Source organism: Buteo buteo, chromosome 2 (genome assembly GCF_964188355.1).
Source record: "Buteo buteo chromosome 2, bButBut1.hap1.1, whole genome shotgun sequence".
Taxonomy (NCBI): domain Eukaryota; kingdom Metazoa; phylum Chordata; class Aves; order Accipitriformes; family Accipitridae; genus Buteo; species Buteo buteo.
In genome coordinates, this window is record NC_134172.1 from 22,808,931 (window position 1) to 22,932,111 (window position 123,181).

At 38.6% G+C, this 123,181-nt stretch overlaps 3 protein-coding genes across 6 annotated transcripts; all 3 read right to left on the bottom strand.

Annotated features, from left to right (window-relative positions):
• Positions 1-2,927: 2,927 nt before the first annotated feature.
• LOC142040330 (macrophage mannose receptor 1-like) lies at positions 2,928-38,415 on the bottom strand. Of its 3 annotated transcripts, XM_075048082.1 has the most exons (30): positions 37,743-38,402; positions 35,017-35,415; positions 34,019-34,192; positions 31,715-31,873; positions 30,792-30,905; positions 28,305-28,451; positions 27,245-27,418; positions 26,546-26,703; positions 26,038-26,148; positions 24,756-24,871; positions 24,225-24,373; positions 22,978-23,177; positions 22,556-22,683; positions 21,851-21,938; positions 21,148-21,283; positions 18,974-19,012; positions 18,704-18,867; positions 17,510-17,577; positions 16,971-17,071; positions 16,176-16,318; positions 14,904-15,009; positions 13,917-14,113; positions 12,178-12,280; positions 11,267-11,499; positions 9,909-10,074; positions 8,183-8,335; positions 6,558-6,674; positions 6,117-6,284; positions 4,886-4,921; positions 2,928-4,530 (listed from the first exon to the last, which is right to left on the bottom strand). In XM_075048082.1, the coding sequence occupies exons 1-30, from the start codon at positions 37,810-37,812 to the stop codon at positions 4,331-4,333; spliced, it is 4,317 nt and encodes a 1,438-aa protein (XP_074904183.1). In that variant the 5' UTR covers positions 37,813-38,402; the 3' UTR covers positions 2,928-4,330. The 3 variants fall into 3 exon arrangements, with proteins under 3 accessions (XP_074904183.1, XP_074904192.1, XP_074904197.1); XM_075048091.1 differs by lacking the exon at positions 31,715-31,873; XM_075048096.1 differs by lacking the exons at positions 2,928-4,530; positions 4,886-4,921; positions 6,117-6,284; positions 6,558-6,674; positions 8,183-8,335 and having other exon boundaries at positions 9,915-10,087; positions 37,743-38,415.
• Positions 38,416-38,936: 521 nt separating this feature from the next.
• On the bottom strand, positions 38,937-74,014 carry LOC142040344 (macrophage mannose receptor 1-like). 2 transcript variants are annotated; one of them, XM_075048126.1, is made up of 29 exons: positions 73,911-74,014; positions 72,539-72,712; positions 71,187-71,348; positions 70,117-70,230; positions 68,861-69,007; positions 67,459-67,641; positions 66,435-66,589; positions 65,064-65,177; positions 63,992-64,107; positions 62,941-63,089; positions 61,897-62,096; positions 60,455-60,582; positions 59,035-59,122; positions 58,288-58,432; positions 55,938-55,973; positions 55,674-55,837; positions 55,120-55,187; positions 54,125-54,225; positions 53,639-53,778; positions 52,339-52,453; positions 51,510-51,691; positions 50,757-50,859; positions 49,027-49,256; positions 46,883-47,048; positions 45,327-45,473; positions 44,175-44,291; positions 42,678-42,845; positions 40,990-41,019; positions 38,937-40,585 (listed from the first exon to the last, which is right to left on the bottom strand). In XM_075048126.1, the coding sequence occupies exons 1-29, from the start codon at positions 73,969-73,971 to the stop codon at positions 40,341-40,343; spliced, it is 3,948 nt and encodes a 1,315-aa protein (XP_074904227.1). In that variant the 5' UTR covers positions 73,972-74,014; the 3' UTR covers positions 38,937-40,340. The 2 variants fall into 2 exon arrangements, with proteins under 2 accessions (XP_074904227.1, XP_074904237.1); XM_075048136.1 differs by having other exon boundaries at positions 42,674-42,845.
• Positions 74,015-76,248: 2,234 nt separating this feature from the next.
• Positions 76,249-111,931, bottom strand: LOC142040341 (macrophage mannose receptor 1-like). The gene is made up of 30 exons (XM_075048111.1): positions 111,771-111,931; positions 109,466-109,867; positions 108,158-108,331; positions 106,475-106,633; positions 105,501-105,614; positions 104,886-105,020; positions 103,865-104,047; positions 101,915-102,072; positions 101,130-101,243; positions 100,676-100,791; positions 100,226-100,374; positions 97,736-97,935; positions 96,276-96,403; positions 95,550-95,637; positions 94,207-94,351; positions 93,167-93,202; positions 92,872-93,047; positions 92,203-92,267; positions 90,481-90,581; positions 88,315-88,451; positions 87,164-87,278; positions 86,383-86,579; positions 85,062-85,152; positions 83,464-83,696; positions 82,475-82,640; positions 81,133-81,285; positions 80,572-80,688; positions 80,193-80,354; positions 77,808-77,840; positions 76,249-77,142 (listed from the first exon to the last, which is right to left on the bottom strand). Exons 1-30 carry the CDS (start codon positions 111,826-111,828, stop codon positions 77,012-77,014), a joined length of 4,236 nt encoding a protein of 1,411 aa, XP_074904212.1. The 5' UTR covers positions 111,829-111,931; the 3' UTR covers positions 76,249-77,011.
• Between the last annotated feature and the right edge of the window lie 11,250 nt (positions 111,932-123,181).

Consider the following 123,181-nt stretch of genomic DNA (forward strand, 5'->3'; position numbering starts at 1 on the left):
ATAGTGGTAACGCCTCTGTGATAACATTTTTAAGAAGGAAAAAAAGTTGGGAGAGTGAGAAACAGCCGCCAGAGAGAGGAGTGAGAACATGTAAGAGAAACAAGCCTGCGGACACCAAGGTCAGTGAAGAAGGAGGGGAAGGAGATGCTCCAGGCGCCGGAGCGAAGATTCCCCTGCAGCCCGTGGTGAAGACCCTGGTGAGGCAGGCTGTCCCCCTGCAGCCCAGGGAGGTCCACGGTGGAGCAGATCTCCACCTGCAGCCCGTGGAAGACCCCACGCCGGAGCAGGTGGGTTCCCGAAGGAGGCTGTGACCCCGTGGGAACCCCGCACTGGAGCAGGTTCCTGGCAGGACCTGCGGATCTGTGGAGATAGGAGCCCACGGAGCAGGTTTTCTGGCAGGACTTGTGACCCCATGGGGGACCCGTACTGGGGCAGTGTGCTCCTGAAGGACTGCACACCGTGGAAGGGACCCACGCTGGAGCAGTTCATGAAGAACTGCAGCCCGTGGGAATGGCCCACGTTGGAGAAGTTTGTGGAGGACTGTCTCCCGTGGGTGGGACCCCACGCTGGAGCAGGGGAAGAGTGTGATGAGCCTTCACCCTGAGGAGGTGAAGCAGCAGAAAATAACGTGTGATGACCGTAAACCCCATCCCTGTCCCCCTTTGCTGCTGGGGGGGCTTGGTGGAGAAATCCAGGAGTGAAGTTGTGCCCGGGAAGAAGGGAGGGGTGGTGGGAAGGTGTTCTGAGATTTCGTTTTATTTCTCATTACCTTACTCTGGTTGATCTGTAATAAATTGAGCTAATTTTCCCTAAGCTGAATCTGTTTTGCCCATGACGGTAATTAGTGAATGATCTCTCCTGTCCTTATCTTGACCCGCAAGTTTTTGTTATATTTTTCTCTACCCTGTCCAGCTGAGGATGGGGGAGTGATAGAACGGCTTTGGTGGGCACCTGGTGTCCAGCCAGGGTCAACCCATCACACATACCAACTCTTCTGTGCCACAGTTGAAAAATAAAACTTTTCCTTTGTCTGCAAGAAGACTAAGGATTCTGTATTTCCACTACTGAATTACATTTTCCTGTCACAGTCTAGTTACAGAGGAGGTGGTGTGTCCTTCAGAAACTGGTGAGGAAAATCAGGCAGCATTTATCTATGAAAATGAGAAGAAAAATCCTACACAAATCCATGTGCACACATCAGTATAAACACATTTGACAACAGTGCTGGGTGTCTTCTCCATTCAGAAGCTAATTTAAATGGATGCATTCATAATTAGCAGTGTTTTTCTTATCCGAAGCACTGAACTGACAGTGGTTTTAAGTATACAGGACTTTTTGAAGAGAAAAGAGAAACATGCACACAACAGATTTGTGCAAAAACACTGGGATTGGGGATTAAGCATTTAGAGGGGTAAGGATCTCCTCTGCCCTATGCAGTTTAACCAAGTGCAACCCAGCCCTCTTCTTTGAGCAATGCATGAGGTGTGTGGCCAATGTCTTAGTCGTATCCAATATCAACTCCAAAAGACAAATACAGAGGAGTCAGAGTGTTCAGATGCACTGGTCTCTGCCCCAGTGGCTGTTCAGTTGTTTGAGACTCAGCAGATTGAATAACCCGTCCTTGCTATGGCAATGCTGTCCTGCGCTGCAAGCAGTGGGTAACGATGATGGTGCCTGCCTGACGCCAGCAGGTCTGGTCAGGGCTGTGGCCCTCGTCTCGGCCCTTTCTCAGGAACGAGCACTGCTGCACTGGCTCGCTCCGCCTGCACCCATTTTCACTGCTGTTCTCACCACAGTGCGCTCTGCCTTTCCTGTTTCTGTAAGAGGCACGTTGGATCAGCCTTTGCGGTGTCCCAGCATCTTGCAGGAGGATCAGCAGCATACCTTCTGTCCATTTCGTGCTCAGTCATGATTTAACTACAAAATAGCTGTATATAAAAATGTATGTACATCAAAAGATTTTCATATGATAACACAGATAGCTGGCGTGCGCTTCCTGCATGGTGGTGTTACCAGCCAGGCTCCTCCTCTGGAGGTCCTAGCCTGTGCTGAATTTGGTCACCAGGATACCTCTGTTATGAGCTCCCAATTTTTACAGTTAACTTACAAATAACTTTAAAAAAATTAGCCTATTTTATGTTTCCTTTTTTCTTTTGGGAAAGGTAATTTTAATTTATCAGATTTACTAAGCTGGGCATGTATATGGTAGAATCCAGTAGTCCCTACTGTTTGTAAGTATGGAACAGGAAAAGCACTTTCACTATTTACTCATCCAAAAGGCAAGTGTAACTATGTATTCCCAGATTCCTGTAGCACATACCAGGAAATAATTTTCTCTCTAGTCTTCTCATGGGAAGCAGGTGGTGTTTTTTTCTTTTGCAAAGTTTTGTGCAAAGTTCTCTCAGCTATTTCCTATTTCCTCCCGAACATAGCAGTGACTGTTTATCGCAGGAGTTGGTATTACAGGACTTATTATAGGAATATAAGGAATTTCTTTTTATCTAAGGGCTTTTATCTCTGGGCTTTACAAAGTGTTCAAAGGACATTAATTGTAAAATTTATTTTTGCTTTACTTAATTTTTAACTCTATTTTAAATAACTTGGGTGGGGTGGGAGGTGTTGGTTTTGGTTTTTTTTAACCAGGTCTCTTGGTTAAGTAATGTCATACAGACATACCAGAAAGGGAGAAGCCATACAATCTTTAGACGTCTTTCTATATCTGTGATTGGTGAAACTTCTTTACAAACTTACCCAAAGGTGTAGAATAATGTGTGTCCATCCAGCAAAGGAGTATAGGGTTAAAAATTGAAAGCTCAGGAGGAAACATGTTAGCAGGGCTGCCACATGTTTTAAGATAGCCCTTGATGAAACAATTGAAGTAAGTATTCCTAAAGGAAGGAGGTACTGCCATTCTACGTAGCTATCAACAACATTTTTACTTAGGAACCTTTATTGTTTACTGTATATCCAGAAAAAAGGTAAATACTAGAGGTAATACAAGTGTGATCTCAACTGGCTCAGGCATAGGCACAGATGTCCTGGTGCAGAAACCTATTCCACTTATTCCAGATATTCTCTTCTCTTTTAAAGAGATCTTTAGCATGGTATCATCTTTTTGTCAGTCAGGGACCTTAAGCATGGGGAGAAAGTAAGAAATTCTGACTACAGTTCTCACAGAAGGGCCAAAGAATCTGTTTCCCATTACAGATATTTGGTACAAGCTCCTCTGCTTTAGCTCTGATTCTCCATATGCTTCTTCACTGAGGCCTGTTAGTGCCAGGTGTCCTCCCATGGCTTGGAGAAAGGTGTTTTCATAACTCAGGAGGGATGATGCGTGTCTTAAAATACACAGAATGAAAAACTGCCCCCTGAGGCAAATGCTGCTACTGTGTACAATTGAAGAAAAGCTGAAAGGGGGTCTAGGCAGTACATTATCAAATGAAATTACAACAAAAAATGGAAGAATTTATTTTTGAAAAGTACATTAGTGATTTGATTTCTCTAAACCAGAGAGTTATATAATGCAGTATAAGATAGCCATTTATTATACATGCTTGGATTTAAAAAGGGGCATTTCTGCATACTGAAAGCTTCAGTACTGAAATAAAACCCAATGGAAAGGTCATCTACTGTTGTATTTTTATTATTAATTTAAACCTGGAAGGAAAATGTTGATGTTTATAGAATAATAGAAAAGTGCAAGACTGTAGGAAATGGCATAATTATTCCTGAAATTCAGACTAGAAGTAGGAATAAAGGAGTCTCTTCAATTTTTTTCCATCTTTCCATCTATTTTTTGGTAAGGAAATAATATTTAATTCACAGATGCAGGTATTGTAACAGGTTTTACATGAATAAAAAGATAGTATCATAAACTGTGAAGCTGAAAATCTGAAATGAGCAGTGTTTCCTATCATAGTGTAGATAACACTGAAGTAATACAGCAGGAAAAAATAATGTAAAGATATGAGTAATGATTTCCCCTGTGTATAAAGGAGAATTTCTACATTGAGTTAAATAAAATAATTTCACATAGTAAATATCTGTCAGAGTTTTCCTGTAACACCTCTGGAGCCAGCTTTTCAGCCATGCTCATGTATGTGAAAAATATATCTGTATACTACCCAAACTAAACAAAAGAAACTCCGTAACACTTTGGAGGGAATTTTGGAGGGAGTATATATGAGTGTGTATTTATATAAATCCATGGACTTTATATTTGTGAAGGGAGAAGACTATTATCTGGGTAGGAAAATGCAAAGGTGGCATAAGATTTCACCGATTCATAGGCTGGTGTTTGTTAGTTGGAACATATGGGCATTTTGTCAGACTACATGTCGGTATGTGCATCTTTTTCTTGGATATCCACCGTTGCTTCTGGTCCACTCATTCTGGTTGAGATATGTAGCAGGTTTTGTCTTTTCCTCCTCAAGCAGAAATAAATTATACTTCCAGCTCCAACTATAGTAAGGGCTAGAAGAACGAACAGCCAAATGATGCTGGTGGAAAGTACTTTCTCCATTTTCCCTTCTGTAAATGGATGAAATGGAATCAACACCTCTGATCTTAAGAGATTTCAGAATCTAGTGATAAATGGGATTTCTTTAACCAGAAATCAGACAAGTGCAATATGGATGTAGATATTCAGTTCAACAGGGGTTGTTTGGGGGTTTTTTTAACTAACAAAACCAAACAAAATATAATTGGATCTGATCAAAAACCAATTTACTTCAGAATAACCTCTATTTCCTATGTCTAGATACAGATGAAGTTTATGGACTTCTTATTTTTAAATACTCTCAAAATTAATACCTAGAAACTATGTAATTATATTCTTGTATTTGAGCACATGCTTATAATTCTGCTTAAAAGGAAGTATGCTTACCTGTATTTTCGGTTGACATCTCTGTGTTTTCAGGAGCTTTTGGAAGGAAAACAAAATGTTTATTCTGAATGCTTAAAAAAAATCCCTGAGGCATTTTAAACTTCCTAAGGCCAGATGCTCCTGACAATTCCCTCTAAATCCACTTGCTGGTGACAATTGCTCTCCCAGAGAGATGGACCTAAGCATGTGTAAACCTCTAGTAGGATGACTGGCTCTTTCATTCCAAAAGCATCTGACCTCAGTTGAGATACCCAGCAAGACATGAAATTAGAGTCAGATTTCTGTTGTTTCTAAAAGTGTTTTCAAATATGTTTGTTTCGAGAAACTGACCACAAGATCCTTAATCATTTTAAGGTGTTTTCTGAAACAGTAAACATTTCCTGAATGGAGGTCTTGAGTGTTAGAGATGTATCATGAGCATTTTACTTGAGCTGAAAAGGATCTTCTGTGAGTTTAGCCCCTTCTGTCAGAGACAGCCATTCCGTGTGGATGTGGTTCCTATGGTAATTGCACTTCCTAAACTTAGCAGGTAAGGGAAAGGTGAACAGAGATATGAAATTTAACCAAACAAAATGTTCATGTTCTGGACCACTTTCATTTAATCTCAGTTGGTAGTTGACTCATGCATTTTCTTGCAGATGATAATTTTGCTATCAGAATAGTACCAGCATTTTATTAAATGTCATTCTATCATACTGTAGATAAAAGAGTGCCACAAGAATGTATGTTATCATATTCCTCTAATCCATCACCTCAGAGGACAGTAATGAAAGGAATCACCAATTCCAGCATTTCTACAAGACAGAGTTTTCATTGCACTCATCAGAACAAGTTGGGGTTTTTTAAGAATATATTCAGCTGAAATTAAACAAAACTTTGCTTTAGAGCTTAGATTGTATGATATTTGAGGGAAAATTCCACTGAAAACTGGCTTTTTATTAAAAATGAGTGGTCTTTAACTATTCTTTTACCTAAACATAGGGGTCTGAAGTATTCATGATGGCTGCATGGGGCTGATGGTAATTTTACAGGACTTATGGGAGATACAGCCTTCTGAGGAGGCAGTCAGAAGCCATGTGGGGCTCCTCAGTATTTAGGCAGCCATATCCTGCTATTAGGGTCTATTGGTTTTGCACACACACAAACTTAGAATGTTTTACATTTTCATGTTATACAACAAAAATACATTATCAGGCATTATTAACCTTAATGCATTAGAAATATTACTTACTTTTTGGTTTTTTACAGATATATCCTTTTTTGAAAGAACAGACATTGGTGTTCCAGTAGCCAGACGAAGCATATACTTCTCCACACTCTTTATGCCTTTTGTTTGAAGGTTCTCCCATTTGCCAGTTGACAAAATCCATTGCAGATTTGTCTGTCCATACCCATTGTCCTAATATTTAAAATGAGCATATAAATATATATGTATAAAATACAGGAGTTTAGACAGATAGAATAAGTTGTGTTGGGGAAAACAAAAATTTATAACACAAATAGGTAGTTGAATGTTTCAGTTACATTTCTCAGCATATATAAGCATGCTTTGAAATAAACTTTGTATATTTTTTATATATGTGTACTTTCAAGTATACAAAGTTGCTTTCTTTTTAATAGAACATAATTTTGTATGATATGATAATGTATAATTAAATAATGAAGATATTACCTCTGTCATTTTTCTTTAGCCCTATCCAAAAGTTCGGTGATTTTCCGTGGAGTATCTTAATGGTGTCTGACAGAAAGTTTGCTTCAGTATAGTCTCCTACTGATACCAAATTAGCAGCTGAAAAAGTATCACAATGTCTCATTTTCTTACAGCTTAAGTCAATAAACACATAAAAGATATGCAAAAGGATATAAAAGACACTGATTCTTGCACATAATATTCACTAGTCTCATTATGGTTATTATATCGCTATATTCTATTTTGAGCATGACTGTGAGCTGTATGGACACAAATCAGCATGAAGACATAGATTTTTGTTTAGCCTTTGGTATTTTAGAGAAGAAAAATTGCTCTCCTGCAACACTTTATGGACAGGTCCAACCACACCCCAGAATGTGATGCAAGTAGGCTGAAAGTGGTACATGTGATGTAGTCAGCACCGTGCATGTTGGCACTACAGCTCTGTCGCCCACCAGTGGCTGGGCAGGATATTTGGCAGTGCCTGATGCTATGTACTGCAAGGCTAGATAGGATGTGTAAGCAGCTAGAGGTTGCGCTCCAGAAGATGTCCAGAAGTTGATTTATAATTACCATATGCCCTGGCATTACAAATACACAAAGCTGCACTGGGGTCATCACGAAATGATCACCTTCCTGGCCTGGCCAGTGGGTAACATGTAACATCTAACAATTCAGAACATGGACCAGTGTCCTTTCATTCTGCTTATTAGTGTAATATTTACATTTTCTAGTAATTATGTGATGTATCTTATTACAGAACCATTTCAGGAATTCTGTTGTCACACAGCTGTAAAGTAAAATGCCTTTGCAAAGCTACTTTTTCTGTTTACTCAGTCATAGGTCAGTGTTTTCATCCATATGAGGAAGTGCTGCTAGAAATCCTTGTGTTCTCTCTTAATCTTAAAAGACCATCACTCAGACATACAGTGCTAATGTATAGGGTGTTTCCTATTCTTACTCATACTGAAGTGTATGCTCCATCACAGCAATTCTCAGTGAACAGTCAGGAGAAATCAGAAATGTGGAGTAAAGTGCGTTTTCCTCTCCCCTGATCCATATACAGCTCTTCTTTCCAGCTCGTAGACAGCAGTGGAGGCTGTTGCGGAGCAGGAGCTGCATGGCTGGGTTTGTTTTACTGGTTCATGAAAGCTAAATGATTCCTCCATCTCTTTTGTTGTCCAGCCAGTGGGATCCAGTTAATAAACTGTGCCCTGGAACTAACAAGGACAACTTTCCCATGAGTTTCTGTCTCCCAGTTTACGCTGTGTGTGGATGCCCTCTTGTTTGGGGAAGGGAAAGCTGACCCTGGAGTTTGTGCCTTAGTGGGACTCTAAAAGTGTTTATCTCCCTACCCAATTACTGATTTCCATGAAACTAGTAGGAATTTCATATTTCTGGTATATTCATATTTCACCTGGTGTTTGAGATATCAGATGCCTCTCTCTGACAAAGTTGAGTTTTATTATGAAAAAGCATGCTCAGAAAAGCAAGCTAAAAAGCATTAAGTTTGAAGTTTTAAAGTAATTTAAGATTTGCTTCGCGGTATCATCCATTATTTTATGTGTTTAATTACATCTTCAATCTTTCTAAAACAAAACACTCACCTAGTCGGGCACATTCCTGATGAGCTTGAGACCAGCTTCTTTTCTTGGAGGCCTCAAAGTAATAGCAGTGACGATGGAAAGGTATCCAAGATTTGTGTCCTCTTGTTTCAGGGCATTTTCCAGGAAGTTGCGGGGGCTCAGTAGGGGCCTTTACTGATAAGAGATCAGGTAGTTGGAATCCAGTTATTTTATAAAATTTGTTTTCCCATTATACTAGTAAGACAAAACTAAACAGACTATATTAGGTTTGTCATCATAGAAGAAATGAAGCATGTTCTAAAAAGAGCTTGAATATGGCTTTGATTTTGTGTTTAAGAGCATATTTTGCTTCATATTTATTTATCAAGGTGATTAGGAAGATACACTAACCTATAAGAAGTATAGATTCTGTCTAATGATGATTTTTGTAATTACTCTAGTCAGTAAAATATCCAGCTGGTTTTCTGGCATAAATATCTGCCTAATTAGTTAAAACTGCTATTTTTAAAATGTCTTCTGACACTTCAGTCTCATTTTTTGACAGGATCAAAACCTTATAGCAGAAACTGTGATTGTGAATGAAAGTGTTGGTATAACTAAACATGGGTTGCAGGATTTTTTGTTAAACTGCATCTTGAATAAATTCCATAGTGATTGATATAATAGGAAGATTTTGGATGAGAAGATAAATGCAGATGGAACAAAAATTAAATGTTCTGCCAAATTACGTTTTCTTCCTATGAGTCTTCTACAGTCTATTTCTTTCCCTATTAAGGAACATTCAGCTCTCAAATTAGATTTGCAGAATATTAAAGTGGAAACAGACATTATATATCAAATCTGAGGATTTTTGTCAAAATACAGCATCTTAGCACGTAATTTGACATGCAGTTTTAAATTTTCTAATGATTCAAGAGCTTCCATAATGTTGACAAAAACAAGAATATAGATAAATTGTGAAATCATATTTATACTTATTTCCATAGAAATTGTAGAAGTTTGTGCTTGAAAGGCTCATCAAGGGGTTATTTACTTCATCTTTGTGCTCACAGGTGACATGAAGTTGTTATTTAATTATATCATTTCTAACAGATGTTTGTCCTGTCTGTTCTTAATAACCTGTAGTGATGGAGATTCCCTGACCTGTCCAAAGTATTTATTAAAGCCTTCTGTGCCAATAAAATTAGAAGGTTTTCCTTGCCGTATTTTAGTCTGTTACTCCTTTCCAACTCATATAAGACATAGGGAATAATTTAATTCCATTCCTTAGGGCTTTGAATATTTAAAATTGATAATCTGGTTTCTCTGAGTCTTTTGTTTCTTAGTCTTTTGTCCAACTCCAATTATAATGTTTCCTTTTAATTCTTGTTTCCCAGTCATCTGAAAACGCTAGTTGAGTGAGAGCTTTTTCAAACTTTGGTGCCTCAAACTGGATGTGGAATTTCATCTGATGCCTAATCAAAACAGATCTCATTGCAAGTGGATTACTTTTCCTATTAGAATGAATAGTTAAGATATTAATGGGTATTCAGTCCTTTTTGTTTCTTAGGCCTTTGGTAATTATCGTTACGAATTGATTTACTTCTGGGAAGAATTCATGACAATATTTACATCTAGTTAGTTAGCTACTCCTGTCTTCCTGTGTACTAGTGTATAAAACAAGTATTTTTCCAGTGGTTTGTTTTATTTAGCACAGTTGATAAATCTACACACCCTATAGTTAAAACACTTATATCCAATTGCTTACCATCTGATTTTTTACAGACAGAAAAGAGGTTTTCTGTGCAAGAAGCTGTCTTCCAGGTGCCATCAGTATCTAGGTAGACACATGCTAATGTCTGTTTTGGTTCCCCGCTGGACCACTTGCTGTAAGCTAATCTCCATCTGTCAATCCATTGATACTTGCCATTGGTCTGGAAGCAAAATCTATACGATAATTTCAAGGTTGTTGAGAGTGAGGTAGCTACTGCACAGGATCCTCGAGGACTCTCATGTAACCAGTATGAAATCATATGCTTACTAATGCCCCCTTTTTGTGCTTGTAAATGCTAACTGAAACAGAACGTACAGTGTCTGTTATCCACAAATGGGAATGCAGAATTACTTTTTTTTTCTGCCCTCCAAATAGTGTCTAACATTAACTCAGAACATTTTTCAAGCAGTTGGAAATGGAGGGGAAAAAAGAAAGGGAGCATGAGAGAAGGCATAAAACTGGGAGTCAGATAAACCATCATGTTGTTATGACCACCCAAAGGTCTGCATGGAAAATGGGAGTGTGGGTGGGAGTGTTCTTAATAAGCAGCACTGATCGCCATCGCTTTTATTGTAGTTATTGTGACTGTGATTCATGGGGAAGAGTGTAGCATGTCAAAACACACCTACCATCCAAATGTTTGCCCTCCCCTGTCATGCAACTGATATAGACATCTCACAAACAGAATGGATTTTTTTTTCCATAGTATTCTAACTTCTTAATGGGAGCAATTACACCAATTACATTTTCAAATGAAAAAATATATCCATTGGTCAATATGTACCGCATCATACAGCCTTCAGATTCCTTTAACTAATTTTTTACCCCTGTTTTTGTCCACAACTATATTTTGCTACTGCTACCATAAATAAGACTTCTCTAATAGAATGTGTGAGCATAAAAACACATGTGAAAACCAGTCCTTCACAAGTCTCAAATGTGCGGCCTGAGATATCATGTTACTGGTCACTGAGGTACATAAAACATGGCAGGAGGGCAGGATGCATGTTTTTCCTGCAATATCTTTTAGATTAAAAGAAACTCAAAATGAGGGAGATTTTACAGTTTGTATTTGAGACCCTTTAAATGACTCCAAACAACACATAGCATTGTTATATATTGGTTTGCAGGAGCATTTCCTTGTGCTAATGCTTGTAAGAGTTCTTGGTTCATGAAAATCTCCACTGTCTGAGTCTTACTCAAAGAACTCCACTGTAAATGGCTACTGTACTGATGTAACATGCTGTTTTCAGCACTACATGGGCAGAAATTCCTATAGATTACAAGATGAGAGCATAAAGATCAGGTCCAGCATGAGCTTGACTACCTGTATGTTACATATATTTTCTTACCGCGTTGCTGTTAAGACCAATCCATAGAGGCTCTCCATATTCCTGTACAATTAAGAACAACAGTGCCTGGCTATATGGGTCTAAAATGCTGGCAAGTTCTGAGGCATTGTTATTGCAGTTTTTCTGTGCTTCCTCCCAGTTCATTTTGGAAGGGGTGACAGAATAGCTAATGCCACCAGAATGGTACAAAGCGAAGTCCAGAACTGTTGCTGATGAGTCAAAGAGTTCAGGATCTGTAGGAATATGGAAAAAAAAACCACCCCAAGAACAGTTGAATCTGGAGGCCACATATTGACTTGAGTGACTGAACAACATCTTTATTATTTACAAACCTAGTAGAAAATTGTTAATGGAATTGAACACCTTCTCATTAGTTGTTTATAAGTAACATATAACTTCAAAACAACAGTGAACTTTCTGGATGAAAGAAATACATTTTCAGTCCCTGAGAATTTTGAATCAGTAAATTCACAGTATCTTATATTGCAGAGGTAAATTCATGCAATCAGTCAAAAATAACACACCTACCCTGCATGTGTTCAAAATACTCTTTGCAGCTTAGCAGCTTTGTGACTATCAGTCAGGTTTATTTGCATACATGTAAAACTTAACAGTTATGATCGTCTATAGATCATTATGAACTTATGTAATGAAAATGTTTGTGGGTTTTAGCTATTTATACACTTTTTAAAATAAAGTAATTTTGCTTTCCTAAATTCTGATATTTTATTTATCGTTCCTTTCTCCAAAACATTGCTAAGTAACACTGAGATGCAAGATGGGCCCTTAGGTTTTACTGATCTTTTACCTAAAAAAAAATAAAAAAGATAACTAATCTAAAGCATGTTAAACAAGAAAAGTAATTTTAAGCCTTGTGTTACAAATTTCAAGATTACCAATACAGAACTCACCACTAGTCTTCTGGCATATATACCCTCTGGACTTAAAACACTCCTCATTGTTCCATTTTCCTGTGTCATCAGCATGACCTCTCTTCAGAGAAACACAATCAAACTGTTGGAGTAAAGAAAAGAATATGAGTACATTGATATTAGAAGTTATAAAACAAAGTACTATAACCCCCTGGGTAGTTTCACTCCTTTTTTCTTTGAATTCTGATATTGTAGAGTTTGTATTACAACTCTAGAAACACCTTCCTTCTATCTTTTTCTGTCCTTTCTGGCCTCCTCTGTGGTGGCCAGCTCCACCTTGGTACTGTCTTGTAAACCTTTGTAATCTTTGGCTCAGCCTGCTTGTTCATTTGGTTATTTTTGAGGAGACATACTTGAGAGGCACTATTATTTTCAAGAGCTTTCTGTCACACCTTCTGTCTTGACTAATGAGCGACTATCAGCAAGTTTTTTGAATAAGAATGAAATAAAAATAAATGGAGGTCATGCTTTGTATTTGGCTTGCAAAGCCAACTTAAATAGTGGTTGTCCTTGACAGAATCACCTAAATGATGATCCTTGACAGAGTTATCATCAGCTCTAGTTCTTAGAATTTCTCTTTCAGCTACACTAGATCAGGTACTGAGTGCCTAAGAAGCTGGAACTTCAAGTTTATTACAATCTGCAACAGTCTCCTAAGCTGCCATGCAGAAATTTTAGGAACACCTGTTTTAGTGGCTCTTGACTCTAGTTTCTTAAGCTTGAGTAACTTTTTGATGTTATTTCACTCCTTTGAAAAGGATCCTCTGAAGAAGATAACTGTTAGTATCTTGAAGGTGAAGGAGAAAAGTAGAAGGCACTTTTGCATATTAAATTTTTTTCCCTGCTTTTGGTATTTCCCAGGAGCATTATTAGAGCTGCAGTAAAGTAGAGCTGTGTATTGTGCTGTATCTTATGTGTCTTCTTGCATGCCTTGGCCAATGGCTAGATGGGCAAGAGCAGAATGAATTGGCTCAGGTGCAGATTAAGCTGGTTGTCTAAAAGTGTGATTTCTGGGTTCTCTAGAGGTGTGGATACCAAAATGAAGGGAGGATGGACAGTGAGTGGAATGACATAGTGTGAAGGGCAAGTTCTGAAAGCAAGATATGGAAATAAATGGAAGAAAGGCAATGTAGGTGTGCAAATCAGTCTGTATTGGTCTGAATATGTAGAACGCTATTTTATTTACAGCATTCTGAGGTTTAATTTCAGTGCTAGCAGTGGAGAGAGTTTGGTTTAGAAAGTAGTTGAAATCTATTGGCACTTAGCAATTCAATTACAATTTTAAATAGGGAAGAAGTAGAAAAAAAATTGAACTCTTTCTTCTTGCATCCTCTCCTTCCTTTTCAAGCATGAGTTAACTTGTTAAACGTGAAAACATTGCCAACATGTGTTGACTTCTAAAATTCTAATGTTGCATTTATATTCTCTGCAAAATGAGCAGCAAATTACTATGAAAAAGAAAACTTTATTCAATCTAAGCAATCTTTATTCAATCTGCCCATTGCTGCAATTTTGCCAAATTGCAGCAATGCCATTTTGTGCTCTGAGATAGCTAGAATACTCAATCATTGAAACATTTAATCACCAATCCCAGTGTAAAGATAAATGAACAACTTGGGGAGAAGGCTGAGGCAACGTCTGTAGCAAAGTGAGCTGTTTACTTGAAGTGATACTGCTCCTCAGATTTGACTTGATGGTAGACACTAAGTGGTATTTACCTGTTGCAGGTTGTGGCCGTCTTCTGGATGTAGACTGGGATACAAAACGGGTTCTACAAGTTTTGGGGAATCTGGAGCCCAGTTTGTATAGGAGACAGCACTTCCATCAGTCCAAACAAAGTTGAGTTCACTGAGTATGTCATTCAAGCCAATCCAGGGATCATTGGAAACATCCTTCAAATGGTAAGTGAGAAAAGCTGGAAAAAAAGCCAACAGAAAAGAAGATGAACATGTCATGTCATCAGTCAAGACATCAGCTCATAAACAAATCCTTAACTATTTTGTTTTAATTAGCATTTGATCAGAAATTTACCCAAGTTTATTATTTTGAGGTTATGCCAAGCCTTTGCCTGTGCAAAGTCTCAAAGAGTGAAAGTATTTGGAACTATGAAGCAAGATTGGAAAGAGGACAGATACAAAAAACCTGCCTGACCACGATGTTATCTAATGAGTTCACTTATTTCAGCACTCAGGATGAGCTGATTGACTGATGGAAGTGTGTAGCTGTATACAACTGCAAATGGAAGCCCAAGAACATAGGCAAGGTGAAAATGTGTCTTCCTCTGACATTCTGCTGATGAATTAAGTTGCAGAATTTAGGCAGTCATTTCAGAGAGGTATAGTAATATATCCCTTTCTGTTTCTGGCAGAAACAGACCATGGATTCCTTTTCTTTCTCTGTGTCTAAAACTATAAATACCACATCTGGATTTGTTATTCTGTGTTAATTCATACCCTATAAATAATGTAAAGCAGTTTGCATAGAACAGGAGGAAGCAACCCTTAGCATCACTAGCATGCCCTAGACAGATGGTTCCAGTTCTTCCAAAAATGTTTCATGCCGTGGCCATATAATCCATGTTCAGTATACATATTGTAAAATACATACATTTACATACTGTCTCTTTTTGCCATGTTCTTTGCAGGAAATGACCACTGTATACAGAGCAAATGCCATCTATCACCTAAAGGGCTGTTGCACTATACCTTGTACTTGTTCATTATGTATGCTCGCCAGGTTTCCTTCAAGGCTCATACAATTTCTTCTTGCAGTATGCCAGTATTCATAGGAAGAGCCAAAAAATTTGTAACACTAGGGAAAAATGAGTATGGACTGTTAGTGGGTGACAGCAAAAGGAATTTAGGTTGGAATTACACCAGTTTAAGTAGAAATTAGCCTAATTCAGATCCACAAAATGATTTTCCAAAGTTAATAGGAACTCAGGTCTGGAACCAAGTCAAAACCATTCACATATCTTAAATTTACTCTATGTCTTTCTGTGAGGGTTTGAGAAAGTCACAACAAAACTCAAACAACCATTTATAAACCACAGCCTGATGAGAATCTAATGTGTTAACTGACTCAGAGATTTTGAGAAGCGATATTCCATCATTAGTTAAAGACAAAGAAGTGCTGACTCTATAAGAAAAGCCGAGCCCAGGGTTTCATGTGGAATCATCTGAACTTTCTGAAAAACATTTTTGACCTAGAGCCTATGGTCAGTGTGCTCTAATGTGTGTACTGAGCCTTTTTCATTTTACAGCTCTTTTATTGATGGAAGTATATGACTCTTGATTTCTTAAAAAGCACTTAGTCATCACATTACCAATACACATTCACCCTGAAATGTTTTGGGTAGTTATGAGTGTGCCTAGTGTGCCCTCTCCATGTTTAAGCTCATCCTCTGCTCTGTGGCACGCCAGTAGCACCGTCAGAGAATTATGTTGCCTAGTTTGTGGAAAATAACAACTCTGATGACTGTAACAAAAATGCAAAAAAAGCATACTGGCTTAAAGTCAACTGGTGTGAATATCCATGGGTGCTTTCATAACAACATTGTATATATTAGAAAATAGAACCCTCGCTTAACTGCTTGATCAAGTTTGTCCCTTTTGGGAAGAGGCAAGCATTACATTGAAGCCTGTTTGGAAAAATTTGGCCTTATTTCTGATTTGTTCCAGCTCAAATGACTGATTTTATGCTATAGTTGGTGCTTTCAGTTGAATTCAGTTCAATTTTTTTGAAAGTATATACAATAGAGCAGTTTTTCCAATGTATCTCAGATGACCACTTCTCAGGAAAACAATTAAAAATCTGTAAAACCACCATTTTTCAAGAATTAGGCAACTGGTTCAGTTTTTAACGCAACTTTGGATAATCACTGTCAAAAGATATCTGAGAGACAAGAGGCCTCTTGTATATCTTTAAGTACCTTCTCAAGGACTAGTAGCATTGTACTTAGATGGAAGTCATCATACCTTATTTTTAAATAAAAGCCAATCTTCAGGACATCCTCCAGGAGGTGAAGGTACCGCTGAAGGAAGTGTTGCATTTATAAAACTTCTGTGCCTCTCACAGATATAGCCATTTGAAAAACCACAGCTGACATCATTCCACAAGCCTGAAATCAATTTAAATATAGGTAATAAGACATTGAATAAGATTGAAATTTGTGGGAAAGTGAACTGGCTTCTGTGCTTGTAGGTTCAAAAGCAATCTGCTTGGGAATGTGAGAAAACATGCTTCAGCTCTACTCTACGTCCCGTCATCACTGCTTACAGGAGGACTTTGGTCCTGCTGTGACTGTGGGAGTAGTGGCCATACGAGATGGCTGATATGGCAACTCTGACCTCTGAGTAGAACTCACCCAAAGAGCTTTGTTGCACTGAAACATGCAAGTGTAAAGTAATACTTTATGAGTGAAAACACTGTAAAATGTGGAACTCCATATATGTTCTATTTCTTTGCTAACTATTATCTAACTATTTTTGAAAGACAAATTTGCCCTTGATTTGAATAGAACATATTGTTTGTGCAGCTGAAAAATCAGTGATCAAATTGTCCCTGCATTCCCCATTAAAATCAATTTCTTGTATTCCACTTTAATGGCTAATATTGCTCCTGAGGAAACCTCAGATATAATGACTATATTTTATTATGCATATTTTCCCAAATTTCTGGTAAATAATGGATTAAAGTTGGCAAGACATTTTTAACAAATGGAAAGAGCATTACCCATAAAAATACTTTTTAAAAAAAGTTGTGTAACTCACCATCATTTTTGTTTAGGACCACACAATTTTCTTGAGCACCTGCAAAGTTGGGCTCACCCTGTGCCCAAGCTGCATAGTGCACCGGGCTTCCATCCATCCAACTGAAAAAAAACCAGCAACAAAACAGTAGTGGTTACTCAGACAATGTTCATGGAACAGTTCAGAAAAATCTACCTTAACATGCTAAAAATATTTTTAAAAAAATTACAGCTGATTCTGTCTGTAAATTGAGTTTCCATTAGGATTAAAAGACCTTAGATAATGAAATCCCTGCACATCAAGTCAAAGAACAAAAATATCTTTATTTTTAACAGACATTATCTATGTATTCACAGCATGTATATTCTCCATAAAAATGCCATGTAAACCGGTGGGTTTACAATGTAGTTAAACCAAAGGAGAGCACACATTTCAACATGCACTATAGCTCTCTGAATCTGCGTTTAACTCCTTTGCAGTGGTCCCTCCAGAAGGAACTCTGGCAGTACAAAATTTCTACAGCCACTTTTTATGAATCTTGATGTAGCTTGTTTACCTACCTAAACTGTTGATCAGCATTCTGAATTAATCCTATGAGATATGACTTCAATTTGCCATTTTTTAAGATCTAAAAAGAAAAATGTACTTTTAGTTAGTGCTTTCTAATATTTAGTAGTTATCTAATATGAAAAAGTGTAAATTTTATGCTAGGGAAGCAAACATGAATACACATTGTATAAATGATCATGTGTAGTCACCACAGAGGACCCCTGTTGAAGTAAATACCATACAACACATACTTTTGGTTTATTATCTTTATTGCTGCTTTCCCAGTTTTGCCTGCATTACTGGTATGATCAAAGCTTTCAAAGTTGTGTTCTCAATTTAAAAAGAAACAAGGAAGACTTGAGAAAAAATTTAGCATAAAATTTTTTTTTGTACTTTCCTGTTCTTAAGCAGCCATGTAATTCCTGTGTCTCAAAGGTGTCTGTCCGCTCCTCCTTTCATATTCTTGCCCACATAATAAAAGCAAGCATCTAATAGTGTGAAACAGAAAGGAGGTTGTGTGGCTGCTTTGGTATTCGTAAACCAAACAGGGTTATGGCAGAGGTTTGAGGCAACATCCATGCTATTAAATTGTTAGTATGCCCCTGCCACAGTTTTGGCATGTGCCCATCAGAACTGTCTCAGGCAGCATGTGGGCAGTGCCTTTGAAATACATGAATAGTTTTGATACCTGTTGCAGGAAAACTAATTCATGAAGGTCCTAGTTCATCAGGCCTTGACGTGGACCAGGCTAAACCTTTCTTTGAAAAGTTGTTTTGTTCAGCAACATGATGTGGTATGTGACCATCAGAGCTACACTGGCAGTAGCCTCACATCTATGTGTAACACTGTATTCTACAATATGATATTCAGATGAAAAGTAACCACCCTGTCAAAAGGATGGTTTTCTCAGTATACATCTAACCTGCCTGTTCATTGCTCCTTACATATATTTGGTCATGGACAGAACTCTAGATTAGAATATACAAGAATATACCCACCCTAGTAAATGGTGAATTCTTTTGTATTTATTTTCCTAAAGAGGACCTCTGCTCTGTAGAATAAATATTTTATCATTGAACATTTAAATCTTCTCTTAATAAAATGTAGTGATATTACGCAACAAGCACATTCCCCTGTACTTCACAAGCATATGCAGCAGGATATATAGGCCATATATTGTATAACATAGTCAAATTTCCTCTTACACGTTTCCACAAAAATTTTCTTTCGCTATTACTTCCAATAGTAGCAAGATCTCCATGATTGTTTTTGCAAAATGTTCTGGCTTTTTCCATAGAGGTCTTTTCTGTGCTGAAAAAATATTGTTTATCTCCTTTTATAATCCAGCCATCTTCTGTGACTTCATACTCTGCAACACAGAAGAGGAATCTCTGTATTCTTCACAGTTCTTACACAAAGCTGGTGTCGTTACATGATACCACCCTTTAGATAAGAGAAAACAAGCAGAAGCTTACCGGCAGAAGGACCCTGAGGTTCTGGTTTCAAAGGTGTCCCTGTAATGAAATGGGAAAACAATGAAGATGTAAAATGTTTCCAAATGTTGAGCCAGTATAAGTGTTCGATTAGTGGAAATTATCTTAATGTCTATCAATTTTTCATATGTTACATATTCAGTGCAAAATATATTTATATAGTATCTTTGGTGAAGAGCAAAAAATGGATGTTCAGGGAGTAACAGATGCATCACAGGCCTACATCTCTGTCTTGGTAGATTTTTGGTAAGTGCATCTTGTACATCCTGAATGTTGCCTTAATTAGATGACTGAAGTTAGTCTGAATGAGTACTTGTTTCTGAAAGAAAACTAAGTGAAAATACTTTACTTCAGTGTTGGCATACTTTGCACAATAATAAGAGATTCTTCATGGACGTTGTCTTGTATCTGAACAAGAAATTCAAATACTAAACAATTTTTTTCTTCAAAGGATTTTAAATTTTATTAGTATTCATTTGTTTATGAAACTTTTTTTCTCCGTGAAACTACTTTGTGAAGAATCACATTTGACTGAAAATCCACCAGCTTTTGACAAATAATTTAAATTAAAAATCTCCACATCACAAGGAGTGGGATATTGGAGCAATGTTTCTCTAAACATGCAAGCACAAGAGCTATAAAAATGTAAAACAAATGTTACCTTTATAATTTTTTTCCACAGGAATTCATGGTAATGTTTGTGTTGCTGCAAGTGTAATTACATTAAATTAAGTGTGTGACACACATGCTTGGGTAAAAAAAAAAAAGTCATGTCACCTTTTAAAAATAATGTCTTGTGTGATTGGTTTAAAAGATTTAAAAGAAAAAATATATGTCTGTTCTGGAAGTACAAAGTATTATGACTATTTCAGCATCTTTCGTTATGACATTATGCCCTGCTGACTAATGATGGTAATTTCTTCAGGCTATAATTTCTGCCATTCATACACTAATAATAATTAACAGTACATGACTACTGTTGATACTTTCACTAATGATTTTCAGTTGTGGTGATCATGCAGGTGAGGACTTACAAAGGAAGTTACCAGGAAAGGTATCTTCTCAACATCTCTTTGAGATAGATGTCTATGACTATTACTTTTTAAGTATAAGAAGCTGAGACAACATGCCTTCATTAGAATCAGATTATTTTGAGTGATAAACCAGCACAGAAATTATCTTATTTAGAAAAGTATCACTTTAAACATTAACCCTTACTGCTTGTGTGAAGGAGCCCAGGGAGCCATCAAAGCAACACTTCTGTTAGTCTTAGAAGTAAAATGTGCAAGTCAATACAAAGCTATAATTGATTCGTCTCTTATTTCGCTGAATATCTTTCTCAATGGTAGTTACATTTGGAAAAAAAAAAAAACCAAACAAACCAAGAGGTATATAAACATAGAAGATTTTGCTGTTAGTATGAGAGGAAGATGTAAACCTGCCTATTGTCTTAAAGTATATAAATTTTGAAGCTTGAATTACCGTCTTTTCATTACGGCAAGCCTGTTGTCACAGGAGTTTCTTTACATGCCATCTTACAAAGAGAATGATTCCAGTATGCTGGTAGTCTTTTTTAAATTAGACTAGGTGACTAATGTGTCCTTGTGTTGCATTCTAGCTCCATCTGAGTGGAGGAGTGAAGTTTCACTTCAGAAAACATATGGAAATTTAAAGTAATCCTTTTTTTTCCAAATTGTAATCCTCTCATTCTTCCTCTTTGCCCCCTTTGCCCCCAACCTGGAAATTCCCTTCAAGTAAAAGTTGCAAGAAACGTACAGTTTCGTGTCAGTCAAAGCTTCACTTTTGACAAAAATCTGCTTTTGTGCAGGGCGGTGGAGTTTACCAGATAAGCCATTGAGATTGCTTTCACCTTATTTTCTATGATTCTATAATTATATAAACAAGTATATTTTCAGTAAAGCTTATCCTATAATATATTTTTTTTAAATAAAACCAAAAAAGGTTTATCCTTAACAGTTGAAATGTTGCATTCTGAAAGTATTTATATGTCTTGACCTATTTTTCCTTCTGCAAAATTCCTGTGAAATCAACCAGATCTTCTGCCAGCATGTGACTTGCAGAATTTCCTGTTTTGATAGAATGGGATTCAGTTTAAATTTCTTCCTAATGTGAGTTTAGAGTAAAAAGTAACCTACCTTTCTTTATTTCACAAATCCAGTTATGACTGTATTCACAGTGCACCGCAGTCCATGACATGGAAGACTCTTCACTGATTGCTCCACAATATTCAAACGCAGTATTGTAAAAATAACCATTTTTCTTATAATTCACCTACAGAAGAAACATAGCTTTGGTTTTTATTCTTTTCATACAGGGGAAAAAGTTGTACTCTGGAAGGAAAGAGAAGTAGCACTGAAGTTTCAAACCACTCCTTACTTTCCTCCTATGGCTGTGCAGCTTATATGGGCTATTAAATTAATACAGTCACTACAAGAAAAAAGATGGGTTTACGCAGCATTTAACAGACTCTAGAAGTCCCATGAAAACTGGAATCAAATGAGGTTATAAATCAATAGCAGGGGAAGGGAACATGGCAATATATCACCAGAGACCAATAAAAATCAGGAGAGACCTTTCTCATATATTTGCCACTTAGATAATCATCTCTGTAGCTGTAACTAGTACTCCATGTTACTACCATTGTGATGGTATAACCTCGGGGTTTGTTGGCCTTTTTCTCTTCCAAACCAGTATGAAGGATAATGATTTAGAACTACCCAGAGGCAAGGTAGACGTTTGGGGGAATTCTTATACAACTTTAATCCACACAAGTCATGGAAACAGCTCCAACAGCAAAAAAGTCAGAACAGAAAGAAACTGGCAAGGTCAAACACTCACCGGTGATCCATCGCTCCAGGAAAGCCCACCATCAGGATCCAAACACTGCAAACCTATCCAGAAAGGCTGAGATGATGGGGATTTTTTTCTAGAGTGTGAAAAAATGTATCATGGAAGAAGAGAACGTATGTTGTTAGCTCTGCTACATTTTGCAAGTTACATGGGACAATAACTCTCACACTGAAGACTTCAAATAGAGTAGAAATTTTAAAAATAATGAAATGCTGTTAGCGAGCAAAATCCCATTAGCAAGTACGTGAAGTTCACGCCTTAAAATTTTCTACTTTGCATATAGTTGTGTTAAAAACAGAGCACTTTTTTTTCTTCATTGATGTTGTGATTATAGTGTTCTTTGAGAAATGAAATGTTCAGGTTTGCTGGAAGTCACAATTTAGTTTCAAAATGGTTCAGTGAACAAACTTAGAAATGGATCTGAAGGAGAAGCATTCAACCAATTTGGTTGTTGGATTGTGGTTTTTTTTAATTTAAAAAAATTTGCAGTTGATGATAAATTTTAGGAACTCCAAAAATGTCTTTGCAAATAGTACCCATATGACACATTTTCTCAGTTCTTTTTCTTATGACTATGATGATAAACTAATTTTCAACTAATTATCTCAGGAGCAACTCAAGAATATTATCATTATTCATATATAAATTATTGTTACACCAAAATATCAATTATTAGATATTTTGTTTACTTACGTTATTAAGTTTTCTATCACTGTTTGCTCTTCTTCACTTGTAATGGCAGCCAGATCTCCTCCTATTTCTCTGCAGAAATCTCGGGCTTCAAGCCATGTTTTCTTTTGGTTTTCTTCTCTCACAAAAGCCTATAGACACAGGTAGAACGCTATGTTTACAGCATATTAAAAATAAATCTTCTGACTGCCTTGTACAAACAAAATAGGAAAACATTCCATTACATATATAATATGGATTAAAGAATATGCTAATTGGATAACCTTACATATCACTCATAGAGCGATAACTGCAGTGATTTCCATGAATAGTTGTGTAAAAGCTTACTACATTTGTGCAATAACGTGCCATTCTCTGAAGTTTAGATGCCCTATCTGATGCTGTTCTGTCTCATGAGTGGGATTACTGGAAAAAATAATACTTACTCTAAAGCATGAATTAGTGCTATTGCTTGTATCCCAACCCAAGGGACATTTGGAATCAGAAACAGTTTCAGGAGCAAGAGGAAGAGTGATTTTTTCAGCTAGTTTTTTGCAGAGAAATTTTGCCTTTACTTCACAGTTCTGAACATCCCATAGTCCAGCTGCATTTCCAGTCCTTAGGGCAACACAACCAGCTTCATTCCCTTTGTGAGATACAAAAGAAAGTTGGAATGTGTTTTAAAGTGGTTCCTTTGGCATTTTTACAGCTCATGTCATTCATTTACAAAAGACTTACTGAAATATTAAGTATAGTGTCTGCTCAAAGGAGGAGCTTTGCAAAAAGAGGAGACCAGCAAGCGGAGTCCTTCATCATCTTCCCTCCCCTATGAAAAGCTTTACAAGTGCATGAACAACCCCTTGCATGCCTCTTCCCTGTGCCACTCACTGCAAGGATTTGGCGGCCCATTGCCCAGGCTGGAAGGGATTTCACCCTTTCCGCTCAGTTTGATTTTGCTCTTAGAAGCAATGAGGAGGCAGAAAAATATTTTCATGGCATCATAGAAAATCATAGAATCATAGAATCATTTAAGTTGAAAAGACCTTTAAGATCATTGAGTCCAGCTGTTAACCTAACACTGCCAAGTCCACCACTAAACCATGTCCCTAAGTGCCACATCTATGTGTCTTTTAAATACCTCCAGGGATGGTGACTCAACCACTTCCCTGAGCAGCCTGTTCCAATGCTTGACAAGCCTTTCCATGAAGAAGTTTTTCCTAATATCCAATCTAAACGTCCCCTGGTGCAACTTGAGGCCATTTCCTCTTGTCCTATCGCTTGTTACTTGGGAGAAGAGACCCACACCCACCTCGCTACAACCTCCTTTCAGGTAGTTGTAGAGAGCGATAAGGTCTCCCCTCAGCCTCCTTTTCTCCAGGCTAAACAACCCCAGCTCCCTCAGCTGCTCCTCATAAGACTTGTTCTCTAGACCCTCCACCAGCCTCGTTGCCCTTCCCTGGACACGCTCCAGCACCTCAATGTCTTTCCTGTAGTGAGGGGCCCAAAACTGAACACAGCACTCGAGGTGCGGCCTCACCAGTGCTTTGTACACGTATCAAGAGACGCTCCTGTTTCAAAGGCAGAATGTTCCTATGTGTCATCATGTATGTGTTTTAGCAAAGTTGGGAAACAGTTTAGAATGACAACACAGAAGGTTCCTTAGTAGCATAAATTTAATCCAATGGCAGAGTACCAGGCATTGCCGCATTCCAGTTTGTGTACAGAACACCTTCACCAGTCACCCACTTGAACATCCCTTGCTCTTCTGTGTCTGAGAGACCAATCCAAAAATACTTCTCAGAGCTCAGGCCAACGAGGCTGGTCAGGTAGGCTTGCTCATATCTGAAAGAACAGGAGTCAGATGGGGATTAAGTCTAGTTTTGCCTTTGTCTGCCATTTCTCAGCATCCTAAACACACAAGAGTAGAATGAATGGAGTCTCCATTAGGTTCCTTTTAGATAGAAATATGTTACTTAACTGGGTACAAGATGGACAAGCTTCAATAGCAGGTGAAGCTGTGCTATACTGAAAAACTGCTCCTTTCAGAACAGAAGCAGTTGTAGTCTGTTCTTTCAAAGTACTGTATTTATTGATTATTTTTTTTCCTCAGAAAAATGATATTCTGTTTTTCTGGTTTTGCATTTTTTCCCAAAAGGTTCTCAACTATTTTATAAAATTCCAATATTACTGCATTAGATATACAGTTTTTAAACTCTTTTTGTACCTGTCTCTTATACTTGTTAAATAACCACTGCTCCTTTCACAGGTTTTCTTTGCTTCTGAAAAAGTTACAGAGGTGTGGCCAACCAGGTAGCAGTAGAAACCATGTCTTACCCAGCCCTGTCAAGAACATGTGAAATGTAAAAGTAAAAAAAGTAAGTAAAAAAAAAAAAAGGCAGTAAAAAGAGCATATGTTATAGTGCTTGAACTTCAATGTGCACCCTTAAATCAACATATTTTAATATAGCCTAATGTGATAATGTATTCATCTGAATTACAGTGGACCAATGGAAATTAAGCTTAGTAAACATCCAGAAAGAAGAGATTTAATACATATGAGTCCCCCTTTTTTGACAATTAGTAACTGATAAATTTTAACAGATAAAAGAGTCAGAGGCACACAGAATGGAGACTGTATTCGGAAGCTGGTGAATAAAATACTTCCTTGCTCAGAACTGAAGATAGTAGTCTGTGTTATAGTGAGATGCTGACTCAAGTTTCCTGATGCTTCTAGGCTAAAAGAACAGGAACAAGACTAACTAATTGATTTAACTCATCAGCTCACCTAAAAAGTCTGACTGAAGAGGTGGCATAAAAATTATTGAAAAGGAAAATCCTCAGAATTTTACAGCTGAATTCCAAGCCACTTTTCCCTTCTATACCAGCTCAAGATTTGCTTGCTGCAACCAAAGAAGGTAAATAAAATTTGTGTTCAGTATTTGACTGCTGCCTAGTTCCATCTAGCACAATGAGTCTCAGCTCTGTCCCCATATGGGTTTGTGGGATATGTTACTAAATATAGAACACTAGTAAATAGGAAAGTAAAAAGAGGGAAAAAGAAGAAAAAAACCCAATAGGGTACAATAACTTGTTCAAAACAAATTCACTCATAAAAGCAGTTTGATTGTTGATTTGGCTTCAATAGTGAGATTTGTCATCATCTTGCATCGTGTCACATAGTCCAGAAATGGTTCCCAGTCTCTGCTATGTCTTAGATAACCACAGATGGTTGTAGAACAATATAACAAATATGCAGAAAACCTCAGTAATGGCTTTAGGCTCTTTCACAGACAGTTCTCAGAGATAATGGGCCTGACATTGACAAAAAATTTTCATAATAACTTTCTTTTAAATAAGGGAATGTAGTGAAAATTATCACCCTGAATTTGATGTACAATCACACTTGTTATGGGGAAAAAAAAAAAAAGATCGTTTCAATGTCAAGTGGAGCTTGTGAAAAAAATGGATTTTTGCTCACCAGATTCTTGGTTACACTTTCTTCTTACCTTCAGGCAGGCAGGATCAGTCTTTGCTGTCCCAGAAACTCCTTGTAGTGGGTCTCTTCTGCAGATGTAACCTAACTTTCTATCACAGGCACTGTCTGCCCAGTATCCATCCTAAATGCAGTTTGGGAAGAGGTGAAAAGTAGTAAGGCAGAACCTGTTTCCTTTAGAAACAATACTGATTTTTTTTTTTAAATATTGTTTCAGTGGGACGATACAGATCTGTACTTTTTAATGAATTCCAAGTATTTGTGCTTAACTGTGAGGTTGTGTTAAGCTAAGTGTCACAGACAGACTGTTAAGGTTTGCTTGGCATATAATGTACACCCACAATCAGATGTGAACATTTATCTAGTTATCTCTAATTTTAAATTTAATTTAGAACAACCATCTTTCTGAGTGACTAAAGATGCCATTCACTGATTTGTTTCTAAGTTGCATCCAAAAAAACCCTAAAAATAGAAACAAAAATCAAATAGTATAGTGCTACACAAATGTGGAATGATTCTACCTCTCCTGCCATAATGACACAATCTTCTTGCCCATTGATTGCATGGGTTGGTTCTCCAGGCAACCATTTGGTATATGTCACAGGAGTCCCATCACTCCACTCAAAGTACATTTGAGTGTTGAGGTCATTCAGACCAATCCACAGCTCATCCACAGCTTCTAAGAACAGAAAATCACCTGTGTTAGTACCCAAGTTAAAACAGTCCATAGGAGCAAGATTTTGTGGAGATGAGCTGAAATTGCCATGTTACAATACAAATTCATCTATATTAAATGACAGTGGAGCTTATTTTAAGATCTAATTCACATTCTTCTTTCAAGAAGTTAAAAAATGAGATACCAGCAGGAAATGAGATTCCTCAGCTTTATCAGTAAAAGTCCATTACTGTGTCTGCAGCTACAAGGTGCCTGAGGCAGATGATAAACCCAAATACTGCAGTAACTAGAGCTGTTAATTCCTTCAAGTGATTTCATGCAGTGAAAAACAAATGAAAATCAAAATGAAAAGAATGAAAAAGAAAATGAAGAAAGCACTAATGATTCCTCTTGTGGTTTTTTGGTGTTTGTTTTTGTTTTTAACCTATCTGTGGGCTTTCCCTATAAATAGTCATATCAAACAAGTTTGGTTTTTTTTAATCCTGTAAGGTTTCTGCTAATATAATTCTCCATTTCTACCAAACTGCCCTGTAGAAATACTCACTGTAGCCAAGCTGAGACAGTATGAAGCTATGCTCCTCAGGGTTGTGGATACTGGCCAGATTGCCATTGCTCTCATTGCAGGAAATTAGGGCTTCTCTCCATACTCTGGGGTCTCTATGAACCATGAAACAGTGATCTCCATAGGGCAACCATCCTTCTGGGCATTTAACAGGCTCTGCATCCCGTCAAAATCAATAGATATTTCAAGTTTTTAAACAGTGTAGTCTAGAATAACTGCAATTACATTTGAAATCAGTTAATTAACTAATTAGAATGAAAATTGAGTGATTATAAATAAGCAGTGCTTCTATTCATTCCTCATACATATAAAACATTTTAGTCTGTTTGCTGTTGAACACTGTACTTTTACAGAATACACACTGCATTTAAACAAAAGAGGAAAATAATGGAGCCAGTGGTTACTGGGCTTCACTAGTGTGAAATATTTGCTTTTGGACAGAGGAATATTTTGGAATTCCATATATAGTGTTTTCACACAATATACCCCAAGCAATTATGTTTTGCATATTTCATAAAGGCATTATTACTGTAGCAGAAGTAATTCTCTGCACACATGGCTTTCCATACTAAGTCTCATTAAATAAATCAGAGGAAAGCCATCTGAAGGAGCTTGCTCTTTTTTGCCATCTTTCTAGGTCACAGGCAACCCCACCGATGAGGTGGTTTGAGCCTATTGGTGCCATCTTTTCAAGCCTTCAGTGATAAGCCTCCATGTTTTCATTAGAATGCACTGCAGGAAGGGCGAGGCATTTCTAAGTTTATTTTCACGTCCATGCAGTCCATGATACTTCTGTGATAGTGTATGGCTTAGACCAGTGCCTCTGGAATTGTGAATAATAACATGAAATAAAAATTGCTTGTGTGGTTACTGGGTTCCAGGAACATTTCCAGTATTTACATATATTTGGTTAAAGAAGTAACAGTATGCTTTGTTCTGTGCCACTCATCAAAGCAGAGCAAATGACAGTGCTTTTTTTTTTTTTTTTAATAGCCATGAAATTTCATTTTAGTGACACAAATTCTGTCTTTATCAAACATACCTGATGGAAGAATGAAAGGATCCAGTGTGGAGTTTTCTTTTTTACAGATATAGCCAACTTTCAGCTCACATGGCTGGTTTTCCCATTTAGCATCTCTTCTGGGATTTAGTACTGCACAGAGTTTCTCAGGCTCAGGCTCAGGGCTTCCTTCATAGAATGAAAAACAAATTCTTTTTATGTAGCACAGGTTTTATGTCAGCGGCTGAAAGAACAATTTACTTCCAGCCTTTTCGTGTGTCAATTATGGACTCATGACTTCATTGCTACAGCTATTTTTCTACCGGAGATAAGGAAATGTAATTTAAAAGTACCCATCAAAACATTTTTTCAGATGCTTGTTGCATAATTCACACTTTCTGCCATATTTGATTGCAGAATGGCTGTCTCAAAAATAAGACATTCCTGTAATTTCTGTGAAAATTGTTGGCTTGCACAGAAGAGAGACTAAACTTTGAGCCTGCACTGATGGAAAGGCTGCAGCAAGTCCTTTCCTTGCCCCCCCCCCCCGCCCCCCCCCTGCTCTTTAATCAGACTGTGCGTAGGGGCCAGCCATACAGCCATCAAGGAACATGTAGTTCACAACCAGTTGCAGAACAAGTTATGTTGTTGCCCAGTCAGTAGATGCTGGACTGAAGAGTCCAGACATTGAAGGGGTACCTGGTGCTGCTACAGTTGCAGTGCTGTGCACAGGCTGTAGGAAACCAGAGTTCATAGTTTCACAGCTCATGAAACATCTATTTTTATATACACAATTTGTCAGGACCCAATTATGGTAGTAGGACTACATGATGAGCCTAAACCAGTCAGTTACATTCATGAAATCAGAGGACGCAGTTCGAGCTAATATTTTTGGGCAGGAATGCAGTAAGGTAGCATCTTAACATAGTTCATATTCAGACAAGGAATTTTACAGATGTGAAGAAAGAAGATTGTTCTTCAGAGTAAGAACGATCAGCTGCTAACAATAAAAAGAAATTTCAAAACCTGAAAATTAGAGTTCTAGCTCTGCATTGTAGAGTGAATGAATATTATTTGTTAAGAATATGAGACAAAAGCAAAATGCCACCTATCTGTGGGTTACGTTGTCTCGCAGCTGAGTAGGGAGTGGTGGGAACCTAGATTGGACAAAGACTGACAGAGTAGGCTTCCTCTTTATGGGAGCATGTTAAATGACTTCTAGTTTCTAGAGCTGTGTTTAGCAGAACACAAAAATAATAATACGGAATTCCTAAAATAAAATATAAGGCATCATCCTTTTGGATGAGGTATACCAAATCACATGTGAATACAAATTTCCTCATTTCTACAATGCCCTTGCAGGGCAGTCTTTCCTTTCTATGTCAGATTCTGGACCAGCAGCTTTCAGTGGTGTGCTGGAACAAAAAAGTTCTGCTCAGGCCTATGCAGAAAGGTCCTTTCTGCATGTCCCTTCAGCAACTTGGCAGCCGATTCGCTCCTTGCTGCAAGGAGAGCCTCCTCGCATGACCTCACACTTGCTCTGTGTCTTTCCTCTGCGTCTTTCCTCTGCCTACCTCTGCAACCAGCTCTCCAGGAGGTTCGCCAGGGCCACTGTCCTTGGGGAATGGGCAGTGTTTTCCTCTTGTCAGAGAGCTCCACAGTGTGATGACTGGGTTTTTTTCCTCCCCCCGAAAGATACAACTTATAATGATTTTGCAGTAAACTGGAAATCTGTAGATTAACTCATCGTAATAACAACCATGTGGGGATACAGGATCTCCAAGGGTTTGGGCTGCTTGACCTGAGAGCCAAGACCTCCTCTCCTCTGCAAGACTTATGGAATTTGACTAGCTCAGCAGAAGGTAGAACACCCTCTACCAGACTCAGCAACTCTGGGCTTTCTCTTCATCCTCTATGCTAGATAAAAAACAGGTGGCACCTTTGAGACTTGGGGAAGGCTAAAAGATGGAACACATGTGCATTTATTCAGCAAGCAAACATTCAGCATTTGCTGCAACCAGCTGTTGCCATGACAATCATTAAGCGACTTTCGAAGATAAACTGCCAGTGCTGTGAACTCTATTTAGGGTCTCTCTTGAATGTTGAAGAGGAGAGAAGAAAAGAGGAAAAGCATAAAAAGTGAAGGGGAAGGTTTTGCAAGATTGGTGCTCACTGACAGCTGAGTCCTTGCAGGATGCAGGGTCTGATAACCCTTGTGAGAGTTGAAGAGACACAGAGGTTTTAACTGACTTGAAGGCATTCCTGGTATGCTACAGCTCGACTAGTGCTTTTCACTTTATCTACTCCTGATAGGAGATGAGTTTATTCAACTCTTCCGCTTGAAGCTGCTTGTGATATATCCAGTGAAGAAAAGCAACATCCTCAGCTTTTTAATCTCACATATCTCATAAGCCTTTCAACTCCATTTCTTCATGTTCATGGGGAATACTACAGGACTGTAGTTAATATGCATTCATCATACTGGTGGGAAATATTAATTCCAGAAACTGTTAAAAAAATGATTACTACCTGGTGCCCAGTTAAAGTATCTGAAGGGAATGCCACCGCTCCACTGCCAGCCACTCTTGAGATTCAGACTGTTAAGCCCAATCCAGAGAGAGGATCTCTTGCTGTCAATCAAATCTAGGTAACCAAAATTGGTGAATTCTAATGAGACTTGTTAGGAAATGCTCTGCATTTTCAAAGTTTGGAGGAAGATAATAAAACTCTGCTTAGTGATTTCTAAATTCAGTACAGAATCCATGTTTACTGGTAATAAAGTCTGAGAGTTTATTCTGTAGATAAAGGGTAGGGAATGGCAAAAGACTATTTTGCTTATTAGTTTATCTGAATTTAATGCTATTCTACAGTTATATGTAAGCAATAAGGTTTGAAAACTGAAACACTGACTTGCTATTGTTGATATTTATGTTACAATTTTGCTTGATTGTGATGCAATTGATACAGAGCCTTCATTCTACAGAGCCTATGCATAAATCCAGAAAGTCTTTAGATTTTTAATAGTGTTTTGCATAAAATTTGTATGGTATTTCCAAAAATCTATTTCATTATATATACATGAAGCATACTGATTTCTTAACACAGAAGTCATATAATGACTGCCTCCTATAATGCCACTCCTTCTGTAAGGTCCCTTTCTGGGACCTTACTGGTGTTTTCTGATCTTGAGCCAACTTTTGCTTAATTAGCTGGGAATTCTTAACTTTCTTTGAAAAAAAAAAATAGAACTAATTTCAAATGGCAATTCCACAAATTACTAAAGTTCCACCTGTAAAAACCTTAACATACCGTTAACTGTGCTATTTCTCTACCACTACATATACCCTTTTTACATCAGCTGTTCATTGTAATGTGATTAAAGCACTGAAACATTTGTAATTAGTCAAAAAAACTTTGACACTCTTTTTACTGAGGCTTGCTTATTAGTTCACCTCTTAGATACATTTGTTCATGTATCTCTGTGACACTTAATAATTCTGCGTTCTGCTGCTGGCAGCTCTTCCTTGCTTGGTGCCACGTGAGAGCTGACTGGTAGTTTATCTGGTAGTAGGTTCCTGTCAAAGGATCTGTGCTCCAAAATCTGTCATTGTCTGTGTGAGAGAAAGGAGATTTAGTATTGCAGTTTGTTATAAACATCTTGCACAAAATGTTATGAGAAAACTTAACTGCAAGCTTGCTTGTGAAATGAGATTCGGGAACAAATAAGGCTCAGACCCCCAAAACCCACAATCCTCCATTAGCTTGCTCTTTCTTAAGTGAAAAAGGGTTTGGCACTGACATTAGCAAAGTTGGGCCTTTCATCCTTTATTTTCAGTTTCCCCTGTCAAATCTGATAATCTCCAGGTGAAAAAAGATAGTGTAAAGAGATCAATAAAGCAAAACTGCACGTTGGTCATTATCTACTCTGAAAACCTGTTCAGCAGCATATAGGCTATGCCGGAATTAATTCTTGGCTGAAATATGACTGAAATGCAAACCTTTCCAATGATGGAAAGTTTGCTTTTCAAACTATGCCATCATTAATTACATTTGCAACACTACAGGCTTGGGGAAGAGTGGCTGGCAAGCTGCCTCGCAGACCTGGGGGTGTTGGTCAACAGCCGGCTGAATATGAGCCAGCAGTGTGCCCAGGTGGCCAAGAAGGCCAACGGCATCCTGGCCGGTATCAGAAATGATGTGGCCAGCAGGAGCAGGGAGGTGGTTGTCCCCCTGTACTCGGCACTGGTGAGGCCGCACCTCGAGTGCTGTGTTCAGTTTTGGGCCCCTCACTGCAGGAAAGACATTGAGGTGCTGGAGTGTGTCCAGAGAAGGGCAACCGAGTTGGTGAGAGCCTGGAGCACAGGTCCTCTGAGGAGCAGCTGAGGGAGCTGGGGTTGTTTAGCCTGGAGAAAAGGAGGCTGAGGGGAGACGTTGTCACTCTACAACTACCTGAAGGGGGGTTGTAGCGAGGTGGGTGTGGGTCTCTTCTCCCAAGTAACAAGCGATAGGACAAGAGGAAATGGCCTCAAGTTGCACCAGGGGACGTTTAGATTGGATATTAGGAAAAACTTCTTCATGGAAAGGCTTGTCAAGCATTGGAACAGGCTGCTCAGGGAAGTGGTTGAGTCACCATCCCTGGAGGTATTTAAAAGACACATAGATGTGGCGCTTAGGGACATGGCTTAGTGGGACTTGGCAGTGTTAGGTTAACAGTTGGACTCAATGATCTTAAAGGTCTTTTCAACCTAAATGATTCTACGATTCTATGATTTTTTAAAAATGTATTCCTTATGTCTACTCTGCATGTGTTTTAGGTAATTGGAATTTAGAAATTGTCTTCTGAGAGCTCACTGTTAGCAAAATTGTTCCCTGGGCAAGTGCTAATAAACTGTAATTACAACTTTCCCTAACTTCCTCTTTTGTTGAGGAAAAGATAGTGAATTTCTTGAACGAGTCATTAGATGAAATGTTTTCTAATTTTTAGTGTGTTTCTTTATTGCTGATTCACTTCAGACTTGTAACATTCTTTTTTAATTGTAGACTCAGGTTTTAGTGATAGGGTCCCAAGAATTCTTTAATGTCAAATACTTCATGTTTTCCGGTTTATATAGTGAAGATGTTCTGGGATTTTTGAAGCTACTGCATGCAATATTGCACCAGGAAATAATTTTCAGTAATATCAGTGAAAATGGCGCTGGTAGGTGGTGGTTGATAATGAGTTCAACCTGGTTTCCCAGTGCAATACTACTATCAAAATGCCAAATAGTGAGTCTGTGGTATAGCACTGAAAAATTAGGTCTGAGGCAGCATTTTTAGTATCTTCATTAACACCGTATTTTGATGTTCATCATCCTGCACTCAGATGCACATACATTTATCTGTTGAGATAACATTATCTTGTAATGTAATCTGAAACATTACAAGGGAAAGGCTGATGATGCTGCTATTTCAGTAAGACCTTTGAGCCAATCTTCTTATTTTATGTCTTTCAGAAAACAAACTACATCCTCCGTGTACTGTAGACCAATCTTGTTATACAGAACAGAGATTTGCATGGGTAGAAAAGGTTATACTACTGTTACTATAGATAGCAGTGAGGCAAGGAGCATTAGGCTGTGAGTAGCATCTCAGTTTTCAAATGATTTTATGCTGAATGCAGTTCTATTTAAAGCATTGATATTGATATCGATATCAGTATTGATATATTTACCTAACAGTGTTGTGTTATAGCATCTATGTCAGCATTTGGGACTTACTGCCAGTTGGACAGAACCCATACAAATGGTCCGCATCAAAGTCAGGAGTTGTTGCACACCAGAGCAAGCCGTCCGACCTGCCTGCAGCCGTGCACCCGGTGTACCATTTACCGCTCAGCTGGAAGGGGAAGGCACACGCAGCTCCATTGGCATTTCCTAACAGTGTGAACAGATCTGAGGGGGCAAAAGAGAAATTAGAATATAGGTATGGGAATCTGGGGGACCCAATTCTCTGCATAAGGCTATGTGGACAAAGTGGTACAAGTGTTACAGTAGTGTAACTGGGCACCTACTGTCACCAGCAGTGTCTTCCAAGGAAGTTCTGGATAGGTCTTGCAATTCACCAGTTGCTTATGATATCACCAGCTGTAACAGCTGGAAATAGAGAAGCTTCATACTGTAGCCAGCTCTGAAAGAACTGTAGTGATTTTTGTCTCATGAATTTAAATATAATTTTCTAAAAATACCATTATTTGTTTATCATGTAGCTTAACTTCCCATCATTCATTAAAAATACATCATTGATTCAATTGTTAAATGTTGTGGCATTTTTGGCATCTGAAATCTCATAGAGCAATTGAATGGTAGTGTCCATGGAATTATTTTCTTACATTTAGTATTGGCATATTAAACATAAAGATTTTTGCCTTTCATCCGACAATACTAATACAATTTCACTAGTACTAGTATACCATTAAATAAAGCACTTTGATTAAAGCTAACAATTAAAAATAGCCTAGATCCACCTTTCCTTGAAAAGTAAAGAAAAAAATGCACATTTTTTGCACATACTGCATTCTGTGTGAAGCTAAGCAGCTGCCCATATCCAGGATGGAGGAATACAGGCCTGAATATGTGAACTAATCGTTCTCCAGTCCACCATTGCCTCAGGGAGGACAGCTGACGTTAGACTAAGGGGAGCAGAAATCAAAGGACCCTATCCGTGATGGCAAACACATGGGTTCAATACACCATCAAGATTAACCTTTAAACTTTACCTCCATGGCCTCGAGAACACAAATCATCCATGGTTCCATAGATCTTCCATTTATTCATCATCGCTGATCCTGTGTTCAGCACGATATTGTCGTCTTTTCTTTTGCCAGCACTGAGAAATAAATCTTCCCCTTGGATTGCCAAGGTCGCATTTCTACACTCCCATTTCTGGAATTCACTCTTATTGTTGCATGGGTACAAAGAAATTTTAGCCTGCTTTTGCTTGTAGGGCACTCCCAAACATTGTGCAAATGCCACACTCATCACCTGGTGAGCGGACACCCACCTGAATTTTTGTAACTCTGTGTTTTTCTTGCAAGAAGCTGTGGTCACTGCATGAGAACTCTGAGCAGTTAAACAGAGCTTAGTATCCTCATTGTATATTAACAATATTTCATTGTCTGTAAAACAAAATAATCAGAATTAATGTATTTATGGTGAGCACATGGTGAGGGGAGCATGTGAGGAAGGAGACGTGCTGTTGATTCTATGCTGATCTGACTAATGTCTGGAGACTGTAAATCTGAGTCACTTTTGCAAAGATCAAACAGCATTTTCAAGACTTTTATTGCCTTCTGGGAAGGAAAAAATAAGTGTAGCTCATGTAAATACAATACAGAGGAATAAGAGCACACAAAATACATTATGACAGCTTCAAAAATGTCATCACTATAATGGAATTTTCATGAGTATAGTGGATTTTATTTTTCTAAATCCCCCCTGAAAAACACATTTCTTTCAAGATTTCCAAAAGAGACCTTACTGAAGATTTGGAAGTTTGCCATCACCTCACGCACTATAGATTTAGCTCATGTTACATACATCTCCACAGGGTTGCATTTGTGCTTAATAGTGAGTGAGCCTTCTGTGACTCTTGCTCTTTCTGTAATTGGCATGTTCTGTTATGGTTTGGAGGTTTTTTTATGAAAAAACATGGAACGGTGACTTCTTATCTTGCCGTGTTCCAGTATCCTCTCATTAGTATGTCTACCATAAGAAGTCAACGTAATTCACACAATCAAATCACAAACATTCTCAGAAGAACCAACACCAGGCAGTATATAGAGGTAAAGGTACTATAGGTGCGTGCCTGTGCGTCGTTATGGAAAGACAGTATGTGAATGCTCAACAAGCTAGCTAACATTCCCAAAGGATTATAGGCAGCCTAATTTAGTAATCTATCGAGACAAGTAGGCCCTGCCGGGAAGGGCTACCCAGCACTGCAGTTGTACTGCCGACACATAAAGCAGGTCGTTCAGCGCTGGGCATCGCTCTGTGAACACAGCTGCCTGCTTTACAAAAGGTCAAGTAGCGTACAGCTCCCACTTGCTTTGGGTCATGAGGGACTGAAATTTGGACTACAGGGAATATTCTAGGACCTATGGGACAGGAGGGCAAGGCTTTGCCCTTCAGTTCTCTGCGCCTCAAATCCCCACCTGGAAACGAGACGTAGCATCACCCCCGTATCCATCTGAGAGAATAGCCAACCACATCAGGTACAGTGAGATACCCTTCCAAACACTAAAGTAAATTTGTAGGACAAGGGTAGGATGTTAGGGCACAGCCAGTGTTGAGTAGTGAACAGAGCAGAAAGTATCTGGGAAATTCTGGGAAGCTTTGACAGGAAGAATAGTTCTTGTGAGGATATCTGTATTTAATGCCAGATCTCTCCCAAGAAAGCCCTGTATTGCTTTGACCAGCTTAGTAATCTATGGAAGTTTCACTTCTTCATATCTAAATTTGGAGCTAAGACATAGTTTTTCCTTTCCTTGTCCATTTAGACAGAAGTTTTAAATCTTTTAAAATCTTTTATTTCTTAATGCCAACTAAATAAGTGCTTAGTGTAGTGCCCTAAGTTTCAGCTATTGTCCCTCGTGGTGTTTTGGGGTCTAATAATAGGAGTTCTCACTGGAAACAGTGAGGTTCATGCTTGGGCTGTCACATGGGTTTGGTTCCCAGCTCTCAGAGCAGAGGGGAGACCCCCTTTTTGCACAGGCTATTGCTGGCACAGCTCACGTGGCACAGTGTCTGCTTTCAGAAGCTGTAATTTATACCCCAATCCTCCACAAATCTAATGAATTGAAGGATAAAGGAAAAATGTCCTTGAACCTTATCACCACCCTTACATCAAAAGGGAGCTGTGATCTGTCCCTGGTCAACTTCAGAGCCTTAACTATGCTTCTCATCCTTACTCTGAAAGCCATAGTGGTTATTCCAGGGCTGTTCTTGACTCTGAACTTTTTAATTTTTTTCACTGGCATCTGTTCAGCCACAGTATTACATCTCACATCAATCCACAAGCTCCATATCATCCCACACAACCTCATCTTAAAGCTAGGAGATACACATAGAGCACCCTATTTAGTTCCTTTCTCTTTTTCATTTTTTTGTAACTCAGTCACATATACTGTGCACTACTTCACAGAGCAGACATAATTAAGTTGTATCCAAAAGGAAATCTTTATCCGCATGCATAACCTGTCCTGACTTCTGATTCCCAGCTTTACCCCATTTCAACTCTTCCCCTTTCTTTAAAGGTGAACCAACATCTCTGTATCTGCATCTTTTTTAAACTTCTGTGGACCACTCCAGTTAGGATGAATATGAAATGCAGGGTAGTCAAGCTGCATGAAAATCTTAAAGAGCCTGAGAAATAAGCAAGAAAACAAAAATGCCCACTTTCACATCCACTTTTGCAAGGGATAAAAAAAAAAAAAAAAAGACTCACCAAGTGTCTGAAAAGCAGTATGAATGAAAGAGAGGAAAACTAAGACTGTAGAAAAAATCAAGTATTTCATTTCTTTCTTCTTATTCACAAAGAGATGAGCTGAAATTAATTGCTGCAGTAGAAGTCCTTAAGGAACCAGTTGGCATTGGGTCCTTCTCAGTTTTGGAGAGTTTTAGTTGAAAGAGAAAACTCTGGGCTCTAAATAAGGAAATATCCTGTCACATGTGGTATTTTGAAATCTATAAACAACTACAAAATTCAAACTTTGCATCTGAAAGTGAAGTTTCAATCCATTCGAATGCAAGTGGCAAAGTTTGAATGTTCAACATCATTTCGCTGAATTATTTTTAACTTTCTTGGTTCTGCTCCAGGATTGTAAAGTCATGACACTCAAAGACAAAGAAGCAGGGAGTACACTTTAAATGGATATACTTTAAATCTCATACATACTTATCTGGGAAACTCAAAAAAAAAAAAAAAAAGCTAATTTCTTGGCCAGATAGGTCTTCACTGCTACAAAAGATATATTCATTTAATTTGATGCATGGAACAATGTTGACTTATTTCAGTGTGAAAAATTAACCTGGATGGGATGATTTAATTTTGCTTGGTAACTCGACAAACTGGGCACTATGTATACACTTGGCTTTTATCTTCTCCAATTTATCAGATGGTAAAACTACTGTACTATTATTTCATGTGAATTTATCTCAGGAGAACCAATACAAATTAGCAGAATCGTTACAAATCTTTCTGTTAATGAGAGATTTTGACAACAAAACTGCCTTTCAAAATTATTTAATCCCTAAAGTACAAATGAATTTTAATACTTAATAATTCTTTCCTTGTACCAAGTGTAAATGAGACAAGGGAAGAGGAATATTTTCAAACAGTACAAATGAGCTCCAGCCCTTTAGTAAGTGGAAATCAACTTCAGCTATGATGCAAAATCCCTCATTTGTTTCGAAGGAAAAGGAGAAAAGATATTCAGCAGAAATTGCCCTTAGAATTTTCTCTCATTTTTCATGGCTTTGTTATGAAGACAAATCTCACAGTATATTCTGCAAGGACAAAACATCACAATGTGAGAGAAGAAACCCAGTTATAGAGTATAGGGTCTTCAGAGCTGTGTTACCAATATCAACCATCAATATTATAAATAATACTATTTCATGGTTTTTTCCATCTGTTTATTCTTTTGATTTGCCTTGCCTTTATTGTTAGTCATCAAACAGCACTGAATCCAATTCAGTGTCAGTATTTACAAAAAAGATAAATATGGGTATTGTTGTAACTTACATGAAGGGAAAAAAAGAGTGTAAGATCAAGGGGATTGTCAGTAAAAGTAGTTTGAGTACAGAATGCCCTTCATTCCCTATCCTCTGCAATATGTTTTGTTTGATTGCAGTATCTACAAACCAGCAATCCAATGTCATGTGAATCTCTCCTTCCCAATGACCTCTCCTGTACAGTTCTTATGCACTATGGGTCTGTTTTTCCCAGAGATCCTTGAGATCTTTTTCTTTTCTTTCTTCAGCCTGTCATAGACAACAGCACAGTAAACCTCTGTAGCATTTCACTGCCAAGACAGTGTGGTGTGCCCCACTGCCTTACTGGCCTGTAGCATGGATACAGTGCCCAGATGTCAGTCCATTTATCAGACACTTGGAGGATAGTATGAAAAGATGTCCTAAAATGAGCATCAAGTGAAATAAAACCAGGGATGGATTCTTCCAGCTTTATTTGGCATCCACTTTATTTTATAATTTATTTATGTTTCTTCTTAGTTATATGCCTTGTTCATATTTCTGTGTTTCCTCCTGTTAGCCTCTCTCTTAAGGTAATTGACTCATTAGATCACCAAACTGTTTAACATCTCTGCATGCTAATTAAACACTGAAGTCTTATTATGTCATATATAGGTCCTTTATTGATACAGTCTCATATTCATAATTGATACAAACCATTCAAAGACAGAATATGCCTGAGTGTTTGCAAAGATTTACTTGTTTTTGCAAAATCCAAGTTGAAGCCATGAATGAAGGACAAGTATTTGCATTTCACTTATAATGCTATGGCAAGATACTTGTGTAAAGAGTGTAAGACAGGGGCAATAATGGGGAAACCAATTCATGTATATCTGTCTTTATTCCAAACACCATTTTACTTGACTAACAGTATGCACGCTTCAGTATGTTATGGTAAGATATACTCTCAAAGTGCAGGCTTTGGGGCTGAGTGCTCTGCAAAGAGAGTGCTCGCTATATGTCTGCACTTGACTCTCTATGTGCTGCTGCCACAGATCTCTAAAAAGAGAGAACACTAGGGTGTTAGTCCATAGCTTTTAAATCTAAATTCCCACTAGTTCTGTTATTTTTTGTGCTTGATTAATTAGCCATTCTATACAGTACTGAGTCTTAGTCCTGAGACTATTTCTTGAAGAGCATAGAGCAATAGCTCTTAATTCTTACCAAAGGAATAATTGCTAATTTTCGTTCACAGTGTCTATTAGGTGCATGTAACTTTTGCTAAGATTTGCTTTGTTCCAGCTAGATTTGTTTTTTAAGCTTAACCATATAGTTTGGCTGTGTTATCCCATTAGACAACACTGTGTTCATTTTTTTCTTTGTCATTGGTAGAATCATTTTCATCATCCCTTCCAGTTAGGACATGGCTGTATTCTAGCAGTCTGCTGCGCTGCCTCGCCTCTCTTTCAGTCTCACGTTGAGTTTTGATCTTGAATAAGAAATAAATCATGAAGCCCATCCCTAATAAAACGATGAGGACTAGAGTAAGTAGTATCCACGTATTCATGCGACCATGAGCTTTGTCCTTTTTGGCATCTGTAAATAAATAAAAAGCAAATAGAAGTGGGTGTACTGTAGCCATAAATAAATATGAAGAATACTGAAAACTAATGGTCTAATTTCCCCCTTAACTACCAGGGGGAAAATCTATCATAATGTCTCTGTGTCAGTCCTCCTCATAGATCTTAGCATGCAAAAGAAGGAGCAAAGAGGGGGTGATCAGTTTTCCAAAACATTTAGCTGTCCTGGGATGCCCAAAGCATTTTGTAGGTACTGGTAAATTGTGCTGGGAATGAATTAAATGGCAGCTAAGTAAATTAAGCTCATATAAATAAATATATAAAAGGCAAATAAATAGTAAATACTAATTAATAAAAAAAAAACCAAGTATTTCTTTTCATGTTTCTTTGAAACTATTGGGGAGGAAGAATAAATCCTACCTTCCAGGTTTGCAGCTGCTTTCAGAATAGCTGTCAAAGATAAAGACAAATGTTTAGTCAAAATCTAAAAAGGTCACATTTTCATCCTGACAGGTTCATGTCAGCAAAAGGTCTGGTAACCTGTGCATCAAGGTTGCCTCATCACTTCTCCTGGAAACACATTTGCTAAATTAACAGAGATGAAAAGGCGTGATTGATTTTTAGCCTGATGTTCAGTGTGATAAAACTGCGGTGGTTTGCACACTTAAAGCCGCCTTCCCGCTTCCCTTTCAAGAACCGGAGAACCTCCGAGCACGGGTGGTTCCTGACCGTTTCAGCCGGACTCCCCCTTGTCCCCCGGTGAATAAATCTCGCCTCTTCACGGGGTCTGCAGGGCTGCCGAGACCGCGGACAGCCCGCCCCAACGCTGAGGGCGCTCCCACGGTTTTAGGGTACCGCACACGGCTCCTCGGAGACCCGGCGGATTTTAATTCGCCGGAATCCGTTCGCGCCGCTAATTACGCCCGTCAACTCGAGCTTTCTCCCGCCGTTTTCCCCGGCTGGGCACAGAGGGCGCCGTCCGCAGCCTCGGGTTTCTCCACGACGCGCGGGGTGAGAGCGCCGGCCCGGCGGGGACCGCGGCGGGGACCGCGGCGGGAACCGCGGGGGGAATCGCGGGGGCAACCGTGGCGGGGACCGCGGGGGGAATCGCGGGGGGAACCGCGGCGGGGACCGCGGGGGGAATCGCGGGGGGAACCGCGGCGGGGACCGCGGCGGCGGGGGCCGGAGCGTCGGGAGCCGGGCGGCTGGAGCGGGAGCGCAGGTAACGAAGCATTAACCCATCGCTCTGAGTACCCAAAGAAACTGAGGGGTCGCCCTAAAAGGAGAATTTTCCTTTTCGGAAAATGCTCTGACGCCACTACGACCGTGTCCCGCCGCTCCCCCCCCCGCTGCAGCTTTGCTCTGCGAGGGGAAAGGCCAGAACCTCGGAAACATCCTGAACCTCGGGGTTGCGAAACAGGGCAGGAAATCGTACTTTTTTTTGCAGCATTAACAGTTAAACTCCAAAATACCACATGGCTGCTTGGCTCACAGTATTCTGATATTTCTGCTTCCTGACCAAAGCAGATGGTGCTCAGTTACACAGAAACACAATATTAAAAAAAAAAAAATGCTAACCAAACCACTTCTACTATTTTCAAAGGTCACTATACGTGCTCCGGATCATGCTTCCATCCTGTTATTATTTAAATGGAATTGCTTCATCCATCCCTTACTGAAACAACATGTTTCATAGTACAGCAAGAGGAAGAAAAGCACATTATTGATGCAACAATTCTTGTTCCATAGAAAGGCAATATGAATGTTAGCGGGAAAATACGTGTGTGTGTTGGAGGGAGCAAAATGACAAAGGAGTTTAAACATTTTCCAGAAAATATTGGTCATCTTTAGTTATTAATTGAATATTCATCACAGAATGCAAGAAAATTGGACATTATGAAGCAATAAAACATGAACAGGGCAGACCAAAAAAAAGGATAACTCTATATATTCATATTATTTTTGTCTGAATGCTGAAACAGGTGGTAGGGAAGAGTCTGTAAATACAGCATTTTATGTTGGTCTTTTGTAATTACCTTATTGTGTTATTACTGCTGAAATAAAACCATAAATGTCAAGAGCAAATATTAAAGTAGTCACTTACTTACTCTTTGGTTTCTTACAAATAAAACCCTTTTGGGAAGAGCAAGGAAGGATACTCCAGTAGCCAGAGAACACAGACAGCTCCACGCAGTAATCAAGCTGATCCTCCGAGGGCTGTCCTTCACCCCAGTTGACAAAGTCTAACGCACTGTTGTCTTGCCAAACCAGCTGCCCTAATGTTGCAAATGTTAGTAGCAATACTAATAGTTCCACATCAAAAATTTTCACTACTATTAGCCTTTCTCTTTTTTTTTTTTTTTTTTTTACTTTAGCCTAATAGAGCAATACTAGTTTCTTCAAAAATTCCCTCTGTGGTTATTTTCTAATGCATTTTATTTCTTTTGAGTCTCTTCTTAAAAACAATATAATTGCTTTTCCAAATTATGATTTGCAGATTCACTAATCATAACTTCGTTTCAATTTGCACATCCCCATATTTTTGTCCAGGGGACTAAAGTTTCAAGCAGAAAAACAAATAAAGTTAGGTTGGTTTTTTTCTTTGCTAAATTATTATTTCACATTGAAAATCAAGCAACTTTTACTGTAAAGCTTAAACATACACTTAGTTAAAACATTTCTTTTTTCGCATAACGTCTGAAATGAAAAATTTGAAATTAAAATGAATTGACTTAAAATGAATAAAAAAAAAACCTTTTCTGATGGATTGTGGATTGACACTAGTGTTGTGTTCTTCCAGATGCATGTTTTCCACTGGAGTCTTTTTCTGGCAGCCAGCTGCCTATTTTTCTACATACGGAGATAGAGAAGCTTGATGTTGTGGGCTCTGGCTGGACAACCACAACTCCCACGTGGGTGCTTCCCAGCCGTGAGAAGATGAGAGCCAGCCGGGACATGTTTCCCACTGGGGCACAGAGCAAATGGGGGAGGGAAATGCTTTCTCACAGACCAGGAATATGAGACATGTCCTCAGAGAGGGCTGAGGTCAGAGGGATGGATACATGTCATTTGCTTTGGTCCTCTGTGAAGTCTTGGTTATGCTCAGCCGTAAGCAGCTGTGCAAAATTATCATCAATTACAGCAAGTCCTGGATCATCTGAATTTAGAAATGAGGCCCCATGATTGCCCCAGGTATGGATAGCTGAAATTACATGTTACATCCTGCTTTCTCAAAGAACAGTATCTTCTGTGTTGTGTCTCTCAAGACATATCCCTATCACCTCTGCACGCTTCTGCTACTGAACCAGATATAAACTAGAAGATATTTGAGTTGAGGCATCCCCGGGCTGGCATCCCTTTGGTGGACCCATGCAATACCCAAGACCCATAACTGAAGCCAAGAAAATTTCTTTTCCACAGCCTTTCACACCTACTGGATAGAACCATCAACTTCCAAGAATTTTTATATGAATCTATCTTTCTGTTTTTAACTAGTTTCTACTGTACTTTGATTAGTTACTTTAAAACAACAATGTATCTTAATCATATTTCTGTCCATTTAATGGAGTTTATTTATGATTATATAGAGAAATTGAAATAGTTACCATTTACATTTCTGTATATTCCTATCCAAAAGCCACTTGTCTTGCTTGTGTATAAGTCTGCGTGTTCTACTAAAAAGTTTGATTCAGCCAGATCTTCTACAGAAGCCAATGTACCACCTATGAGAAAATGAACAGAAGATGATGGGAGGTATGCCCTGCCTTAGAAGTCAGTGGTAGTTAGAGCCTTTGATACGGGATAAGGTTAATAATAAAACCTCTCCTGCTGGTAGAGAGTAAGCAAGGATTTAAAAAGAGACCAGAAAGTAGTGTTTAGCTGCAGGGGAACAGCTCAGACTGTGAGTGATGTTGTCCAAAATGAAAAGTGGGAAAGCCCAGTGAAGATGATGATTTTGAAACACTGAGCAAAGAGCACATTCTTTTCAAGTGACTGGATAATATTTTTTAAAGGTATTATGGGTGATTATTTATTCTTCATGGATTTGACAGGATATTATGTAGCATGTAATACTGCGCAGCAAACAAATTTGCAATTCAAACTTAAGTATTAATTTTTCTGTCAATGGTCGTGGAGCAAAAGGGCTAAAGGATCGAAAAAGATATGGAACAAAAGGACCCATTTCTTTTGGGCAGTATAGTGCTTCCCTTTCTCTTTCACAGCCTCCTGAAGCATGGATGAGGTAGCTGATGATTCAGCAGCACAGGTGGAAGAGGGCCAAGGAGCAGCTCATGGTCTTGGCCAGGACCAGATGTCTCCAAGACAGGGGAGGGAAGCGTTTGCCCTCCCCTGGTTCTGCAGGCTGCCAGGGAGCCGCGCTGGCAGAGCGAGGACTCTCAGGCAGAACACAGCCCCTCTCGGACCACACACCCCACCTTAGGGAGATATATGGAAAAGAAGGGATAAGGCTGGAAAGAAGTTAACCCATTTTCAAATTTTACTAAAAAGAGAAAGTCTGTGAATGAAGAAATATAACAAGAAAAAAGCACAGCTGGAAAAAATAAAACACAGAAAATCGATCACCTTAATTTCAACATAACTGAAAAGCAAACAGCATCAATGGTGAAAAATGAGACATTGATTTCCTTTTTTTGATATGTGTAGATTTTGCAGCATTAGTTTGCAAGACTTCTTCTAAGTAATTTTTTTTTAATGTCAAAACTGAAATCCTATCTTTGGGTAAAAATAATAATTACCTGATTGAACGCACTGAGTCACAGACTGAGCCCAGCTCATTTCATTGTCATTGAAATTATAGCAGTGGCTTCGGAAAGGAATCCAAGATATGTGATCAGATTCAGGACATTTTCCAATATCCTGTGGTGGATCAGAAGGAAGTATGTCTAAAAGAAATGAGAAATTATGGATGCTTTCATTCAGTAGGGATTGCAGGTCTTCAGATATGAAATCAAGTTTTTTTAAAAAAAAAAACACCAACCTTTCTTAAAAGTAGTTAAAATATTCTATGGCATACAGTGCCAGAATTATCGGTAACTATGTCAAGAGTGACAATGAGGAGCAGAGCTGCTCAGTCACAGCTGAATGATTAAATGTGAGCCTGTGCTACCAACTAAATCAAACTTGGACTGTCTCAAGGATATTTGAGTGTTCAAGGTTTTTTTGGTTCTAGTTTATTTCGTTATAACCAACAAAGTTGTATAAATAAAAGATACAGTAAAAAGCAGAAAAAGAAAAGCCAGAAAACTTCCAGACCTTCAGGAGGTTCAAATAATAATTTGATTTTAAATGAAATATCATCTAAATCATAGTTTACTGCAGAAATTTCCCATTTAATATTTTCCTCAAGATAGTAATCCTTACATAAAATTTCTGAACAGCTTTAACTCTGACAATGCATGGAATAATCTGAAGGGCATTGAATATTTGAGTAGGAGCCTTTCATTTTCCTGCAAGCAATGACATTATGGAAAGAAACAGTAACATTGTCAGTTAGTACATGCATTTTTAAAACAAAAGTTGTAAATGAATAGAGTTGAAGTTCAGAGCATGGCCTGGAGAAGAAGTTAAAGAAAAACTACACAAAACCAGATCAAAAGAAACTCAGAATTTCCATTAACTCGGTGTCACTAGAGCTAACAGCGATTGCTCTAATACAAATGAGAAAGCAAAAAAGTTCAGTCCCATCCTAAAGTTTGCCTGTAGCTTTTAATTTTTAGTATGCCTCAGGGACACCCATAGAATCACTATGAAGTATGAACTTTTAGATGGGCCGATAACACTCTTTTTTTCCCAACACCATAATATATTAGCAGCAACCACCAGACTGCTGCATGAATAACCAGAAACTTCCTCATTTCTCCAGTTTTTAGAATCTAGTAACAGTGAAGCTGTAACCACTTTATGAACACTGCTTATGTTGAAGAAACAAAATTTATTTTATACTCAGTGGACTTTATTGATTACAACCCTTCCCATAAAATCCCTGTCAGCAAACAGTTTCACCTTCTAGACTCAAAGTGAAATGTTTAGTACTCCCACAGACTCTACGTTCTGTCTGCCTGTGACGTAGGATAACTCCTGCAGCAGTTATCACCCCAGTCCAGTGAAACGGCAGTATCCTGGCTGGTGAATGACAACATCAAAATAAAACATTGTTCATGTAAAATAAAGGTTTTGACATTACACACTCAAGCTTATTATTCGTTAATATATACTCAGAAATTTGTATTTCGGTCAAAGCAGATCCAGCAAGGTTTCTGCCATAAAACTGAAAGTCATCATCATAGCTTACCCTCAGATTTTTTGCAGACAGGAAAATGTTTTTCATTACAAGGTGCTGTTTTCCAGGTCCCATGGAGGTCTAGATAGACACAGGCTATTTTCTGTTTTGGTTCTCCATAGTACCACTTAGAAAAGTTTAATTTTCTTTTATCAGTCCATCTGTAATAGCCATAACTCTGAAATTGAAACAGACATTTAATGTAATTTTTCTACACTCTCATCTGCTGTTTCAGGCAAGTGGATTTATACAAATGCACATTTTCACAGTGATATATAAAGCTCAGTTTGTATATCCGTGCTAGTTCTGTTAAAACATGAATTGAATCAGGACTCAGCACCATCAAAGTAAGACACAGCAGTATGCCTCCCATGCTGCAACAGCCCATGAATGTGTTTTGAAGGCTAAATGGTGCTTCCTGGGTACTACTGGTGCTCAGTCCCTTGTCAGGCAATGTTGTGAGGTGGAATCACCCTCCCAGAGGAGTCAGGTCACCATGAAGAGCAGCATGACCACAGGAACATGAAACCTGTAGAAAGCTCAGGTGGAAGCGGGTCTCAGAGGGTGGCTGTCAAACAAGGACCGTAAGCTCAAGTAGAGTTTTGAGGACACCCATTCAGGAGTAAACTGCAACTATCACTATGAAAAATCTGAGAAAATTATTAGTTTGTTAGGAGCAAGAGAGAAATATGGAGGAGCAGGAAGTCTTGAGTCTTTGCTTTGTTTAGCCTTCCCCACCACCACCACGTGGGGTTTTTTTTTCCAGGAAGAATCAGAATCATTACAAGCAAAAGGGAACAAACCCAGACAGTATATTGCTGACATTAGGAACTGAGGGATAAAATGCGATCCCACTCTAGCGTCTAGATGTGTCAAGAGGCCAGGTATGCAAACCCCTCCTGAGCTCGGCACCATCAGGGCAAGATCGCTGTCTGGGGAACAGGAGGAACCACAGAGCTTCACTCTGCAGCAGCAGGGCCGGGTCATTTATAAGGACCAGGAGAACATGTCTGGTGATCCAAACGTGGTCATAATGGAATTTTAACTGCTTTCTAAACCATGTTTCTACAACTGTAAAAACAACCAACTTTGATATCAAGTGGACTGGAACACTATTATGTTGTTTTGTATAGAGATGTCCCGTGGACTTGTGCAAGCGGGAGGATTCATGTCAAGGTTGGTGACTACCAATCACTTATATATTCTAAGACCAAGCATTTTGTCTGGTAGGGAGAGGCACTGTTAGAATCATGGAAATACATATTGTTCAGCAACAAGTTCATTGTCTCAGATGTTGTAGCCTTGTAAGAGGCTTTATCAGAGTGCTGCTGCTTCATATAATCAGAAATTCTATTTTTACACAACATTTATTGTAAGTTCTCCCTAGGGATACTGAATTTCAGACATGTTTTGCTATGTTATATATCAGTGTGGAATCACAGTTAGTAAAAACAATCACTAGCTAAGAAGATGATTGCTGATTGAAGAGCACTTTCTTATTGTCAAGGTAGTTTAGTCAGCTCAAAGAACAATGCAGTAGAAACTTGATAGTTAAGTGCAATGAGCAACTGCATATTCACTAGAAGCCGAAGCTCATTTTGACACAGTCACAGAGCTAATAAGACTGATGCTCACTTGAGTTTTCCCTTACACAGTGGTGGACCTGGATCTCCGTATTCACTTCTTCTGGTACAGTGTAGCTTTTACTGCTTTTAATCTTTGGGATTTAGCAGGTGTAACAAGAAGGGTGTTCAGAGGCACATGGTATATATCTTGAGAACCCTTCTGAACCAAAAAGTAATGAAAAAGCTACAGCTGCCAATGATCACGAGGCACTAGCCTTAATGACCCTGTTGGTTGCATTGAGCAGAATTCACCTCTCCTAAAAATGGCCATCTAAAAGTTAACCAGGTAGTTTGACCTAACTGTCAAAGATTTCCAAAGAGTTAGTAAAGAAAGGCCAGCACCGTCAGAGGTTCCCATCCTTCTCCATTGCCTGAGATAGAGTTTAATGATTTAACATGGATTAAGTTAAATGAAGTGAGTGCTGTCCACCAGTCCCAGGTTCCTAAATCTGTTCATGCTATGATTCTCCCTGCTGATAGTAATCCAATTAGAGCATTTAACTGCACCACCTGTCAATTTATTAATCTTACCACATTGCTGTTGAGCCCAATCCATAAGGGCTCTCCATATTGTGCTGCCTGCAGCAGCAGGAATATATTACTGTAATAATCAAAAATTCTGGCAAGCTCTGAAGATTTCTCCTTGCAGGCTTTTCTTGCTTCCTCCCAATTCATTTTAGAAGGAATGACTAAATAGCTGCTGTTACCATAATGGATGAAATCAGAATCTGGAGCAGTTGTGGAATGAAGCAGTTCAAGCTCTGTAGGAAAGAGGTACAAAATTGAGAGGAAGGGGAGAAAACAGTGAAAAATTACTAGCTACCTGAATAGCAGTATTCCTTTTGAGTAACAGATGAATATAGCGTGGCAGCACAAGCATCAAATAAAAGCATTTCTTATTTAAAACACAGTAGACATATTTTAATGGTAACTTGGAATTATTTTTAACTATAGTGTAAACAGTGTATTCAGAGATTAGGAGAATGAACTGTGCACACCTATAAACGTATACTGCACCAGATGAAATGATGTGAATAGTGGTCACATGGTGATTCTCCCCCCAGAGCTCTCTAGGTCCCCCTCCTATAGTGTGGGTAAAATTCCTCCCACTCACAAGCACAGTGCAGGATCTCCACACCACTTCAATCTCAAAATAGGGGTGAATTTCATTCTAAGCAAAGTTTGTGACTCTGCTGCTACTTCTTTCCCATGTAGGATGAAGTGAAAAAGGAAACTGTAGTTGTACCTTAAATGATACATGCAGAAGTGGAAGACAAAGACCTAGAGCTAGTGATGGGGACAGAAAAAAAGACAAAAACTGCTTTCGTGTTCAGTCAGTGTAGAGAACACCCTGGCAATTATTTTTGCTAGTGATGCCCCCATGCAGCTTTCTGCAATCACACGGGATGAGGCTGTGAAACATCTGGCCCAGCTGTGGCTTCTTCATGTATTTTTACTTGCTGCTTAGCAGTTCCCTGTTTCTATTCCTGCGGACTCTGCAGTGTAGCTGTGCTCCGGATGTGTCTCCCACCCTGAGGACACACGATGAAAACTAGAACTTTTGCCCTTCTGAGTATTGCTGGTCTTGTGATATAAAAGCATTGCTAGAGACTGATGAGCAAACTAACCAGTTTGACTGACCTTAGTCAACTCCCCAGTGCAGTACGTGTGAGGGTTTTTAGTGAGGCGGGCGTTAGATGTGGGGGTGAGGGTGGGGAAGCATCCTTTAGTGTGTTGTCTGTCTAGCTAATACACCTATGGTGGAGGTCACCGATGGATTTGTCTTTATGCTTTGTATTTGCATTTGCAAAATAACCTGATTCAGATACCTATATCTGTGCTAATTGGACAAAGCACAGATGGCGAATCTTTTCTGTCAATAGAGAAAAAAGGCGTTTGGAAGGCACAGCTTTTCTAACAACCTGTTTTGGGCATTTGCCTCACTATGAGGCAGGTGAGTCCTACCTTCAAAGTGTCTGTTTGCCATGTGCAGGCAACTTATTTAAGTGTAGATGTCTGCAGGGTAGGTGAAGTCAGCCTCTGTGAGTGTTGGTGGGTATGCTGGTAGGGGAGAGGACGTAAAGCCAAAACTTTGCTATAATCCTTATCACAGAGAGGGTTTTGTGCCTGGAATTCCTGAGCTGGGAAAGTAGCCCTGCTTCCCTCACCCTGGCTGCTACAGGCACAGCCAACTGAGGACTCATATGGTCAGATTGTTCAGTAAATATCTTCCAACAAAGAAGGTGAAAAATAAAACTTACTGCTGTCCATCTGACATATATAGCTTTTTTTATGCTGGCAGTCAGTGTTTTCCCAGTACCCTGCTTCATCTACAGATCTTTTCGTCATTGCAATACAGTCAGTCTGGGGAAAATTTAAAAAAGAAAATTATAGCTGATAAAGTGCAAGATGTCTGACAAAATAATAGAAATAGGTTTGAGGAGACAAAGTTAATAGCTTTCTTTTCTAATGTTCTGGCTCTTCTTTTCATTTATTGTTTCTTGGAAATTAAACATATATTATATATCTTAAGCAAATGTACTTTCCATGGGAGATTACTGCAAGAACTTTTGTCAGTTTATTAAAATTTCTTGGAGTGCACCAAAGGTATTTTTACTATGTAGTTTATGGTAACCTGTACTGAATTTGTTGAACTTTCATTTGGATTTATGCTGTACAAGTAGAAACAATATAACAAATTGCTAGTAATACTGAATATTTTCAGTAAAATCTGATAATTCTAATAATTTGAATTAAATCTAGCAGTAATTATAATACAGCACTCCTTTTCTGCAGTTTGAGAATTCTGCAAAGGAATGACAGTAGTTGTAGACTCTAAACAGGCCTATTAATCTCTGGGTACAGCTTTAAAAACTTGATCTCTGAAATATTTGGTCGCCTTCTCCTTTAAGCCATTGAAATATAGGATTCTAGCTGAGATAGAAGTCAGGCTGGTTGCTCTAACCTTGAGTATGTTATCCAAGTTACACATTTTCCAATTTTTTTCTGTTTACCTGTATTGTAATATAGTTCCAGTCAACTTTTATGTAGTTATCTCTAAATGGGAATCCTCTTGCCCACTTTGAATAGTCAAAAATGCTTCCATCTGTCCAAAGATATGTATTCTCATTGTTAATGTCATTCAGTCCAATCCATGTTTCACTGGCAACATCCTTTAGGTGGAAGGTAAAGAAGGCTATTAAAGAAAAAAAAAAGATCAGAGAAAGAGAGTAGTTGAGGAGTTGCCTTTCTTCAAATTCCATTTAAACCTGATTCCAAATAAAACAACTAATCAACTTTTAAAAATATTAGAAATATCAAGTTCAGTATTGCTAGACTATGAGTTAATGGTAAAAGAGAAAAATTACAATGGGTAATTGAACTGAAGCAGTTTGATTTCATTTAAAAAAAAAAAGAAAAGTTTTTTAGATAAAAATTATATAGACTTCTTGGAAATATTATAGAAGTTAGGGCTAGAAGGGACTTCAAAAGGATTAATCAGTCTTCCCCAAGGTAGAATCAACTGCACATGTCATTTCTGATGGATGTGTGTTTACTGTCTAACTTGAATTTCTGTGAGCATTTCATTACTATGAACTATTACTATTTATCCCATCTTCCAAGGCCATGGAGAACAGATTATTCTGTTCCTTCCACATGACACTTTTACCAAGAGATGGGAAGTGTCACAACATCTCACTCCAGACTTCTGTCTGGATCAAGCAGCTCCAGGTCTTCCTTCATAGGTGGTGCTATTTAGATCTGGAGGCTAGTTCGGCCTTGTCATTGGATGGGGAAATGCACTGCCTTCATACTTAGTGCCAAAAGGTTCAGATGTCATACCTTGCACTTGCTCATTGTGTATCGAGGCCAAATTTCCCCCTAATTCTATACAAGCACTTCTTGCAGAGTGCCAAGTCAGTCTCTCTTCTTCTCTGGATCCAAATATTTTATAACACTGCGGGGAGAGTAAAGGATTAGACAAAATTTCAGGTGTCAAAGAGTCTTAAAACCATTGGTTTTGATTAATTCAGCTCTAGTCCCTGCATATAAACACCAGCAGATCTGTGAAATGAGAATGCATTCAGCCAGCAAGAAGGAGACCCAGCAAACCACGGGGATGTGTGTGCAGCACTTACAGACCTGTGGGCTGTCCAAGGTTAGTGCTGAGCAAGGGCGGGCAACCTCCAAGAGCTTTTGAGGAATTAAGTAGACATTCAAGGTGCATGGATAGAGATTTCGGGTCACATTACTGAAAAGCAGAATTTTTGAGAGACTGAAACTATTTCCTCATTGGGAACATAATTTGGGGCAGCCATCTCTCAGGTCAAGTTCTTTCAATTATATACCACAGACTTAGTGCTGAAGCCTGAGCTTTTGTGAGCACTCAGCATGAGCAGAACAGCGTCAGGAAGAAGTGTTCTTTTGTACCGTGTATTAGTATACCATGTGGATTTTTCCTGAATACCAGTGTAAAAAATTGTTGTTGTGGTTGTGTATGTTCTGAGGGGCAAAAGGCGTGGTTTTTAACTGGCATATGCTGCTTCTCCCTTTTTATGCCCTTTAAATGCATAAAAACCTTTCCTATTGATTGCACTGTGGGATTGATTTGTGGTTTTCATTTGCTGGCTGGGTTTTTTTAAGTTCATATGGCCAAGTGTACTTTTGCTTAACTTAGCAAAAAAACAATGCTTGCTTGTTTTTATATTTGATTTGACATTTATTGCTGTGTGTATTACTTTGCTTAAGATGACTTGTTGTGATAGCCGATTACAAATGAGAAGTGTAACCTTTCATTTTTTCATCTCCATGTTACTCAGAAAAGGGGATTACACTTACAGATAAGGACAATGGAACAGGATTTCCCTGCAGTAAGTATGTCTAAAATAAACAGAAAACTCTAGAAACTGAAAAAGTAACTATGGCTAAAGGCACATGGACATTTACAAGAATTTTAACTGAAAACATTCAAATTCACCTTTTCTGAGATCTAGATATGGACTGGCCAACATGAAAATTGAACTACACTGCTATTTAGAATACCACTTCATAAACTGTTGTATTATATAGTGACATAAAAGGGATAGTTGTTTTCTCTACCTATAGCAAATATGCTAAATATGGCTGAGATTTGTTTCTGCACCTTATTGTTAAACAAAAGCCAAGTTTCAGGACATCCTCCCAGAGGTGGAAGTACAGTAGGAGCAAATCCTGAGTAAGTTGAATTGTGCCTTTCACAGATGAAGGCATTTTTCACAGCACAGCTTGTATCTTTCCAAAAGCCTGTAAATAAGTGGAATACAGAGAATCACTGTCTGAAACTCTCGTACCGCCATTACAGCAGTCAGCCCCAAACAGTATTCATAAAGCCCAAATGAAGCCTTCCAGAAGCAGGTGAAACAGCTGCCATGTACACATTTACCCAGATACACTCCCCCTTCCTCTGCGGTACATTTGTCTCCATATAGTGATGGTGTGGTTTTAAACCTTAGCATGCTTGTTATGAAAAACTGTCAGTATTGTTCAACCGCCTATTTGCAGGGTAGCCTCAAATTTAAATATGTAGCAAACATTTTGGATTTTGATGCTGATTTTTCAACCAAATATTTCTTGTTGCTATTTTACTCACCAAAATCTTTTGACATTATCACACAGTTTTCATCATTATTCGCAAAATTGGGTTCATTCGGAGCCCAGGCAACATAGTTCACTGGGGTCTCATCCAGCCAGCTGAAAGAAACAAGAGGACAGAGGCTGCCAGACAGACATCTCCAGCAGTCATTTAGTTACAAGGTCTGTTTAGGTAAAGGGCTGAGCAAGGTATTAGCAGTGACCAGAAGGCAAAGGCTCTACACATATTGGAGAGGACATACCCGCAGCATTACCGCTGCTTCTCATCTGTTTAGTACTATCATGTTCAAGTCCCATCAGTGTCTCATTTTGCCAGAGCTTGGCTAAACAATGTCATACTCGAAGGGAAGGCTTCTTATGGTCTGGACAAGACTGAAACCCCAAGATCTCACCAGTGCACGGACTTCCCTCTCATGCCAGTAAGGTGTCCTCCTGGAAGCCTTCTGCAAACAGATTTCTAAAACAGGTTCCCTACCAGCAATTTCAGAAAGCTGTTGGGTGAGATGTTGCCTACACTTCTTGCTTCCAGCTCCCATAACTTGAACCACATCCACATGTTATCAAAACCTCCTGGGCTTTCTCTGTAGCCATTGGAGATCTGGGCAGCATTAATCTCATCCTAAGCTTGATGTCTAAAGTGGATCAGGTGAATAACATCCTAAAATTAGCTGCTTCTCCTCACTGCCTATGAAGGGTTGCTTGGTTGTTTAACTCAGTTCTTCCAGTGTGAGAGAGAAAGTGACATTAAGTGAAATTAATCTTAGCCATGAATTTCTATTGGCTTTGCTCTCACAGATTTGGAAGGAAAACACATTGCTCGCTTAAATATAGAAGAACTTAACACTTCTGATCTGAGACATCTCCTGAAAACTATCCAGAGGTCAGTTGCACAACAGTTACTAACTTGTAAAATGAAAGCACACAGAAATGCTCCCATAGAGAGCGACAAAATTACCATCATTTGTTGTCCGTTACCAGTTTTCCTTTACTCACCTGAATTTCTGATCAAAGCTGACAACTAATCCAATGAAATATGATTCCACTCTGAGTTTTGTGTAAATCTAAAACAAAAGTGATTAACAGTTAAGCACTAAACAGTTCATCAACATCAAGCAAAAGTCTGGAAGCCCATTAACCATGCCTGTGATTTTTTTTTTCCAATTCTTGCCCCCCCCCAATATGAGCCTCAGACAAGAACATTCAGTAGGTTCAGACCAGGTTTCAAGCAGGCAACAGGGATATGGAGAACATTCTGGAGTGAGGAACCCGCTGGACAGGAAAGCAATAATCACTGTGCTGAACACTATGTATCTTGGAAGAGATAAGCAACCTGGGCTTGAACTGTCCTTTGCTGCACGTTTAACATTTGCATGCCTTTTTCCCCCACCTACTAAAAGCAATAGTAATTTCTTTACAGGTTCTGAACAAATATATTGTTATATAAATAAGTAATGTAGGACAATAGCCTGCCTAAATAGGCTGTTCCCTTTATTTTATCAGCTGCTCTGCTTCAGAAATTAATTATAATTAATAGGCTCAGTGCTTACATATTTCCATAGAAATTGTCTTTTGCTTTCATTCTCAATGACAACAAGATCTGCAAAGTTCTTCTGACAAATTCTCCGTGCTTCTTCCATATGGACACGTTCTTTGCTGAAATAATACTGCTTATCTTCATAGACAATCCATCCATCATTGGTGGCTTGATATTCTGAAAGATAAAGAATCACATATATTACATTCATATCTGGTCTGTACAAAGTCTGAAAGCTATATAGTAAACTTTTCTTTGAAAGAGGAAAAAATCCTACCAAATTTGTAGCTTGGTTCAGGTTTTAGAAGTGTACCTGTAAAACAAAAGAACATCATGAGCAACATTCCAAATATAAAAAAATTCAGAGAGATTTGCTTTATGTAGTTGCAAATGCTTTGTATAATAAAGAAAAAAACCTTGAACTATGAATTACCTAATGCATTTTCAATATTTTAGAGTACAAACCAATGGATTAATTTTAAAAATATGTATAATTTAGAAACACTTATCTAGTGAAAATATATGTCTTTAAAGCATATATATGTATCTCCAAAAGCACTGTATTAAAAAATCCAGGATGTGCAGTAAACACTTTGTAGATGAAACTTATATCAGTTTGAAAATTTATTTAGTATTTTTACTTGGCATGCTATTAATAATTTTTTTTTATATTCATGGGACTAGAGCCAACCAACATAATCCAGCTAATATATTAAGTTCTCAGACTTACCTACATAGTAGTAAAGCATTCACAAGTACTGAAAGCATTAATGCTGGTATTTTGTTAATACCACACATCATTTCCAGTGTCTCGATGCATTCCTCCTATCTTAATGGCTTAGGCTTTTACTAGGAAAATCTGTTTTTGAGAGTCCTGGAGAGCCAGTAGATACCAAACCCAAGTTTCTGATTACAGGATGAACCAGGAGGAAGTAATTAATCTGTTGCTATTCCCAGAGCCAGCTATAGCCCCTCAAAGGTAGCTCTGCTTTCATTTGGATGCCTGTTATTTTGTTCTTCACAAGGACTACTAATTCCGCTCTTAGCTTTCTCCATTTCTTCTGTGGTTTGATGGAGAGGAACACATTATTAAAGGAATGACAGGAACAGTTTAGATGAGAAATAAGCAAACATGAATAAGCAATTAAAATTCTTCTGTTGGGAGCTTTTAAACATTTTCTTCTTAAGTATTTAGTGAAGAATAGAACTAAAATCATTCAGATATCTTCATGATGAATTTACACAATTCACCTCATTTTGATTTTACTTTTTAATCCTAACATAACTATGACATTCCTTGTTTTTCCAAAAAAAATGGAGTATCTTAAGTAAATAAGTGTCTGAACATGAGGGAATTAAGAGCTGAACATGACTCCTCTCAGGTTGATCATCAGCTAATCTAGATTCAGAATAACAACATCTAATTCTTTTATTTTTTTTTACTTTTGAAAGGTCACCTAGGATCAAGATAAACTGATCAGAGTCTTTATGTCCTGGTTTCTGAACTCTGAACTTGATAATCTCATGAAGAGCAGAGAGCCACATCTGTACAAAGCGGCGTGCCCAACGCACCAGAAACGGCTGCACAGGATGTACTGCTTCGAGCTGGTATGCAGAAGTCAGTGTTTTGATGGTGCGTTTGTATGACTAATCTACCCACAAGGGAACAGTGACTCTTCCTTTTCAGTTAAGCAATTTTTCAATGTTAGCATGGGGCCTTATTCGGTGTTCCAGGGTAATGTTTTTTTGGCAGAGTCATCAAATATTAGATATACTCAGTGTTTTTTATATAACTGCTTCTCTCCTCCCCTCCCTGTTGTGCCTGCAACTAGTTCCCTGTGCGTGTCCAACTTTCTTTTCATTTCAAGAAGCTTTTAAGAATCTCCTGCTCCATAGAGATGCGGACAAGTATTCAGTTTACAGCCAGGAAGCAGGGATGTAAAAAAGTAGAACCGAGTAAGCAAAAAAAGTCCTTTCATTATCAGTTGTCGGTCAGGGTCCTCAGCCCATGAAGACCCTGTTTCCCTCTGGCAGGCACCCCAAAACACGTCCATCAGGTCCGTTTCACGCCCTGGCACCAGGTGCAGGAGACCTGGTGTTAAGGCCCTGCTTCCCAGGCAAAGCTGGTGGGTGCGGGGGTCCTTCAAGGCTACACCAGCCTTTACTTTTGATCTCTTTTTCAGAGTTGTTGGCTCCTATAGCAACTGATCCCTCTCTTTGGTTCCCATTATTCGTTTCACAGCAGGAAGCAAAGCTTTTTTCTCTTTTGTACAGAGAACTCTAGTGTCCTGCATCCTCAGCTCTCCTGAGTAAGCCTGGAGCAGGTAAAAATACAGGGAGGGGGTGAAAGGAGAGGAGATAAGTACCTTAGCCTTGCAATTTTATTCAACCCATGGCAGAAGAGATAAAGCCAGAGATGAAGTAATAGGGACTTCTTTAACTTCCTCCATCCGAGTACAATTGAAAGATCTGAATTCATTCCTCTTGCTTTATATGTTGCCTTCACTGCAGCTGGTTTTAAAATGAACAATTCCCAGTATCTTTCTTCTTTTCAATTTGTTTAAATCCATACAATATGTTTTTGAACTTGGGTTTATCTGTCCAATTAAATAGGGAAGTAATCATACCTTTTTTTGTTTCACAAATCCAATTAAGTAAATGTTCACAGCGCAAGTCGTTCCAGCGCATTTGGGGTGATCTATTAAACATAACACAATGTTCAAGTTCTTCATGGTTGTTGGGTTCATCTTCATCCCAGTTCTCATAAATTACCTGGGTTGGAAATACATCCCAATTACTATGTGATTTGAGCTGAGTGGAAGTAATTGAGATTGCCATCATAACACAATTTCAGGAGCTCATCATCTCAAGTACCTTGTTTATGGGATCGATAGGAGTTCATATAGGTCTGAGAGAGCTGTGAAAGTCATGCTGACCAGACCAGCTCACTTTCACCAGTGCTCCCTGGAGAAGGTGTAAAGATTACACAGTAGAGAAAAGATGTGTCTGATGGAGGAAAAACTGATGGGGTGGAGGGAGTTGTATTTATCTTGCTTTATGAAAGATGGTGGCCTGACTTCTCTGTACTGACATACAGCAGTGCCTGGTCTGGGATGCTGTGAAGGTCTAAGAGCATGGACTGTGGATGATGGGATATAACATGGTACCAGGGATGAAACAGGCAATTTTGTACTTCCATTAGTGTGTTAGGACAGCACTGTCCCTGACCACTGCAGCTGTTCAGCTGCTGGATAAAGGACTGCTACGCACCTGCCAAAGGTTTAAAGACATTGGAAAAAAAGGCATAAAAAGATGAAAATTTATATATTCTAAAGGGCAGAAAGTCAATTAATATCCAGGAAATAAGTACTTACAGGGGAACCATCAATCCAGGCAAATCCTTCATCAGGATTTAAGAGAAACAAACCGATCCAGAAAGCCTGAGTGTGTAGTCCTTTATCCCTAAAATAAACCATACAATATAGACACGTGAGTGTAGAAAGTGGGGCCATGATATAAATGTTGGAAAGCATAGAAACATGCTGCTTGCTGTCACGTCTGAATTGGTAGCTGCTCCTTCACTGTTGGCCCATAGCCAGGCTCACCGCCTGCCCTCTGTCAAGGGGTTTGACAGTGCTCTGCGGTGGGACAAGACTTGCCATATTTGAAGGTAAGTTAAAGGACAAGTGATGTGGCACAGAGCTAGCTCAGGCTCCCATCCTTGTGGCTGCGACACAGCTCCTTGCTGTAGCAGGAGTTCACGGACAGAGGCTTCAGCAAAAGTAAAACATCAGTAGAGAGCTGTAACACAATTTAACTAATGAAAAATAATGACAATTGTTTTTCAACAGATTTGATTTCCTTCTTGGCACTTCCTATGTAGTTTATTTAATAGTTCACACTATTTATCTTATCGTACTTATGGACCAGATAAAATAGAGTCCTATTTCATTCTCTACATAACATGAAGATTTCCCCTTGTGAAGATTTCATAGTCTGAAGCAAAGAGACTTAACAGGGAAGTAAAAACATGTTCAGCATCTCACAATACCGAAAAATAATAAAATGAAGAAGGGTGAGATCACAAAGACTTTTCTATATGGCAATTTTAATTCTATTTGAGAAATTAAACCTGGTTTCACCACCATGTGAAACAGTTTTAGTTAAATAGCTATACATTATGTACATTGGGACATTGGGATGTCCTGACATTATGGAATACAATCAGAATGTAGTGGTCTAATTTGGGGGGAAAATAATGGCATAATTTCTACATTGTGGGCAAGACATGGCATCTACAGTGCCAGCAAAAATGAATTAAAATTAATTCCTGTTTGATTTCAGGAGTCTTCAGTTTATGGTCAGAAATTTCCACATTAATTCCTTGCATTTTGGTTTACATTACACCTTAACTCAAGGGGGGGGGGGGGGGGCATATTGATTAAAATATGAATTTGAGCCAGTTAGAAAAAAGGCACAGTTGGAGCTGAACATTTTATTGTCCCACTTTTGGGAGAGGGACTAAAATGTACAAAGTTGATTAGATCTGGAGAACAGTCTTGATAAAAACCTGTTATGAAAATTTCTAAAAATTTCAAAGCCTCTTTGAAATATTCAAGATTTGTTTTTTTAAAAGCAATGTTTCAGGATTATATTTCCAGATGAAAAATTTCCATTTTAATTTAAAATTTGATTGTGTTTATTCACTCACTTGCCCAGCTCCAGATATATTTTGAAGGAATTCATATGTAAAATAGCATGAACATGAAAAAGAATTGTTGTGCAAGTACTCACGATGCTAATTGCCATAATAAAATCTGATCTTCTCTTGTATTGATTGTGACCAGATTTCCTCCTATTTCTCTACAGAATTCTTCAGCCTCAAACCAAGACTTCTTTTGGTTTCCTTCTCTCACAAAAAACTGTTGAGGAAAAAAAAAAGTAAAAATAAATTACTAAATGTGCAAAGTTTGGCATATAAAAATATATAATTGCCTATGTAATTAAAATCGGTATCACTTTAGCACCCCTTTGTTCTTGAGTGAGACAACATAATGTCTGTCAGGACCTGTAATATTAAACATTGTTAATATAAAGCATAAGTGTTTTTTTTCTTAGCATGCTCTATTTTAAAATAAGGCAAGAGTAGCATAGGTGTCTGAGGAGAGCAAAAGGTATCACAGAGAAGAAAAAATAGTTTATAACTTAATTGGAACTTTGACCACTGAAAGGCTCAAGGAAAGATGGAATAGCTCAGTTGCGGTATTTTGCAGTAGAAAGCAGGAGATTTTTGAGGAATGGAAGGTGGAAGGAAGATCAACAGGTTGGAATAGAAAAGATAGTATGGATGGAGAAAGCCATTTGGCAAGGTTCTGACCCCGGCTAAGGAAGGGATTTTGTGTGGTGGTGCAAGCATACAAATAGCTCCACTTTCTACTATGAAGTACGTACATTCTTGAAGTAAGGAACTGGATGCTTGACATTTTGGGGAAAGGATAATCAACAATTTGGTAATTGGCAGAACCAATAATGTTAGTAACAATAATTAAGTGTGACATAGAAGTTAGACTCTTACAAATACAGGGCTAAAATCATCTCTGGCCTCCCAACAGGCAGAGAGTCTCAAGAAAGAAAATGAGAGGATACTTATGTAAAGACCTGGAAGAGCAATGTTGCATATTTACTTTTACTTGATCTATTTTGTCTTCTCTTTACTTTTTCTTCTTCTTTTCAAAAAGAAGGCTTTTAAAGGCATTTTTAGCTAAATCAAGAGAATGCCCAACTTGCTGAAGAGTCACCAATATCAAACTAAACCCAGATCTAAACGTATCACTAAAAGTATCACATGCTGTGTGAGAAAAGGGTGGCCGAGGGCCAGGTTTCCTTAAGTTTTCTCTCAGAAACATTGTCTTATGCAAGTCACACTGCCAGCTCTTGAGATGCAATAGTATGTTTTTCTGAAGTCCCAAATTCCTGGAAGTAAATAAATTAGGTGAGGTTCTCACCTGGCATTTAAATAAAAGAAAGCATATTTCTAGGACTCTGTTTTCATTGTTTCAGGTTTTCCATTGTTGACTTCCATTATATTTGATGGATTTTCTCATGGTCTTTTGCCCTTGAATACCACGGAGAAGATAATTCCCAAAAAATTACCTAGCACCTGGATCCCTGAGTACCACAGTGACCGTTGGGCTGCCCTGTGCTCAGGCTCACCGTCAAGGTAGACACACACTTACTTTGAAGCACGAGTCTGCCTGGAATGCTCCATCCCAGCCTTCGGCACAGGGAGACGCAAGGATCCGTACCGGAGGAGCAGAAGGTGGGACTCCTGCTGCCTGCTGTTTGCAAAGATAATTTGCTGTCTTCTCACAGCTAACAACATCCCATAATCCAGCTGCAACTCCAGTTCCCATGGCAACACAGCCTTGCTCTTTTCCTTTGTGATATGGAAAAGAAATGAATAAAACCAGTCTTAATTGCTCTCTAAGAAATGAGACCTTTGCTTTTAGTCATAGAAAATTATCAAAAGGAAGATGCAGATTATGCAGATTAAAATGTCTGACCAGAGCCAAGATACGGGCCAATGAGTCTCACAGACACAGCTTTGCCAAAAACAGAGACTTGCAGCTTTAGAATAGAAATCTTCCTTCTTTCCACTCCAGGGAAATCACAGGACAAATGGCATTTGATTTTGTTTACATATGCAGCAGATGGCCTGACAACTACTTCGGGGTTCTCAATATCCAGGTAATTCAGTTTCAAGAAGGCTGATATCAAGTACAACAAGTTTGTTTGATGGCATAACTAGCTAGTGTGAAGGCAAGAGTTCCCACATAGAAGCTAATCTCTTTTGCTGAAATGCAGAAAAGCTGGACGTTCACTGGTCATTTCTCACATGTGCACTTTGTGGGTCAAAAAACTGTCCGTAATAGTTTTTCTCAGTCTGATGAGTTGTTGCTAACTGGTGTTAAAAAGCTGAAAAAAAAAGAGACCATGGACCTTTTTAACTCCTGCATAGCGTTGCCTTCAGTCTAACCCATTAAATATGTGTTTCTATACAACTTCGCAGGAGGTTGACCTATGGCAGACCTGACACTCGGCTGTGACAGTGCTAGTTGCACTGGCATCAAACACACGGTCTGGTGGTGTTGGCCACTTACAGCTACGAGCACAAAAGAAAGTGCCTACTCTAATTTCTAACACCAGGGGATGGAAAGCAGAAAGCTGCATGAATTGCAGCTGCACTCCAATCACAAGGGTTGAGCTGGTGCAGAGCTTACCTGGCATTGCTGTGTTCCAGTGTGTGAAGAGAGGAGTTTCACCACCGGTCCACCTGAAACTCCCTCGTTCTTCTGTGTCAGAGAGACCGATCCAGAAATACTTTTCAGACCTCAGCCCCGTCAGACTAATCAGGAAGGCTTGCTCATTTCTGAAGTGGAAAACAGTGGTCATTCACAACCTATTACCTTGCAATATTAATCTAAGTGGTACAGACAGAGGTGTCACTATCATGCTAGCATGACCGCAAGGCAACAGCTCCTCAGTGAAGTTCGGGCAAAACCTCAGCAGGCTTTTAAGTGTGGTAAAAGAATTTGGTGAGGGACAACTTTCTCCTTTCAGCTGAAGGCATCTTCTCTGCTCTCCAAGAAGTTCTGTGAAATGTCACAAATCACCACTCACGTGGGATTCTAGTTGTATTTTACTATTTTCCTTGTCTTTCCAAATCTTCGAGGTGCCACAAACAGACCACCTAGTCAGGACCAAACTGTCAGCTTTGCTGGCCATCACCTCTGAAGGCAGACATGTTCCTTAGAGGCCACGAAGTCTGCAAAGCCTGACTGAGATAGGGGTAGGTTGGAGATGATACATTCTGGCTGTGGTGGGAAAGGTCCTGGGGAAGGTTTCCTACATTTGTTCAGAATTTGGCTTAGAAGGTAGTTTAGGAAAATTTTTTTATTAAAGCTTTCCTATCATAATGAGATAACACCCATCAGTAAATAGATGAAAATTGTAGTAACTACTTTCCAACAGAAAAAAAAAAAAAACCATACCACATAGAAGTTGCTTTAATTAGGAATTGAAAGTTAAGAGAAATCTGTTTAACTCAAGAACCCCCCCAAATTTGAAAACTGTTATAATAAATTAAGTAGAAAGCCCTGAATCATTGAGTCTTTTTTTTTCCTGCACAGATACTTTTATTTGGCTTACTACTACAAAATTTTTGAAAAGTGCTGATAAAGCACTTTGAAGACTTCAAAAAAATGGACAAGTTTTGCAAGTTTCTCCATCAGAAGCACTGATTTCAAAATATAAAGAAAGATATTTTCGTACCTGCTTTCCACTGTAGCTAGATAAGCTTTGCTCTGTTCACATGTCTTATTTGCTTCTGAGAACGTCAAAAGTGCAGAGCCTACCAAGTAACAGTGAAAACCATATCTTTTCCAACCCTGTGACAAACATAAGGTTCTTAATGTGAAATTGAAAGAGACTTCAATATAGAAATTAGCTCTGCTCTTTTGTGTATAAATATTTGATGTTCAATTTGTTGCAGCTAAGCTTAAAAACAAGATGAGACTGGGCTGATCTGTTAATAAACAAAAGCTGGTTTTTTATTGCTGTTTGCTCCTACAGAAGGCTTTTTTTGTTTAATGGATGACGTCAAGATCTTAGTTTCCATCTCTTTTATGTGTACGTGACTTTTAAAAGAAAATTGTGATTGTGCTATTTGCTATTGCTTCCCAGTGCTCTGTAAGGCTGAGATTATGCAAACTGCACCGTAACGAGGCTGTGATTCATTTGGGGGGAGATGCGGCTCCAGCCTTCCAGAGCTGTGGGATCTGACATAATGAAACACAAAAATATTGCAGTATGGAAATGAATTCACATACAAGCACAGATCCCCAGAGCTGCCCCTGCCAGCCCTCAGTGCAAGGGGTGAGGAGATGTTCTGAGCCAAGAGGAATCCAGTCAGTGCTTGCTTGTGGGGAGGGTGGAAAGGAGGAATATCAGTAAAACATCCCTGCTTCTTCCTGCTCTTAGAGAGAGCTCTGCTGACCGATATAGACATAATGATTTTCTGAAGAGGTCAACTCTGGAAAAATTACTTGTTTAGAAAAAAATAACCTGCTGATATCACTCAAAGGCCAACTAAGTAGTCCATTGGTAGTAATATGGTACAGGAAATGTTTTGAAATTATTTTCTTTGTTTTATCATTCTTATGTAGTAAGGACTTCATAAAGACTTTAAATAGAAAGCAGACCTAAGAGAACAGACAATGTGGCTTTTGGTAATTTTACATGTATTGTTAGGCTAAGAACATAAACAGAGAGAATAGTGGTGAAATTATGATTTTAAAGATACGTGTAATTTTGTCACATAATTAATTTATGAGACAGTATTTACTTTCTGGCAGCCTGGGTCCTCGATTGTCTCTTTTTCAGAGGATTGTGCTGAAGCCTTCTTTTTACAGATGTAGCCAAGTTGCTTATCACAAACATCAGTTGCCCAGTATCCATCCTAGAATAGCAGGGGGAGAAAAAACAAATGTAAAGAAGTGGCATTCATAAATATAAGAAAACCAGTGTTTTCCTCCTTCTTCACTACAAGGCACACTGAAATATGTTACCTAGGAAGGCTATAAGATTGTTGCTGGGGATTTATTAGAAAAAAACCCCAGACACATCTGTCAGGATTGGTTTAAGATCCATCTGATGCTGTTTTGAGGTGAAAGAAGGAAATAAATAATATCTTGAAGTCTCAGCATTACTTGCTATCATAACTATCTATTTAATGAGAGGGTTTGTAAAGATACATCTCATCTGGGGCTAATAGATCTGCATTTAGAGCAGAATTATTTCACTATACTTCTGGAAAAAAGATCAATGAAACTGAAATAAAGCACATCTGAGTGTGTTGCAGTAAATCTAACTATTTTATCCATCAAGGAGAAAACTCTGAAAATTACTGATTTCTTTTAAAAAAAGAATTATGTAAAAAATAAAATTTAAATAGGAGCTTTTTTCCCCCCATAAAATCTGGTTTAGGATCAGTTCTATTTATGCCTAATACTGACAAAAATCAGTACTATTCTATGATATAACAGTTCTTTCAATAACAGCATTTCTTTCATAATAGCCTTTTCAATTTCTTTCTTTTAAAATTCATGACACTTCTTGTGTGTGTATGTGTGTGCACGCACATGCATGTAAATGTGTCAACCAACCATGTCTTGCAAGAAAATAAAGTTTGCGAGCTAAGCAGTCAGAAATACTATAGGATTTCAGGTTAGGTATTTGGCAGGCAGGTGTTAATGCTCTCTCTATGTCACGGCTGAAGAAACATGCCCTAGTGCCAGGTCTCCATGTCTCAATGAAGTGACACAGAGGGACATAATGGTCTATCGGATCAGAAAATGAGGTATGCAAATAGCATCTATGATAACCACACAATGTATTAACTAGTTCATTCCCTTTCCTCTCCCAGAGCTATCTTTTTGCATTGCTGGAGCATTAGAATGAATCTAATATAAAATTTCTGGATCAGACTTTTCACCAGATAAGAAATTTCAGAAGGCAGCACTAGGAAAATGCTACCTCTCTAATTCTGATCTCTTCTGTCCTCTAAACATCTCTTCTGGTTGATGCCAAGTTTATTGGGAAAACTATTTTAAGTTAATTTAAAAAAATGACTCATGAATAAGTATATAATGGCAAATGATTTCAGACCAACATAGTTATTAATTTGCATTACTGTAAAATGACTGCATGGTTATACCTGCCCCTTCATGACAATGCAATCCTCCAGACCACCTGTGTAGGTGGGATGTCGGCGCTGCCATTTGGTGAACGTCACAGGAGTCCCGTCACTCCACTCAAAATAGAAGTGAGCCTTCAGGTCGTTCAGACCCAGCCATAGCTCTTCTGTTGGCTCTGAAGCATGAAAAGAAATAGTTTTGCTTAAGGGCCGCTATACAATATGGGGAACATTTTCACATCTGGAACAAACAGGGAGCCCAAACAGGGTGTTCTTCCTGCTTTAAGAAAAATGCTGGTTTCCTCTCAGATCTCCAGCAAGACATGTCTTGGTTTGTACTTAAAAGGCCTCAGATTCCATCCAGAAATACTGAGTTTAATAAGCATAAGGCTCTTTATGGCTGATGGAAGATTTTTACAAACTTTCTGAATATCTGCGATGCAGAACAACATAATGGCCCCTAGCATGGAAGGTAGGACAGTGAGCGTCCCACCTCTCAGGCAATCATACTGAGCTCAAGCCATGAAGACATCTGCCAATGCATCTCCTTCATGGGGAAGCATTAGAGGGACTGTAATGGCCCATCAGGGGTGTTCACCAAGTCCAGCAAGTAGCAGGAGTGGTTACTACATATCCAAGGAAAATCAGAAGTGACAAGATATTATTTTCTTAGAAGGATATACAGCAAGAGGTTAACCTCAGCAAAAGGTTTCCATCTCAGCAAGAAGTTAAATTTCCTATAGGTTTGGAGCTGAAGATATTGAACATAGAATAAAGGTGCCAAAAGTGTAATTTTTAGAGATCTTTATGTGTGTCTATTTTTTTCTGTTCCTGCTTTATAATGTTTTACAATGTAGATTATGTTTTGATAAATATAAATATACTTCTATGTTTATGCAACAGCAACAACAGAAAAGAATACCATAAGTTAGATTTAGCCTTCAACTTGTGACATTTCAGGAAAAAAGCATTAATATTTAATAGGAAGCCCAGCTTTTATGTTACAGATGGGGCAAACAAAATATGGGCCTACATATATACTCACTGTAACCAAGCTGTGACACTAGAAAGCTGTATTCAGCAATGTTGTGGACACTTGCCAAATCTCCGTTTTGCTTCTTACATGAAGTCAGAGCATCTTTCCATAATTTGGGTTCTCGCTGGATGCTGTAGCAGTGGCCTGCGTATGGCCGCCAACCATCTGTACACTTAATAGGTCTCAATTCTTCTAAAATTAAAGCACAATTTTTCAGAGCAATTTTGTAAGAGGAAGATAAAGGACACTAGAATGAGGTCTCTTGAGCACTCTTTATGAAAGTGGGACTATATAAATAAACATAAAGCTGTAGTTAGAAATGCAAATACATTCAAATGAAAAACAAATATCATTAAGGCACAGTATGTTAAATATGCAAATAGAATGATGTTTCCTTAAGCAGAGAATCAATGAAAAATGCCCACATTGTGTGAGACATGTAGTTTGAAATAATGCTCTTTGCCCCCCGGAGCAGTTTGGTCAGTGTGTCATGGTCTCCTGTGCTGCACGCAGTGGCTGACATTAGGCTCTACCTCCTGTTCAACGTCTTCTTGCAAACACACATAATTTTCAGATGTGGAAAAACATGAAGTAACTCTCTGGTAACTGCAGGTCAGGAAACAGTGCAATTAGTGCAGAGTTGGTAGTTTTGTCTTCATATTTACTCAGTGGCTTTATTATTACTTAGATTCCTAATTATCTTTAAAAACTTACCTTAAGCTTGTTTTAAAAATAGAGTCCTGCACCTCTTTTTCAGATTAATAGGGGAATAAAGGTTCTGAAATTATTTCTCTACTTTCTTTAATATAACTACTTCTTTGTAAAAGTAGTTTTTATAACATTCCCAGATGACAGCCTCCCGCAGATCCCTCCTGCGTGTGGCATGTTCATAGCCGCGTTGTATCATCGAAGGCTCAGGTTGGGGTGGCCCATGGATGAAATGTAGCTTGTGCAAATACTGCTGCTCCTCATGGTCTGCTCATAGGAACCCAATGCATTGCATACTGTTGTCATCAGAGGAGGATTTTTGCATTAATATTAGAATAACTGCAATAGCTCATTTGGAGCAAGTGAGAAGAAAATGAGAAGCATAAAATTTCTACTGTATTTAAGCAAATTTGATTGCTGGCACTGGTTACCATGACAGAGCAGCTTCTATCTGTCTTGCAAGAATGAATGATAGAATGATGGAACAAAACAGTAATATTCTGCTATGAATGGTTAATACACAATGGGAGGACAAAAGCAATATCTAGAAGTCTGTGTGTGCATGTATAGCTGTGTTTTTCAAAGATTTCTAATGTCTTGGTTGGAAAAATAATGTTGCATACCTTTTATTGTTTGCAGATCTTTACAGATTGCTCTTTCTAGAAGTCAAAGAAAAATCTTTCTTTCTATTTGACTAACCTACCTTTGGGTATAACGTCAGAATTGGAGTGGAATTTTCTCTTTTTACAAATGTAGCCGAGTCTCTGGTTACACGCTTGGTTTTCCCATTTAGCATTCTTTCTGGGATTCATCACTCCACAGATTTTCCCAGGCAGCAGGAAAGGACTTCCTTTGAGTAAGAGAGAAAATAGAATCTCACAGCGAAAATAAATAAAAAGATTAACAAAACCATCATATTATTAGTAGAAACATCAACTTATTCTGATTTCTTCAATGCTTAATATGAAGAAGCCGTCTCCCATAGGACAACTGGTGTTGTAGTTTATAGGATACTGCTTTTAGTTTATGCATTCAGAGTGAAATAATGACCCTCCATTGACTTTGTGTCAGGATAGTACTAGGAAATTTCTGGTTCTGTTCCTGATACTGATATCCTGGTGCTCACAGACAGAACAGCTGAAGCTAGACCGTTGTCCTGTGTCAAAAACTTCTTTAAAAATATTCAGTTTTAAAGTATACCATCCCTCCAGTATATCTCAAGAATTGCACAATTCTACTTTCCTATAAAATAACTTTTCACTTTTCTGTTGCAGTGTTTAAAAACCTCTGTAAGCAGCAAAAGAAATTGCCTGATACAAAATTTTTGAAAACTTAGAGGAGAGTTTAATTATTCCTTTACCACCTTGTAACTCTTCCAAAAGAGGAGATGGCTTGAAATACTTGTGGCACAAAGAAAACATGGGACCAACAAACCAACAAGCAAATAGAAGAACTTTCCACGTGTGAGGAGCACCACAAACCCACCCCTGTCTCCCTTCCTTGATGTGGCCCAGTGCAATTTTGCATAAACTGCTGAGGAGTTATGAGCTGGCTCTGTAAGCCTTTCAATAATATTTAGAATTTCTCCAGACAACATAGGTGCATTATTTTCTAAATATTTTGCTACTTTTGGAAGATTTAGTTTATATTTATAGTCTTGGGCAACATGTTATGGAAAAATTCTAATCTCTGGTCTGCAGGGTTATATAACACCCCAAATGATACTCTGCTTTCATAAACAAGCTCTTTGGTTATGTAAGAAAATAAAAGAACTTGCTATAGCTGATATCCACAGTGAACTTTGTCATTTGGAAGTGTACTTCTTAAAATAAAGATCTAGATCTTCAGCTATTCTAAATCAGAATGGCTTTCTTGAAATAAAAGTAGTTAGGGCAGTTTTTATTAGTTGGTGTCTTATCAGAAACCATTCAAAGATTACAAAATAGATACAGTTCTTACCAGGAGCCCAGTTTAAATATCTGAAAGGGCTGCCCCCTGCCCATTGCCATCCACTGTTGAAATTCAAAGTGTTCAATCCAATCCAGAATGCAAAACTGAATTTTTTAGTTAGCTCTAAATTAGAAAAAAAAAAAAAAAGTCAGTTGTATCTCCCTATTCTCATTCTTAGCAAGTTCATCTAAAAGAAATAAAGTTAAAAGTAAGAAATATATATTTCTTAGTTTAAACCACCCCCAAACCAGTACTTTCTGCATTACTGAGGTGCACAGATTAGAAAAGTAGTATATGTAAATGAATAAATACTGATTTAGCAGACATGTCAGTAGGTAAAAGAGCAAATGAACATCTTATTTCACTACTTAAATAAGAGTTTACTTCTCTGTCTTTGTTTCATTAAAACATAAGAGATGTAAAAAATACCTTCTTTTCATTAGGAAATTGTGCTAAAATGTTTCTGTAACTGATTACATGGAGTAAACACATCAAAAATACAAAGACAGTGTGCCAATTAGTTGCTTCCAGATTTTTTTTCTATGATGTGAGTGGTTTCAAAGTCTCCTTCACACCATTTATAACCAAACTGATACCATGATACTTGTATCTGAAATCCACCGAATTTATTTGGAGCTTCTATATGCAAATGTACCCATATTAGGATCAATGTAGCCATCATCATATGTTCTCCTAGGCAGATTAATAATCCTTGAAACACGGAGGAAAAAAGTAAATCTGAGGACCGGACCATAGCCCTGTTCAGGAACAAGTGCACTGGCACAAAGGCAAGCAGAGGAAACCTTCCCCCTGGGAGAGGCTGCAGATGATGCAGTAGCTCCCACCTGGAGCACAAAGGTGGGATGGGGCCATTTCTCCCCCTATAGAGATTTGAAACCACCCCTTCATAAAAAACCACCAGCTAGTGGAAGGGCAGTTCAGACCGTTTCCCTTCTGGCAGCTGCTGAGCTACCCCTGACAACCTGTCTTCTTCACTGAGACAGCAGACAAGGCAGCCAACTTCATCATCTAAAGCTCTGGGGCAGCATATTTTAAGGTCTTGTTCTCTATCATTTTACCTCCTATATATGCTTGCTCATGAATCTCTGTGATGCTTAGTAGTTCTGCATTTTGCTGCTGACAGCTTTTCCTTGCTTGGTGCCATGTTAAAGCTGATTCTGAATTTATCTGATAGTGAATGCCAGTTGAAACATCTTCTGTCCAGAATCTTTCTGTGTCATCTGGAAGTAGGAGTGACACAATGCTGTTAGAGGTTTGACATTGCACCAACTAAAAGCAAATGAAGTATGTAATGATGCAAAATCTCTAAAAATGCACAGCAATAACTGTATGCTATCATCAATTTCGAAGTACCAGAAAAATTGAAATCAGATTAGGCATCAATTTTTAAAAAGTGTAATTGTTTTGAAATTAAAAATATTATTGTAAATTTCTAAGTTTTTAGAAGGGAGTGAATAAGCTTCCAATGTTTGCTTTTAAATTTTCTTTTACACAAAATGTAGTACTAGGTAAACCAGATGTATCTGTTGATTGAGAAAAGAGATTCTGCGGTAAAGTCAGAGGAAAGTAAGTGTGTAGGTGAACTATGACCCTGGAAGTTCTTCATCATTGTGGGGCAGGAACTCCTTCTTAGCTCGTCATTAAGAGAAGCAGTGTTTTCAAAAATGGCAGAACCTGGCCCTTGACAGCCTGAGGAGCTACAAAAACAGTCTGTGTAGCACCAGTGTGCAAATCAGCTGCAGTCTTTGTTTGCAGAAGAACTCAAAAAACCTTCTGAAACTGTTGTGTTATTGGGAAGGCAGGTGGTGAGAAAAGTAAAACAGTTTGTGTCCTGAGATGGAGGGATCCAAATGCAAGTTCGGTGCAGAAAGTACAAAGGTGGGAGAGGAGGATAATTTTAGCAGCGGCATTTTGGGGTAGGCTGGCAATAGGAGACAAGAACAAGGTAGGAAATGGATGTTAAGGGCAAAAACCAGTATATAGCAATTTAAGTGAGAATTGACCGACAGGGCACGGCTGAGGAATAAAGAGCAATGGGAATTTTTTGAAAGGAAGATATCAGTCTAAATTCATGCTGGTCATGCCATGTACTTAAGTCACATAAAATGAGCTATCAAAGAGCTTTCTCACCTCTCTGGTCCACAAGGAGAAACAGACACCTCCAGGAGGTGAGTCAGAACCTGGCTGGGCTGAACCACACTCTGGAGGCACCTCTTCCTCTCCGCTTGCTGGAGAGGGAGCACTGGGCTACTGGGGCTAATGTTCAATCAGATGATTTTCATTTGAGCTACTCTGACAAGGTTTGTCATGAGGGTGTGCAGCTGGTACCTGATAAAGAACCTGGTAGCTCAATAGATGGTTTTCTCAACAATGTTTCATGACAAGATAATAAATAAAATGCAGGACTTACTTATTAGTGGGCAAAATCCATACAGTTTATCAGCATCAAAGTCTGCTGTTGTCGCACACCAGAGCAAGCCATCTGACCTACCAGCATCTGTGCACTCGTTGTACTGTTTGCCTTCATATTTGAAAGGGAATGCACATGGCTGTCCATTGGCATTTCCTTGTAATGTAAAGGTATCTAGAGGGAAGAAAGGGTTAAGAGGACATATGAAAATAATAATAAAATCAGAAATCTGACCTCCTAGTAATGGATCTATCTTATCAGTATATCTGTCTATCTAAACTGAGAGGTCACACCATCTTTTTTTAATTCATTTTTATAATTTTTTACCCCTTGTGTTGCTAGAGATTTTAAATAAAATGTTGTTTTAGTAAAATCTGGGTTTTAAGCACTGTGTTTAGAGTTTGATATATATACCTTGTAGAAAAGTAAAATTCTGTGATGATAAGTTGCTGATAAGTTGTGGTTCCTGAAGACAGAAAACCACAAGTAGATCTCAGACAGCGAGTTCACTGCATTGTTGTATTCTGTACGGCTCAGTAGGTTTGCTTTATTACTCCATCTTTTCATTAATTGTTTAAAGGAAAAGGGTAGCTGACCAGAGAGAATACAGATCAGGTTGTCATGAGCATATTTACACAGTAAAAATTTTAGGTTTCAATCGCACATTTCTACACTTGGAGACATCTTGCAGATTCACCCTCAACTCAGATTCTGTAAGATTAGTAATGCTTCATCTTTTTAAACTATCACAGTATTGCGGGAGCGTTCTTTTATCCTGAAATGTCTGATATACATTCTCAATCTTACATTCATGCAAATACATTCATCTGCTCAGTTCTGCATATATTACTGCTTTACCATTTCTCTCTATAGCTATACCCAATGAATGATATACATCTTCAGATGAGTATTGTTTTTCTAATTTGGTCATACTGGAGGGGAGGAGCCAGTTCTTCCTTCTCACACCTCCTGTTTGTAGCAGAAAGAGAAACTTGCACAGCTATCATGAAAACATGGCTCTAAAACCCTTTGACTGATCACTGCACCATGGGTGTGATGTGGAGGGTGAATGGAAAGAGTTCCATGCTTCCTCATCTCTCATACAGTGCCATCTGATTTAATATTCCCACAGAAAGACATTCCAGTTTAAAGATCCTGCTCTTCTTACCTCCATTTCCCCCAACATCCCTGCATCACACCTCTTTTATTCTGTGAATCAAGAATTGCCAGGATAATACCCAACATCTCTTTAGATCATGTATTGAATCTGATAACAAATACAAAATAATCAGTCTATGCATTAAAACTGTAAAGCTGCCCAAGGAAAAGCATTTTCCTATCTAGTTTAACACAAAACCAACAGGAAACTTACCCAGTGACTGTAATGAACCATGTACGAGGGAAAGAAAAACTAGGAACCTGGAGAAACTCATTGGAAATGTAACTTGCTTTTCATTCCTCTACCAAATGTTGGACTATAAGATTGGCAGTGTATAAAATCCTTCTGAGTCAGAATAGTAACAGGTCCTTCTCTGTGTCAAAGGGTTGATGGATAAAGCTCTGTACTCTAAATAAGGAAATATCCTGTCACATGGTATTTTGAAATAACTAGAGTGCACATTGCAAACACTGCTCGCTTTGATGACCGAGTCACTTCCAAAACTGAAGTCTCCATCCTTGTCACTAGAGGTGGTGACATTTGTCTTTTTCTGAGACTTTGCTAGTATATATATATATAGGTCAGTTTTTGGGGTTCTACACAGGACAGACCTCTAAAAAAGCAACTTGAGAATTGATGACAAGAAACCTGCAGTGAAATACCGTTGATTAAAAACTCAGACTCTTCAAGCCTTACATCTCAGAAACAAAGGGAGACAAACCCCAAGTGATTCAGTACATTGCTATAAAGTCACAGCTCTACATAACTAGAAGAAAGCAAATGTTACAGGATCTGCAGTATTCAGTGCATTATGAATTATTGCTCACTTTGAGGGCTAAAATTGCTTTTTTTTCTGCAGTGTTACACTGCTTACTTTGATCACAGTTTGAGGCTGTGCTGTTTATAACTACTTGTCGAAGATCTGAAAGTGAAGTCATTCAGTGCCATAGGCTAGTGGTAAGCTTCCCTGTAACAGGAGGGAAACTTCTGCTTGGAATACTTTTGTCAAGCAAAATGATGTGTTCATCTATCTGAGAAATTCCTAATGAGGATGTTCCAGGACAAAGCCAAACGTAAGTTAAATTGGAAATGCTCCTTTTAATCTGTGAGCAAAGTGCCCATCTGAAGACTTATATTGTCATGGCAATTCTTGTACAATTACACTGCAAAGCTTTCTTGGCAAATATTCACATGCAGACAAGTCCTACTGTTGCTTCTGTTTATTTACATTAGTGAAATTAAAAGAAGTTGTGGTAATGAAATTGAAAAAAGTGAGAAGCAAAATAGTCAGTAGTAAGATATATATAGAAGCTGAACAGATGTCGTATGAGGAGGAACTATCTTTGCTTTTATTCATAACGTGTTAGGGAAAATTATTGCAAGAACTGGCTTAAGCACTAAGCACTAAGAAATACATTTTCAGAAAAAAATGTCTGGATTTCAGTAAAACTAGGAATTGAATAAATAGTTTAATACTAACTATTTTATTTGCAGGTGACATTTAGGGACAGCTTAGTGTGAGCAAAACTTGCAAGAGTAGCCCAAAGTCGTAAAGCTGAGCGGTGCTTAACAGTGGGGTGGGAGAGAAATAGAAGCTGAGTTTACTGAATAGAACCATATTTTGGGTACAGCTGAAATCACAAAATGAAATGGCTCCGACAGAGGGGATCCCAAGAGAAAATGCCTGGAGGACGCAATTCCTGCCTAGTTCTCTCCTCTGCCTCATGAAGTGCCAGCTGCATTCTGGTCTGAACTGGGCTTTAGTTACCCACTTGTGTAAATGGATGCTTGTGAGGATTCAGCTCTCCAAGGCTGTAGAGTGATGGGGGGGGGGGGGACGGGGGGGACACACATTAGTGCGGACACTGGGGTAAGCTAAAAGAAGAATTGCGCACTTCAGAGCTGCCCCTTTCACATGACCAACCAGCTTGATGCTGGTTACAGACTTTTGGGGGTCAGTGTCCTGCATGCTGCATTTCACTTGTGCAATAACCTGTTCTCACCAGCGTGCAAAATTCTTGAGTGTATTTATGCCAAGAAAACAGGAGTCCAGTGCCTAGAAAAGAAACTTCCTTACTTTTTATTATTATTTCTTTTAACTTTCCAGCTTGCTCAGTATAGATGCTATGCAGCCTGGAGAAGGCAGGTTGTTTGCCAGGGCTATCTGCTAAGCAGTTTTCCCCATAAAGTGTTCAGTGCTTAAATTGTATTTGCAGCTCACCTAAGTGCTATTTTGTACTGCTTTCCACTGTTTTTCTAACATCTTAAACTTAGTCTTCTTGCAGATTTCTAGTACAGTATCATCTGCTGCATTCCTTAGTTTTCAGTTCCTTTTTCTCATGTTTAAAAATGGCAAGTTGGTGCTTATTCAAGCTGAATTCAAAGTGGTGGGGAGAGAAGCCCTCCTTGTTATTGACAAAAGAGTTATTGTGCAGACAGGAGCACCTCCCTTCCCCTTTTCTCTCACTTGATTCACAGGGAAGGCAGAAGCTGAAAATTATACTAATAAAAACTTTATTTATTTCAAAACATTAACAAAAAGAAGGAAGAATGCAAGAGTGAAAATATTTTAATTCATGTTAGTGAACATACTACAGTTAACAATCATATTATCAGATTGAAAAAAGACCAAGATGTACATGTGAGCTTAATATCCTTTGCTGGTATGAACTGTATTTTTCCATAGCAGAAAATGAAAATGGCAAGGTTTTCTATCCCAAAGTTAACCAAGATAAGTATATGAAGCACCATTTTATGAGTAAGTATAATAGGATACAGCTTTAAGAAACAATAAAATTGCTGGTCTGATGGAGTGAATTTTGTGGAGCAAAACAAGTTCAAAATTGCCATAGAGTTGGGCATATTTTATTTTTTGAGTTCTTTGCAGTGTCCACAAAGTCATGGGAATACAGTTCTAAATAGTAATCACACTTTCTTGAACATTCGTTCTCACTAGTTGACTTTTATAATACTTTTTCAGTATCTTTATTTGTTCTTGACAAGCTATTTACACTAGTGCTTTTGCTAAGGCACTTGAGAACATCTTGACAGTTACAAGACTATAACATTAATCCTTAATTCCAATTTTGTAAAATATGCATGATACAAAAGAGTTTGCTAGTGCAAAAAGAGAAAGGGGATTTAATTTAAGATTACAGATACCCTCACTAGAGACTTTTAACAGATACAGCCTTTATTTTCAGCAAGTAACTTGCTCCTCTGAATTGGTACATTCCACAGAACCCTTTCTCACCAACTCCTCAGTCACCAACACATCATTTTAGAAGTGTTTCATTGCCAGAATCTGTTGATAGTTAGATGTGTCTTTTTCTCTTGTAGAAATAGACTGACAGGGCAGCTCCAAGAAAAGCGAGAATAGCCAAGAAAATGAGTGGCCAAACAGAGACATGAACAGGTGGGTGAGTCTCTTCATTCTTTTCCATGCCTGAAAAGAATGCATATAACTGTGAGAAACCTTACTAGTTTTTTTATTCCACATACAACATGAAAAACATGGAGGAGATGTTCTCTCTTGCCTGAACTTGGAGTCTGTTTGGTGAAAATCCAAGCCCCAAGTTGTTGCTGATCAGTAGCCAGGTCTCTGTTGCTAAAGCTAAGGTGGTTTTAGTGAGTCTGGATTAGAGTGATATACAATGCATGCAGTGGCTGCTTGTAAGAATTTAATGAAAGTGCATGCTTTTGATATGGATATGGGATGCTAATTATTTGGAAATTAGTTTTACAATATTTGTATGTTACATTATTTACAATAATATCTATGGAAGAAAATTGCATATGCATATACATCTACATAGGTTTTAACAGCCTAGCTAAAGCTCTCTGTGCCTGTTCTCTAAGTTAGTCACAAGTTGGGTCACTGCTGAGCTTGTCAGCTCATGGTTAGCCCTGCAGCAGTCCAGTCGACCAAGAACATGCGAGTGCTCGTGTGCATGTAAAAAGGCACCGGGGAATTACCCTGAGTGATTTATAACCATGCATCCCAGTAACTGTCAGCAGGACTTGCTGTGTAAAAGGGGGTGATTTGGGTAAACTCGTTTTAAGTTCTTCTTGTATTTAGATTTTTGTTAATTTTCTTATGAAAGCTCTTACCTTTTTGCTGTAGAGGACTCCCACTTGGCTCAACTTCAATGAATAGTGGAGAGAAATAATATGACACTTCATTAGAATTCATAAGTTTAACTGTTTTGCTAAAATTATACAGGAACAAAAACCTGAAGTATTACCATTGCGTTAATAACATATATGTCTGTTACAAAACGCAACATAAGTGAGGCAAAAAATACATTACTAAGGTTTTGCCTTTCTACTTAACATTACCAAACTGTAATATTCATTCATTTAAAACTTTATATTGTTTTTATATCTACCAACATTCAAATACTGACTCTTTTCTATGTTCACTCAAAAATACCTTTTCACATTTTTCGTGAAATATTAATTTTAATTTACTGAGAACATGATGTACAACTCTGGAGATTGATTTCACTTAGCACATTTTAGGAAGCTCTGCATGTCCAGCAGGATGCTGCTGCTACAATTAAGTTTAAGATTCTTAAATGTCTTTCCTAGAAAATGCCCTTTGAATCAAGGCTGCAAACTTCCTATTTGCCTACGCATAAGAAAGAGACAGAGAAAAGAAAAGACCTTTATAAAATTTTTTTTTTGTTGAAGAAGTGCAAAAAACTTTTGACACTCAGAAAAGAAAAAAAATTAAACATATTGGATGTTCTTATAAAGTAAGAAAAACTATTCTGAATCAAGGCTCCCTAAGTTATCAAGAAAATATTTCTCCTCTTAGCTCTTTTGCATTACAGTTTGCAAACACACTTGCTACCCAGAGGAGAAGTTATAAAGGCAAAATGTAAAATGAAATGAAAGCAGAGCAGAATGTAAAATAGAATCATAGAATCATTTAGGTTGGAAAAGACCTTTAAGATCGTCGAGTCCAAATGTCAAACCAACACCGCCATGCCCACTAAACCATGTCCTGAAGTGCTTCATCTATGCATTTTTTGAATACCTCCAGGGATAGTGACTCCACCGCTTCCCTGGGCAGCCTGTTCCAATACCTGACAACCCTTTCAGTAAAGAAATTTTTTCTAATATCCAACCTAAACCTCCCCTGGCACTCTTGAGGCCATTTCCTCTCATCCTCGACAAATGAATAGGTACAAAGCAACAGTAACCCCTACTAAAGCAGAAAATAGTAAGATATGAGAGCATCTTATGATTCAGTGGATGGATTTTAGTTCTTCTTTATTATTTTAGTACTGTATGAGATGGAATATAATTTGGATGTTCTTAGTAAATCTTGAATGGGAATTAACTGATTTACTGCCATGGGCATGTGCTAATTTAAGCATGGAAATTAACATTGCATGGGAGATGACTGTTTCTTTGTTACATTTCAGTTTGTTTTTTTAATTAAAGACTACACTTGAAAAATTATTAAAAGCTAACCCCAAATTTTCAATTATTTTTCTGAGAACTACAGTGTCTTGCCATGTCTTTAGTATTGAAATCACGTCCTTTCAACTTTTCATCCAAACAAAGGTATCTTAAAAATTGTTTCACACAGGAAATGAGGTTTTCAGCATAGGACAGACTTGTTCCTCATGATTTACTGGGGACAATGTAGTATGCAAAAGCTGGAAAATTAAACTTGATCTCACAGCTACTACAAAAGAAAGCACAAAGTTTTAAAGGTGGCAACCTACCATTTTTTGGTAAGATTGTTTTTAACACCTAACTTAAGGGAATGGAATGATAATGCTTTCTTTCAGATAATTATATGTTTTGTATTTCCACTTGGGAATACTATATGTGGGGTTTTTACCTCTGAAAAACGTTAGTCTGGCATATACAGTATTGCGTGAAATTTTCTAGAAATACTGATAAGACAGCTTCTGTAGTGACTTGAAGTTTTCATTTAATAGGGAAGTACTGCTTATATTATTACTGCAACACAAACAGATGGCCTTTAGTATCCCTGAGGAATTACTGAGTTAAAGATTGTTGAATCAAGCCCAATGTGAATCCAGTTTTTTATACTGGGTAGTAATATAGTTTTTGAGTATAACAAGCTTGAAGAGGAAGCTTGTTTGTTCATGTTAATTCCTTCTTGCAAGAGTATAATAACTGTTACAATACTTAGTTCCTGGAAAAGTCATAAGTTTGCATAAGTGTTTGACAGATGCCATACCAATGCCCGTGTTAGGTATTCAAAAGTTTTCTGAAAGCCTCGTTCTCAACCTAAGGTGCATACAGCTCACGTTACCTCATTCCCATGTGAGAGCAGACAGGGATCTGAAGAGCTCGCAGTCTACGAAACCAGACAACTACAAATGTTTAGAAAAGTGGGATGTGCCAAACGAAACTGTCAGAAATTACTTCCAGACATGTGGTGGAGGGCTGTAACAGTTACTAGCAAACAGATCTGCTCTGTCACTAAGGGCTGAGTCACTAAGGACTTACCTTTGGGTTTTTTGCAGATAAATCCTTTTTCAGAAGAGCAGTCAGTGTTGTCCCAATAACCAGATGGTGCAGCCATTTCGACACAGTGATGCTCCACACTGGACTCTTTCTCATCCCAGTTGACAAAGTCCAGCACAGCATTATCTAGCCACAACCACTGGCCTAAAGAGCAACATACAGAGTAAAAAAAAAAAAAAAAAAAGTATCTATCACCTCATGGATATATTAACTCCTTAGCTCAGCAAAAGACTTAAAAGATGTAATTGTAACCCATCTTTCAGCAGAAGACCACGTAATTTTTTTGTAAAAATACACTTATCCTCAATTTTCTCATATTAGCAAAGCATTTTTCAATTAAATATTGAAAGTAAGACATTACCATCCACATTCCGGTAAAGTCCTATCCAGAAGCCTCCTACTTTATTTCCAAGTGGTTGTATTGTATGGATCAGAAAGTCAGATTCATCCATGCTTTCTACCGAAACCAAGGTAGCACCTGAAAGGCATTAGCAAACAAATAACCATAACCTACACGAGCAACTACTGGAATGACCTCCTCTTTCAAGTCTGTACAAACAATAACTTTTGAAAGTACTATGCACGGTACTCTGTTGGCTTCCCCATTGTTTCTTGTGGAGGACAGAGAACTGGAAGTGCTTAGTGGCCACGGCCCCCACCGCTGCCCCTAGGATGGTGCCCTAGAAGCCAGGAGCTGATGGGGAGCTCTACGCCTGGGAAGGCTGCAGCCCCTGGGAGTACAGAAAGTTGCACAAAGTCGCTGTGTCAGTTTATTTTCACTGTGCCAGATTCAGAATAGCTTGGTAAGTAAATAAAGTATTTCTAATGATTATTATTTTTTAAATCAATGTTTTTACATTTTTAGGTGAGTTTTGTATAAACTTTCATACAAGTCTTGTCAGTTGATAATGAAGGCTCTCACCTAACCGAGCACACTCGAGGGAGGCCAGTGCCCAGCTTGTCCCAGCTGATGCTTCGAGGTAGTAGCAGTGGCCGCGGTAAGGGATCCAAGCCTGGAGTTCAGCTGCTTCAGGGCAGTCTCCGGGCAGCTGAGCAGGGTCAGTAGGAGCTATAGCTAAAGAAGCCATATGGTATGGAATTGGTATTGTGTTATGAGTAACCTATGAGGTAGGATATGTGTGTAAATACTGTGGGATTTCTCTCACCCAGCTTTAACTATCTGGACCTCTACTCCTGACTATTCCAGGTCCCCAGCTCAGACAATGGAGAGAGTCAGGCAGTCAAGAGTGTGAAACATCTTATTTCTCCAATCACATTTCTTAGGACAAGGAAACAAATCACATCATGCAGCACCTAACTAGCTGCCTTGGCAGTGCTGTGAGGAAAGCAAACCCTGAGGGATGATACAGATCTTGAATTTGCATTCTCACAACACAGAAAGCTGTTGTAGGCTAATGAATGACTGACACCACAGTCCCATATTTTATGGCTGCCTGGTCTCTGTATGTTGTCACTTCGTACAAAGAAGCCATCAGTGGAGCATGCCTCTGCCAAATTAGTCTCTGTTTCTGATCATGTGTGCAACTCCAATTCACTTCTATCAGTCTGCAATTCTTGCACTGCATATGCGGACCAAATGTACAGCTGGAAAGTTTAACCTGGAAGCCACCTTCAAGTGGCAAAAACTATTTTGAATTTCACATCAGGAACAGACTATATTATGTAGCCTTAAAACCTCAAGGAGGGAAAAAGACACAGTTCTACAAAATCTACAAGCAAACATACCTCTGCATACCTCTACAAAGAGTTAAAGTAGCATTCACATTCCCAAGGCTTTTACATCTACATCAGAACTGCTTTAGCTCTAGCAATAGTGAATGGGAGTGAAACTCTTGACTGCATTTTGGCTCAGTGACACCTGTGTGTGAACTTACCCAGTTGCTGGAGCCCACACAGTCAGTGCACGTTTCCAACACTTATTTATATTACACACAATCTCAAGTGTGATTTATGCTTACATCTCAGAAAAAGCAAAAGACCTTGAAGGCAGATCTTCATCTTATGCAAACAGTTACGACTATGATGAAAGCAGCACAACCATATCCGTTTGCACAAGAGGATTTCATGTGCCTGAGTTCATATATTATGCTATAGCAAACCTCCAGATTCTGCAGGGAGGTAGACAGTATCCTGAAGCATACTCGTCTGAGGGTTTTAGCCCAAGCCAGAGCAAAGTCTCCAGGGTTAGGCAGGCTAATGGAATTATGAATGTGTCTTTAAAATTTTTACATTCATTTGCTTACCATCTGATGTCTTACAAACTGAAAAGTAGCTTTCATTGCAGGATGCTGTTTTCCAAGTACCGTCAAGATCTAGGTAGACACAAGCATTTTTCTCCTTTGGTTCCCCTGCTGCCCATTTTGTGTACCTGGTCTTCAAGTTATCGGTCCATTTGTAATAGCTGCCAGTCTGAAAACAAAGAAGTTCTGGTAACAAAGAGGTTTTTACATAAAAAGCTCTGACACCTAAATATAGTGTCTTATGTTTGTTTGAGTTTTTCAGGAAAAAAAAGCCCTGCCCTGGTCTGGTTTTTTAAACACCATTCACTGTTCTAAGCAATGTCACTGGGTGCTCCAAGTTACACAAGAACTACATATGAACAGTGTTCAACAGTGCATCGCTTTTGGGAGGGTTTTTCTGAAGTAACACAAACTTCTACATCGCAAGAAACTCAGATTAGTCCATCTTAGGTCATTTAGTAAATCCCATATCAAGACAAGAAATTACAGAGAATTCATCCCCTCTGCTCTGCTTTATTTAAATTAAAACTGGGAGCTATTTGGTAAGTAAAGATTACTTGACACTAAACAGTCAAAATAATCTTAAAATATCTCTCTAATACTCATAATAACTTTTATTAACATAATAGTTATAAGTAGCCCTCTCTATAGCAGACAGTTAGACTTTCAGAACACCTAACAGTTGCTTCATGATAGCTGCATGTCCTGGCTTGTGACTCTCAGTCTGCACCTCTATTTCTTTTACTGTTTCTAGAGCTTTCTACTTTCACCTATTTCTTCCTGCTTAACCTTTTCTGTGACTCTTTACTCCATTTGGTGCATGAAAGCCTTTGAGTAACTCTAACAGGACCACTAGAAATCTATGCATATGCACAGTAAAGCTATTCAGAGTACAGTTGTTTCAGCACTGTTATAAATCAGGTATCCGGCAGGTCTATAAAGAGCAGGAGAGCTCACCAAGCACCTGCACCTCCCATCTGTCTGGCACTTACCATATTGCTGTTAAGACCGATCCATACAGGTTTTCCGTATTTCAACATCTGGATCCACAAGAATGAATGAATGTAAGCATCTGAAATGCTGGCAAGTTCTGCGGATTTGTCTTGACAATTTTTTCTGGCCTCTACCCATTGCATTTCAGATGAGATGATTGAATAGCTACCGTCACCATAACGAGCAAAGCCAGAGGATGGATTTGTTGTTGGTACTTCAAACTGCATGGTAACTATGGAGGAAAAACTGAATGCATGAACTTACAACATACCATTCATCTCTAGCATGGAAACTATAAAAAAATAGGTCAAAAAGTCCACTATTAACAATAAGTCAAAATCTTTATTTAAGCTCATGAACAATTTGTTAATGAAAAAAAAAACAAAAACCAAACCAAACCAAAACCAAAACAAAAAAGCCCAAAACAAACTTGTTGGAAAACATGAACCAAATTTGCTAATGTAAAAAGCAGACTGAAATCCTGGACACCCTGAAGTAAAGAGTGTACTTGCTAGAGGCCCGACCAGTGCAAACTAAGACTCATAATTGGATATTTGAGTTCTGGTGTTTTAAGATATTTTGTCTAAATCTGGATATCTGAGTATACACCTGTTTCAGATCACTGGTGGAGATGACTTAGGGCTACACGTTTAAGGCATTTACTCTTGTACCCTGTTGTCACAACCTGAGACTTTGATACTTGATGTTAATTGATCACCACTCGCTGTTCACTCAAAGTCATTAGCCTGTCTGTAAGGGCTGCCTGAACATTGCCTGCACATTTGAGTCAGGCAGTGTATATTTCCACCTTTGAGATTGTAAATGTATTCAGAAGAGCTGTAACTGGGATTAAGCAAACTAAAAATGCCTCCATAAAACTATATTTGCTGTGCAGGGAGAGGGGTTTCTTACAAAAAAGTTAGCTATGCTGAGAGTGAACAGGCTGCAAGAGCTGATTGAAGTGGGGAGGAATAGTTTCTACTAACGCTGTGATAAAGGTGAGGCAAAACTGTTTTGTTATCTGTGCTTTGCCTTCCCTACTCCCATCATATGGTTGGGCAGCAGGGATTTGCATAATTACAGTTCTACAGCAGGACAGTCAACATTCATGACTCATTTTGATGTAAAAAAAAAAAAAAAAAAAAAATCAATATTCTTCTACAACAAAGACACAGCCATGATGCTGTACAATTTAATAGACATCATATGGCATTCAGTAGAAATGTTAAGAAGGGATTAAATGCTCTGCTCAGAGACAGCCAGGAGTATGGAGGGATCACTGCAAGAGCATGGTTTTACACTGTACTTAAAGAGGATATCTAAAAGCCTCCTATTGCACTAAGAAGAAATTCATTTCCATCTACTATTCTCTAGTATTATTCATGATTTAAGTACAAAACCCCAATTAAGATAGTGGTTCATCTCCAGCAATTTCTGTGGAACAAATTGTACTTTAAAAATAGTACAGCCTTAAGACTGGTGGAGCTCTGAAAGCCTGAGAAACTCAAAGCTGAAAGAAATAACATCAGTTTATATATTCAGCTTATCTAACTGAGATGCTTTTTCTATTTAGGAGACTGAGTTAAACAGAACTCACGTGAATTCATCTGACATATATAGCCTCTCTCATTGTCACAGCTATCATCTTTCCATTTCCCGTCTGACTTCATGATGAAGACGCAATCTGTCTGAAGGAGAGGGGAAGATACACAGCCGTTACAAAAGGCAATCAGGAGGTCTTGAGCCGAAACTCTTATACTCTAGTGCAAGCCTGATGGCAGAGAGGAGAGGAGAGGAAGAGGGAGAGGGAGAAGAGAACTCATTGAGCACCTGTGTAATTAGTTCAAATCTCCTAGGTTTCTGACAAATAGCTTGACCTGGTATTTATTAGTGACCCCTTAAATTTGAAACAGGCTTCCACCGGTGCCAGTCAAGATCTGAAAGAAAGGTCTATAAAAAAAATCTTACCAGTTTTATTAAGAATTCTTTAATGACTACAGAAATGATTAGGGTACCCATAATATGTCTTCTCAGTTCTGATTTACAATTATGTAGAACTGCTTCAAAACATTTCCATCAGTGAGAAAAACAATATAAGAACTATTATTAAAAGCACTATTCTGGATTTATCTTAACTGAAGCAGACTTCTTGGAGAAAGCAGGTACTCTTTACCAGTTGTTTGTAGTCATTAGTTGTCTTTAGTAACAACCAATTTTTCCCTTTACTTCCTTATGTTTAATTGCTTCAGGATTTCTTCATGGCTCCCCTGATTTCAAGACTGGCCATGACTGCCTTTCAACATTTCACCAGAGCTCCTCTCTTATGCTGATTCAAACAAGTTTTAGTCATAAGCAAGTTGACTGATGGTAGATGTTAAAAATCTCAGGTGACTAGCTGCCTATTATTTCCTCAGAAACTACGTGTTTACCTCCTTTGAAAAAGAGATTGAATTTCAGCAGAGAAATAGCCCTTTTATTGAAGATATCCTTTTGTACGATCAGAAACGAGTAAAGCAGTGTGGGAGCACATCAGCCAGGAATGGGACATACACATAGACAAATTAATGTTGCACCAACAACCTGAATTTTGGTTTATCATAACTTTTCTATGTTTGGTGTTGTAATTTTAATGTTTGTGGTACTGCAGTTTGTAGAGGAACTGATATAATATATGCTTCTCTGTGCTTGTTTTACAGAACTGGTATTTTGCAATAGGTCAGATGGAAAGCACAAGGTCCCTCTTCTTCAGAACCTCTGCTAAACACTTTTGGTGTATTTGGAATTGTTATCAGGTAATTGGCTAAGCCCCATTCTGCTTACAAAAGGACTTGTTTCAGCACCTTGTCATTGCTGCTGTAACTTCCCTTTTAGGAAAACCATCTAGCTGCCTAAGATACACAGGTTACTGTTTCCTGTACCTCCACAGTGATATCTGTCAACGTTTCATAGTCATAGAAGTCAAAGTAGCTTTGTTTCTGTTCTGGTGCACCATTAACCCAGTTGGTGTAGAAAACGGTGCTTCCATCTGTCCAAAGAAATGTGGACTCTTCATTGATATCATTCATCCCAATCCAAACATTAGTTGTGGCATCCTTTAAATGGTAGAAGAGGAAAGCTGGAGGGAAGCAAAAATTTCTCATTAAGGAAAGCTCATCATGACTTACCCAAACAGGAAAAATATGTAAAAGCCCAGAACTGGGGCCATATTAAAAGAATAACATTTCCCACTACAGAGCCCATCTGCCTTTAACTAAATGTTTAGATAAGCATCTGTAGGAATATAAGTTACACAAGCATTCAGGTTGAAAAAATTGCCGAAAAGACAGCTCTGGAGCAAAGTAGAAAATGTCCCCTTCCCCACTGTGTATGCACACGTAGTGTTCCAGCAAATCATACTGCCAGTGGGGGAGACAGAAAATACAGATGTCTGTCAGTTTGAGGGAGGTGTGCAACCACACTCAAAAGAGACTGGAAGCTTCATGAGAAATGAGCAGCCGAAAGAACTAGAAACACACAATTTATTTTTTATATGCAATAATTTAGCTATTGTTTCACACTTCGGAGTTAAAACAAAGCATAAACTGAGCTGGCTAATAAGCTATTTTCAGCAGACAATCCCATAATCTATTTTGGAGACTATAGCAATTTCTTTAGTGAGAGATTAATATTTTTTTCTTTCAGTAAAGCCCATATAGGTACCTTGCACTTGTTCATTTGGTATGGTCGCCAGGTTTCCTCCCAAATTGATACAAGCATCTCGTGCAGCATGCCACATGAGCTTTCTTGTTATATTGGAAGCAAATATTTTGAAACACTGGGAAAAAAAGCAAGCACGTCATTCAAACTCACAAAGATGGGAACTGTTTTATGTGACTAATATCAATTAGCTGTAGGATGTACCTATCTCCAGAAAAAGAAATCAGGGCTAGAGTAAGTGACAGAGCTCAAGAATAGAAAATGTGTATGTCTACCCAGGTAGATACTTAGTCCCTCTCATTGCACAAGGTGTAATCCAGGAGTCTAGTATCATGTGAACTGATTGTAATGACGTCAAGTACATAATCCCTTTTCACACTTTCAACTGCCTGCTTCCTGCAATAACAGAGGGATCATTTAAAACCAAGAAAATGTGGCTTTGGGTGGCACAGCTGCAGGGAATGATCTCTACTGTGCCTTGTCCTGCTTCCAATGACTGTGGTTAACGACTCCCAAAGTGTATGAAATATCCTTTGACAAATTCACCTAATATTCTGAGGATGCAACAGTAGCACAGTGTATATAAAGTAGACAAAACAAACTTTGGCAAATGGAGCTTCAACTCAAATTGGTACAAATTCTTCTGTTACAGCAATGAGGACTTCCAGACTGTGTCTAAATGTGAAACTATACTCAAAACAACTGTATTTTGGCATCATCTTTCTGAACTCAAAGCTTTGGGAACCCTGTACAAGTCAAAGGCATTGCTCAAATACATTCTCTCTAAATCATTCCACCTGAAGGACTTTTTTTTCCAAGACTGACCATTACAAATTTCAGTTTCTAACATAAATACATAAAACAGGAGAGGAGCAGACAGAGGAGGGGTTTTCTTAAACAGTAACAGTGTATTTTAAGCCTGTCAAACTACGTTCTCTGACATTTATTCAGCATACATCTACTTTTACTGTATTTCTCTGCGGAGTTAAATGTCTATAGTCACCTTCAAAAAAGCCCAGCCATCCAGCCAGCATGTTCTGACTGGATAATTACTCTCCAGATTTATTTTATAATCATAAAAAATGTATTTTTTGCAGTTCTTTTTTTCAGTGCCACTGCTTTACACAATTTACTGAAGCTACTTGTTGACATACCTTGTTGTTAAAGAAAAACCAACTTTCTGGACATCCTCCAGGAGGCAATGGAGAAGCAAATGTTGAATTAATAGAACTGTTGTGTTTTTCACATACAAATTTATTGGAGGAACCACAGTTTACATCATTCCACAAGCCTAAAAATATTTAGATTGGATAAGCAAGTGAAGATGTTATAGTATTTGTAACAGTAATTTATCACTTCTTAATTTGAGTTAGAAAGAGGCTAATCTCTACTGTTCAGACTGTAAAAGTGAGTAAAAGGGCCATGTACCACATTTATGCACGCAACTATTTTTTACAAACAGAAGACATTTATGGACTTTAGCTGCTCAGCACTGTTAGTTACTGGGCTACCATCTAGCAACTGAAAAAAGAATAAAAGACTGGGAAGAAAGGGCTGGTGGCTCAGAAGAAATGCTCTTGTCATCAATTAACTTCATTCTACTTTCTCTACCCTCCCCACCCCTGTCCATCAAAGAGTCTGAGTAGGAGTATTACAGGACAAAGAGGATGAGAAAAAAAATGAACTTTTTTTTGGCAGAACACAATGTTCTCTGTTTTATATTTCAGGCTGCAGCTTGATCTGAAGGCAAAGTAACCATGGCAGCTTTGAATGAGCCAGTTGAAACTCTAATAGTAGCACAGCAGTAGCCCCTTGTGCTTAATTTGGACTGCCTGACCCTTCTGCTCCTCATCCAGGTCTCTCCACAGTGCGCGTACCTGTTTGTGATTTGTTCAAGCTATGGCATCATCACATTGCAGGCAGCAGGGGAAATACACCAGGAAGCAAATTTGAAAAGGCAATGGGTCAGAAATGGATTAGATAGGAAATACCAGATCAGTCTAAGGGTACAGTATAGTGTTCAAACACGCATTATGAAATATGTGCCATCTCCTGGGAGCCAACATCTCCAGTTAATAAAATGTTATCTAGGGATTCAGTTTGAAGATGAAAATACCTCATTTCAGTTGTCAAGATATACACTAGGTTTCTAAGCTACTATTATAGTCAATAGAGAGCTAGGGCAGGATTCATTTGTCTAAACAGGGTGCTTAGAGCCATTTGAGAGGCTGTGCAAGGTACTTGCAGAGAGCTGACAGATATGGCACTGCTTCTGTGGGAAACTTACAGTCGGGTGGGCTAACTCTAGGACATCACATGTGGTTACCTACATGTAGGCAACTGAATACTGCACTAGAGTAAACTGAATTGCTCTTCAGGCAGCATTGGCTGTGCAGGTGAGATCTCCGTTTGATCATAATGAGACTTCAGAGGTCTAGCTCATATTGGCTACATTTTGTTGTCAACTCAAGCTTAACGCTTGTCTTATGGTCCAATTCAGTTACCCACATGTGAACTTCTAGCATCATCCAAGACAAGCTCAGGAATGCTGAGCAATTTATGCAGAGCTGATAGATACAGCAGGGACCGGTGGAATAGCTGCCCCTTTCTGGATCAACAACTAAAGAAGGAGGGATGCACCTCAATCAGACCAGATGCCTGTGTTTAAAAAAGTGAATCTTCTTCTTGGTGTCTTCATATAAAGGCAGAATTTCAGGTGGGTTTGCTAAGCGAATTCTTTATAAAACATAAACCGAGAGACTCATTTCCTTATATTACTGAATTCTCATTAGCCTCAGCTAAGTGACAGAAATACAACCAAGAGGAAAAAATAGCTCTAGGATTTGCAAGATATTTACATTTAAGCATACTTATAAGCATGTAAGACAGTCTTAGGTCATTAGGTGTATTTGTCTGTCTCCTCTCCTCATTGGCTTGTACCTTTAACACCCCTATTTCCTCTAGCCGTCATAAATGTTTTCTTAAGTTCATAGGAGCAAAGACAGACCCCACTCAACTTTTTACTTAGAGAAGTAATGAAAAGCCCTGTAAAAAAAGGTGCAACATCAATCTTATAAATCCAGACAGAGACATCTGCACTAAATTACGCATGGTACTGAAATCTCCCCATTCTAAGGACATAGACTCTTCTGTGACTGGTGCTTACACCAGTTACTGCATCTTGCTGGCTTGTCACTGGAAAGGAATTGCAGAAAACAGCCATAAAAGATTGTGTGACAGCTGACAGCAGAAGTTTGACAGCATCAGTTATAATCTAAGCAGAGACAAGTAAAATCTAATAGTTTAGCCTTGTTACTTACCTTGCTTTGACAACATTACCACACAATTTTCATCATTATTTGCAAAGTTGGGTTCGTTAGGAGCCCAGGCCACATAGGTTACTGGAGTCCCATCTATCCAGCTTAAAGAAAAGATATACAAAGAGTTATTAATCAATACACTTCAATTGTGAGATGAGAATCCTAATTAACATCTCACAATTAAGAAGGTCCATGAGCATTAATGACAACTGGCTAAAACTGGAAGGACCGACACAGGTTTTCCTCTCCTTACCTGATTATTCTAATTTGAAGAAATTTATGTAAAATATTACTGGTTGCAAAATAGAAAAAGAAAACACCAAGTGTATTTTCCATTGATGGGCAGGAGTGATCAGACATCATTTAATAACAGAAAATATTTTCCGTTAGCCATAACATGTAACACAGAGAAGAATATTAAAAGTTTTATTTATCTTAACTGATTTCATTGTATCACTTAGCCCATATTCTTCTTCTCAGTCTGAGCATTCCTGAAGTTTTCATAGATGCAAACAAGGACAAAAATACTTTTCTGTGGATTTTACCCTGAAGATAAATATCTCCATAGGCTATTTCTATTAAGTCTTGTGTCTGGAAACTAATGGACATTGTCAGCTTTAAAACCACCCTTTCTAAAGTATCAAAATTGACATTTTTTCTTTTTGCTTACACGCTTTTTACTTTAATACATTGATATTGAAGGAAGAAGAGGTTGGCACTGCATTTTAATCAATATTTCAGAATTTAGGTCATTCAGCCTGAAGTGGGAAACAAGTTCAGCTCCCTCATCTCTCTCTGGCTTCTGATGATACACTTGATCTAAATAAAGGAGATGCTCACTGGACCCAAGCAATGTCCTGTCTCCGAAATTTGTGTCTTAAATCAGGAGGTTAGAATGATGCAATGACTCAGTGACTACCAACTTGTCTCTCCCTACTCCTCCTCTGCCCTTTCCAAGGTTAGTGATTTACAGACACTCAAAAGTGGCATTAAAATAGAAAGGTTAAATTCAAATCTCCTCTAAACCTGTTTCAGGTCAAGATTAGAAGCATGATCTTTCACCTCCCAGACGTGTCCTAACAGCAGATGGGAAAGCAGGCAGTGTTAGTATCATGCTCTTCAGTATCTTTTACTTTAGTTTCGAGTTTATTTGGGTGTTGGTCTTTTCACAGTACTTGTTAATTTTACCGTACTGTAAACTTCTGCTGACTTTTCTCCTTGAATGGGAGTTTGCAGAGGCTACCTTAAAAATCTCTGTCAGAAGCAGCTTTTGTACCCATTGTCCACATCTTCCTAATTCTGGAGGCCCTCTCTGAAGCTACGTTATATAGATAAAAGCATAACAAAGCTAGGCTTTATGGTATAGAGCATATTTTAAGTGTGTGGGGGTGTTTATAGGTATAAAATCCAACATAGTAAAGTATCACTCCAATTTATGGGGCAAATCTTTGAAAGAAACTTGAGAAAGTGTCTATGGAGAGTACAGCTGCCAAGCATTTCTTTGGGTAAGGGTTTGCTCAAGAAAAAAAATGTTCTTTTCCTATTTCTTTTTGAGGAAAACTATTGGACTTTAGAATATTCTAGGACTATTCCGTTCTGTTTTGCACTCATTATGTGGAACTGCCTTCAGTCCTTGAAAACAACACTTTTAGTACCTCCAGCTACATAAAATACTGTATTTGTTTCTACATGTTAGGAGCTGCAGCGATCATCTTAACTTACCTAAACTTTTTATCAAGACTCACTTTTAGACCAATGAAGTATCCTCTTGACTGACTCCAGGATTCCTCATAAAACAGAACAATAATATTTTAATTTAAAAAAAACCAACCAAACTTTGAGGTAAACCAAGCACAAATGGATGTGCCATTGATTAGGTTCACAGAGCAGTCACTGAAGTTGACAGCCGTAAAGCACATGCTTACAGTTAAGCACAGCGATGCGTTTACGCACTCAGGCACAGAAGCCTAGTTTTATCTGGAACATCAGCGCCGAGTCCTGCAGCACTGAGGGCCCTTAGGATGGGGTAGGAGAGAAGCAGATCTTGAGTCAGAAACTGGTACATGTCTTTCATTGTGCCTCGAGGACTGCAGCACCGTCTAATGCCAACCTCAAGTCTCCCTCTCACACCAGCTACTTCCCAAGCCTGGTACCTTCCCACATCAGTCTTCCCACTGGCCTGCCTCGCCACTTCAGCACAGCTGGCACAAAGCAGGAGACCAAATCCCTTGGGACCAAAGGGCACGTTTGGGGAAAGTTTCATAGATCTCATCTCGGGCAGATTTCGTTAATGAAAATGCCAATGGCTCTACTTCTGAGGCAATTCAAGTTTTGCAAGCAGATTGTCAAAAGCATTTCTAGTTTAGGCTGTCTCTTTAAAATGATTCTTACATTTTCTTTTAGCGCTCTCTGTAGGAACCTTCTCTCACTATTACTATTAACAACAGCCAGGTCTGCAGAATTCATCCTGCAAAACTCTTGGGCTTTTTCCATGGAGACATATTCTTTGCTGATGTAGTATAGCTTATCTTCATATATGACCCATCCATCCGCAGTGGTTTTATATGCTGGAAGATAAATAAGGTAGCCTTAAATTCTGTATCCGTAGAACACAAAAGCTTATTTCAGAATAACGATTTTCATAAAAAATAATGAACAAGATCAGTAAATGTATGCAAAAACCTACCATACGTGTCGGTTGGTTCAGATTTTAATGGCACTCCTGCAAAACAAGAGAATAGAAGGCGTGACACATCCATGTAGCATGTTTTATGATGTAGCTTGTGACTAACTGCAAGGAGCAGAGTGAGGAACAGAGCAGGTCACTGCACTCCTTTGCCATTGACTAGAAGGCAGGCTTAACCACACATTTCAGTTAGACATTATGCAATACGCATGGTCATCTACTTATAATTTTGTATTATAAGCTGTGCTTCACATCAGCGAAGTCATAGCTTTGGCTGGATCACATTCCTGCACAGAGCAATGTAAGGAAAAATTGCTCTTCCAGTCTCTAAGTCACAGTAGATTTATCTGAAACACTTTAAACTTTGGTTTTACAGCCTCTTTACTGATCCATCAGTAGACATTCCATAACCCTCCAGAGGAGTCGTCTTATCAAGAGGGAGAAAATTTCCACTAGATTTACTTTAGCTCTATCAAAAAATTCTCTCAGTCCCAAATATTCATAAACAAAAGGAAATGTGACTTTACATACTGACTGTGAGTTATTTCTGGTTCTGATAGAAGAAGAAATGCCACTGCTTTGAACCATTGCTTTTCCAAAAGCAGTTGAGTCCTGAATAATGTTAAAGGAAAACTTGGAGCACCACTAAGTGTTTGGTCTACAAACATTGTATTTGGTTTTTAGCTTTACCTGTGTTAGTGTAAAAACCAGTATTGTAAGGAATTCACAACTCCTTACTTCCTACATTACAAAAATACAGGCAAAAGCTTCTTAATATTAAAAAAGTTTGCAATCTATGAAACCCTTGCAAATACATGGATTATTTATACATCCTAATTTACATGAAGAAATAAATTTATTTATTTTCATCATCTGTCAGTGAAAAATCCTGGCCTATATTATGTTACCCAATGCTCTTGACCTCTATTTGGAAAAAGTAGTTCTTCAAAATTTTGTGTCTTTCTCCAGCAACTTATATTAGAAAGCATCTATTTATAAAGTTATTTAAGCTTCTTGTTTAAAGAGAATAATAAATGTACCTTTTTTTATTTGACAAACCCAGTCAAGCTGTACTTCACAGACTGAAAGAAACCATCGCTCAGAATAACTCCCACCATTGAGTACGCCACAGAACTTGCGTCCTCCTGAATTTCTTGGGCTATCATCCCAGTTTGTGTACCTAACCTATAGAAGAAATCATCTTTGTTACTCTTTTCATCTGTTTCAGTAGACATACTCTCCATTGGCAAACAGAGACAAACTGGTTTTGTCTGAAAGATTCTGTCCGTCACTAAAAAGAGGTGCAAATATGGGGAAAGCAATAGGTATAAGAATTTTTACAGTGGGGCAATGATGTCAGTGGACAATCGATGTCTTGCTGTGGAGGATTTTTCCTCTTGTTTGCACCTCAAGCCCTAGACACAGCCAGAATAGAAACAGGCAAACAGACTATTGCTAGTGAACTTCACCTAGCTATGAAGTTCACCCCCATTCCACTCATGCTAATCATGTGCAGACAAGTTAGTTCTCACTTCATCACCTGTGACCTGGTTCAAAATTACATTTTCTAACAGCTGTCCGGTGGCAGCGACCACATTGTGCATCGATTCGTCATTCACACCTTCCCTTCCCTGTGGTTGATGAGGATGGGAGTGTGGCTTTTGGGAGCTCCTAAAAACCTAGTGGAGTTTCCGCTGAAGAAACTAACATCCAAATGGGAGGGCAGAACCATTTGATGTAACAAACTCGGGATTTTCAAAAAGTTCTTGATAAGATTGCTTCCCTAAAATTTTATGGAAACTAATGTGCAACAGGATAAGAGGAAAAGTCCTTACTTGGGTTAAAAAAAGGGGAATAGAGAGTAGGAGTAAAGGGAAGGTAATAGGCAGTGGAATCCTGCAGGAACATTTGACACGTCTGTGGATATTTACACATTTACATGACTGGATAAATTAATGGAAATAAATAAATTAAGATTATAGATCTGAGCTCAGTTTCTGAAAGACCCTGAGCCATCACTTCCTGTGCTTGCTGTTTGATTAGCTTTTAAGGTGCTTCTGACCACTGCCAGAGACAGGGTACAGGATCCAGTATGATGAATTTATATGTTCTGACATTATGAGTTCATATTATATTCTTGGAAAAGAAAATATGTTAGAGTGCTGTGCAGAAAGCTACAGATTCTGATGAGGTACAGATGATTTCCATGTATTCAAATGTGTTGCTGTGATTTTACTCATGATAATAAAGGTTAACAACCATGTAAATGTTTGCAGGATTAGTGTTTTCATTGATGAGGATAACAGTAAAAACCCAAAAAGTAAGTGTACAAACCCCATAACATCTTAAGCAAACAAATTTGATGAAAAATTAAAATACTTACTGGAGACCCATCACTCCAGGCAAATCCTTCATCTGGATTCAAGGAAAATATACCAAGCCAAACTTTTTGAAAGCTACAGCGAGTGGCACTAACAAAAATTGCAAGGCAGAGCAGTGTATAAACATCAAAACAAAAAACAGCAACACAAAAAACATCCAGAAACACATCATTAAACTTTCTAGAGTGCATTGTAAAGTGCAGTGAAGTTGTAACAATTACCCTATTACTTCTGGTGAAGGGCATACAGACGCATATGTTCTTCATAGAAATATCTAATATTTCTATGGCTCAGTGGCAATGGCTTATTTATCAGACTTATTAGCAGTATTGATCCTGTATTTCCTCTATGTTCTGTTTTCTTAGAAAATGCCTTCACAGATTCAGAAAATAGTCTCAGCATTGCCTACATCAAGGTGACTCAAAAGTAAATATCTTGGTCACGTTTTCTACCCTACTAAAATACCACCCCCCACAATTTCATGTATTTCTAAATTATATCTAGTAATCATGATACAAGGTTGGGTTTTTTTTAATTTCCTGGATATAAACAACTCTTTTTTTTCATGAAACAGTTAAAAACATTCATGAGTAGACAAAATTTCAAAGTATCACAGATTTTTTGGCTCTTGAGGAATTCGTGTTTCAGAAATCATCTAAGAACATTCATAATTGTTCATATGAAATGTCTGTTAAATCTGCTAAGATAAACATACAGCAGATACTCACTCCATTGCTTTTATTAGTAATGGTATCTCCTCTTTACTGTTAATGGTGACCAGATCCCCTCCTATATGTCTACAAAAATCTCGAGCTTCAAGCCATGACTTCTTTTTAATATTTGATCTGTAAAAACACTATGGAGAAATTACTTTAAAACATATTATATGTGTTATAATAAAATAAAGAATCATAGTCTCAGTCATCTATAAATGAGGTTTCATACAAGCCAAGTAAAAGTCCATAAAAGAAATAGAATTAATTGCTCTGTTCATAAAATTTTTGCACTAGAGTTGTCTAGCTAGTTAGCTTAGCAGTGGTAAAGGGAAGGAATTGCTAGAGGGGTATACAATTCCCTTTAACTTGTTTTAGCTGGAGGAGGGCCCAGGCCACATTCTGGATGAAGGGAAAGGAGAGTACTTGTGGTGGAGAGGCAAGGTGGCCTGGGAGGGGTCTGAAGATACAGGCAAAAGAATGACCTCATGGTGGTTTACAGCTCTCACTTTACATTGGCAATATGATGTCTAACATTTTGGTAGTTTAACAAAGAATAAGTGCAAGTTTGACCAAAGCTAAAACTGATGACTTGGGAATAAAGGAGCCCAAGTAAATAACATTCCAGCTGACTTTGAAAGGAATGAAAAAAAAAACATAATAAAAAGAGAAGGACTCATTAATTCAATAAAGTGATAAGAAATATTAACACTTCACACTTACTTAGCACATTTCTATTCTACGTGATCCCAAATCAATGTTTGCACATTACCCTCATCTCTTGTTCAAAGTCCTTTTGTATGCCTGCTCAGACATAACTGAGTGTACTTCAAATACAAGTTATCTGTAGCTTTGCATCAGAAACTCTCTAATAAATGTCCTTCATAAACGCTGGTTTAATTAACTTTGCATGTAATTTCTTATGCTTTATTTTAGGGGGTAATGTGCTTATCTTAGCAAAGTCCAGCCTTGGGCATTGTGCTGCTTGTGGATACATTTCACTGTTTCTCTACTTTGTTCCCTGAACTCTCTCACACCTCAGATAAATATGGGATCTTTGCACAACCTAGTGACCACAACTGATATAAAGAGCCACGTTAACAGCCAAGCTTTGCTGCTCCTACTGTTTAATACAGCTTCTTGACGTTGTTCTCTCAAAAATTTTGCAAATATTAAGTTCTTTCTTGTTTCTTTTTTTCTCTTTTCCATATTCTGCTCCAATTCATTCAACCCTTGGGGCACAAACTTCCTCATTTTCTTTCCTGTGTCCTTCTCCCTCCCCTTGTGTCCAGTCCCTTCAACGTTATCTTTCTTCCTTAGTTTCTCCCCTCTTATGGATAATTCCCCAAGACATTTGGAGTCTGGTTTTTCCAATCTCAGATATTGCAAAATGAAGATATCGCTTCCTCTTTCTTTCTCCCCACCACCAACCAAGCAGTTCAAAGCCTTTCTTCTTTAACTATTTAGGCACTTACTTTAAAACAGGAACTACTATGGCTGTTTGACACCCAACCTTCAGGGCATGTGGGGACCGGAGTAGTAGTTGGAATAGGTGGAGCTGTTGCACTCTTTGCCCACTGTTTACAGATATATTTTTGCTTTGTCTCACAGTCAAGAACGTTCCATAATCCAGCTGCAGTCCCAGTTGTCATGGCTACACATCCTGGATTACTTCCTTTATGAGAAACAAAAAAGATGTTGGATATCTTATACAATCTAAATTGTTTAATTCTTACTTAAAATCTTTGAGCAGCGGACATTCGCTTCTTGCCATACAATTAACACTTGAATAGCAGAGTTATATTTTAGATGGTTTTCACACAGGCAAAGAGTAGTATTTTCTGTTTGAGGAGGTCATGATCAGTTTGGGATCCTATTTTTTTTATTTTGAATGTCCTGCATAATTAATTGTATGGGTAGAAAGTAAGTTGGGTATTTTTTTTACAGTGGAAACCTATGCTTTCAAGTGAGGACCTCATTCTTACTTACATTAAGCCTGTTTTATATCAGGTAGCGTAACCTTGGTCACTAGTAATTTTCATATAGATGGAAACAAAACCCTTGGTGCATACATAGGGCAGGCACAGAAACCTCAATGGATGTGATAAAGCTTATCCCATGACGATTACAGTAATTTTAGTATATTCTCTCAGAGGGAACCAGAGGTGCATACATCACACAAGATGCAGTCAAATGCACACAATGGGCTTGTATAATGGCCTATTTGTATTCTTTATTAACTTCCTAGGTGTTCTTAACATTTTCTTTGCTTTTTGATTCCTGTTGAGCACAGACCTGATGTTTAATGGACCTGTCTACCATGGTGCCAAGAACTGACTCTTGAAATGAATTGGTCAGCTATAAGTCCATAATTTTGTCAATTCAAGACCTATATTTACTCCTGTGAGCATCACCCTGCCTGCATCAGACTTCACCTACTATTTTACAGATCACGCTCGGTCACTTATTCTCCTGAGGTCATCCTGTATCTTCTTACAGGCACATCTTCACTATCAGAAATAATTTAGTATCACGAGCAAATCTTGCCACTTCACTATTTCACCTTTTCCAGATTGTCTGTAAATATGTTGAACAGCATGGGCTTTGGCGCAGACCATTAAGGGACTCTGATTGTGAACTCTTCTCCAGTGAAAAATATCCCCCATAAAAAAAACTACCTTCCATTCCCTGCCTTTTGATCAAAATTTTTATTCATGTAAGAGCTTTCCTGTGTCAGGTCAGATTAGCTGAAATGTTTTTAGTAATTGAGATAGACCACACTAACTAAATTTCCCTTATTCATATGCTTTTGGGTCCTGCGGGGAGCTCCAGGAGGTCTGTGAGTATGACCTCCCTTTACACAAGGAATTTTATTTATCTTTCCCACTATATCTTCTTTATTCAATTCTTTATTATAGATTCAGCTAATTTACCAATGACTCATTGGTCTGTATTTCCCCACATCTCCCTGGAAACATTTTAAATGTTGGCACCAAATTTGCCTTTTTTCACGCCTTAGCTGTCAAGGCAGTTTTGGCAGGTAGTTACACATTAAAGTGAACAGTTCACTTACTTAATGTAACTTTTGCAGCTGTGATTAGTCCTGACTTGCTATTCTTCAGGTCATCTATTTGTTCCGTAATCTATTCTGTTGGTATTTCAGCTTGAAATAGACTCTCCAATCATACCCTCACAAAGAAACTTTCCCCACAGAAGGCCCATTTTCTTCCTCGGTGGACACAGATGCAAGGAAACTAATTTTTCATCACTGTTCCAGACTGATGTCCAAGTGCTTCCTTTATACTCTGATTATCTGCTGGCACCATAGACTCCCTGGTAAGCTTTCTTCTCATGGCATTTACAGAAGCTTTATTACCTTATGTCTTTTACAATTTGTAACCTCACTGAATGTTTTTGAGAAACTTTTCAGACAAATGATCACTAAGAGGGACATAGTATATCTTGGGGAGAGCAGATTCCCCCATGGCATTTTGAAATCTTGTTTTCTGTGCTTCTGCAAAATAGGATCCCATGAATGCAGTTTTCTTAGCATCATAAGTAAAAATAATAATGGTATGATCATTTTTGATACTGTGATTTTTGTAATTCTAACTTAAAATCCTTATTACAGTTGCTCTGTTTCAGACTCTTCTCCCAGGCTAACTTTTCCACTAGACAGATGAGTGTGGAATAGTCTCAGGAACTTCCTGTAACTCCTGTTTATCTCTTTGTGAACATGAGCCAAAAGGTTAATCTTATGGGTAAATATGTCAGATGTCCTAATATAAAACTGCAATTCAAATTGTTCCTTTTGAAATTAAAAGATGGGGTTTGAGCACTGCCAGTTCTTGTAAAATATACTGAAAGCTTAAAGCATAAAACTCAGAGGACTTTGCCAATGCAAACGCAAATAGGGACCACGACCTCAGAAAGCACCTACCATCATCCACTGTCACGGCACCTACCAGGCATTGCTGCATCCCAGTGCGTGAAGGAGACTGCTTCACCGTTGGCCCACCTGAAAGTGCCTTGGTCCTCCACATCAGAGAGACCAAGCCAGAAATATTTCTCAGGCCTCAGCCCGACAAGGCTGGTCAGATAGGCTTGTTCATACCTGTAAAAGGGATCATAAAGATGCAAGTGAAAACAAAGTCATTTATCCAAACCCTACTTGTCTAATCTGATGATGAATCCTTTTCTCCTTTTCCTTCCTGCAGACTAGGGGAGAGGGTCTTACAATAGGATTCTGACTCATCAACAAACAAAAGTGAGCCTTTTTTGTTGTTCAACTAGACACCTCATCCGTAACTTAGCTAAATTGCTGTTTGATGTTGTGTTAGAATTGTACTTCCAGAAATATTTCAGAACATACAACCTTGACCTATTTAAAAGACAATGAAAATTTATTATCTTACCTACTTTCAACTGTGGCTAAGTAACCTTTTTCTCCTTCACAAGTGGTGTTTGCTTCTGAAAATGTTGCTGAAACATGTCCAATAAAATAGCAGTAGGTCCCATATCTTCTCCAGCCCTGTAACATGATTTTGGGATTTCCATATCACTTTTAAATAATTGTGATATCATGTATTAAGTGAGCTATAACATTTCAAAATGAATGAAGCACAATAATCATGAATATTATGAATTAGAAACATTTGCAGTAAAATTACAGATTCCTTCTAAGCAGTTTCCGTAAATGGCTTTCTAAAGTTTTAAGTAACTGAGAGAGAGAGAAACTTCATAATAAATAAAAATAAAAAAATCCTGCATGTAAAGAATATAAATAATATAAATCATTCTAGATGATTGTCAGACAAGGTACTTACTTATTTGATCTGGGAAATTGATGTTCCATTCTTATATACTTACTTTTTTGCAACCTGCATCAGTAATTTCCTTCTCTCTAACTATTTGTGATATAGCTTTTCTTTTACAAATGTAGCCAGCTTTCTTCTCACAGACATCGTCTGCCCAATAGCCATCCTGTGGCAGGAAAAAGAATGAAATAACAATGAGATTAAGATGAATACTAAAGAAAATGAATAAGCTCTTTCTTTATAATGAAAACTGTTCATTTTCTTTCTCCTTTCATTTTGAAACAGAAATATTATTTTTCCTGATCCAATTCCCCTAGTTGATAACAAAAATAAATCTGCTCACATCCAGTGAAATAGGAGACTGGGCTACAGTAGTACAGCTATGGCTGGCAGTGATAAGAAGGGATGAGGGTGCAGGGAGCTGGTCCCTGACCTCTTCTGCAGGACCCTGCACAGGCAGTTGTGCCATGCAAGGATGGGCAAATGAGCAGGCACAAAGGAGGCAGTGGGGAGCCCCGCGTGACACCATTACCACCAGAGGAAAAGGAGCAGGAGAATGTACTCAAACTACATTCAGAGACCTGTTTTATAGCCCTAATGATTTCATTGGTGACTTTCAGATGAACTTAAAGAGGCAATTTCATCAGTGATGCAGTAACTCTTTCATTTTATTTTATTTTTTTTTTTTTTTTAATGAAAGGTAATATTTAATCTCATCCTTTGTCCCCACATCCCTTTTTCTGGCCCTAGCCAGCTGCTGAAATAACAGGGCACATTATTCTTTTATTGAGAAGTTAGTTTCAATATTAAAGTAAAATTTGTATTGAATAATGTTACCTGGCCCTTGATCAGTACACAATCTTCTGGCCTGTTGTTTGTGGTGGATGGCTCTCCCAGGTGCCATTTTGTGTATGTCACTGGCATACCATCACTCCATTCAAAATACATTTGAACCTTATGATCATTCAGTCCAATCCATAGCTTGTCTGTTGGCTCTAAAACATGGAAACACAGGACTAGAAAAGGCCTCTTATGCCACTGCATCCTTTTCACAGCACCCTCAAGCTCTAGAACATATAAACCCTTTCATAAACTTACAAAACATAAAAGTATTTAGTGCATTCCATGATCATTTTTTAAATTAATATTTTCACATAAATATTAGCATAAAGACAGTATGCTTTGGAAAACTAGGCTGTAATGAAATCCCTGCAATGGATCAAAAAATTTTGCTTCTCTTCCTCATAGCAGTGGGAGAAGAGTAAATTACCAGCCTAATGCTAAAGCACTATATTGGTATGATAGAACTGTGTGAATAATTACTTTTTAGGTTCTGTTGCACTGGTCAGATTATAAAATACTGTTTTCATGTAACTTGAAGCATGAATGTTTTAAGCTTCTTTCAACAAAATGGAAAAAACAGAGAAACCCCCTAAGCCCAGCTCCCCAGCCCTCGATCAACTGTTTAGGCAGTAAGTAAAATCAGAGTTTTGACAACATTCAAAACTCAGAAGGGGAAGGCTGTCAGCAACCAGATCTAACTTTGAGGCTGGCCCTGCTCCAAGCCAGGGCTAGACCAAACGACCTCCAGGGTTCCTTCTGGCCTAAACCAGTATACGATCCTATGGTTTTAGGCATTCTTAACGAAAGGAAATCAAGGAAAATGAAAGGTAAATTTAGGAACCATTCACAAAAATGAGAAAGAAAGAAAGAAAGAAAGAAAGAAAGAAAGAAAGAAAGAAAGAAAGAAAGAAAGAAAGAAAGAAAGAAAGAAAGAAAGAAAGAAAGAAAGAAAGAAAGAAAGAAAGAAAGAAAGAAAGAAAGAAAGAAAGAAAGAAAGAAAGAAAGAAAGAAAGAAAGAAAGATATGGAAGGATATTCACAATTTCTTCAGTAGTCTCTAAACTGGGATATGATATCAGAATCAAAAAGTATAAGAAACAAAAAATATCTCCCCGTATGGTTGGACACTAAGCAGACAAATTACTCTTTCTGAAGAAAGAATTTTTGCTGTCTTGATTATCTTTCACTTTTTCAGTAGTTAATTAAGGCTTTCACTACCTCTAAGCATGAAAAAAAAAGCAAATAGTTAACAGGGGTAAAAAGTAGCAATATATCTACAGACTCCTCACGTTTCTGCCAGGGATATTAAAAAGGCCATGGCAAGACCATGCTGATATCTTAGACCCAGTGACCTGAGTATGATTCTTTAGGCAGCACAGGCCATTCCACAGCTTGCTGCCTGGAAATCACCTTGGCTAGCTTTGCTGATCTTTTCCGTCTGGCAATGTAGAGAGCTAAACTTTTCTTCAGTAGGTTCCTTCCATCACTTCTGCAGAGACCTGTGAACTTGCTGATCTGGGTGCTGGTTGACCACAAGATGTGGAGAATGTCTTAGAGCCACACTGTTAAGTTCCCCAAATGCATAGAAAGCAGTACAAATATGTTGGTTTTCCATAAAAAGCACTCTTGCAAAGTGGAAGTTATATTTCATAATCCTTTCACTAAGAAAGCTTCTCACTGGGATGACTGATGTCCTTCTACCCTCATGCAAAGCAAAGCACAAGTCAAGAGTGTTGAGTAAGTCTGCAAGTTGCAGCACCGAAGGTGGCATCTGTTTTGAAGCAGGAGGGAGAGCACTGCACCCGCCTAACGGCACTGGACCTCTGGCTCCTTGCGCGTCTTTGGCTGCAGTGTTTCATGTTAACACAATTACTACATCTCAATTCAGCTGGCTGGTGCTTCTTACATGCAGACAAAGGCAAAAGCCTCCCCTGGAAACACTCACTGTACCCAAGCCGAGACACCAGAAAGCTGTGCTCCTCAAGGCTTTGGATGCTGGCCAGGTGACTCCCTTCCTTCTGACAAGAGATCAAAGCTTCTTCCCATCCTTTGGTCTCCCTGAAGATCTTGTAACAGTGATCAATGTACGGTACCCATCCATCTAGGCAAGTAACAGGCCCAGCGTCACCTAGGAACAAATACCAGTGTTTCAGAGGAGTTCAAATGCCATGCAAGGGACATGACACTGAAAATATTTTCACTTATTCTGTGTAAAAGTTCTAAAATAAGAATTTTCTTTGGAAATTCTCATTATAAGGAAATGATGGACACAAAATACAGTAAACATAAATATGATTCTAAATCTGGATTTTTTTAGCTTGGAAAAGGAAAACTTTAATACAAATTCTAAGGTTCTTTATAGTCAAATGTCTGTAACAAATACACTAATGTATTAATTTTAACAGCTTCTATATTACTTAGTACTTATTTGTCAGATAACAGAAATCAGAAATTATCTGCACCTAACATAAAATGCTTATGAATTTTTAAAAGATTAAGTATATTGATAGAATAGAAGTCATCTAGACAGATTCACAACTGGACATATACATAGGAAAACACAAACAGGGATATCTTTATACACTTAAAATATCTTTAATCTTTGCAATGTGTCAATCTTTCTTCCTTTCCCTTATTTTTACTAACATCCCTCTTCAGAAAAATAATTTTTGGTTTGTTGTCCCTTTTCATGTTCAGCAGGGTGTATATTCGAAGGGGAGAGGTGACTACCAAAACACAGACAGATGGGACAAGTTGGATGTTCTTTGCTTTTACCTATTTCATTCTGTGTGTTGTGGGACTGGAGATAAGCCTAGAAAGGGTGCAATGGTTGTAGAAAGCAAACCAGATAAACAAGAAATAGTTTTTATTTCTAATGAAATCCTCCTGCTCATGTTTCTCAATATGAATGCCAAGCAATTCAGTTAACAGCTTCTACTTTTAATTAGCAACATATATTAACATACCTGAGGGAACCACAGTAAAGTTTCTTTTCTTACAAATGTAACCGAGTTTCTGATCACATTCCCAATTTTGCCATTTAGCTTTTGCTTCAGGATTCAAAACTGTACAGAGTTTTCCAGATTCTGGAGAAGGGCTTCCTTTGGGAAAGGTACAGGAAAAAAGTGAACTTTTCTGAAAGGCAACTATAGCTCTAAGCTCTAAAATGCACAGGAGAAATGATTCCTGGCTGAAGTGAGACCCCCAAAGATCATGTCTTTCCCAGCTTTGGCAAGAACTGAGGTAGGTCTCTGGTAGTGGGAATGTCTGTATGAAATGTAGTGTAATTTATGTGGATATGAACATGTAACACCCTCATGGTTTTGTTGCTAGAGACAATAAATGGAAGACAGTATATTTTTGTGAAAGACAGTACTGCTTTCAGAGCTAAAATATTTTTGCAATACATAGAAGTTTCTGGCTTATATTACTATAGAAAAAAAAGCTTTTTCTAAAGCTAAAGAAGAAAAGCTAAAATACGTATCTCATGGCATATCTGTCTGATAATAGAATTTAAAGCAGTATTTGAGGCATGTATATTTTTTCTTTGGAAATACACAATCAAACAAAGTCACAGCTACCTGGAGCCCAGTTTAAGTACTGGAAAGGGCTGCCTCCAATCCACTGCCATCCACTCCTCAAGTCCAGTCTGTTGAGTCCAATCCACAGTGCAGAATCTGTACCTTCTGTTAACTCTAAGAAATGAAAGGAAGATAAACGATTTTATAAATCACTTTTTTATTAGCAATAGTCATCAGTCATGTCTCTAGGAAGACTTACAGTTCTTAAATATCTAACTACAAATATCTTTAGGTCTGAGATACCTGATAAATTGAAATATGCCGAAGCTTTTGATTTCTGTAAAAAGCAAAAAAACACTACCACCCCCCATCACCTAATCATATCACTTAATGCAGAATGAGCACAGATGAGATGCCACAAAATGTATCCAAAATGAAAGTGTTTCTGTAGAATGAGCTAAATTCTGTACAACATAATTTATTTAAGCAGAAATATTGGTTCAGTGTAAGTATAAACAATAATAAAGCTCTTAGAAGTTACATTCATCATTAATAATAACAGGAGAGAGATTCTTCCATACCATTTCTCCCGCAATACATGGGTAGGTAGAGCCACGATTTGGGATCTATGAATTATTGATGTTTTTCAGCTTGTCAAATGAATGAAAAAATCAGATGTCAAGCTGCATTTGACACAAAACACATCTTTCTTTTGGCACAAAGATATGTGTTTTCTCTTATTTTCAATTTGTTTTAAAGATTCCTTTTAACCAAAGATGAAACTTTCATTTACCTTTCAGATTTTTGTTTTTTAAATAGAAAGTCAAACTGTTACACTTGCAGAATGCCTTGAATTCTGTTTAAACTTGGCAGTGATTTTAATGTGAACTTGCAAATTCTAAAAGATTTTGTGTACTTACTTGTGCATATTTAGGTCCATAGACATTAGCCAAAACCATACTAAATATTCCTTAGCTGTGATGATGGACTGAACAGATCCTGAATGTAAATCAGAGTTTGCTTTACTTCCTTACCTTTAAGGTAAGTTTGTTCATGAATGTCCGTGATACTCAATAATTCTGCATTTTGCTGCTGACAGCTCTTCCTGGCTTGGTGCCACGTGAGAGCCGATTCAGAGTTTATTTGGTAGTGGACATTTGTCAACAGATCTATAGTCCAGGTGGTGTCTTTATCTGTGGAGAAAATAATTATATTGGGGGTGATAGTAACTTACCCACAGAAAAATGAGTTGCAGGTTCTCATTTTGCATGGCATTCTCATTAAATGTCACCTGTGCTGTTCTTTCAAGAGCACTGAAAAACTTATGAGCAGGATGCATAAGGATGAAGTTAAGGCCTGTAAACAGGTAGAGCTGGAAAATATTGCCTCCTGTTCCATGAAGACACATAATTCAGGAATTACTACAAGGGAAGTGATTGCATAGAAAAATATATTGCATGGAGTGCTGTGGCAGAAATCCTAGCGAAGTCTATAAAAAGATATGCAACATCTCCTCCTTCTCTTTCTGGACAGCTGTTCTCACTGAGAGCTCTGAGAGCCAGCTCTAGACCTGAATTCAGCATCAAACCAGTTCTTAGATAAATCCCCCCATTGCAAAGAGCTCCTGGATGTGCCTGTCACACAGCTTCAGAGCCCGGGCACTGCAATGGTGCCAAGCTGCACTGTGCTCCTCTTCCGATTATCTTTGTGTCTTTTGTCTGTTGAAGATCTATACATTCTCTATCAAGCACAATGCAGAATTGAATCAGGTATTTGATCATTCCCAAAAGTCAGTATGAAGCTGAATTTAAAAAAGAACAGAGAGCTGGGACTGGCTTTCAAAAGCTTTGAAAATTATTCATTCACTCTACATCACATGCCTTTTGGGCTCAGTGTCCTAGGTATCTTTGTAGGGACCTGGAAAGCATATTTGACTATGGATTTGAACCACACCAAAAGCACATTTTGAATCAACTGGAATAAAGGGGTGTTTTAATAATAAAAGACACAATTTTGAACAGGAGCAATGGGGAGGAATACAGGGGAAAGCTGAGAAGTGTCAGGAGGAGTTTTCAGCACCTTGAATGCAAAGCTCCCCTGTCAAGAACAAGGTCATAAAGGGAGATGGAGGGGGAAGTGACCACAGAAATGGAAGACGGTTTTCAGAAATTGATTGAAGTTGTAGAGAAATGCTAGGGATGGGAGGCAGCTGTCAGAAGGGGTGGAAAGGCAGCTTCCCAGGCAATATGAATAGGGCTTAATAGTATGGATAAAAGGACACATTCCACTTAAGTAAAAAAAATATTCATATGAGAATCATGCAGACTGAAATGTTAACTTCATCATTAATCTTCCTACAGCACTCATTTTTGTGCCCACATCCATCACATCGGGGGTCCTCAGAGAAGGGTTGTACAACGATGACAGCACACATCCTGGCTGGGAAACAGCAAGGAGCTCGAAATTGTCGTGCTGCTCAGCAACACCCCCACAATTGGTGGGAACTGCGTGCTGTTTTACTCTTTAATCACGCTTTTCTCCACATCTTTATGCAATGTGTTTTTTTCTTGTGTAGAGGGCTGCAGGATGTGGCAATGCATCATATACTAAAATACATTCTTGTAAACTACGTGTTATTATAAAGATACTTATATTCTGCTAGTGCTGGTTGGCCAATACCACACTGAGGGGGAACTGTGTGGGAACAGGTAACTTACCTTTTGATGGGCAAAATCCATATCGCTGGTCTGTGTCATAGTCTGCAGTGGTTGCACACCAGAGCCAGCCATCTGACCGGCCAGCATCTGTGCACTCAGCGTACCATTGCTTATTGTACATGAAAGGGAATACACAGGGTGCCCCGAAGGCATTTCCTAGCAGTGTAAAGGTCTCTGAGAAGGCAAGATGATAAAGATAGTATGGAAAATAATAAATGAGTGTAAACTGTGAAAAACGTGAAACCTATGCTAATAGCTGAATTGCATCTCAAAGTGCTTTCCATGTTACCTTTCCCATAACCATAACAAGATTCATTTCAACACTTTTTCAGACTTAAGCTGCTGACATACATTTTAGAGCAATGCTATTCTAATGTAAAGTAATATTTCACAGGTGAAGTCTACAACTAGGTTTTTGTTCTGACCAAAACGCTTTTACAAACTTAATAAGGCTCCAGAGCTCTACCCTAAGATACTACTATTTTAAACAATGTTAAGATTTATACAAAAAGTGCAAGAGGATGAACTAATATTTAGAAGTCCTACTTCCTGGAAAAATTAAACATCAGGTTAGACAATCTGTCTGTGTTTTTATTCCAGTGACCATTTAAGTATCTCACATACACTGGAGCAGCTCCCACATGCAAAGCTCAGAGTTTAATACTTCAAATATCCTGTGGCGTGGTTTTTAGAATATTCATTCTGGATGTGGGAAAGCCATTCAGAACAATCAGACTTCAGCTAATCATAAAAGGTAATTGCACTGGTAACTATAATTATTCCACGAGCATCCTCATCTGCTGAGCCACAAAAGCCGCACTTCCTCTGCCTACACTGGTACTTCCAGCCCTTTCTCAGCTCACCCGTATTGTGCTTCTTTCTTGAGGATGTAATTTCATTTCCATGTTGCTGTATAAGAAACTTATCAGTGTTTATAATCTCTATTAACAATGTAGTGACACAGTATGGTGAGAAATAGTGACTTCAGAGAAAACATATATAGTGTAAGAGTAAGTATGTATATATGTATATACTAATATATAATATATATTTAGAGAATATAGAATACATGTGATACTGATAATGCTTGTAATACTAATATACTATGATACATACACCAAAATATGTATATAATATATACTTGGCCATAAATATGACATTAAATTCAAGGCTAACTCCCTCAGTATACAGATTTTCTAAGACTCTGATGGTCGCTGAAGGAATCAGAATAGTCAGAGCCAAAGATCCAAAACACTCTAATACTCACAAAGAAATTAGTGCAAAGATGAACGAATCAATTTTCTGTACCTTCATATTCCCGGGAACATAAAACATCCGTGGCCCCATAGATCTTCCACTTATTCTTTGCACTCAGCCCCTTCTTTAACAAAACATTATCATGTTCTTCATTGCCAGGACTGAAAAACAAATCTTCTCCTTGGATTGCAAGGAGGCTTTCATTTCTGCATTCCCACCACTGCAGCTCACTTGTTCGATTACATGGATAGAGGGTGATCACAGCATGATCCTCCTTCAATGGCACCCCCAGGCATAGATTCAGTCTCACACTCATAAGCTGATGATCAGTGATCCATCTGAATTTTTGTGATTCATTGTCTTGATGGCAAGTGGCAGTTCTAACTGACTGCGCGATAGACGCCTGAAGACAGAGCTTGTTGACTTTATTATATATTAAAAATGTTTCAATGTCTATAAAACAAAACAATGCATAGTAAATGGTTAATACAGAATATATGTATAGTGCATATGTGACACGATTCTGCTTCCCATTCACGTGAACAAAAAGTTATTGCATTCATATCAGACAAAAACATGATGTTCTTGAACAGAGTCCAGTGCAACATCAATTTTACTGATTAGAAAGCAATAAAGTAGACAATAGGATATGTATTTCATTATTATATGTCACCATACTGTGGATTAATGGCAGTCAGCAGCATCAGCAGAGCGGAGCACGGCTTGTTGGATTGATTTACATCAGTCACATGAATTCCCTCAACCACACTGCTATTACCATTACCCTGTTTCCATCTGTCCTCAGATGCATGGCCTTGTAGACCTCCGATCTCTACAAACTTTCCTCACCCTGCCAGATCTTACAGGTCTCCTAGCAGGGTCACAGCCGTCTTTGCTGAGCCATTTGTCTCCACACTCCCAAATCCACGTTTCCTTTCCTTTTCACTGTATAAATGTGGGTGAACACCTCTGGCCCTCACAGCGGGTAGGTACTCTGGGCTAATTGGCCTTGCTGGCCTACAAGACCTGCAGTACCTACTATGAGCCATTACAATGTAAAATTAGGAATGACATTGGGAAACCAATCGCAGTCTGAGAAAGCAGAAAGGACTGGGTAGTAGTGGCATCTGACCGCGACTTGGCAGTGTGGAAAGGCTGGTGGAAGTTAGAAGATCCACCTGTACCAGAAATCAGGTCCCTAGCTTTCCAGGTGGTTTCTCTGATCATGTCTACTGTGTTGGCTCTAGTGTGAAGTGGAAGTAGCTGAGCTAATTTCAGTCCTACAGCGAGTTTGTCAGTAGCAGTAGTGAATCATGCCTGTGAATTTGTTCTGCTGCTTTGCGGTGTACTTTGTGACCCACCTGGTTGTATTTCCCTCCAAAACTTGTGGGATTCATAAACAATTTTGGTCCCTGACACATCTCTTGATCACTGGGCTTCATATTTAATTAAAATGTATTTTAAAAGCTAAAGAAATTTCATTAAATCCTGCAAATTTCATAAAAATCCTGCAAAAAGTTGAAATCAATTTAGTTGATAACATACAGTACACTAATTATTCTGGCCTGCAGTGATACCATGGGCGATTAAAAAAACTCCACATACTCTGAGGCAATCCATAGCAGTTTTACTCAGGAGTTACAAAGCTAAAAGGACTGAACCTTAAACATTCAGGTCTCCAGAAGCCATCTATTTAACACCTACAATAGAAGCGCAGCTAAAGAGATGTCAGTAATATTGTCACTGCAATTCTACAAAAACTTTCCTAAACTTAATCCAACTTTATTCCACAAAAATTTTACTTCATCCCTTTTATCAATGCCAGTGAATTCAGTGAGTTTGTTCAAAACAGTGAATGAAAATAATCCGCTTTATAAGCACTAAGTCTCTCTGGAGCCATCATCTGTGAACACCTTAATGTCTTACAAATAATTCCACATTTCACCACTCCCGAAGTTTTTCCTGCCTGATTTTGCTAACCATTATCCAGACACCAAGAGCTCAAAAATCAGAACACAGGAGTAAAGAATAAAACAAACAAACAAAAAAAGACATTTAAATATATCTCATGCTTTTCTTAGGTCTGATCTTCTGGGGTTGCTGAAATGATAGTGCCACTATACATGAATAAAGCCATTAGAAATTCAGCCTTTGCTTCCTTCCTATCCATTTCTTTTTTTCTGTTAGGTCCTGTCCTTGCCTCTTGCCTGCCATCAAGAGGCTCCCCATCTATATGTCCCAAACTAATAACATACATATAGGCACTGCCACAGAACCAGAAATCAGCCAGAAATGCCATAGGACATGGAGGCACTTTCACAGACACCTTTACAGGAGACAAGCAGGATGCACTTACCCACCAGCTGCAAAGCACTGTGAACAAGAGAAAGAACAAGCAACAACCCAAAGAACATAATTGTACAGGCTGTCTTCTTTTCTTCCCTTCACCAAAAGCTGGGTGATGAGAGTTGCTGGCAATAAAGTCCTGCTGAAGAGACGACAGTGACCGGTCCTCCTCAGTTTTGAAGGCTGGATGGTTCGATAGAAAGCTCTGAGTGCTAAATAAGGAAATATTCTGTCACATGCCACATTTCAAAAAAACAAGACCACACACCACAAATTTTGCCTTCAAAAAAAAAATGACTTCTCACTGAGGGCAAACCGTGCTGCCTTGGGAAAGCAGGTGATACCCAGAAGGTTATATCTCAATATTTTCCTGCTATCTCTCCTCAAGATTCATCTGGGGAGCTCATGGGATCAAATCAACAGTGAAATACCAAAGAAAGAAATTCAGACAGTTTTTAAATTTTACACCTTAATTACACAGTGAAAAAGTACCATCAGAAAAACACATCAGTCTCATATTTTCATGTGTGAGATGAGGCAGGATTGAATTTTAGAGGATTTAAGTGAAATTCACTCTGCAGGACATTATAAAAATTTCTTCCCTTCCAAATGAGATTGCCATTGTCCTACTGATGTTCATTTCTGCGTAAATGCAGCTAGGAGACCAGCACCCAAAGCTACCTGGAAAAAAGGCTCATTTTAAAAACAATCCCCCTTTTTCTTATGAAGTAGGTCAATCTTGTCAGACAGTCATACCAAGATCCAGTCACAATTTCAGGAAATGCCACATATCTCTTCTTTCCCAGATCACAGAGCAAGCACTCAAGGAGTTTGTTTTCCAAACATATAGGTGGAAACCTGAAAGAAACAGCGGTCTTCTCCTGACTACTATAGACTGTCCCTATAAAGGCCTGACTTTGTCATAGTAGATTTTTACCATGGAAATATTTTGTTTTGTTTAGAAATACTGCTGAATGGAAAAAAAGGTCTGTGGTGTGAAAATATTATTTGAAGTGTAATAATATATTTGTTCAGCACCTGTAGCAAAAATGTGATAGCAAGGAAATTTAGCATCATCTCCTGTTCATTGCCGAGATGACTGCATTTTCTAAGTACAGGATTTGTTCCTACTTGGCTGCTCAGCAGAAAGACAGTGCAAGAAAGAGAGTTTGTTCCTTGAGAAAGTCTACAGGATTAAAATAAAAAGGAGAAATTGAATTGTGAAACAAGAAATTACAAGGAAATGCTAGATGCAGATGTTAGGAAGTTATGGGCAAAGTTAACTGAATTTTCTTTTTCAGATGATAATAAAACATACTAACAACAATGAAGTCAACATCTTTTTTCTGGAAAAGACATTTCTAGAACTTTTTTTAAAAATGAAACAAAACAAAACATAACTCTCTTAAATCGGCTGCCAAAGATCTTGCCTAGAAATAGCAAAAGTTTTCTTTGGCCTGAACTGATTTGTCTTAGACTAACAGCATTTCCTTACAGCATGTGGCCTATTTATATAAAAGATACATTGTCATTCATATTGTCAGGAGTTTTAACAGCCTTATTTTATTCTGGAGCTCATACGTCATGAGGCCAAGAGGAATTCCACTTTATTCTCAATTGAACGTCGTGCAATAACAAAGCAGCAAAAAGGGAACGGTCCCTTTTCTTCACCTTCCTCTGATCCTCAGGCCATACCAGAGCCAACTGCAGCCTGGCAGTAAATCAAACATTGGTTCATTAAGAAAAAACAAGCACTTGATAGGAAACCCTTCAGCCAGGTTGCAGACCAGTTTCAGGCTAAAAATCTGAACAATTTGTACCGTCTTCTTGATACTCCAAACACACTGTGTGCACTTGCATCTTTCCTCACGTGGCCAGTACTGTGAATTATGGGGTGCTGTGCTGGTTACTGGAAAGGGGTGGCTGCTCGAGGTTGTCGAAGTCCCCGAGGCCAGCCTCCAAGGAACAGCAAAGCCAGAAAAGCAAACCTCACTACCTCACCTGCACCTGACACCTCCTGATCACTGTGAGCCACCAGACGCGTACCGCGGGGAGCACCAGGCAGGAGGTAGCACTGCTGCCTTGCTCCTTTGCGCTTCAGAGATCTGGCGATGTCAGGCACCTTCATCTCACCACTGCTCACAGGTGTTGCCCCAGCACAAGCTGCATCCAGTCATGAAGTGCAGGTTGGCCAGTTCCTATCTGGACGGTCAGAAGCTGGACTAAAAGCAAAATTGTACTCCCTGGCATGAATTTAGTCAATTCTCTGTTACTTCAAATTCAATTGCTAGACCTACATTCTAGACACTAATCTCTTAAAGAGGTTACCGATAGTGTAAAAGTTGATTTGCTGAGGATTCACTGGAAATCCTACCAAGTTCATTAAACTTCTACTCACTTAAAGATTAAGGGAAAAAGAGCAGCACAATATCAACAGCACCATATACCTCAGCCTATCTGATGAGTCTAAATGAGTAACAGGTGAGAGGTAACATGCAAAGTTTGCTTTGCAGGTGATAATTTGCCAATTACTGATGTCAGGTGTTCACAGACAGTTACAGTGACGTAAAAAGACCCATAGAGTGCTTTGGGATCCTTCGAGAGCCAAGATCCTTTAGGATCTGCTCTGCTGAAAGAGCAATCCCCACCAGGGTAAGTCTCCGCACATGCTCAGCTGCAGGGGCTGAGAGCAACTGATGCACTCCTGCACTTCCAGACCAGCCCCAGCCATCGGGGACTGATCGCAAGGGGATTGATCTCATGGGTTATGGCATTAATTGGTCTTCCTGTGCCAAAGTTAGTTGAATATTTTGATACAGAGGTGAGATGAGCCTGCTATTTTTCTGGTCAGATTCTAGCAAGGGGCACAGGTACTGTTTGCCACCATTTGTAACCCTTCTCATTCAGGCCAGTTAAGGCATCAGTTTAAAACTGCTCTGCTTATCAAAAGTTCAGACAATAAAATCTACACAGGTCAAAATATGAACTAACTTAGGGAAACATACCCCAGGACTGAAAATACTGTGGCTATTGTGTTAATTTGTTTGACTTTTGTATGTACCTAGTGAAAGCAACCACAAAGCATGGAGTAATTAAGCAGAAAGTTAACTTTATCATGAAAGAGAGATGGGAAAGATTTCCCTGGGAAAACACAAGTCTGAACATTGTTTGAGGGATGATATTGTTTCTTTATTAACGTTTTCTAAAGAATGAGGATTTATGTGCATTCCTTGTGAATAAATGGTATTGCATAAATAAGTAGTTACCAAAGAGTCTCAAAAGAGCACAATTACAATGTCCTTGCATCTTAAGCCCGTTATACATTGCCAGAGACTACATATATGGGTACTACTGTATTGGGTTTGCATGGCAAGGTTTTGGTAGTGGCGGGGGGGGGGGGGGGGGGTACAGGGATGGCTTCTGTGAGAAGCTCGTGGAGCACTGTCTCCCATGGGAGAGACCCCACCCTGGAGCAGAGGAAGAGTGTGAAGAGTCCTCCCCCTGAGGAGGAAGGAGCAGCAGAGACAATGTATGATGAACTGACCACAGCCCCCATTCCCCATCCCCATGCTGCTGGGGGGGGCGGGGGTAGGTAGAGAATTTGGGAGTGAAGCTGTGCCTGGCAATAAGGGAGGGCTGGAGGGAAGGTGTTCTGAGATTTGGGGTTATTTCTCATTACCCTACTCTGATTTTGATTAGTAATAAATTAAATTAGTTTTCCCCAAGTCGAGTCTGTTTTGCCCCGATGGTGATTGGTGAGCAATCTCTCCCTGTCCTTATCTCGGCCCATGAGCCTTTCATTGTATTTTCTGTCCCCTGTCCAGCTGAGGAGGGGGAGTGATAGAGCAGCTTTGGTGGGCACCTGGCATCCAGCCTGGGTCAACCCATCACAACTACACAGACAATGGACTTTATAAAAGCACATTTAGTGACAAACAAATGTAAAATGAAAATTTAAATGAAAAAAATCTCCCTAATATGGAATTATGAAATTAATCTTCATGAGTTAGCAAGGGAATGCATGAAAAGTCTGCACTTTATTTTTATCCAGAATAGGAAGTATTAAATTAACAAAACTAAAATTTGAAAGTGTCAACAAGTTTTTTGGGGGTAATGAAAAGCCAGTTGTTATATTTTCATAAAATTGGCTTAAATTTTCTACAAAAAATGGTGTGAATATTTCTGATGGGATGAATAATTGGGTCCATATGACCTAGCCTATATCATGCCAGCAGCAATACAATGGAATTAGTAATAAAAAATAGCAATATTGTTTTCACACCTAGAATTTATTACATATTAAGAAAAAGTCATGTACCCTATAAAAATACTAGAACAAAAAGGAAAACAAAATTCAGAGAAAGTATAGCTCCATGAAGTACTGGCATAACATAAAGAAGAGAGAAATACCTCAAGTTTTTGTTATTTTCATCTTCACAAAATATTTTAGTTGTGGTAGAATGGTCAACAGTGTTAACTAAATTGAGAAAGAACAGAAAATAGAGCAAGGAAAGGTTGCGTACTGAAATTAAATCACCTTTGTCTTATGTGCTTATATTCAGACTGAAGGACTGAAAAATTTCATGTAGCAATGCTAAATCATTAATGGTAATCGCCTAGAAATTATGCAATATGTATGTCTTAGAATATTGGAGAAGAGAGTTACACATACTTAAATCAGATTTAACAATAAATTTAATTTGATTTAAGAGGGGAAAACTGTGGATCACATAATTCAATAAAAACATCATGGGAAATAGCATTGAATTTTGACTGATATGAAGAGATGTTCCTTTAAAACCTACTTTGCTAATGGTCTTATTTTTTAGCAGTTACCAGAAAGTTATTAGATTCATTATATATTGTATGCTTGTACACCAAGAACAAGATGTAAATGTAACACTATTGCTCAATTCAATAAAGCATTTTACTAAAGTAAAGAACCTGCCAGTCACCTTATCTTTCATCTAACTCTGAGATTTGACAGGTGCAATTAACAAATATCAGTGATCTCATATTGAGCAGGAGTGGAGGAAACCTGTTTCAGACCAAAAAATTCTCTTTATCTGATAGAGCCATCTAATTTATATATTCCCTTTTGAAGTCTGTAAGGTGATATACCCCAAAACATGCTTTGAGTAACATATATTCTGTTCACTGAGATGTACATTTACACATTTGACACAGGAAGCCACTGGATCATTATCAGACCCTCACTTCTTGAAGTGTTCAGTATCAGCCCAGCCTCATTTCATAAAAATTTGTAGGCACAGCTGAGGCTAAAACATCTTTGGGCCTTGCCTAAACATATTCCAAATTAACACCTCAATTCATTACTTTGCCACTTTACTATTCCATCCATAAAATCATAGGTGGTCTTCTGTGTTTAAGGTTTGTCTCTTATTTTGGCTCTACAAACTTTAAAAAGACTCTTTACTATCTGTGTCTTCTAGGAATTTGTTTTCTTTTTGTAACAAAAAACCACTTTCAATAGAGGGAGAAGACTTTTCAAGTGCAAATAATGTCAAATCTGCTAAATTTTGTCCTTTAAAGGAATACCGTAATCCCAGAAAGATGCAGAAGAATTACATGACCTCTGAGGAGATGCTGGAAGAAGTTAGTCCACAGGAGGGAAGACTGCAGCAGGACATGATAACAGCTTGCAAAGATGTAAAATGTTGCTGCATGAAGGAAGGTCATAAATTATTCTACATATCTACTCGGAAAAGGACAAGAAATACAGGAAAAGAAACAATGGAATCAGTTTAGCAAGGGACAATTAGGTATCAGGAAAAAACTTCTTAATAGTGTAATTAAGTACTTGGGCAGATTATTTAGTGAGAGACTTTTAAAAAACAAAATAGGAAAGTAGTTGTCAGAAATCAACCAGAATCACTTGTCTTTACCAAGAGTAATCTTCAGGGTTTTCCAGTTTAAGTTCTTATCTCTAGAAATTAAGAAATATTTTCCAGGTTTCGGTTCAACATTCACATACGCTTAGGAAAAGAAAATTGTGACTTTGATTTGCAATTTTAAACCGATGTAACCCTTAACTTCCATGTTAATGCAGTTCAATACAAGCAAGTCTTGGGCACATGTGGGACACTGGGGAAGAGCATGACAAGGGATGAGTGTCTTCCACTAAGAAGTTGTCACAGGTGGCCTGTCCACTTCGGTGGCCTCTCAGCTGCTTTACCAGCCCCTCAGGCACTAATGCTACTCTAGTTTGGTGGGGGAGGGAGGGTGTTGTTGGAGGGTCTGTGGTTCCTCAACCCAATCATATAACCAAAGGGACACAGGCTCAATTTAAAAAGCGAGCAAATTTGGTGAAAAAATAAAACTCAATCATCTTTTGCAATATGAGCACGAGAAAAGTGGAGAGTGAAGGAGAGGAGATTTCAAGCTGAGCTTCACCGACAGCCGGAGCCAGTTCCCCCAGGGCCTGCAATGGCCTCTCTGTGTCCTGTGCCCACCTGGGCAGGGCCACCCTCACCGTGGAGCTGGCACTGGCTCTCCCTGCTTCTATACAGAGCTGTTTCAGCACGCTGAGACAGCAGAGATGTAGTCCTTTTTTCCTTAATGTGCTGAAGCAGCTCATAACAAGGTCAAACTAGACCCAGAGCAGGGGTGAGGGCTGAGAAGCTCTGGTGTGAAGGGGAAATCTCTAGGTCCATCTTGCAACATCAGCTTTGGACTCACAAGGGATGGGGAGACCTAGCCAAGCCTCCCTTGGAAAGAAGCAGCAGCCAACTGCTTGAAAATTTCTCTTATTTTCCACAAGAGAATGGGATGTTAAAATGGGAGTGGCATGCTAAAACAAGAGAGTAAACTGCAGAGCCAAAGTCATCACCATCCTGATAGACATCTGAGTGCGCACCAGGAGCTCAGGAGGTCTAAGTCCTTGTTTCCAGTGGCAGGGCCATAGGTGCCACATTCACGGAAAGGAAGGCCCCCATCTGGGAGACTGTGCCCAAGGGTGCACGTCACAGTTACAGATGTTGCCTAGCCCTGCCTGATGACCCAAGAGCATTTGAACCTCAATATTTTGGCTGAGAAACAGGAGACCAATGTATGCTCCATGACTGCTGATTTACAGATACACTCGTCAACCTTTTGTACTACCTTTTAACTGCTTCTTGTTAACTGAGCCTCAGTAATCATTGGAAGTAATCAACATACATCTTCAGACTATTGTTTAAATAATGGATTGTGTAAGAAAAAAATAACTAGTCCAGCCATACTTCCTGGATAACAGTATATAGTCATAAAAATAACTGGAAAAATGCCTGTTCTTTATATTATCTCTATGATGAGTCATTGTTTTCTTCCTTTGCTTTATCACTGCTTCCTTCCTTATAAAACAAACATATGCCACTTTCCAGAAAGAAATACTTCAAAATATTTTCCATGGGCTAATACTTGAAGGAGCATCTGGACAATGCTCTTAGTCATATGGTTTAGTGTTAGGTAGTCCTGTGAGGAGCAGGGAGTCAGACTTGATGATCCTTATGGGTCCATTCCAACTTGATATAATCTATAATTCTATGATAATTTTCTACACCTTTTTAATCCCTTTACGTTAATTCCCTACCATATCTAAATGCAGCATTTGACTTGAATATTTGAAAGAAGCATACTGAAGCAGAAAGGTTGGCAGAAAATGTATTTAAGACTGTTTTCTTCCCCTACTACCTGTGGACTGGTGAGTTTCAGAATATGTTTTTAAATATGGGCAACAAGGGCGTGTGAAAAATGTCACATCTGAAAAACGTCCTAATGCCAGCTCCCCAACACCGATTTATGGCCTGACCTACCCATCAGTCTCTATGGGGGTGGGAGGTATGTAGTAACTGAAGTTTCTTTACTTCAGCTGGCAAGGAAGACACTGTAGTTCTTCCCCTCCTCACACACCTTCCAACTACAATTGTATCAAACCCATTTTCTGAAAGAGGAAGGAAATTTCATAATTAACAGCACAGCAGGAGATAGAGAGAGCAGACATTCACAAGGACTGTTACCAAAGGTATCTCTTCACTACAAAACTATAAAAAGATCTGTAGGGCTCGGTTTCTTCTTTTTTTCTGGGAAGTGGTTCAAATAAAGAGTAAAAAGAGCTCTGTGAACAGCTCTAAAGGCTGGCTTTAATCTGAAGTAGTTTCCAGATTTCTTTGTTATGAAGGGCATCTAAACTATCACGGCTCTTCCAGGCATAGTCTGAGCATTGTAATATCACTGCGATGCAATTTGTTCTTCTTTTCTTTCTTTTGGGGGTTTCAATTTATAGTTCTATGCGAGTAGAAAGTGCTTTGCTTAAGTCTCAGTCATGAGTTCAGTTCACCTACTCAGGACTGCCTAATCCTGAAGCTATCACCTTACTTAGCCTGAACACGCCCTGGGCACATTACTTTGGTCACGCCTTTTGTGCAGAATTGCCTATTTTGGAGAGAAAGGCACCTATCCCTTGCCTTAAGTAATTCATATTTAGGCAGACAGTCACCTGAGCTCCACTAACAAGTTCGAAAAGAGATACAAGGGTGATGGTCATGGTTGGGATTTATAGTTGGGATCCCGTTGCAGGACAAGTTTTGTTTGTCTAGTTTGTGCTGACAATGCAAAGCACACCTGCCGCAGGGAGCTGAGGCCGGGCCTCCAGGTCTGCTTTAGCCCAGCCGCCAGCCACGGGCATGCAGTTAGACTGGCCAACCTCTTGCCTCTTCTCTCTCTGACTCACCTCCTCCTCGCTGCGTGGACACAAAAAGAGTGGTGGTGAGTGTCCTCACTGAAGGTAAGCCAGGCACTGCATTTAAGGAACTTTGAAGAGTTTAGATTCAACTTCTTTTACCCACTACTGGTATTCCACAAACACCTTGAGTGTTACAAACAATATAGTCAGTAATCTGCAGCCACTTCTAGCACCATGTAACCATCTTAAAAAAGACTTCAGCAGACCAAAGCACAAAATGCTGAAGGCATCTAATGCTTCTTGTTGAGTCCTGCCTTCTCAGGGAAGAGGTAAACACCTAGCATAAGTGTACCAAGCTGTTTTCTGGGGATATATATCCCAAGCAAAGTGAAGAGAAAGGGAAAAGCACCCAATATACTACTTAGCTCTCTGCTAAAAAGAAAACTGGGAAAAAGTGAGAAAATTGAGAAAAAAGTGCTTAACCTGGGCATTTCAGACAGGAAGACTGGATTACACCCACTGGTGTCAATAGCCTGGGGAATTATCTAATGCAGAAAAAAATTACCAGGTGCTTCTTTGCATTACTAACCAAAACCTAGCAATTTCTTCACTAAAGCAAAGACAGAGAAAGAGGAAACTTAGGAACTTGCAAAGACGAATCTTGCCATTCCTATCTCTGCCACTAATGTATGTTAAGAGGATGGAAGAGGAAGTGAAAAATAATTAAGAATGTAGGAACAAGCTATATGTAGAAACATCCATTTGACAGAAAGGTTCAAAATGAGTTGGTCATCTCCAGCCAGACTTCCATGGACAAAATCAGAATCTCTATGATGAGTAAGAAAATTTAGCACTGCCCAAACCTGCCCTGATTTTCAACATATCCGGACACAGAAAAAGTTAAAGGTTAGTGTTTCTGCTCCCAGCTCTGCTCTTGTGCAACCTATCAGGTCCTCCTCCTTTCCAGTCAAACCATACATCCTCTAATTTTTACATCTGCACAGAATGATGCTATTATGAAGTCTAACCAACATCTAGACAAATGTTTTCAGCTCCTCAGATACAAGACCTTGTGTCATGATGCACAGCACTAAAAACTGCTACTGTGACCAGCACTACCTCTAGAGAGCTGGTAAGCCTTGGTCAAAACTTCAAATTCAAGTCACAGCCAGTTCCCAACTAAAGGACTATCCAAGGTCACATTCTCTGCAGTCAATGTCATGCTTTTTTCAGTTAACACTTATCTTTAAACATTGGTCTAAATAGGCACATCATCCATCAAAGTACACTTCTGTGGATGCTGTTCATATCACTGCATGTATAGAGTGCTCTTAACTTAGCTGAATTTCCATATTTATGAAGCTAATGTGCATTTAAAATGAGTTTGGACTCCTGCCTACATTTTTAGTAATCTCGCTATTTTTCTTGGCGGCATCATAGTGTTTCAAACTTAAGTCTGCTCTGGAAAGCTTCAGTGCAGAATACATTTTCCTTGTTATTTTACATGAGGCAGTGTCACTGCATTCATGAGCTTAATTCTTCATACCAAAACATATGCATGCACTGTTTAAAGTACACTCTTCATTTCAGTAACATTTTGTCAGATGCTTCATTAGGAGGCATGTAAGCAATGGAAGACGAGCAAATATTTGCAAGATCATTCCCTATATCTCGAACATTGATTAGTTCTGCACAAGTTCTGCCCAACTTTGCATAAAACAACAGTACAGATTAAAGATCAAAACCAAATGTGATGTTTGGGCTGCAGGACAACCCTATACATTGTTTTCATCTACTATATATAGCTTTTTTAAAAAAAAAAAAAAAGAAGATTAATTTGACTAGTCTTAACACTTAGAGAGACTGGCTGGAGTACCTGGAGAGATTTACAATTCTCAGTAAACACTGATGAAAGCTAGACAGGCTTTGAGCATACCAGAAAACAACAAACAGTATGAAGAAAAAGAGGAGCCAAGGAGTTATAAAGCAGGCAGACTAATTCGAATTCCTGGAAAGGTAGCAGAAAAAATGGTAGTTTGTTAATCATGAGGGGATAACTAGATAGTAAGGAATCATAGTCAATCCCTATAGAAAGAGCAGTAATTAACAGTTTATGTTGAACTGGAAGGTGTACTGACAAGGGGTTTATGGAAAGATTTGTTGCTGTTCTGTATGTTAACAGCTCAGATAACGGGAAAAGGTGTACCTAATAAATTATTAAAACTTGGCAAATGGACTTAAACAGTGCTCAGGACGAGGCATTATTGCAGAGTTGTCTATCCTGTAAATGGATGTCGGCATGTGTCCTTCACCCATGGCAGCGAGGACTCCCCCAAGGGATTTCTAGGTCTAGTTTGGCACGTCCAGCATTCAAGGGACCATTCCCATGAAGCCGCTGGAACACAGCCACCGCCAGCCTGTTCTGGAGCAGCCAAGAGCTTTTACTAACATAGATGTGGAACACTCTAGGCCAGCTGACCTTAGGAGCTGGCGACATTGCAAACAAAGCACGCTGACATTATTAGTATAGAAACTTCGAGTAGGTTGCCCAGAGAAGGGGTGAAATCACCATCACTGTTGGAAACTTTGTAACAGGTTTTATCTGTCAGCAGCTGCTCAGTTTTTGCTGACACTGCCTTTGGGCAGGACCTTTTCAGTTCCCTATTTCTATTATGTACATGATAAAAGGTTCCTATTCACAGGATACATAAAATTCTAAGATCTTTAACCTTTAAATT

What these genes read in the sequence shown, in the direction of transcription:
- LOC142040330 (XM_075048082.1), bottom strand. Translation starts at nt 37,812, where the DNA reads ATGAAATACTTGATTTTTTCTACAGTCTTAGTTTTCCTCTCTTTCATT. An exon ending in TGAACAAATGTATCTAAGAG is followed by an intron (nt 30,906 to 31,714) that starts GTGAACTAATAA and finishes TTGGTTACCTAG; the next exon opens with ATTTGATTGACAGCAAGAGA. An exon ending in TATATGCCAGAAGACTAGTG is followed by an intron (nt 11,500 to 12,177) that starts GTGAGTTCTGTA and finishes ATATTCCTACAG; the next exon opens with ATCCTGAACTCTTTGACTCA.
- LOC142040344 (XM_075048126.1), bottom strand. Translation starts at nt 73,971, where the DNA reads ATGAGTTTCTCCAGGTTCCTAGTTTTTCTTTCCCTCGTACATGGTTCA. An exon ending in CTAGCTACAGTGGAAAGCAG is followed by an intron (nt 63,090 to 63,991) that starts GTACGAAAATAT and finishes TTTCCACTTCAG; the next exon opens with AAATGAGCAAGCCTTCCTGA. An exon ending in TATTTGTAAGAAACCAAAGA is followed by an intron (nt 41,020 to 42,677) that starts GTAAGTAAGTGA and finishes TATCTTTGACAG; the next exon opens with CTATTCTGAAAGCAGCTGCA.
- LOC142040341 (XM_075048111.1), bottom strand. Translation starts at nt 111,828, where the DNA reads ATGTTCTTTGGGTTGTTGCTTGTTCTTTCTCTTGTTCACAGTGCTTTG. An exon ending in CTGGGATGCAGCAATGCCTG is followed by an intron (nt 97,936 to 100,225) that starts GTAGGTGCCGTG and finishes TTTCTCATAAAG; the next exon opens with GAAGTAATCCAGGATGTGTA. An exon ending in TCGGTCTTAACAGCAATATG is followed by an intron (nt 82,641 to 83,463) that starts GTAAGTGCCAGA and finishes CTTTGTTTTCAG; the next exon opens with ACTGGCAGCTATTACAAATG.